Raw genomic sequence first — 144,179 nt, 5'->3', positions numbered from 1 at the left:
GTGCGAGGATCAACACTTTCCCAACTTGTATTGATGACATACTTGACCCTGTCCAGTGGTTTGCACAATTAATTGAAGAGATTTAAAATCAAAGTCATGTCGTCATAACATCAATTCTCAATGGATACAAACAACAACAACGCTATCTAACTCTATTGGGTAATTTTCTAGTAAACTCAAATACAAACTTTTACTGAAGGCTAGCACTTATACGTATTTACATATATACATATGTATGTATGTATGTAGGTGTAACATATGCGAGAGCTCTTGTTATATTTGTACATTGTTTCAATTCACACTTCTCAATCTTCTTATGGCATCAACTCGAGCTGACGATGTTACCCCGTAAAACTTACCACAACCTTGTCTTTGTTTTTGCAACTGATAATCTCGGACGCACATTGAAAATATGTATGTGTGTGTAAGTATGCTTATGCTCATGTTCGTCACTTGAGTGATATGTATATGTATATTATTTGATGCTTTTGTAGCCACAAGTGAGATCGTTTAAATTAAATGCATTCTAAGTCATTTGTAACCTTCTGTTTTGCTCCTTACAATCCTGCTGACAGAAAATGTACGTACACTACACAACAACAACAGTAGCTTACAGTTTAACACTGAGAAGGGACAAACGGCTTCGTCGGTATGTGGCAGCCGGTGTTGGCTGTGCTGTTGTTTTTGGTGTTGGCGTTGGTTCTTCGCTAAGGACAATTTCAATATTGGCTTCTTGGCCACTTAAGCTCAGTATAGCCTGTGGTCACTTGTTGGATTATATACCAGTCCAGTCATGAATGCACTGACGCACATGAGTATGACTGTATGTGGGGTTTTACAATTCTAACGTTATCGCAGTAGAATTTGGAATAGTTTCATAAAACTTCAAATTGGTGGAAAATAGTTATGGGATTACTAATAAAAATCTAGACAGAAAATTTTTACGCGAATTCGTCCCTCGATCGATCAAAATCAAGCCCTTGTATGGACAACTTTTTACTTGACGAGATATCTCTCAAAAATTTGGCATAGAATATTGTCCAAGGTAACACTACAAGCTCCGAGGAAAATGTTTGATCGGACCACTATAGCATATAGATTTTTGGTGGACAATCACTGTACTTTTAAATCACTTAATGTTGATAACACGGAAATAACGCCCACGATATTACGAATACTTATAAGAAATAACTAGTACCAGACCTCTTTGGACTAGTTTAGCATTATCGTGGTTGTGCTTCGATTTATAACAAATATATTACACATATATAACTTATATAGATAAATAAACTTTAGAATAATAGTAGCCAGTGCTGGCGTATGCAAGCGATAGTGGTCAGCTTGACAGCACAGGTCAAATGCGCCTTGCAATGCTTTTGCTTGTTGCACTTCCTCATTTGCCTACGAGTATTTTGTGTGTTGGTGTGCTCCTAAGCGCACTTCGAAATCGTTCTTGCCCGGTCTATTGTTTCGACTGCAAGTGTGGCAGCCAACTATCAAGATGAACAAGCACTTTCTTCATCTGTGGGAGGAGGTAAGCGGCACCCAGTCGCATATGCACTTCTTCTCGCTTACGAATCATTTATGCACGCACTTGTGTATGTGTACATACTATGCGAGTATATCTTTTATGGCTGTAGTTTGAATTTTCAGTCTTTCTAAGGGTGTCATTTTTGTTGTTAGGCATAATACACTTTGCACTTTACTTATTAGTTAAATACATTTTGGGTGCCATGCGTCCAGACATCTTTGAAATCCGACTTTGATTTTAATACTAGCATTCATATGTGGGAGTGTACACACATCCATACATAGGTACGTATGTATGTTTATATTTGCATGCTAACACTTTCAAATTAAATGATTGTTTGAGTAAATTAAAATCTAAGGACTTATTCGCAAACCTTTTTCAGTAAGTCATCTCATCAAATATGAGCCGGATAGCAAAGGTTGTGAAGAGTATTTATGTACGAATGATACATATCGGAGTTGCATTGTTGCGTATACTTGTATTTTTGTAGCGAATATTTGTCGTAATCGATTTAACTTGAGGTTGGAACTAAGAAAGTAGTATTGTATGGCCAATAGAAATTGTTTAAAATTCCATTTTTAGGTTGAATAGATGGATCTAAGGAATTGAACTTTTTTCTAGTATAAATTATGTATATTTAAAAGTGGGTAATTTTCCCTCTCCATGTAATATACGTATATACATACATATGTATAAAATATACTCTGGACCTAATATTTATTCTCTAATAAAATCTTTGTTGGTTACCGAAAAACTTTATTTAAGGAACTATCTGTCAAAACATTTTGCTTAGTATCTTTTTTGAGCACTAATTCGACTGGTTCAATTTAGAATGAATAAGATTGGAAATATCTGTGATCGAAAAAAATAAAATACAAGAAATCTCACTTTAAATATAGCATATTACCGGGAGATAAATATTTTGTAGACTAGTTGATATCTTCAATAACCATTCGGAACTTTGTCATTCCAAAAAAAATTCTCTGTAAAATATTATTTGTACAAAGACCTACGGCCGAAAAAATCATATTTGGCAAAATGGTGGCATTAAAAATAGTTAGAGTTTACTTAAAATTTTGGTCTCTAAAATAAGATTTTAGATAGGATCAAAAAGCTTATGGGTCGTTGTATGGAGATATATGTATATAGATCTTCTAGTACTAAATATGATCTCTGAGTAATGACTGAAGCGAATTTGAAAAATGTAGAAAGTGCGTTCCAAAGTAAACAGGACTTTTTGAATCCAGCGCCCACTGGTTGCGCCATCTATATGTCGACTGGTGCGTTAGAATCTGCTATCTTTATCGATTGTCCAGCTCAATTTCATGATATTTCATCTATTGAAAGTGAAGTTATTGCGTTTTAAGTGTCAGTATGTTTGTGTTAGCGGTGCGAAAATGAGCTTCGAACAAAGAGCCAACATTAAATTATGTTTTAAAATTGGTAAAACTTTTACCGAAACGTTTCAATTGATGAAACAAGTTTATGGCGAGGATTGCCTATCCCGTAGCAGAGTTCACGAGTGGTTTCAACGTTTTCAAAGTGGTCGTGAGGACATAAATGAAGATCAACATGTGGGCCAATCAAAATCCGTGATCAAAATAGTGTGTGCATGGTTTGTTCCGCACAAATTGACTGAGGACCAAAAATTGCTCAGAATCCAACATTCGATCGACGCTTGTGACCGATTATTTGACCAAAAATCACATGAAAGGAAAGCGTTATGCAGATGGTGGTGGTTGCCATATTTTATTTTATGAAAATATATTTGAGAATATAGAAAAAAATTACTAAAATTCATACCTTTCCCACATGGAATAATTCAGATAAACCTGACTTTTAACTTAAAATAAGGCAGAACCTAAACATTTTGAATTAATAATCTGCTGCTGCCTTTCACTTATTTGGTAAAGTAGTTAATAGTATACGATAGTTTCTTTTTGTCTAATTTTAGAACTTGACTAAAACATTTTTCTCCCTTGTACAATGTCTTCCTCTCATCTTACTGTATTGCATCTCGTATACGAAGCATTGGTTCTCACGATATACAGAAACACCGATTCATAACGGCATCTTTCCCCTAACACACAAGCTTGCATTATCTTCATGTTGCCACATAAGTTTGCATTCTTCGGTAATTTGTTCTCTCAGACGTTTATATGCTGTCTGCTGCTCGTGGTTAACCACAATTGTGTCAAGGACATTGCTTGTTTCCCCATTTCCTGCTGCAATGTCTCCAGCAGTTTTCCAGCAAATTTCTGCATTGCTCTCTGCTACCTTGCCCCTCGTCCCTTCTGCATCCGAGCAAAAAGCCAGTGTTTGAACTTCTGGTCAAACAGACAACAGACGACCTTGCATTGCATGTGGACTCAACTGCAATCTACTTCGACAAATCTCCATTCTTCTTTTCCGCCCAACCACTCGGCAGCTCACTGCTGCTTTCTGCAATTGCTCTACTTGTGTATTTCCGCTTTGCTTCATTCAAAAACTACATAACTTCCCGCCCGTCGTTCGTCTTAGCCATCTTCTCCGCATCATTATTAACTTCTTGGTTCTCCTTACCCTAACCATCTGATCTGTGACACAGCGCTTCAGACACACAACGACAGTGTAGATGGAACAGGATATTTGGGGCGGAGTTGCAGGAAGTATTTGCAGCACTTTTTATTTAAGTGGATTTCTCTTGTGTGCTATATCTTGTCTTGAAGTGGTCGAGGGTTGGTAAAGCCACCGCACACAGCACTTTGTCGGGTGAAAAGGCATGGAAATACATACAGACGTGTTCACAAGAAAATAAGGATGTTTGAAAGGCGGGGGGGTCACAGTTAAGTGTGGGCGTTGGTGCGATAATTTGCAACTTGCAGACATTCTTGGGGAATACCCAGTGCTTTGCTGGTGTTGTTGTGCAATTTACGCTTGAACCTGTCGCACGTCTTCATGACACTTCCGTCTGCATTGTTTGTGGTTTAGCGCACATTGTGATTCACTTGCAACACGTACTATAAGTGAGCCCGTACATTTTCGTATATATATGGGTGTGTGTGTGCGTTTGCGTGTGTCATTGGCTTTGTATTGTCAGAGAATTGGTTTGTGTGTTCGCTCCTTAAAAACAACTGCTCCATTTTATTGCTTGTAAACTTGTATGTTCGACAACATTTACCTCGCAATGTGTGAAGAATCTGTGGCAGCTTTTGTTGTTTTGTTCATAATGTTCGCACAAATTTGCCGCAATTGTGGGGGAATACGAAGCGGAGAGTTGTTGTGGTTTTCTTGGTTATTTGTATTGTAATATTTATTGAAGATTTGCAGCTGATTTTCTTGAGAGTGTAGTTGTTGTTGTTTTGTGGGAATTTTGTATGTTAATTCATTAAGCTTTTAAGAATAAGAACTATACAATTAACATATATTTGTCAGTGCTTATTCTGTTAAAATTAAAGTTTTCAGATTCGACAGTATTTTTTTTTAAGAGGAGAAATTCTGGCAAAAGATAGGAGGAGACTCTATTCTTCAGAGTTCATTTAAAATATTAAAGACGAACTATTTGCAAACAATGGGATTTTCATTATAGCTGTTATTATAAGAATAAAACGAACTGAGATGGGAAATACTTCCGAAAATTTTTTCATCATCAAGTAATATCTCCTGAAAGCGGTCGGTATCTTGGTTATCAAAGTGTTAAGCCTTTTAAAGTACATACGGAAGGTGAAGAGAGATACAGAGAGAAAGTGGAAGAAAAGGAGAAAAGGCAGAGCAAGAGAGAGAAGAAACTGCCTACTAATTAAAGCTTAAAAGTATCATTTGACAAAGTCTGCGACTTCGATCGTATCGGAGATAAGAGGAGCTGTTTTTTTAACTTTTTACGATGAACGATTCGCATGTGGCAAGTTTTCGATGTCTTCACTGAATGTTTTCATTAGCGTCAACTTTGTTTATTGATGAAACTTTTAAATCAGAAATGGGCCTCACGTGAGAAGATTATTTCTCGATGAAATGAATGAAAATGTATACGTGATATGACGTGAATTTGCCTTGGACAATTTCCAAGTGAAATATAACATAATGAAATGAAAATTACTGAACTCACTGACTAAATTTTACAAAAAATAGTAGGACAATTTGAATGACTTATATATTTTAGGCCATCTGTAACGTCTTTTACATTCTATTGAAAAACTTTTTCAAGGCAGTATTTCGCTTGAAAGTTTGCTCTTGCTTTCCAAGAAGCGACAGCAATTAGATAACAGGATCGAATGGAGTAGGCCGGCGAATGTTTTCTCTATTTTTCTTACTTACTGATATCTATAACATGTTGGAGATGTTCTTTACATAGTTGGTACAAGTCAAGAAGTATTTGAAGATTTGTTAGTTTGACTCGAGACAACAAATAAAATTATCGAAATAAAAAAAATTAAGATAAATAAACCAAACATTTTTCATATAAATTGTATTGTAACTAATAAATTGTAAAAAACTTTATATATATAGATACTTTATATATGTATATATATATACATATATATGTATGTATATACATATACTTACATATGTGTTTCTGTTAGTCCTGCAAGGAGCATAGGGTCACTAATTATAACTTTAATTTGATGAAATAAGATTTCAATAATGCAACACCTTCACTTATAAATGTCAAAAAAATTGCAATAAATCGATTTCGTTTTGGAGCTTCAAATTTAATTTGTACATAGACGTCTCGCGCAATGGCAGAAACTACTTCAGACAACAGACACTATGCATCAATACAACGCGGACGAACCAATATTATGTGTACTCTACTCAAGCAGGTGCCCTCGCCAACCTCTTCAGCCTCACCAACATAACGTTTTAGTTGGTGGGTACTCATGACATTGGTTAGCTGATGATGACGCTGAAGCTGAAGCAATCGCTGTAAAAAAGGAGTAAGAAACGCGGAAAATATTTCCAAGTAAAGAGTAGGAAAAAATTGAATCAATATAATAAGCGCAGACAACAAAAGTTCATATATCATATGCGCCCTACCTCTGCATGGCGCAATGCCGTTAGAATTGCACTACCCGCACCGCTGTCAAACACACGCTACCTCCCTCCCTCCTCTACCAATATGCGCTCCTCTGTCTGCAATTTTCAATTTTTATTATTTTCAGTGAAATTGCCAATAGTTGAATTGGAATGGTAGGGGATAAGGGGGGGTAATGTTATGCGGACCTGCTTTCAATGAATGCAGCATAAATTTCCTTCGCAGACACAGATGACGGAGTTCCGTGCAATCGCGCTTAGATGCTAAAGGCAGCTAATGTGTGCGGGCGGCGCGAGTGTGGGTGAGGGGGTCAAGTGCTGCGATGCGGGCTAAACATCATTTGCATGCGCGCAGGAAGGAAATGACTGGACAACAAAATCAAATCGAAAAGTGTATAAAAATTGAAAAAGAGAAATTGCGAATCAAATCAAAAGCTTAATGGCACAAAACAAGAAAATAAAAATAAAAATATAAAAAATTCGTTAATACTACAAAGTTAAGCAAAAGCATTGGCGGACAAAGTAGAAAGATTTTAGGACAATAAAACGCTTTGCAAAACAAGAAACACATTAAAGAAATAAAAATGCGAATAAAATTGTGCAAATGTAAAAATCAAGTAAAAGTTATGAAAATCTATTTCACCGTGTACGAAAACCGTACAATCGCATACCCACACCTAGCATAGCCCACACTTACATATCCATACAAACACACATGCATAGTTGCCAGTGCACATGTGCTCGGCGACGAGTTTCTCGAAGTTTGGGTGGCTGGCTGTCTATGGCCGTCTGCAGCGTTCGCTAGCCACAGGAGCATACTCATGCATGGTTGTATTTTTTCTTGTTGTTGTATTGCTTCTTTTGCATTTCTGCATTTTGTGTATATCTTATTGTTAGCTGGACCGTCAGTATGCTGTTGTGGCTGCTTCTACACTTGTCCGACCTGCTGTGTCTGTGCCACGTCGCACCTCACTATCGCACAGCAACAGCAATAGCAACAAAAACAATATGTGTACCCTCTAACAATCATCTATTCATAATTCGCGCTATGCTGTTGTGCCGAGCTCTGCTGTGTTGCATGCAGGACTAACAGGACGTCATTTCGACACCTTCCTTTTGCACTGTTCCATCACAGGAGAGCGTTGGCTTGTGCCAGCAATACGTCGCGAAAATGGCAGTGCTTGAGTCGCGCGTCCTCGTATGCCACCGCACATAGCAACACCTCAGCGCGTATCTCAACTCGAGCTGGTAAAGGATTCACATATCTACACGGGAGCCACGAGTGTGAGCCTTTGTGCAAGAGTTAAGTTTTAACTCAACCACACACACACTGATAATTCACACACACACCTATTTGCTCCTGTGTTTGTGAAGGTGCTTAGCGGCGCTCGTTTTGCTTTTACTGCTATTTTATTTGACGCAGTCAACGCCGTTCAAACCTACAGCTTCCATCTCCTCCTGCGCTCCACACGTGTGGCCGGTCAGCTGTTGGTGCTGATGATAAGGGTGTCGCCGATGCTCGGTCAGCAGTTAGGCGCGTCTTTCCACATAGCTGTTGCTACTTCACCCTTCGGTGTGGCTCCCTCAACTTGCCTCAGCGCATACATTGCTTACACGTGGGCTTATTGTTGTGCCTCTGTATGTGCTTGTGTTCACGTCACCCTTTCGAAGCGACTTGGTTTTGTTGTACGTAGTCAGAGCATAGCATTTTAGCGACAGCCTCAGCCCTGGCGAAGGCTATACGCGACGGTCATAGTTCTTTTCTGTTAAGTTTTTGCCCTTCTCTTCTAGAAATACTTTTAAAATATGCAATCAGTATGTGTGTCTATATTTTTTATCTCATACTAATGCCGAGTCGCTGCATCATCGCTGTTCAGTACCTCAAAGTAAAGTCGTGGTCAATGTTATTTCCCGTGTCAAGAGTTTTTCAACTTTTTATTATGTTGATGCATTGGCGGTAATGGGGATCTGTGTGGGGTCTCACAGTGGTGAGATGTTTGGAGAGAGTTTTATATATTATTTGATAGGGTAGAACATGGAAGTATACCATAATTCTGCCTTAGCATAGTCATAGTCATAGTTCTGTGTGAGCGTTATGACGTCCTTGGTTCGGTACTTAAAAATAATATTATTTTCGTTATTTTAATAATAAAGTATAATGTCTTCGAAACTGCTGCTCCTTCTTTCAACTTCTCATGAAAACTGGGTATTGGTTATAAACATTAGCTAGATATTGAAACGCAAAATGAATGCTACGGGCAAAGAGTTTGGTGGGCTGATTGAGAAGGAAAGCGCAGGACCGTCTGACCGGAAGTGGCTACACTTGAGGAAATTTGTTACCAAGTCGCGTCAGCTATCGACGTTTGATGCCCTCAATGGGCTCATGGCGCATTCCATCAAGCGGATTTGACAATTTTGAAAGCAGAACAAAGTCACCAGAAGCCAAATCTGGCGAATATGGTTTCTGAGCAATGTCTCGTGGGTCGTGTTCGGAAAAAAATCAGCCATAATTATGTTAGAATGTGACGGGGCATTATCGTGGTAAAAAAATCCAAATCTTCCACCTCAAACGACCAAGTAGCTTTCCTTATAAAGCGTAATGAGTTCGCAGTGAACCACACCACAGTAATCAAAAAAAAAAAACGATGAACATCATCTTGATGGTCAACCGCCTTTGACGTGGATTCTCGGCTTCGGCTCATTTTTGGAGCACATTTGACAATCTAAGATAGTTGACACGCCTAATACCCAAAAATGTATTGAGTCGATCCATGAGGGATGCTCAGATCGTGTGCTATCTCTCTAATGTCAAATCTCAAGATTTTCAAGCACTGCTTCTTTCGATGATTACGTAGCCGTTATTCCTTTAGAAACACAAAATTGCTAAATTGCGCGCATATTTGACTAGTCCAAGTCAATTTTGATCAGATAGTATTTGTTTTGTTATCCGACAATTGGAAGACTACAAATTTATAGTCGTTTTCGAATAGTTCAAGAATTCTTTGACACATGTTTCATTGGGAAAAGGTTGTAAACGCGAAACAGGAGTTTTTGAAATCAGGCTATCGCTTTTTGCGAGTTCTGTATCAAAATATTAATACATAAATTTTTGGTCTCAAAGTTGAAAATACTAATTCGATTCCTTTCTCATTTCTCAAGTTAATTTTTTTTAGGTTCTGGACTGCCTAGACCCTTAATGATCAAAAAATCGCAGTTTTGAAAGGGTTTTCAGATATTTCATTGAGCAAGCGTGTTGACTCTCATTCGTCGTGGATTAATATGACGGCGACAAAATCTCAAATTGTATAAGCAGCTTTTCTTCACACGGCGTTTATCCCAAATTTATTTCGACCAATACATACAGATAGATGACAAAATTTGTCATATAACAGGTCAACTGAAAAGCACACATTATATCAGTTTAAATGAAGTATTTTTTATTTCTGATAAAAAAGTAAAAAAAGAAATTTCGCGTGTTGTTAAAATATTGCCTTTTGAGGGGAAAAATACAGTTGAAACAAAAACTTGTGATTATGGCGAATTTCGTGACACTATCATAGAAAAATCAACCATCAAGGATTGGTATGCTAAGTTGAGACATGGTGAAATAAGCACCGAAGACGGTGAACGGTGGATACCCAAAAGAGGATGTTACCGACGAAAAAATCCAAAAGCAATATTGGATGACAGTAAAGTAAAGTTGTTCGGGCAGGCATTCTATAAATATCAACTAAACGTGTACATCATATCATACACCAATATTAGGGTATGAGAAAACTCTGCGCCAATTGGGTGACGCGCGAGTTCACTTTTGACCAAAAGCGACGACGATTTAATGGTTCGGAGCAGTGTTTGGAGCAGTTCAAGCGTAATAAACTCCAATTTTTGCAAAGGTCAAATCGTACTACAGAAATGGCATAGAAAAGTTGGAGGGTCTTTATAATCAGTTCATCATCCTTTAAGGGAACTACGCTGAATAAAAAAAATTAATTTTGTCCAAATAAATGTGTTTTACCATGGTCGTCGGGGACTTTTCAATTGACCTGATATCTAGAAGTTGAACACCAATATATTCTTATTTTAGCTTTTTTTACAAAAAATTTTAATTTGAGCATTTACAATCAATTCGTTATCTCATATGAAATCTTTGTCAAATCATATACTTAGATAAGACAAGTATGCACGAATAGACCATGAAGACTGTTGAAAAAGATTTCATAGTGAAGATACATAGATGTAAATGTCATTTTGATAAAAGCGTTAGCCAACAGGCAGAACATTCCATCCATCTAAATTTAGTCCACATTTGTGAGATTGTGTGTGTGAGGTTAGGTTAAATTTTTTATAAACTCTTCCGTCATGTAATCACGTTCAATCCTCAAACAATATATTACACACATGTTAGAATGCTTGTAAGCAAATTTGAATATGTATAAATGTTGTAAAATACTTTGTCAGGCCATCAGGACCATCAAGTCCTTGCTTGCAATTTTCTTATTTGTCGCTCTTTACTTTCAAACGCTTTGCTAAATTTGTTGTATTTTCCCTAAAGACTGGAACATTGCATTTCGTATGGACGATGTGAAGTGATGCTTAAATTTTTTAACCGTCGAATATTTTCCCATGTCCTGCAATATAATAATCTTCCTGTCAACGTTGCGGTACAACGGTGTTCTCTTGAATATTTGAAATCGTTGTCGTTGTTGCTGTTGCTGTTGTTTTTATTTTACACTGTTTAGTTTTAGTAATATCTTTGGTGGAGTTACTGAATATTTTCTATTTGCCCATCCTTACTCACGCTCATTTGAATGTCCTCTAGGTGTGAATGTGTATGTGCGTGTGTGAATCCTTCATTTTATACAATATTTACAGCTACTTGCATGAGTAGTGGTCTCACATTATCCGATTTACTTTCGTGCAAAATGCTTCCAAAATCAAATTTTCCACAAAAAAAAAACGAAATAAATAAATATCCTGCAAGGACTATATCGAATATCCTGGATTTCGGTTTGCAATTTAAATGCAGACAAATTGAAAGAATACTTTTTGCTCTATAAATTATTCGTTTCGTTTCTCGTTTTTCTCCGATCCGTGCACAATATTAGTTTTAGTAAGAGTGTCTCTTATTTATCTTCCATTATTCATGCACATTTGACGCACAGTTGACGTTTGTCTCCGGCCACCACTATCGCGCCAGCTCAGCGTTGCAGCTCTGCTGGGTTTTAAGTGATTTTGATAATTTTGATTGATGTGCAATGTTTAATTTTCGACGTTGACTTTTTTGTATTTTTTTTCGTTTTACGACTGCATTTGCGCTGTGCTTATGACTAAATTAGACATTATATAAGCCACTTTTTCAAAATGCTTTTGGAGTGTTATTTGATTAGGTAATCTGTTCGCGACAGTTAAATTAGAAGTACTTAAAAAATTAAGTTCGAAAATAGTTACCTCAGGTAGTTCTCAGGATGATAAATTCTTAAATTGCTTCCACTAAAATCGATATTTCATAAATGTTTTGTGAAATTCGGGTAATACCAAGTATGGACATCACAACAAGATCAGGATTATCTGATTAAAAATTTTAATTTCTTGATGCAACTTGGTAATCGGGGCACTTTGCTAACCCAGGGTGCAAAAAGGGTTGCAAACAAACCTACATATATACGGAAAAGACTAGAAAACTTCAAAAGCTTATACATACTTAACCATATATATTTATATGCTTACAGTTAGCATGGTAAGATTTCTTCAGGGTCTTTTTTTCCCCTACAGGTCATGTCACTACTAATAGGTTGCCATGTAGAGCAGGTCGCCCCAAGTTTTTGCAAACAGAATTATAGATTGGAAGTGGACATTGATTAGGATACTTTTTTCTTTAAGATTTTGGTAGAGCCTTGGGCTGGTGGTTGCGTCATTCCGCCACCTGCATATAGTGCGAAGATACCCAACACCCGATATTAGACTGGAGGGTTAATATCGTAACTGCCTCCGACCCATTAAAACCTTGCTCTCCTCCTCAGTAATATGCCGTGGTAGGTGCAGACTGAAAAGATTCACTCTTATGCTGATTGGCTCTGAACGAATAGCCTCATAGAGGCTCTTTCTACTTTCGCCTTGGCCTTATGATTGAGACAACCTTAGTGCCGCCTACTTCTCGGATCAGTTTTGGGTGGGGATTCGATAGATACAAACAACAACTAAAAGAGTTCTGCACATCTAAAACCTTGGTTAGTGAAAGACTTTCGGAACCTTTCCGTGGAAGGTTAAGGTAACTATCATCGAATTCATGAAGGCACTGAAACAAGTCGTTTTGATGATGTCAAGCCATAGGAAAAAGAGGTATCAAATATTGAGAACTTACAGCTACAACATTATGCTTAAGAAAACATATCCACTTAAATTCTTAAAAATTCAAACTCTTTGGGCTACATTAATGACTCTTTCATGTATTTTATTGCTAGAAGAATGTTCAGTTTTACAGTAAACTACTCATGTTTCCACGCTATTTTATGAAAATAACTGTCGTACTGACTGACACATTCTTCATAAGGTCTCCCAGAATAACGAAAATCATTATATGTGGGCAGGAATAATTCGTAAACCGACTGTTCAAATTCTCAGTATTAAACTATAGTAAGTAGTTTGCTTCATATATATCGATATTTGCAACCCTGGTGTTGTAATCTGGAAACACACTGTAAATAATCAGAACGTTTTGACACATGAACGTTATATGTATGTATATGTTATTTGCGGAAACTTAAAATATTCATCTCGACAAACGGACTTTAAATATGAATATTATCTCAATATTATTTTTTACAACTTCCAATGTGGATTAACTGAGCGTCGAGTGAGGTCGTGTATGAAGCCAAGCCGAATTTCGTGAATGTCGTCCAAAAAAATGTATTCCATTTGGATCCTACACAATTAGTTCATCGCTCAATAAAAGGCTTATTTCGATTGGTCGAGAAATAATTTAAAAAAGTACCATAGCGTCTTTGACATCGTCATAGAACATATAGTCCATATTAATTATATTAGAAAAATCAAAAGTTGACGAAAAAAGTAAAAATAAAATCGAATTCTATCCAAAACTCTGGTTTTCGGTTTTTAAAAAATCGATTTTTGATCAGATAAAAAACTGTGAGGTGGTTTTACGGAGAACTCTATGCAGAAAAATTATATAGTGATCGGATAACATGTCTCCGATTTATGATTGAAAAAAACCTGAAAAATGTAGTTTTGAGAATTTTTTTTTAAACATAAACTGATTGACCTGAGCGGCTACACTTTGGGTGGCTGAAAAACAAAAACTATTTGAGATAACGACATAAAATTTTATTATGAAATGTGAAAAAATAAGGCTTCACACTAGGATATATTAGAATTTGTTTGAAATTTGATTACATTACCGCTGATCGTCATTCAGAAGGTTTTGGTCTCTTCAGAGAGTTAATTTTTACATGAAGTAAACATTAGTCAAAAGACATAAATTTTTTAATTATCGTGCATTTATTTATTTAATTTTTTTGCTTTCGCTGATATTATCATAACCAATTTGTTTATATATTATACTATAGGACCTGTCCACGTTATACTGTGGCTCTTACATACATACGTAGTACTACTAATACCATCTATATGAGATCTATTATTTAGATTACAATTATTAGTTAGGGAGATATAGCATTTTTGGAGAATCAACTTGTGTTAGTTTACAAAAAAATGAATCAAAAAGCATTTGGTGCGTTAATAAAGCATTGGTTTTTAGGGAAAAATACTGTTGAATTTGGGCTGTGCACCAGTGAAATCAACCGGGATCGATAGTCAGCCTAGTGGACTGCATATTATGAAACGGTTCTCAAGCGACGGCTGGCAAGGTTATGACATCAGTCTTCTGGAATGCACGTGGTATATTATTCATCTGCTGATTTCCGAGCCAGTTTTAATCCATTGCACTGCGTATTTGCAGTTCTATTCTACCATTTCCAATATTTAGCAATTTTATCATTTTTTAGGAAGAATCAGTTTGAAATTGTACGTATATACTTCATCGTTCCCGTTTAAATACTGCACTGCAAATTTTTACTTCTTTCTTTCTATTTTTGAATTACTAAAATTTTCAAATAATTCTTACATGAATATTGAACAAATGATTATGATTTAAAATATAATTTTTGTATTTATAAAAAGTAACGAAATATACTTACCCTGAATCTAAGCTACCTCCCCACCAACTTTCAGCCAAATCGGTTTAACCGTTCTTGAGTTATAAATAGTGTAACAAACAGGACTTTCTTTTATATATATTGATGTGAGGTTTTCGTTATTATTTTTATTTTTTGTTTTTTTTTTTTTAAAGAAATGAAATATTCAAATGGTTCAGCCGTTCTTACAGCTGTTGATAGCTAATTAGAAACGAAAATATTTTATAAGCAAAAAATACTGCAATTAAAAAAATGCTTACTTTCAGTTAGTATTTTGTTACTTAACCATTTCACTTTAATACTGCTTCACATCTATTGCGAATTGACGTTATAAGACTCTGACAGCGCTAATGTTGCTTGCAATGCCGTCTTAATTTCAACAAAAAGGAAATGCATACATATTTGTTATATTTTTGGTACCATCAACCCAGATTTGTTCTCTGCAGGCCACTCCAAAACGTTCATGAAATTGGAAATAGTTTTAAAATTCTGTATATGCTTAAGGGCATTGAAAACAGTTTTTTGACCTGATTCAAAATTTCGTTGTTCGTCTTGCCAGACTGACGAAGGTCAAAATGTAACCAAGCAGGGCAGGTGTACAACTGCAGCTTTTTCTCATTAAAAAACTTGAATAATATATTTTAACATATTTTAAACCACAACTTTGAAACAAAACCTTACCAGAAATCAATAATATAATTAATACAAATTAGCACCAGAAGGAATTTTAATTCTTTAAACCACTGTTCGTAATTAGCTGTCGCACTTAATTCACCTTCTATATCGTAACGCATTTACTATTTGGGAAAAAATTAACAAAACTTCACCTGCGCAACTACAAAACTAAGCGAATTTAATAGTATATAGAGTAACACAAGCACTGCAAGGCCTTTAGGAATATAAATAACGGTATACCAAAACATTTAATCATTATACTCATCAGCACCTTACAAAAAGGGAGCGTTTCGAATTACAATCCTTATGGATTTGTTGCCCGCTATTTCACGGTCTATTGCGAATCTTACTGAAAGTATAATCCACTATTTCAGGACCTATATCTTTTGCTTTGTTCGACTTTTTCAGGAACTTTTGCAGGAATCGTCGTTGTCCGCTGTTACAGGGTTCGTTGTGAATCCTGATGAATTCGCCGCGGTCCTTTTTTTCAGAATCAGCTGTTGATTCATTTCTAAAAGTATTGTCCGCTGTACAGGATTTATTCTTCAATTAATTGACATTTACTTCAACACTTCTCTCAGGCATTTAGTGCTGGTTTACATAAAGTAAAAATTAGTCAAAAGATATATTTTTGAGATGCACCAAGATGTGCCTTTTTTATTAATAGTCTTATGACTAACTTGTTAAATGGACCTTACTGCTATTTATACTAACTAGTCTTTTACTTATTTCTAGTTGATAGTTTGTTTACATTTCTTATGTTCTAAGATAAAGTTGTTTTGATATTTTTTGTTTACTTTAACTCAAAATTCTTTTGATGTATGCTTTTTTAGGAAATTTTGATAAGATAATTTTATAAGGAATACGTTCCTTACGTTTAACATGCTGAATTTTTCGAACATTTGTTAATATCATTCACCAGTTTTTAAAAAAAAAAATTTTCTAGGAATATATTTTTCTACAGGTTACTTGTCTTGATTTCTGACTTAAGAGCTTAAGACTTCTATGAAACGTGCTACTACGAAACGATATCTATACGTTAGATAAATTGATAGAAAAATTCAGTAATTCTTCTGGCAGCGCATAACATGTCAAACCCCTTTTTGAATTTAATTAATTATTGAAAAGTTTCGCTGAAAAAAATGTTTGCAATCAATTTATGCATAAACAGAGCCAACCATTGCCATATTCGAGGAAAAAATTCAGCCTAGGTATAGCATATACCATAGAAACCTGGCGAGTAGCACGTGTAAGGCGGCAACTGCCATGAATTGCTACATGCTATCAGCAACAATAACAACTATGAAAAAGGAAAATGAAAAGCTCCGCCCTTAACTGCACAGCCTATCTAACGTCTTGTATCTTTGCAGGCGCAAGTGTGTGTGACTTTTCTCCACTGAATACGTGTGTGCGTATGTGCGCCTGTGTGTATGTCAAATACTAAAACTACATGTCTAGATTTGCCTAAAACTAAAGTGCAGCCTGTAAGCCAAATATTTACGTACATTTGTATGTGTGTGCAACTGCAACTGATGTGCAAGTGCAAGTACGTTGTGCATATGTGGGTGTGTGCGTAAATAAACAAAGTGCGTATAAAATGTTAAGTATGTAACTGTTCATGTGTGCCTTTTCTCTGTATGTGTTAAGTTTCAGGAAAACTTGTGCGTGTGTTTGTATGTGTACACAAAATGGGTGTGCCTAACGATTATTGAGCGGTAGGAGCTGCCACAGAAAATCGCATGCGAGCAAAAAGCGTCTAAGGCATGAATTCGGTTCAAGAATATTCCGTCTACACCACCTCATCGAAAGCTCTGGCACTGGCCCATAGCCAGGCGAAGGCAAAGGCAAGGCGCCAACAATTGCCGAGCAGCTGAGGTGTGTTGCCGGGATTAATTGTTGTTATTGTTGTCAAGATTCAACTACGTACGACTTTTATGAGGTCCATGTTGTTGCTGTGTGCAAATGCGTATGCTTTGGTCGGCAGCTTCCTACTCTTTCTTCAATGTTCCTCTATTCGCACACACACAGACGCCTAAAAGCATACATGCGATTTTTTCGGCCATTCGCCTACGCGTGCATTTCTGCATTTCGTTTCTTTCGTATAAATCAATCATTTCGCAGCGTTGTCTTCTTCTTCTTCTTTGCGCAATTTCGCATCCTTCCATCAGGTACTCGATGTACTTGTATATAGAGTGGGGAAAAGTGAGTGTGAGTGAAAGCGTGCTACCATATATATGGCACACTGGTGAGCGAGTGAATGAATGGGAATGTTTTAAGCCTAAAACAAATAAACTTAGAGGGATGTTAGTATTGCTTTGGCGCGTATATAAGACTTAAAGATACAGTAGGATTGTAGCTGCCACTTTCAACTAAGAGTAGCAATGAAATTATCTATTTTCGCACATTTTCCGCGCTTCCGGACACACATGCACACACCCATACATGCTTACACATACTGATGATGGTCATCTAGGTGTCTGTAGCCTCCATATAAACCCTACTCACCCCTGCATTTCTGCTGCAAGCTCCTCCGCTATCATGAAAGATGGCGGCACACATCCATACATATGTACATATGAATGTGTGTGAGTACCAAATAGCTTTAGTTTTTCGATATGCAACTGGATACACTGACACCTTTGCCATTCTCAAGTCTCCCTGCAAGTATAAAGTATATCCCTGCCATGTGTGTAGGCTGCTTTTTATAATAAAAAAACTTCCTATTGGGTTTTCTTCATTTTTCAGTTGGTTTCTCGAGCAGGAGGCACATGTAAAGCCTTTTTTGCGGAAAGACAGCAATTTTTTCGTAGGAAGACTTGTAAAGCTCGTAATGATCGCAGCTGCCTGCCGGCCTATGGTAATGAATCTTATGTAGAAATAGTGTAGACGGGGCGTTGGCAACGTACTTCAAGTGGGGGAAGCCATTAATATACTTTTTAGCAAATTGAAATGTATTCCAGTAAAGTGATAGTTCACAATGCGTTTTTGTAATTATTTTAGATGTCGCAAACGATTTAAGTGTGGCACTTTTTTGTTGCCTGGCATATTTTCTGAGGAATTTACTACCGTGTCTGCTATACCCGGAACATGGTAAATTAAGTAGAAGTTTGTAAAATCTAGTAAGAAAAGTCGGATAATAATACATACAATATATTTAATATAAATAATCAGCGTGACAAGATGATTCGATTTAGGCGGATCCGTCTGACCAACTAGTTTCTCATTTCGTGAGATATTCAACTGATATTTTGCGCACATACTTTTCTCCTTAAGAATCTGATCATCTGTCCATATAGGGTCACTCAAAATTAAGTTTTTGTATGGAAAGCTTTTTATTTATCAATATATCTTCAGGAAAATGGACATAGAACAGGGTAAATGATTTTTGAGAAAAAGGAAATTCATAGTCGATTGAAACCCATCGGAAATGAAAGGTAAAATAACAAACATTAAGGGAAAAAACATTTACGGATGGCTGAACTTTTGATGTAGATCATAGATCGCTCATGAACAATTTTGTTTATTCGGGATTTGTGTCTATTGAATAATTAATCAAAATGAAATGGTCTGACAATGAACTTAGACTTTGTGTTAGTTATCTGAAAACACAGCTTATAATTTTTTTGTTAAATGACTTATATTGGCTCATTACACAGTACAACAGCTAATCTGGGGGTGAGAAATTCCAAATCAGGGTGATGGTACTAGCTCAGTATAGTAAAACCCTCAAAGGGTTTGGCGTTCGTATGTGTCAGTTTTGTTTATGACCTTTTGTTTCACAGTGTTATTTATGTACATATTATATGTTATATTATAACAGATTACGGAAGCTGATAATCCAAAACTTGCCTGCTGACGCTCAGTCCTCAATTAATTTCAAATTACTGTGTTTTTGCAAAAGTGCCAAGAATCCTTGCCGCAACATAATCAAGTTAAAACAATTTCACACATCAGCATTGTCTTTCGCCACAGGCGAACATTTTTACAATCCGCGCCAGGAAGTCCGCCGTGTGTCCTTCTAGCTTAACCCAACCGCATATTGTTCTTATTACAGATATAATAATAGACATATGTATATGTGCACATACATATAAAAAGGATCACAGCTGCGAAGCTGCTCGGCGGTCCGACCCTTGCTTATGCAAATGCTCAGTTAAGAGTTGTTTTTTGACCAAAAACGGAAGTGATTATTATTACAGCAATTATCCGATTATTTGTCGGAATTTTAGGTAATTAAAATGAGTGTTTTCTCTTTGTATATTTTATAAACTCACGTAAACATATTTACAAATAATTAGGGTAGGTCATTAGGTAATTTTTTGAAAATCCATTTTATTTTTTAAATTAATAAAAATTTAAAAAATTTAATGTACTTTAACAGTCGGCAATTCATTTTTAAAACTTTTGGATTTCCTTGATTCCATGGGGGTTCTCTAGGAGGACCTGTAAAACCGAGTGTCTGGGGGTGAAGAAGATTTTTCTTCTGGAAATTATCTCAAATCTAAAACTCAAATAAGTTTATTATTATAATAAATATATACATACAGGTGATGATGGAAGGACTAGTTAATATTTAGACTTTTGATAAGTAGTTTCCTTAGATCTTTACCTGACAAATATGTATGTCTAAGAAGGTCGTGCGAAAATTTCAAGTTGATCGGTCGAGCCTTTCTGAGAAATTTTCCTCATTGACTTTTGGGAGCCGGTTACAATAGGTTTAAAAATTCTCAAAAAATAAATTTTTTTAAGTTCTCTAGTCGATATGCCGCCTGAAGTTGCATCAAAAGAGACAGCCGCCTTAACACTATCTTTAAAGCTAATACCGGGTCGCTTCCTTGAACTGTTGCAGCCAACATTCGAATGCGCAGAAAATAAGTAACCTATAGTAAGATGACCATATTTAACTACATGGGCAGAGGGTACATATTTCTTAGTTTGTTAAAGAATTTTAGAAAATTCTAAATAGCAGCTGGCACTGCAGCTCTATATCTGCAGAAGGGGCTTAAAGGCGAGCCAAGTTTTCCAATTTGATAGAAATTGCCCTAGTCGTAGGTTGATGTTTTCTAATCTAAGTCATTAAAAAAGGTTCTTTCGAAGGACACGCAAGTGAGGAAAGTTCTCTGATTGCCATTCACTTGGGAGTGGTCAGAAACAATCCTGGAATGAAGATGCCGCTGCCCAGCTGTTTGATGTCCTCGATAGAGTGAACGCTGACATCACCGCCGTCCAAGAAATGCGATGGACGGGACGGGATGCGATGGTGGGAAAGAGACTCCGGCGCAGAGTACTGTCATTCACCCCGGTGAATGAACGTCTAGCCACAATCCGGATCAAAGCGAAGTTGTTCAACATATCGCTGATTTTCGCCCACGCCCCGACAGAAGAGAAGGACGATGTGACCAAAGATGCCTTCTATGAGCGCTTAGAGCACACCCATGAAAGCTGCCCCGGCCACGTCGAACTTGGCGACTTTAACGCCAGGGTGGGCAAGGAAGGTATCTTTGGCCCAACAGTCTGTAAATTCAACCTCTCCGGGGAAACATGTCATCAAACAAACAGTCGTCGCATTCGCAACTAGGAACCCACGTAACTGTTGACAGTCATAACTTCGATGTCGTAGATAATTTCGTCAATCTTGGAACCAGCATCAACACCAAAAACAACGTTATCCTCGAAATCCAACGCAGAATATCTATTGCCAATAGGTGCTACTTCGGACTAAGTAGGCAATTGAGAAGTAAAGTCCTCTGGACGAACAAAAACAAAACTATATAAGTCGCTCATTATTTCCGTTCTACTATATGGTGCAGAGGCAAGAACCATGACAAGATCTGATGAGATTTCGAGAGAAAGGTTCTGCGAAAGATTTATGATTCTTTGCACGTTGGCCACAGCGAATATCGCATTCGATGGAACGATGAGCTGTACGAGATATACGACGACATTGACATAGTTCAGCGAATTAAAAGACAGCGGCTACGCTGGCTAGGTCATGTTGTCCGGATGGATGCAAACACTCCAGCTCTGAAAGTATTCGACGCAATACCCGCCGGGGGAAGCAGAGGAAGAGGAAGACCTCCACTCCGTTGGAAGGACCAAGTGGAGAAGGACCTGGCTTCGCTTGGAATATCCAATTGGCGCCACATAGCGAAAATAAGAAAAAATTGTTGTTAACTCGGCTATAATCGCGTAGGAGGTGTCCACGCCAGTAACGAAGAAGATTCAAACACATGATCTCGGTATATTTTCACTTTATAAACCTTTTTAATATACTATTTTGAATAATATGCTTTTCTTAAAAATTCGAGAAATGCTCTTACCATCGTCAAAAAAAAAAAAACTTGTTCCTCCTCTTTATTAAACATCCACAGTTAAAAATAAATATAACATACATATGTATAGTATGTGCCCACGAAAAACTGAAAAACGGTCGTTCGCAAATTGACCATTGTCAACTGTTGGCACTTGCTATGGCTCGACGCGCTTTACTTGTGAACCTTACGGTCAAACTGGCGTTTAAAAATGACATTCTGTGGCAACATTCTCGGTTTGTCGGTTAAGTGACCGGAAAATTGGCATCCTTTACGGCACATTTACTGCACACACACGCATACAAATGTACAAGCGCAAGCAAACAAATGTGCGACGATAAGGACGCGTGTTTAACTCACGTGCTGCCGCTGAATAGCAAAGCCACTTAAGCAGACGCTTGGCGCTAGCGCCTCGCATTCAAAAGAACAAGTGTCGACACAGGTTCAACACACACACACACACCGATTCGGACGTTGAAAATGCTCGCATAAACATCCCAAACAGAGCGTGCCACGGTTGGCACACGCTTTGCTGCCTGCCTCTCAGAGCCAACCATATCCGCACTGGCGCACACATAATGTGAAGTCCTGATGTCTCGGTGACGCAGCCATGCATGAAAAGGACGTGGCGCACATCCTTTAGATTTATATTTTATATAGTATTGTATATATAAAAAGGAATTTATTCTAAGGATTCAGCATGTCAAACAACAAAGCAGTAAGTAGCAGAAAAACCATGCAACAAGCGGGCGCGTGGCAAAGGGGCGCATTTGCGGACAGCACGAGCTGTGCGGCCACATGCATACCCGTACAAACACAGCTACAAAGCAGCAGAGCAAGGATATGAACAAAAATATTTACTGCTGGCGTGCCGCTACAGTACCGTTGCCTTTTTTCGTGCAACAATTTTGCCTTTTTTTGGTGAACGTATGGGCCATTCGGTGAGACGGTGTGGCGGTTTGGTTGGCGTGCGCTTACTTTGGTAAACCGCCCGTGTGGCATGCGGCATATTCTGGCATTTGATGTTGATGTGTTGTGCACGGAAACCAGTAGAATAACATGAAAGCATAGTAAAAATATTTTAACTCAACAGCTTAACAGCGTAAGATGAGCTGATTTCTGGTTTAAGTTGTGAAAACAACGAGGATTAGCTTTTAACAAATGTGGAGTCCGTAGATCAAGTGGTAGTTTGAGTGGTGGCGTTGGAAAGGGTAGACGGCGCTCAAGGTACGCAATGTGAAGACTTCATTTATGCTCGGTACTTTAGAGTTATAAAAAGTGGACAATGATTATTTCGAAATTGCTAATGTTGGTGCTTATTTGTAGGCGGACGTTTGAGCTCATTCTCTATTATTTAATATGGTTGAATATTTCAGCATATACGAGTAGTACATTTAAGAGATTAGCCCACTGTAGAGCCATCAAATATGCTTAACTTTGATAAATAATTATGGAAATTGAATTACCATTAATCAGAATTTATAAAACAATGTATATTGATATTTGATAAAAGTTTTGTGAAGTTACTGGCCTAAACGCTTTGATTTCAACAGTTTATTTTAAGCAAAAACAAGCCAGGAAGGCTAAGTGCCGCTTCCCACAAGTCGCATTGAGAGAACGCTTCGGTGAGCAGATAATTTTACGTTTTGGGCTGGTCGATGGCCACTTAGATCATGTGATATCACACCGATGGAATTATTCATGTGGATACCCCAAAGTCGATTAAGGCTCTGGAACAAAACACCAGGTCTATCAATCGCCTGTTACCAGTCGAAACGAATTCGAACGAGTCATCGAAAATTATACTCAACGAATGGACTAGCTGAGTCGTAGCTGCGAACGAAATTTGAAAGAGATAATCTTCAAAAGAAATTGAAATGTGTTCTTTCTTTAAAAAAGTAGGGAACCTCGAAATGGATCACGCTTTATCCGAATTTCAATAATATTTGTCAAAGATTCATCAGTATTTATGGTATAAAGTCGGATATAGGCACTGAGGTCTACATACTCGGTATCTGGGGTTTTGAAAACGTATGACCCGATTTCGTTTTTTGTTCAGATATGGCATGTCTTAAACGCACTATCTGGGGGTTTGGTTATCGTTATCGGCCGATTTTCTATGGACAGAGGGAATTATTGGAGGATGGAGTCATGTGTAGAAGTTCACGCAAGTGAGGAAAGTTCTCTGATCGCCATTCACTTGGGAGTGGCCAGAAACGATTCTTTTACACATGGCTCAAGCAGCTCACTACTTCCGGTCTTTGACCAAGTATCCTCTGGGTAGCCTAAGAACATCCGCTTGAAGGCGAGCTAAAGTGAGAAGGCGAAACATCCCCTCCGCAGGGTTGTGCACTGGGCTTGGGACCCGCCACGTAAAAAAAACTTACCAATGAAAATTAGCAATCAGCCTCGGATGAGAGACCCCCCTTTTGATGACGACCATGGCAAACGAAATAAGGACTACGAATTGAGGGCATGCACCTGGAATGTCCGGTCCCTTAATTGGCCCGCTGCCCAGCTGGTTGATGTCCTCGAAAAAATAAAGGCTGACATCACCGCCGTCCAAGAAATGCGATGGACGGGACAAGGACAGAGACGAGTAGGTCTTTGTGACATTTACTACAGTAACCATATAAAGGAGCGCAAGTTTGGTGTAGGATTCGTGGTGGGAGAGAGACTCCGTCGCCGAGTACTATCATTCACTGCGGTGAATGAACGTCTAGCCGCAATCCGCATCAAAGCAAGATTCTTCAACATATCGCTGATTTGCTCCCACGCCCCGACGGAAGAGAAGGACGATGTGACCAAAGATGCCTTTTGTGAGTGCTTGCAGCGCACTTATGAAGGCTGCCCCCGCCACGATGTCAAAATCGTGCTTGGCGACTTTAACGCCAGGGTGGGCAAAGAAGGTATCTTTGGCACTACGGTCGGTAAATTCAGCCTCCACGACGAAACATCCCCAAATGGGTTGAGGCTGATCGACTTCGCCGGGGCCCGAAATATGGTTATCTTTAGTACTAGATTCCAGCATAAGAAGATTCATCAAGCTACCTGGCTGTCTCCGGATCGAAAAACTACCAACCAGATCGATCATGTTGTGATAGACGGAAGACACGTCTCCAGTGTTTTAGATGTGCGTGCGCTCCGAGGTCCTAACATCGACTCGGACCACTATCTTGTTTCAGCCAAGATTCGCACCCGCCTCTGTGCAGCAAAAAACGCACGTCAACAAACACAAGGAAGGTTCGACGTCGAGAAGCTGCAATCACAACTGACAGCCGAACGATTTTCTACTAAGCTTGCATTCCTGCTTTTTGAGAGCACTCGTCAACAACTCGGTATAAGGGAACTGTGGGACGGCATCTCGAACTCCTTACGTACAGCTGCAACCGAAACCATTGGTTTTCGGAAAGTGCAAAAGAACAGCTGGTACAACGAGGAGTGCCGTGTCGCAGCGGAGAGAAAACAGGCTACCTACCTCGCAACGTTACGATCGACCACTACACGTGCGGGATGGGATAGATACCGTGAGTTGAAGAGGGAAGCGAGACGCATTTGCAGACAGAAGAAGAAAGAGGCCGAAATGCGTGAGTACGAAGAGCTTGATAAGCTGGCCGACAGGGGTAACGCTCGAAAATTCTACGAAAAAATGCGGCGGCTTACAGAAGGTTTCAAGACCGGAGCATACTCTTGTAGAACCCCCAAAGGTGATCTAGTCACTGATGCCCAGAGCATAGTTAAATTATGGAGGGAGCACTTCTCCAGCCTGCTGAATGGCAGTGAACGCACAACACCAGGAGAAGGAGAACCCGATTCCCCAATCGATGACGATGGAGCAGACGTTCCATTACCCGACCATGAAGAAGTTCGAATAGCAATTGCCCGCCTGAAGAACAACAAAGCGGTAGGGGCCGACGGATTGTCGGCCGAGCTATTCAAACACGGCGGCGAAGAGCTGATAAGGTGCATGCATCAGCTTCTTTGTAAAATATGGTCGGACGAAAGCATGCCCAACGATTGGAATTTAAGTGTGCTATGCCCAATCCATAAAAAAGGAGACCCCACAATCTGCGCCAACTACCGTGGGATTAGCCTCCTCAACATCGCATATAAGGTTCTATCGAGGGTATTGTGTGAAAGATTAAAGCCCACCGTCAACAAACTGATTCGACCTTATCAGTGTGGCTTCAGACCTGGAAAATCAACAACCGACCAGATATTCACCATGCGCCAAATCTTGGAAAAGACCCGTGAAAGGAGAATCGACACACACCACCTCTTCGTCGATTTCAAAGCTGCTTTCGATAGCACGAAAAGGAGCTGCCTTTATGCCGCGATGTCTGAATTTGGTATCCCCGCAAAACTAATACGGCTGTGTAAGCTGACGTTGAGCAACACCAAAAGCTCCGTCATGATCAGGAAGGACCTCTCCGAGCCGTTCGATACCAAACGAGGTTTCAGACAAGGTGATTCCCTATCGTGCGATTTCTTCAACCTCCTTCTGGAGAAAATAGTTCGAGCTGCAGAACTAAATAGAGAAGGAACCATCTTCTATAAGAGTGTACAGCTGCTGGCGTATGCCGACGATATTGATATCATCGGCCTCAACACCCGCGCCGTTAGTTCTGCTTTCTCCAGGCTGGACAAGGAAGCACAGAAAATGGGTCTGGCAGTGAACTAGGGCAAGACGAAATATCTCCTGTCATCAAACAAACAGTCGTCGCGCTCGCGACTTGGCACTCACGTCACTGTTGACAGTCATAACTTTGAAGTTGTAGATAATTTCGTCTATCTTGGAACCAGCGTAAACACCACCAACAATGTCAGCCTAGAAATCCAACGCAGGATAACTCTTGCTAACAGGTGCTACTTCGGACTGAGTAGGCAATTGAGAAGCAAAGTCCTCTCTCGACAAACAAAAACCAAACTCTAAGTCACTCATAATTCCCGTCCTGCTATATGATGCAGAGGCCTGGACGATGACAACAACTGATGAGTTGACGTTGCGAGTTTTCGAGATAAAAGTTCTGCGAAAGATTTATGGTCCTTTGCGCGTTAGCCACGGCGAATACCGCATTCGATGGAACGATGAGCTGTACGAGATATACGATGACATTGACATGGTTCAGCGAATTAAAAGACAGCGGCTACGCTAGCTAGGTCATGTTGTCCGGATGGATGAAAACACTCCAGCTCTGAAAGTATTCGACGCAGTACCCGCCGGGGGAAGCAGAGGAAGAGGAAGACCTCCACTCCGTTGGAAGGACCAAGGAATATCCAATTGGCGCCACGTAGCGAAAAGAAGAAACGACTGGCGCGCTGTTGTTAACTCGGCTATAATCGCGTAAGCGGTGTCTACGCCAATTAAGAAGAAGAAGAAGAAGAGGGAATTATTGGTCCAGATTTCTTTAAAAATGAAGAGAGTCATAATGTTATAGTCAATGTGGAACGCTCTAGAGCCATGATTAATGACTTTTTCATGCCTAAATGGAAGATTGGACAACCTTTGGTTCCAACAAGATGGTGCTACATGCCAAATAACGAAAGAAACAATCAATTTATTTAAGGAAACTTTTGCAGATCGCATTGTCTCTCGTCGCGGACAAGTGGCGTTTCCTCGAAGACCATGCTTTTAAACACCACTAGAATTAAGAAAAGCTCAAGACGATGGACGTTTTGGATGAGAATGTATCGGCGAGTTTTGTTGGTATTATTTGAACTTGCCGCGATGGTTACTTGCTCCAAATGATTTCTAAAACATATTTTCAAACCCTTATTTTTTAATAAAGTTAAGTTCTTGACCTTAACAATAAATTAAAAAATATAGTGCTCTGACACTCATTCTTTAAAATTTACAGCCATTGTTTTTATATTTATAGTGCTTGATTTCTCTATCTATGTACATATGGGCATTTTCACGGTAACGGACGCAACATTCGTACGCTTTTAAGTGCGTCCAAACCAAAGAAGACAAAGGAAAAATTTATATATATTGACATTGTTTTGAAGGGCTGACGCAGTACTAGATTTTAATATATACGGGAAGGTTCTACTACAAATAAGTACGTAGTTATAAGCAATTATAAAGTGATACGGACGCGACAAAAATAGAAGTTTTTTTGAGGCGCATTCAGAAATATACAAAATTCAGCAAATTAAGGATTTATATGTATATAAAAATATATATATTAATAAATGCGAACAGATGACTGTTATTCGTAGGTTTATGAAATATGTTAATTTTCTCTTAGTTTTTTTTAATTGAGTATAGAAGAAATACGGACGCGACATAACGGACGCGACAAAATCTTCCATGAACAAAGAAATACAATTTTTTCATTATAACACTTCAATTTTATTGAAAATTAATCAAAACAATAACGTAAATTAAAAATTCAAGTAACATTATTGGTAACTCCTTTGTACTGGTTTTGTAATATATTGATAATTTTGGAAATAAAGCAATAAACGTCGAATTTACTGTGGGTCAATCTATCACTGATAACAGCAAAAGACTTGGTTTCACCAAGAACCCAAGCTACGCACGTAAACACTGTTACTTGGCTATAACTAAAGTGGGCATCTTGAACTTCGTTTTGGAATGTCAAGCGATAATTTTCAGCAAAATCAACTTGCATAACAATTTCATTAGCTGTTACATTTTTTTTTTTTAGTTTCAAAGTAATTTTGTTGGTGACGTTTAACAAAACAATGCATTTTAAAAGCTGGTAGCTGAATCTCTATATCATGAATTAAGTCGATTAATGGACCAATAGTGTAGTTTAAAGTTATGCGATCATCTACTTTTCTCCACTGTTTCCATTTGATTTGCGTATTAAATTTATTAATAAACTGTATTGGCACTAGATCGTCTTTAATATCGCGTACACAGCTGTCACAATTATTAGCCATGCAATTTTCATTCATAACGTCGCAGCAAACTGATGTAAGAAATAATTCAGCTTTGGCAGGAATCTGCGGTATAATCTTTGCACAGCCTTCTAGTAGAAAAATAAAATTTGCATGGTACTTACAGACACACATATTGTGTCGTAAATTATTGATTAACTGAATGTAAGTTGGCTTAGAACGAATAAAAATAGTTTTGCAGACTTTTTCTTCGGTATATTCGGCTTTGAAAAGTTGATATGCTTCTGATTAAGGTCATAAGCATAAAACGTTTTGAGACCTACTTTCCCATTGATTATCATTGTATCCTTTCTCCCAGGAGCTTGAACGCTGATTCCATCTTGCAAAAAGAATTGTTCAATTAATTTTTCGCGCATCTGGCTTTTTGATGACTTAGTTGTATTTTCATTCATCGTTTCTGTTGGCTTAATATATTTATTGCATAAAGATTTGAGGATAGCTATTTTTCTATTCAGGTTTTTAGGTAGCGCAGCCTCAACTTTTTTAATTGCTTTTCCCATCGTTTGTTTACAGCTGTAAATTTCGCAATTCAAATTGTCAATATTATTTATGCTCTTTTTTTGCCGCAAAACTTGCTACCTAACACGGTCCTTTTCTTTTTTCTTTTCTAATAAATTGCTATCACTTTTCATTTTTTGCGATAATCTTTTTCGGTACTCTTGCTTTCGTTTTGCTTCTTTCTTCTTGTATTCCTGCCATTTCTCGACGTTTTCTTTCATTTTCTCTCTATACTTCATTGTTATTGCTTTTCTTGTTTCTTTTGCCGTTTTTGCCATCAATAAAATTTTAATTTTGTGCAATTTCTACGACTTTATTTAATATTTAAGGTTTACGGTAACGGACGCGACGAATTTCAAACACCAATAAATTTTATTAATCGTTTTTGCCGAGAGCCAATTATTACTTTTTAAAAGTGAAATGATGTATCTGCTTTTAGTCTGAAAGCAATTTACACTTCAACACTTTGTTCACTAATGAGAACAAAAATGATGTTTTTCGGTAACGGACGCGACATATGAATATAAGCGAAGCAAACACTAAAACTACCGTTATTCGATCTCCACTCAGTCTGTCTGCTTGTTGAACATTATGCCACTATCAGCAGAAGATTTTTAAATTATAAAAACATCACAGTATTACTTTTGAATTAGGGAATATAACAGGAAAAACGTTGGTATATTTGGTCAAAAGTCAGATTTTTGTAAAATTTTTTTGTATTCGTTGTATATTTCGGCTCAGAATTAGAAAAGAAAATAAAAAATTCCTTTATATTTATAAAATAAACACATTAGAGATTTATTATTCATCAACAAAAAGTTTTCAGGAACTGTTTGAATTTTGCAGGCGTGGTGGACCTTTTTGTGGAAATGCCCATATGTATAGTATATCTAAATATCGTTTGCTCATTTAAACAAATCATTTTTTCTAATTCTCTCGTGGTTGCACATTTGCTCAGTAACCACCTCTACTTTCGATTTTGAAACTTAACTTCCCATCTAATGACCGACTTTAAGAATAAGCAAAAATGCGGGCAACCATCTTCCAACTTCAGTTTGGTTTCGTTCTCTGTTTTATTTTGCATTTAGTGCGCTAGTCAAGGTCAAGCAGCAAATGAGTGCATTTGTTGTCTGCTGCCAACTGATTTGACAGACAGAATTTAACCGCAAAAGCATTTGCGAAGTGGGAAAAAACCCACTTTTATCATAAACGACTTCTTTACCGCAAGCAAAAAATTATGCCGAACAAAGGATTGGCACCATAACAGTTAGATGTCTATGGAACGCCGTTGCAACACACGTTCACTGCTCACTAATGCATACATACATATGCAGATATAATGTATTTGTGAACTGCCTGACACCCGGCGTCCGCTTTGGGTGGCTTTTTGTCGCCTTCAATGACGTTCAGCATTATCCATTGCATGTGCTTATCTTTAGTGATTTTATAAAGTGGGTAATGCTGCTGCCCTCCTTGTCCATTTAGTGGGCTTCCTTCATTTTCACGCGAGGATGAAAAAAGAAACCTGAAGCAAATTCGACTTGGTAGTCTCCTCTATACACATACTTATACATAGATATAAATGGTTATATGTGTATTATTTGTCTGTCCATGTGCTGCGTAGCAGTAAATGAGGAGACCTTACACAAATACTCCGCTTAAGCATAAATGGATGTGAGTAGTAATTTCGCGGGGACTGTCACAACCATATGCATGTGTTGGTGCTGCGAAAAAAACAAAGAAAAAGTGCAAAAATAAGTGAAAAAATAGTGCGGTAAAAACAATTAAAACATGTTACAATTAGCAGATTAGAGATTTTAATTGTTGGATTAGGTTTTGTCCTGCACTTGAGCGCCCATAGCTTAGTGTGGTGATAATAGTTGAGTGGTTTCGAGGATTATCAAGCGGAGATCAGATTACAAAGCAGTGGTAGAAACAAGAAGTAAAAAAAACATTACATACTTTCAAATTTAACCTTAAATGTGCAAAACTTGTTATTTTCCGAAGATCGACGATGGATAACCATTGTGCGTATAAAATCAGGCTCAAATCTAGTTACTTACCATCTGAGCAAAATTGAAAAACATTTCATCAAGCATATTTTGCTCTCCTCTACTCAACGTAATTTTTTGCAAAAGATGCAGGTCTATTGGTAAACATTAATCAAAAGGTGTCAAGTCAATCTATAAGAGATGTTGAGATCCTTTTATTGTTTTATTTAATTTTGTAACATCTCTGTTATATTATATATATTGCTTTAAATTCTCAAGCTGATCAGAGTAATAGTTTTGGAGATAAAGGCTTAAAAAGTTGCGCTCTCGAGTTCAGCGTTCTATTGTCACTTAAAACTTTAAACGTTTTTTTCGCGAGACTGTTTTTTCAAAGTCGGTTGTCAAGATTTCTCGAGAACTACTCAACCGATCTTAAAATAATATAATAAAATAAAACATAAGACCTTGGAGGTCTTGGAAATTTTTGTTCAATTACAACTATTGAAAAAACAAAAGCGTCAAAAAGTTATCACAAAAATTTGAATTTTTTGTAAAAACATATGTTAAAGCTACAATTTTTATGTTTTTTGTTTTTCCTTCGTCCAATACCTAGTTTATGGTTTTAATTAAAAGAAATTCTGCTATTAACGCTGAGATAACTTTTTATACTCTTCCAACCTGTCGCTACAGAATATTAAAGTTTTGTTCACCTTACAGCTACACGTATCACTAATCGAGATAGATACATATAGGGTTATACATATACATAAATGATCAGGGTGACGGGAAAAGTTGAAATCGGGGGGACTGTATGTCTGTTCGTCCGTGCAAGCTGTAACTTGAGCAAAATTTGAGGTATTTTGATGAAATTTGGTATGCGGGTCCCTTAGTATAAAAAATGTGGCTTGTTAATAGCATACATATATGTAGTGTTGGCAAAAATAAATAAAATCGGATCGATACTATCCCCGCTCTCCGAATGTGTGAATTATGCCGAATATGCCGGTCAGTGTACATATGAGTTATATATAGTATTTGTATATATAAAATTGTTTGGATTCCGATCATCTGGTTGACGTTTTACACCATAAAGTATTTCCGTGACATGATTCCTGTAAGTTGCAAGAGTATAAAATCTTCGTTTGCACCCGTACTTAGCTCTTCCTTACTTGTTTTAAGAGAAGTGGAGCTACGCCTAGCGTGAGCAAATTTTTCGTGATGGTTCTTATCCAGAATTGTTATGCATGTTGTGAAGCCTGAAGCTGAGTATTTGCCCACACAGATTCTAGTTCAGAAGAAAGTAATTAAGGAGAGTATTATAGTTTTGTTCACATAACGGTTGTTTGTAAGTCCTAAAACTAAAATAGTCAGATATAGGGTTATATATACCAAAGGGATCAGGGTGACGAGTAGAGTTGAAATCCGGATGTCTGTCTGTCCGTCCGTCCGTCCGTCCGTGCAAGCTGTAACTTGAGTAAAAATTGAGATATCATGATGAAACTTGGTACACGTATTTCTTGGCTCCATAAGAAGGTTAAGTTCGAATATGGGCGAAATCGGCCAACTGCCGCGCCCACAAAATGGCGAAAACCGAAAACCTAAAAAGTGTCATAACTAAGCCATAAATAAAGGTATTAAAGTGAAATTTGGCACAGAGGATCGCATTAGAGAGGGGCATATTTGGACGTAATTTTTTTGGAAAAGTGGGCGTGGCCCCGCCCCCTACTAAGTTTTTTGTACATATCTCGGAAACTACTATAGTTATGTCAACCAAGCTCCATAGAGTCGTTTCCTTCAGGCATTTTCATATACAGTTCAAAAATGGAAGAAATCGGATAATAACCACGCACACCTCCCATACAAAGGTTATGTTGAAAATCCCTAAAAGTGCGTTAACCGACAAAAAACGTCAGAAACACTAAATTTTACGGAAAAAATGGCAGAAGGGAGCTGCACCCAGGCTTTTTTTAAAAATTGAAAATGGGCTTGGCGTCGCCCACTTATGGACCAAAACCATATCTCAGGAACTACTCCACCGATTTCAATGAAATTCGGTATATAATATTTTCTTAACACCCTGATGACATCTACGAAATATGGGTGAAATCGGTTCGCAACCACGCCTTCTTCCAATATAAAGCTATTTTGAATTCCAGCTGATGCCTTCTTTGTATAATACGAGTATAAACATTAGGAACCAATGATGATAGCGGAATAAAACTTTACACAAATACGGTATTTGAAAAATATTTAAATGGCGGATAATAATAAAAGCTCGATTATCACTTTATCATGCGAGAGTATAGAATGTTCGGTGACACCCGAACTTAGCCCTTCCTTACTTGTTTTTAGATGCTTTAAGTGTGGACGAAATTGTTTACTATATTGTATTGTGTGACGAAACACCAGTGTATCTTCTTCTTTATTGACTTGGTTGTTTAGTATTGAGCAATTATGTATGATGATTTAATCCTTGGTTTCAAGCAAATATTCGATAAATTCGTCACAATATTTCCAAACTTGGAAGATGGAGCCACAAACGATTCTTTTACATAACTAGTGACAAAAAAAGCCCGGAAATTTAGGGTAAATTATATTTCAAAAATAAAATTTGCTAAGTTGGCAGGACTGTCCTTAATTGCTATGCCAAATATGCAATTGGAATGTCCAGTTACTTAATTGGGAAGGTGCCGCTGCCCGGCTTGTTGATGTTCTCGTGAGAGTAAAGGCTAACGTCACCGCCGTCTACGATGGGCGATGGACAGGAAAAGGACTAAGACGATTAGGTTCTTTCATACTATACTATAGAGCCCATATAAAGGAGTTCAAATTCGGTGTGGCTTCCTGGTGGGAGATAGACTCCGACGTCTATCCACAATCCGCATCAAAGCGAAGTTCTTCAATATATCGCTAATTTACCCTCACATCTCAGTGGAAGAGTAGGACAATGCTTTCTATAAGCGGTTGGAGCGCATTTAGGAGCGCTGACCTAGATTCCAGCGCAGGAATATTCATCAAGCTACTTGGCTGTTTCGGGATCGAAAAGCCCCCAACCAGATCATGTTGTGACATCCCCGAAAAACTAATAGGGAAAAACCTCTCCAAGCTGTTTGATACAAAACTAGGTTTCAGACAAGGCGATTTCCTATCGCGCGACTTCTTCAATCTACTCTTGGAGAAAATAATATGATCTGCAGATCTGTATAGAATAGGATTAGAAGATTGTCTTCTATAAGAGTGTCCATACATTTCTATAAGAGGTATTATTGGCCTCAAAATCCGCGCCATTCGTTTTGCTTTTTCTAAACTGGACAAGGAAGCAAAGCAAATGGCTCTGGTAATGAATGCGGGCAAGAAGAAATATTTTATATCGTCATACAAACAGTCGTCTTGGCTCCTACGTCACTGTTAATAGTCATAACTTCGAAGTCGTAGATAATTTCGTTTATCTTGGAAACATCATTAACACCAGTAACAAAGCCAGCCTCGAAACTCAACGCATAATAAGAAGAAAAAAACGACTGACTAAACTCGGCTATAACTGCGTAAGCGATATCTACGACAATAAAGAAGAAACAGATATTTTCAAAACCCAATTTCTATCATCAGAGATGTGGATAGACACTATGATGTGGAATCTTAATCTTATACTAACTCTAGTGAAGAATTTGACATTCCTCAATTTTTTGGTCACCTGCTTCCATTTGGAACGAAGGGAAGAAAGCAGTATTCTTTAGTAACATTATTCTGTTGTTAAATAATTATTTCTTATTTAAATATTTTTTTGTATAAACTTCTTAAAGTTTCTATAAAGCTAGCTCAAAATTAGCTCTATAATGAACAAAGTATACAAGGTCTAATAATAGCAATTCTTTTGAGGTCTGAAAGTAAGGATGGTTGTTCACGGATCCTTAACCTTATGAACTGAGAGGGCCAGCTGAAGTGATATGTCATGTCACATCTTCGATAATAATGTATGAAAATTGTCAAGGGTGGTAACTTCATTCCTTCAAATTAAATTAAGTTTTCAAATAATCGCAAATATTCGCGTTACAAAGATCTTATAAGATCTATATAGATAAGGTGGAACTTACCACCCACCTAGCCACCACTATCTCTATATCCCTTAACATTCTAATCACTTTTGCTGTAATTCCCGCAGATGCCTATTGTTGTGCATCGAAAGCATTTGCATTGGATGTGTGTGTGTAACTCATATTTTCTTTACGGCGCTTTGCAAACTAAAATGGTAATTTATGGCGTTCTTCCTTGTTGATGCCGCTGCTTTTTGATTGTTTTATTGTTCACTTGCTGATTTTGCGTGGTGCGTGAGTGCTGTTGTTCTATTTTTGCTGCACATGAGCAGCTTTCAAAAGGATTCAGCGTTTTCCACCTTCAATATATCCCTGCTATTCCGGACAATGGACTATTGCTTTCACAATTCAGTTGGATGATTTCGAGCTTCTTAAATTAATAGTTTTCGCGTAACCCGATACAGGGTGCGGTAAAGGTTAATTCATTCTACCCAAAAGATTTAGGAATTTCCTTGGTTTACCACGTCATATGATTAACACGAATAAGCTACTCCCGTAGCATTTCATTTTGCTATTGCTACCGCTCTCACTTTGTCGGGAGCCACAGCACATACTTTTACTTTGTTATGTTATGGCTCTGCTGTGGTTCCCGACAAAGTGAGAGCGGAACCGATCTTCTTCTTATTCTTTATTGGCATAAACACCGTTTACGCCACTTTAACAACAGCGCGCCAGTCGTTTCTTCTTCTTGCTACGGGGCGCCAATTGGATATTCCAAGCGAAGCCAGGTCCTTCCAACGGAGTGGAGGTCATCCTCTTCCTCTGCTTCCCCCGGCGTGTACTGCGTCGAACACTTTCAGAGCTGGAGTGTTTTCGTCCATTCGGACAACATGACCTAGCCAGCGTAGCCGCTGTCTTTTAATTCGCTGAACTATGTCAATGTCGTCATATATCTCATACAGCTCATGGTTCCATCGCCGTGGCTAACGCGCAAAGGACCATAAAGGGGGGTCTCTCATCCGAGGCTGTCGATAATTTTTCATTGATACTGTACTGAACAGATAATCGTCAATTTGTCGGGATTTCAAGCAAGGAATCTCCAGAAGTTATACACTCATTCAATTCGACGGTATATTCTGCTACGGGTTAATTTTCTAAAAATTTATCGGTTTTGTGAAGGCTTCTTATTTAAGCATTGCAGAACTTTTATTTGTTGCCAAGGGCAGGGATACACATCACATTTTAAACAGGTAGCTTGATCACTACAGCGGTGAATTGTTAGTTTCGTTAGTTAAAACCGATGGGAACTCCAATTTTCTTATTAAAACCTAACCTAAGCCTAGTCTTAATTTGGTATTGATTACTATTTAAGTTGGATGTTTTAATTCTCTCAGATATGGTAATATGGCTCAGGGAATTTCGACGAATTTCGTGGTCTTATTTTGAGTGGAGACAGTCAAAAGTTTTTTAACACACAAAAATATCAATGGGTTTGAAAAATTTTTGTTCCTGGATTCAATTTCCGAAAATAATTCGTAGAATTCTAGAAAATTTCGAAATCGCAGGTTTTTCAAAGCAGCACATTTCCTTACACCAAGAAGAATATTTTTCCAAATTTCTCTGTGCAGGTACACCCTTTAACATCTCAACGCATTCTTTGAACGCAACGAAACTTGTGGAGGCGCATAAACAAAACGGCTTTAGATTGCAGTGTGCAAACTTGGAGCTCGATTGAATTTATTTGCGTTATTGCCACAAGCAAACGTCGAATAACCAACAAACGAATTCGTCGACTGGCGAAGGTAATGAAAAGCGGACAGTGCAAATGTGTGTGCAATGCTTTGCAATCCTTTGCAGAATCGCATTTCCTGTTCCTGAGCCGAGGTGGCCATGTTTCTTCCGCTTATTCCTCAACGGCGGCGATTTACAGGGGCCGCCAATAAAAACGAAGCAACAACAACAAAACTTAAAATAAAATCGCATATTGGGCTCGAAACGCACATCGCCATGCGTGTGCATGTGGGTTTTTGCTATACCGTTACTAGTGATTTCTAAACAAGGACCACGCATATACGGAGAGGCTAAAGCCGACGTAAGCTCGTGGAAGGGAAGATGGCCGAACCAGAGTGGCCGGACAAGTAAACATTAGCGCGCAGAGAAATCATTAGAATCCTTTGTGAAAGTGTGCGTCCAAGTTGAAGTAGGCTCGCGTATAACGCAATAAAGGAAGAAGCTGTGAGAAGGAAGAGGCGGACGCTGATGCGCCGGAAGCCAAACATGGCCAGTGCAGTGCAGGGTGCGTTGTAAAAAACTACAGCAACTACAACAAGCGTAATGGAAGCAAATACAATAACTAGGTGTGTACATATGCACATACATATATATATCTACATATGTATGCATGTATGTGTGCATATCTGAGCTTTTGGCCATGGCAAGCGACAGAGGCGAAATAGAAATAAAACTATGGCGGAAGAAAATCTAATGTCTGTTTGGAAAATTTTCGATTTTGCATACCGTTATATCCGCAGACCGGCTCCACACGCCGCAGATGCCGCAACCATATCTTCTTACTTGCCAGAAACAACAAACGCACAATCGGTGTCCGTGTGTGGCGCAGTTCATAGGCGCAGCATCCGCCAGGATATCGAGTGTCGTTGATGATTGTGATGACGACGACGATGGCGACGCTGTTGTTTGGGCTTCTACTAGTGCGGCAGAATAGCTAGGATGAGCAAAGCTGGCGCTATAGCCTGGCGCATGCATATGTATAAAAAACACGGCAGTGTGGCAAGTCCGAGAACAATCTCGAAAATTTCACTCCTTACCATACCCATAGGCCTTTTGCAGCTGACTTGAGTATTGCGCCCATCCATTGTGGGTGTGTGGGTGTGAGGGATTGTACGTACGTTGAGATAGCCTCGCATGTCCCTAGCAACTGCCACCAAGTGCAACGTTTTTGCGCGCTGTGATCTCTCTCTTTGCCTATGGCTTGTATGGATGAAATGTGGGGGGACGAAGAAAGGCTTTCTACAACTCTACATAAATGCAAATGCCCGTAAGTGTTCCAACAGAAATGGCAGTACAACCGACTAGTTTTGAAAGTATTCGCGTTTAATGACTAGTTTTCTGTATGAGTTCCTACAGTTCGCTTATCGCATTTTATTCTTTCCCAGATTATATTTTTTTACAATTAGCCATCAGCAAACAAAGCTCTTTGATCCGACCGTTAGATCCGAAGAGCTTAATTGAATTTATTATTTTGTGATAAATCGAAATGGAAACACAATGCTAGGTGATTCCATAAAAGGAAACTCCGGTCCCTCTCTGCATCGTCCCCAAAGACATAATCGTTATTAGGAAGAACACCATGCTAACTCACTTGGAATTGAGAGCAGAGATCTTGTGTATCAGACGGAGTGAAATAAAAAAGAAAACCATGAACTAGAGTCTTCAAGTCGAAGTTGATTGAATTAATGTTCTCGTACATCCGATGATAAAAGTTGAGTGCTGTATTAAAACGGAGGATGAAGAGGGATCAGCAGCTAATCGATTTAATAGCGAACACATAAATCTTCCGAACTATCAAAGTTCAGATCAAAAATTCTGCCGAAAGTGATATGTGAAACAGTAAAGCATATCGTCCACAATTCGTTCTGATGTTGCAAGTGCGTGGTACATTTGATCAAAATTTTAGTGGGTATTGGATCTTAAAAAAATAAACTTGATTCAGAAAAAATAACCCCTCGTAAATCCGATTAAAAAAGATGTAGGGGTTTCTGATAAAAAGTTTGTGTTAAGGATTTAATAAGGAACTCAACTGCATTTTGAGCATTGAGATATTTCTCTACACTGCACTAAGATAACAATGCTGTTTTTTCGCTCTCTCTGTCAACTTTTAATTTGAATCGTACCGGTAGTGGACCAGTCATTAGTATACTACACTTTACTCGCGCTCGTTCAGCCTTGGTTGCGTTCATTTCTCTTGGCAATGTCGTAATTTTGTAGGCTCTTATTTTTCTTTGTTTCAGTCGGTGGTTTATCGTTGGTGTCGTGCGAGTAAATGCGATTGGTGACAATTTTTTAATGCTGCTATTTTTTACGAGAAATTCGTATAATTTTACAGCGAAAGCTTATTTGCGTTAGTTTTGCACTGCATTTGCATATGCATATGTGTATGTGTGTGTATGCAAACATCGAAAAGATACATCGAACGTGCTTTGTACGGAAAAGCTGACATATTTTTCTTCGCTTTGTTTTGGTATGCATTTGGACCCCTTTGCCTTTTTGCTTTTATACGAATGATTTTTTTCTTTGCAAGAAATCTATATTCTAATGTGCTAATCGAAGAACAGATCTATACATACTTTTAGTTATATTGAAAACGTTATTAAAAAACAGTTGGATTTAAAATTCTGAATAAATTACGACAATTTTAGATATGAAGAAATTTGTTGCAAAAAGTACAAATATTCGATAGTCATGGAGGCTTTAACTGAGTCAGAAGAGAAAGGTAATATTATTTTTTTAGTGTCGTTTTTAAAAATCATCGTTTTGGTTAAAGAAATAAGAAGAAACATTTACTTCGGCTGCACCGAAGCTATAACATCCTCCTGAGGTACCTTTTTTACAGCATAAACGTGTAAAAAAGATAATCTAAATATATTCTACTCGTATAGTGGTTCGGTACCGGCGGTTCTGAAAAATTAGCAGCTCCCATAACTGAAGAAGTAAGGAATCAGTATATACAGGCGGACAAACGGACGGACATGGCTAAATCAATTCAGCATGTCGCGTTGATCATTTATAGGTCTCCGACGTTTCATTCTGAAAAGTTACGAACTTCATGGCAAACTTTATACATACATATGTATAGTATATCATATTCAGGGTATAAAAATATCGTCAAAGGAAGTTTTCAAAATATAATGGTGGAAGTTTTATAAATTATCCAATCAATACCTTGCATTTGGAAAAAAAATGTCTTTAATTCCTCCGAATAATTCACTTACAGAGAAGAAACCATGGGTAGTGTACTATGTAAAAGATATTTGTAATTTGCTAAACCCTTCTAAGCTCAGCTGGAATAACTTTTCCAAGCCCTGGGTAGGGGTTAGATGTATGATCTCTGTTTGATCGCACAGTTGGTGTTTTCTATTAGCTCCAAGTATTTTCCGGTTATTAGAAAGGTTCACATTATGTTCATTACTTGTTGAAAGAAGACTTAAAACTCAGGATAGGGTCTATTAAATGTGGAAACATCCATTTAGACGAGATCACAGTCAAATGAAGTTTTTCGACAAATTAAATGGGTTTCCTAGTCTAGAGGCCAGAATTGACGTTCGAAAAATAAATTAAAATTTCTGCCATACAATTCTTTATCTGTTTTTCTTAATATTTCGAGAGTATAAAGTAAAAGAATTGAATTTTAAAACTAATATTTTGAACCTTTCAATAACGTCTATTGTTGTTGCATAAAGTTCAAATTTCCGAAAGGGTTTTAATCAATCTTTGAAATTTTTAAAATGGTGCACAGCTTTTAGAATTTCTTCAAAAATTGATCATTGACTAATTGAAATTCAGTCAAGGCCAGATTTATTGATAAGAAAGGCGAGGTTAAGTTACGTTATTTGATAATAATTTGTATAAAACTTTAATTTTTGCAGTAACTGGTATGCTGGTGGCAGTTTGTTCAACTGAGTTCGAGGATATTCCTTTTTAAGAGGTTTTCTTACTTTTCCCCCGATATTGTCTTTAAATGAAAGATTTCAAATGTGTGCAAAGTGCCTATTGCTTTGGACATCTACGTCATATTACCAGCTCAGTGTACTGATGACCATCAAAAAGCTTTACAATTGCTTTACGTAAGTGGAAGTGTTCACTTCCTGTACTCTTCCAATTTTCTTATTCGTCGCTGTTAGTTTTTCGCTTCTACACAACCCATTCCGTGGAGGTTAACTTTGAAGCGGATGTCGCTGCGGTTGTTGGTGCTGGCTGGATTTCTTTTTAATCGATTTTCTGTCGAGCACCTCAATTTGTCCACGCTGTACACACTGATTCATCTCTCAATAATTCCACTTTGAAGTCATTGCTTTCATCCATCAACTAACGCATCTTGGGCAGCCATTTTTCTTTTCTGACTCATTCCATCTCACTACTACTTCTTATTGACATTTTCTATTTTGTTTTTTTTTTTTTTGTGCTCTATTTTTCGCTAACTCTTTGAGTCGGAAACAGTTTTCATTTCCTATTTGAATGTTAGATTTTTCCTTTTCACTTTTTTCGTATTTTTTATTGCAACAACATAGATGTCTCTTAGTGTTTTGTTTAAAGCAATTGAAGAATGTAAATTTCAAGGTTCGATGTATACATTCGCAAACAAAATTTATAGCTTCTTAAAGATTTCATGGCAGTTGAAAAAATTATGAGAACATGTTTTGTCGATGTTTCCTTTTTAAAATTTCTGTACAGTTACTTTGTTGCATGAAATTAGGGTTTAGATTTAGGTTAAAACCTCGCCTTTTTCTTGAATTGCAGCTTTAGTTATTACCCGAGCGATCCAAATGGTGATATATAGTTATTCCGACTACTATTAAACTTTACGGCGCGTTTTTCGGGAGCTTTTCAGATAATAGAGATAACCTGTATTGTTAAAATGGTAGATGCAAAAGTGCGTATTAGTCAAAGCATTTTCGTCCACACTCTCGCAACCCTCAGTCTATGCTCTCAAATTAAATAAAATCGAGTAAATACCGAGTAAATATTAAGACTTCTAACCAAAAGTATGAGCACCTCCATCCGCTGCCGTCCCATATAGCTGCTCGAGATCAATGACAGATCCATCGATCGACGATCCACTCATCACGTCCGAAGGGACGGAGTCGATTTCCAGAGTCGTTTGGGCTTCGCACCCCTTCTCCTCCGTCACTACTGGAGTTTGTGCCGCTTTCGTTTCTTGCCAAGAAGGCAATACTTTATCATAAATCGAAGTAGTAGCCTTTAATGAGAAATGTTCACTTAAATTGTTTTCTACGCTGAATTTTACCTCGATCGGAAATTTCAACTATAATCTTGCGAGTCTCCTGCTCTTACGATACATAATATAACCTTAAAACCCCTTCGTAAGACCTCTAATTTCTTAACAGCGGATATTTGAATTACTGTAAATAGGTAATATTAAGTTTGTTACACCCAAAATGAAACGTCGGAAACCCTATGATGCAAATACATACATCTTTAAATAATCAAACATGTCCCCCTGTCTGTATATAAGTGACTAGTCCCACAGTTTACCGGATATCGATCTGATCATTTGTCATAACTCTCGATATTGAACCCCTATAAGATATACATATCTGTTATATAAACTGATCGATCAAAATCAAGCCTCTGCATGGAAAACTTTTTTTATTTGACAGGAAATATTCTTAAAGTTTGGCATAGATTATGGCCCAAAGCAACGCAATCTCTGATCATTTACTTTATCGGACCACTATAACAGACAGCTATGATACAAAGTGACCGACCTACGACAGCCGGGTCTACGTAACCGGAACGGACCCGGATTTGTTTTTCAACTCAGCAGAATTCTACCGCTACAACATCAACACCAATCGATCAAAACCAAGATAAAGATGTTCATAAAATATATTTCTTTTTTATTAGTATCTGCTATAAAAAATGCATCTGTGAAGACCATTATATGTAGTTTCGTATCAGCCGAAGCTAACGTTTTTCTTGCTTATTTCTTCTATTCTTCAGAATTTATATTTCGAAAATTTGGTAGATTCGCACGGGAAGTTTCTTCACTTCCGATATCAATGGAATTAATACGTAGGTTGCTACATATATATATTTCTGGCCTAATAATGTAAATAGCCATATTTATCAACGAAAATGTTTTTTTTTTATTTTTTTTTTGTCGATTGCTGTTTTGTTTCAGGCTCATACGCATAGATCCATGATTCGTCACCTGTGACGATCTTATAAACGTCTTTTGAAGCACCGCGATCGTATTTTTTCAGCATTTCTTTACACCAATCCACACGAGCCTTTTTTGAGCGATTGTCAAATTGTGCGGGATCCAACGAGAACAACCCTTTTTTACGGCCAGATGTTCATGCAATATCGAATGTAATGCATAGGCATGCCTCTATCTGAAGGTATGTTACATGACGGTCTTGCATTATCAGTCAGAAAGTTGTGAAAAATGATCGCACGAAAATGTTCACGAGTTAATTCCATTTTTTGGCCGAGATGAATTTTTTAATTCCCTGTAAATAAAACAATTCACGATTAAATGACAAAACGTTCTGAGTGATGTTACGCTAAAGAATGTCAAACTTTCCAATGGAAATGTCAGATTGCACCTGGCAACACTCAGTGTTGCCCTAGGCCAGAATATATATAGCAGCCCTCGTAACATTCTGACTTAATGCAAGTGAAATGAAAAAAATGCGCTCCTATAATAATTAATATTTTAAGCAAGAGAGAGACTAAGGTCAATGGAGAGGTGAGATCACTTATTTATTTATAATTTAGTTACATCATTTTAGATTCCGACCACTTCGTAGAAAATATGGTTTAAGCAATTTATTTAATGGCTTGAGTCATCATTAATAAATAAATTCAGAGATTTGCTGCGCTCAAACCTCTGCATTTTATTCAAAGTTGTCATTTGCATTAAAATTGCTTACACAATAATATAATAATAATAATTATAACCTTTAGTCAAATTTACTTAAAACAATATATAATTTATAGATTTCTTAGAAATAGTCATCGGCGCAAGTGAGTAAATGGAGAGTACACCTACTTTTTCTTGACTAATTGCGATAAGTTGCACTTTGTTGTTGTAAACAAGCCGGACAAATCAGTCACCCAATGCTAACTCACGCGCAATCAATCTGTGTAAATTATAGTTGTTGTTGCTGGTGCAGTTGTTGTGTAATAAAATATCGAATTTATTGAAATTATAAATTTGCTTTAGGGGCGGATTTTGTCGCCAATCAACGGTGAGTGGGCTGCAACATTCGAACAGGAAATAGCAACGACAACAACATCAAGCATATACGCGAATTTAAATATGAAAATTTACGCAATGCCAACAACAATTGTGTGTGCAAAAAACTAGCAACAACAATTATATAAATATGCATGCAATAGCGCATGGCATTGGCTAATGCATTACTGTTGTTGCTGTTGTTGTACTGCCGTAAAGTTTTTGTTGTATTATATTAATAGCATGTGTTGTTGTGGTTGTTACTGATTGCCCACAAGCGAGCACGTGGCATTGGTGACAACAACGACAATAGCAATAAAACTAACAACAACAATAATAACAACAAACACATATTCGAGCATTGTGACCACCTACTATATACCCTGCACCACGAGCACCACCAGTTTAAACAACAACAACAACACTCATCACACACACACACACATATCGTTGCGTTATAACGCCTTCGTGTCCAGCGCCTACCACTTTTCCCCTATCCGACGTCTGCTCACACTCCCCACCGACTGTGCGATTCGTACATTCGTTTACCAAACACGGGAAATTCATTTTTAGCGCCGCCTACCGTGTGACGTCAGGACGTTGCTTTGTTGTTGCTTACTCTCTCCATTTGCGGGAATGCACAGTGAAATAGTTGTTGTCACTTGTGGTTGTTGCTGCTTGTGGAAACGGTTTTTTCAGCATACTGTTAATATGCAAACATGATTTTTGCTCTTTTTTCACAGCTCCAACATTGCCCCAGCACAACAAAAACGCCGCAGTTAAGAAGAGCCAACGAGCGAGAGCGACTGTGCCCAATGAACAAATGAGCGAAGCAATTGTATAGCACGTACCCAACAACAACACCAACGATATGTGCGAGAGCACGGGGCTACACCATACCACACACGGTTGCTGTTTGTGCTGCGTGGGGCTCAGGGCTTTCTTGTACGCTTGGCAATGCGACAGTCGCAGGTCGGATTTGGTAGGAGCCGTGTTGGCTGAGCACACATAAAAAGTACACTCATTCCCTGCTATGTGCAACAACAACTACAAGCACACTGTGGGAGGCGTGGCTTAGCGTTGTTGTTCTTTTTCACAAGCAATTCTCCAACTCTGTGTCCACATTGAACGACTTGGATGGCTAAATAGACGGCAGCACATCGGCAACAAGAACAATTATGCAAGCTTTTTGCAAGCGATGGGCCAAACTATCGTCGTCGTCGTCGTAGTTGCCGTCGTTGTCGTCGACGATACCGCACAGCCATTGCCGACGAAGTGGAAGTGAAAGACTTTTTTCGTTACAGCAGCGCTCGTCGCTGTTGCTCTTCTCTTTCTTTCTTGCAGCTGCAGAAATGTCTTCAAGGTGGCTGGACGCAAACGCCTCTACCAAAACTACCATTGCAAAACTGGGCGCTGTTGCACCCGTCGACTGGTTTTTATATGTACGCTATCTATGTACATATGTATGTACATATGTACATATGTTTATGATACATATACATATGTAGATGAAGACGAATAAAACTACTTTTTGCATGCAGTTGGTCGCGTTGTAATTGCTTCGTTGTATGGGAAAGGTGCAGCTATTGGAGCCTACAACAATGTAGAATTTGCATACAAATGAATTTTGACTTATGAGACATTCATACACGCTTCTATGCACATATCTGCAATTATGTAAGCATATACATACATACATACGTACACACATAGAAGTATATACATACATACATATGTGTGTTTTTGCCTATTAATGAAAGTATAAAGCAGCTTACTCATGTTTAATATTAGATAGTAGCTTGTAGTCATATGCAAACATATATACATGTGTGTGTGTGTGTATTTGCTGCATGCATACAGATGTACGCCATTGGGTGGCCAACACATCACGCGAATATTATGTGGACTCTCTGACTAATTGAAATCATAAAATGATTTTTTCCATCTCTAAGATTATTTCGCAAAATTCGGAATCTCACTGGTAAATGGTCAAGGCTGAGGAAATATTCGAGGTTGCTGTTTATAGTAAAGAAAATTTTTCAATTTGAAAGTTTTGATAATCATATTATTTATATCGAGTTAGAATAAATGTGAGGCAAACAGATATACATATACGAATTTGATGGAAAACTTGACCAATGATTAAGATATCTGCATTTAAAGAAGTTTTAGAAAAGAACGTTTTTGAATTTGGAAGTTTGGATAACAATATTTAATTAAAAAATGTAAGACCAGCAATTAAATTCAATTAACTAAGGTTGCTAAGGTAAACTTGTTGATTAACAGGACCAAGGACCAAGAAAACAATTGTTTTCGAAAGACGAGCACTTTCCGTGGTTCGCTTCAAAAAAAACAAAAATTATAAGTTCTGCATTGTGGTTACCGGTTTTAACCCAGTTGTCTATTTTCACACTACGAAATATATTTTATCGGTAGATACCGTCCGTAGCCCCAAATCGATCTGCTGAGATATTATTTTGTACAATTATTAGTTTTTATCGAGTTTCTACATAAGTCGAGGGAATATATGACTGGAATTTTGTTGTTTCACCTCGACAACTATTTTTTTTCACTAAACGAGATTAATGAATATTATAATTTATATGGTTTTAGTATGGTTAAAATAAATATTATTAAAGGTGAATAGATATAAAAAGGAACAACAATAATCTAAATACCTTAGTTATATTGTAAGAATCTAAATATCTTAGTTATATAAATTACGTATAAATTTCTCAAAAAAGTACAACAAGAGGGAATCGTAACTCCTGGAATATCGCTTTGAATCGAGTTTCATTAAGATATGCATATATGTATATTATATAATAATTTACATCTAATTAAAAGCATTTAAAAAATCATATAAAACAAGAAAAAACAAACCTGCGGCTGCCCCCTAGCTATAATAATCTCCACAAGTGCATCTCTTATAGCAACTACATATGTATGTGTATAACTGAATTTCAAAATGTTACCGATCAACGGATTTCTACTTCCTTCTACCTCCAGGTTTGATATTAAGTAGTAGGAGATAATTATTTATACCAAAATTCAAAGATGAATACAGTCGCCGAAGAAATAAGGAGTCAGGCAGATGCCCACTACAAAAGGCTTAATGCACATGTGAACGAGGAGGCGAGAAATCTTCTTTTAGACACATGCTTCTCTAGTCGATTATGTCGCAAAAAACCACATAGCTTGGTTGGAAGCTAAAATATAAAGAAATTAATTATACTATATACCGTATATGTATGAATATTACTATTAATTTCTATGTAATTTGTTTTTAAGTTATTCAAATCAAACTGCTCGTTAGTTTTTGAAACTAGTTGTAGTGATATCAAACATTGTTAAAGTTTTAAAAATGTTTGTAATAAAAAAAAAATATTCAAGGTTAAAAAGTTTTCTAAAAACGTCTTGGTTTTGATCGGCCATTTTTACGATAGCTGTTCCGATATCGGCAGTTTCGATAAATGCGCAGCTTCTTGTGGAAAAAATGACATGTGCAAAATTTCAGATCGATATCTCAAAAACCGAGGGACAAGTTCGAGTTCATACATACGGATATGGCTAAATTGACTCAGCTCGTCACTCTGATCATTTACACGCAGTATGTGTACATTCCATAGAACCTGTTGAACCTGATGTTCCTTTTCGGTTGTTACAAACATCGTGGCAAACTTAATATATCCTAGTCGGGGATACAAAAATACTTTTCTGCTAAATTATAAAATTGTCCTTGGAGTATTCTAGTATCCCAGTAAACGCAGAAAATGTTAAAATAAATTTATAACTTACGCAGATTTGTCGGTAAAATATACGTAGTTACACATTTAAGATTTTTTTACAAATCTGACTTGGATATGGCATGCAGGTTTGTTCAGGATATTAGCATTAATATCAGATTTTACAAAACCCAAATAATGGGTGGAGCGAATGACTTTTGAAGTGATAGAAAAATTATCGAACTGAAATAATACTTAGGTGCAGACAAAAATTTATGAACGAATGAAGAATTTATAAGAAACTGAATATACAAAAAAATCATTAGAAATTTTATTCAGTATATTTGTGTATAATTTTTTATAGGCATACATTTTTTTCAAACAAAAATCTCACACTTTGTTTCAAAAACAATGGTAAATATCTTGCGTTAATGATCTTGATTTTTCTAACTAACTTTTAACCTACTTACATATACACTGTACATATATAGTATTTTTAAAATTATTTATAATTACTTTTCGCGGCAAAAAATACATTTATTTTAATCTTATTTCTGAACACGTTAATAATGTATGTTTGGGATTTCTTCAGCTCTGTTTTGTTCCTATATTGATGGATTAGAGATAGCAAAAGCATTTTGTAACTATGTAACTCTAATGCTGTTATCTAAACACTCAAAATTTTTATGAAAAATTTTGTAAATTATAGTTGGGTATATCTAATTCCGTAAGCTACATTTTTACTACCAAACAAACATCACATGAAGTGGTTTAATCTGCTTTCTATACATATATTTCTTGATTTTGCTTTCATAAAATAATTTTTGAAAATTACGAGGTTGGAAAATTATAAATTTCGTAAATTGTCTTAAGAAGAAATTTGCCAACTAATACATGTTAAATACATAAATTCAAATCAAAGTGTTCAAAAAATGCAAATAAAAATGCTCATCGGTGCTGAAAGATTTCAAATGTTCTCGACAATAATTATCTGCTCTTAAATATTTGGGCAATTCTCTGTAACCAAAAAACCTAAGCCAAACAAAAGCACAAATCTCAAAGCTGACGCAAAAGTAGCAGGGGTGTTTTGCCAACACACGGAATTATGAGGAAATGAAACAGAGAGCGAATGTAGCGAATTCGCCGTCAGCGCCACAAGATGCAGACACACAACCCCAAAGCGGCACGCAGCAGTTGTAGCAGAGGTATCATCAGCAACAACAGCAACAGCAGCCCACAAACGTAGCGGCAGTGCATTGCGTACGGAGAGAGAGAGCGTGAGCGCACACATGCAAAGAAGTGGCTTTCCGGCGCTCACGCACACCAGCACACGACACAACAGCTGAGCTGAAGCGGCTGCGAGCCACTCAAACGAACCCAATTGGCGAAGCAGGCGGCCTGCCCGCAGTGTGAGTGTCACGGGAGTGGGCAGCGCTGCTAGCGACGCTGCAAGCTGCAGTGTATCCACGTTCAACCGCAAACATTGAGTTTAATTCACGTACGCGAGTTCAGTTCGCATTCAACTGTTGTGTCGTGTCGTTCATCTGATTGAAATTGAATAGAATTAACGCCGACGAGAGTGTGTGAAGAAGTGATTTGCTTTGTGATGAACAGCAACCGTTTTGATTGAACGGCCAAAGCGACCGCGCGCACACATTTTGTGAATGAGTAAAGTAAATGTTGGATGCGATCTGTTTATTTTCGATGCGTTGCGATGTGATGTATGGCAACAGCCGCAGCATTAGTAATCGTGAAGCGCGCAACAAAATTTGCAAAAAAAATAATTGAAACAAAAACAAACCAAAATTTGTATAAACAAAATAATTTTGTGAAAATTACAAACTGTGAAGCAACTTGTGAATTTATAATAAATGAGTTTCTTGCAAAAAAAGTGAACCACAAGTGAATGACAAGTCTGCATAATTATTTTGTTGGCGTGAAAAAAAGTTTTATAAGAAATCGGTGAAAAAGTGATTATTTATGCGCAACGCAAACGGCGAAAATCGATTTTCAGAACAAAACATAAAATATGTATGTATGTATGAAACAAAAAATATATATAGCTACATATAGAGCAGTAACAAAACCGTATAAATAAAACTTAAATTAATGCGCGCAGAAAAAGCCAGCGCAGCAGTAAAAAGCTATGAACAGCAGTGAACAGTGAAAAAGTTTCCAGCGCTGCAGCGCAACAAATTTGTAATTTATTAATTTATTACACTTCAGTTTGCCAACGTTGTTGTTCGCCTGCTTCCGCCAGCCACCCAGGCTCCTTTATGTACTACTTGTACAATAATTGTTGTTATTGTTGTTACTGTTGCCGTTGCTGCCGTTGCCATTGTCGTTTCGCAGGTTCCTTTTGTTTTTATTGTTGTGCACATTGTTTTTCATCGCTTTTGCTGCTACCGTGCATGCCGTTGTTGTTGCATATTACAAGTATAAGCGTGTTTACGCGCGCCTTACAAACCAAAACCAGCTCCTCAATCAGCCACCCACCAAACAACAAACACACAGACGCGCGCGCCCAGGTTGCTACTGCCTCAGAGATTCAGACTCAGCCTCAGACACACAGCATAACAGCCTTGATGCTAAGGACAGCCGGATGTCCTTACTTTCATACGCTCGCCTCATTATTATAACGGTTATGGTACATAGTTGTCGGAGCTGTGCGTAGCTTTGTCTGTACATGTGTGCTTTTGTTTTCTTCGTAGACTGCGAAAGACGACGATCTTTGCAAACTTGCAGCCAGCCAGTCAGCCAGCCACCCAAAGGAGCCACTCAGCAGCGACACTGTGGAAATACATTTGTATACAAAGTGCTTGAGCCCAACCGGGCGGCAAGTGTATGAGGCCGCATTAAATACGCTGTCTTATAAAGTAGAAATATAAATAAAATAGAATCGTCTTCGTTTTTGGCTGAAAAGACGCTAAGAAAAAAGGAGGAGTGTGCCGTAGCAGCTAAGTTGAGTAAGTCGGATTTCCGACGCGGTCTGTTGTAATGCCGTGAGAGTGGGGCAACATTAATTAGTATTAACGGCGAGGATTGGGCTGGCGACAGTGTAGTAAACGGACAAGCAGAAAGGATGCACATAGAGGGCACAATGATAAAAGTTGTGTGAAATGAAGTACACCAAGACAATAAACAGGTTTTGGGAAATATTTAGGAAAGAGGTGTGTCGACAGTTAAACGCTTTCGTGCGAGAGTTAGAAGTAGCTAGAAAACAGATCTAGCGATTATTTAGAGAGATGAGAATGAGTGTTTTGGTAGGCTTTCTTGAGATGTGTTGGAAAGTTGGGCGGAGTTGAGTTTTTTGAAGAAAATTTGAAAATCTCAAATTTTATGAAGAAAAATTAAAGTTTTCGAAGAAAATTTGCAACCGAATTGTGAAGTGATAATACCCAAATATTTAAATAATAATACAATGAAAAGTAGAGAAAACCCTTGAAAAACAAGTAACAGGCTTAAAAAATATTAAAAATTTTGAAAACAAAAAAAATTTCTATCGCTTTGTTATGAAATAAAGTTAATTTCTTGGGTAAAATTATTTTTATTCAATTAGGGTTTTCACAAGTCTCATAAAGTTATAAGTTATAACGATTCGAAAACATAGCATTGAGAATTGTAAATGCGTAAGCTCATTTTCGTATGGAATCCAACAACAATTTTTTAAAACAAGTGTAAAAATTTATAATTTAAGATTTTACGATGCTTTACGACGGGTTGTGAGTACCCCAATTATTAAATTTTTAATACAAATTTTTTTTATATGAAAATTTTTTTTATCAAAAGTTAAAATTTTAATATTGAATAATACATTACTATATAGCAAAGTTTTTTTCAGACAAAAATGTATATGAAATGCTTACGTGAATAAAACTTCTTATTAAAATTTTTTTTCGCTTCACATTCATATTTTCATATTTTTTTGTTAAACATAAAATTTAAATCATATTTTTTTCGTATAAAAGTTCCATTTTTTTATCTAAAGTGTTTGCTTTTGTCACACTGTGCGTGCCCACAGTAATTGGTTGCCTAACAAAGGAGAAGATAAACGAACGAACTGCCAAAACTTTGGTGCAATTTATTATATTTACATATATACATATATTTATATGCTATAAGCGCAATGTATTTGGAGCCAAACCGATACACACTCATAACTACAAAAATACTCACATTAATAATCGTATAACCACATACAAACATACAGTGTATAGGAAGGCACTAGTAAGGACTCAAAAAAGTTTCAAAAAAGCGAAAAAATTGACAGTACGAATAAGAAGCGCAGCAACAAAAGCAATAAAGTAATAAAATTAATATAAAGCAGGAAAGTGGCTGCGCCATAGCATAGCGGAATTGCTTCAAACGGCAGCAGCGACTGTGGCAGCAGCATTAATAAATTAAATAAATAAAATAAATAAATACATGAAAGAAATTATTGACATACCACGCCATCGCAAGGCTATGCCACGCCACCATGCTACCACGGCACTCCTTGGTGGACCCAGCAACCAACAGCAGTAACAACAACAGCAATATATTTTTATGTGTCTCCACAATTATTTATTTGTGCCAATGTTCCTTTACATACATTATTGTTGTATGCGCATGTGTGCGTGAAGTTATATAAATATATACTTTACTTTTATATCAAATAGTAACGTGCGGCGGCATGTAGCAGTACATGCGTACATACATATATTTTAAATGCGCTTGTTGTGCGCTACATTATGCTGCGGCCACCCTTTGCCGCTCACTCAATTACTGCCACGAATTGTACGCTTGTACGCACGAATGTACAAATATTTGTATGTGTGTGTGTATGTATGTGCTACATACATAATTAATATAAATAACATTAAAATAAAATTAATAAATAACGAAGCAAAACAGCTGCAACAAAAACACCACCAAAATAGCCAAACGGTACGGCAGTAGCAGCAGCAGCAGCAGCAATAGTTCAGCAACATAATGCGTAGCGCTGCTGTACGCTTGTGCTCGAGATAAATTGCCCTGCGCTTGGGCGAGAAGGTGGCGGAGCTGCCGCCGCAGCAGAACCAGCTCAATACACAGTTATGTGAATCGTATTGGTTTCGTGTGTTTCGAGGCGCTTTTGTGTTTTGCGGCAACTTTTGCCTTTGCGGTCGCAGCTGGCAGACAGTTCACACCTTCTCGGAAAGCACGAGTAGCTATGTGCTGTTTGTTGCTGCTGTTGCTGTGGCTGTTCAATAAATGATTTTTATAGCATTCTGTTAGTTTTTTTGTTTTTTGCTTTTAGTGTCTTAATTGTTGTTGTTGTTAACGTTACCTGAAATTGTGTGTTTGGGAAAGTTTTATGTGCATCCGAAGCTGGCGAACAACGTTTAAGGGATAACTTTTTATGATTTTGTCTTGGAGGGAAGGATATTTTCAGTATTAATTTATTACAAAAAAAAGCGAAATAAAAAAATTTGATTTTCAGGGTGCACATTTTTAAATATTTGGGTCGAATTTAGGGTATTTTCTTAGTATTAATTTTTTTTAAATACAACTTTTAGAAATGATATACATATGTAGTATGTACATACATACATATACATACATATGTACATATAAAGTAAAAGTAAAAAAGTGTTACTTAAAAAATTATACTTTAATCCAAACATTTACGAGATTTGCTTTTTGTCTTCCAATTAACGTTAATTAGATGAAAATTAAAAAAAATTAAAAAACAAATTTCCAGTAGGTTTTGATTGGTTTTGAATTTTGTAAAAAAAATTTAAAAATAAATCAAAAAAAGGCTAAACATTTCAAAAAAATGTTAAATAGTTTCTTTTCTTAAGGAAAGAACATACTATCACAAAGTAGTCAAGGAAAATTCAGAATCTATACAGAGTTCAAAAAATTAAAATTTAGACTTTTAAATGATTTATCTAAAGTTTATTGAAATATTTTCTGATAATTGAAAATATGCATATACATATTTAACGTAAAAGTCAATCGCCTTTTGAGAAGCTCATATATGAACATTTATTCACTTAAAATTAAAAAGAAATTATTTTTTAAATTCAAAAACTATTTTTACCATTTTTGAGAGCAAATTACTGTTATTCTTTCAAAGTGTGAAAATTAATATACTTTTCGCTTTTTTATATCTTGAAAAATACAATGATATAGTTTTCGAAAATTAAGAGCAAGATTTTCGCTGTGTATATTTAATCTTTATTTTTCTCGTAACTAATTATAAAAAGGAATTAGAAAAATAACCGTAGAAAACGTCATTTTGAATACTTTTTGAAACAAAAATTCTTTCAACTTTATTTTGATATGTATTAAATAGAAAAACTTGCTTGGAACGATAGCCTATTTAGAATTTATGTCTAGAAAAAGTGTAAATTTTTTATTAAAAATATTTTAAAAATTAAATTTGACCAATATTATTTTTATTTTCCAAAGAAAGTCTTCAAATGCCCAAAAGAAACCGATTCTGAATCAATTTTGAATAATTATTAATTTCGAACTTCTAAAACCCTCCCCGAAACCGCTAAGAAATTCCCTCCAAGTATGAGCTGTTAATTGTAAAGGGCAAGTCCCTCAATTTTTTTCTTATTATCAGTTAGAAAAATCTATACCTCGCTTCCAACTATTTGAAAAGAATATTTCCTTTCAAAGGTTTTCTAGGAATTTGAATACCTAACCGTTTAAAGATATTAACGGTTGAAGTTTCATTCTTTTAAGGCCAAGTTTCTTCTTATGAATTTTATATTTGAAAAAATCATGATAAATCGGAAAGCTCATAGTTGTGTAGGAATTTACAGCTCCACAAAAATTGTCTCGTATATTTTTCGATTAAAAGATCAATGCCTATCAAACGAAAAACAAAAACTAAATTCTTTTTTTTTTTTTTTTTTTTTTTTTTAAAATTTTTTATTTTATTTATTTTTTTTTTTAAAGCCTAACAATTTATAAAATTTAAATCTAATTAAATACTAGACAGGCTCAAGCAAGTGATTGAGCTGTTTTGGTGATACGTTGCTCTTAGTACGCTGGCATATCTTTTAAGTCGTGTTTGATCGCAGGAATGTACCAAAGCATTAGCCAGAGGGTTTTGATCTCGGAGTTTAGATATATATTTAATTCTGCTGAATAGGGATACAAGGTCTTTATGGATATTTTCGTTCTACATGTACCATGGTAGATGATTGTTCTAAGCATTTTTTTGAAACCTTTGTAATATATCAATATTGTGCTCATAGTTGTGTAGGAATTTACAGCTCCACAAAAATTGTCTCGTATATTTTTCGATTAAAAGATCAATGCCTATCAAACGAATACCAAGATATGTTACTTCGTTCTAAATTCTTAAATATTTTTTTCTCAAACTTTTAAGATCGATAAACTATTTGAAAAATGTGCTACACTTTCAAACAAGTGCTTAAAAACTTTATTATAAACTGAATACTGATATATATCACAAAAGCTATAAGCAAAACAAAAACCGAAGGTAAAATGGATATGACAAAAGACATTATTGACTACACACAAAAACACACCGAAACGGCCGATCGCTTAATTGCCGACTATCAATCGCCACTATCCGAGATCAGTGAGAACGGAGCAAACACACGCGCATGCGCCGCAGCCTCATTTCAGATTGGCAGCAATATAGTCGAAGCTAAAATCACAACAACAACCAACGCCTATAACGAGGTGCCGGAACAAACACCGGTCAACACAGCACACGCCGCGCAGCAACTCGAGCAGCACACATCAACACAAGCAGACGCTATGGAGCAGCAGCCGGCTGCTGAAACAGCGAATAGCATGTCGCTTGACAAAACCAGTGAAACAAATACTATTGCAGCCGCCAAGACTGTAGGCGCAGTGGTGAGTGGTGATATAACGCCACCACCACGCCCCTTCACTACCAGCGAAGTGGTTGGCTTGAGTTCGGCACTTGATGATGATCCCGACTTGCACGTTGACGTGCAGCTACCCAAATCTCGTTCCCTACCCACATCGCCCGATCATCACCGACGCAGCTTGGACTCAGCTTCAGCAGAGATATTGACGCGCATGAATGCTGCGCTGTTTGGATTCGAGCAGCGGCGCGGTCTGGATGGAGCGATTCATATGCCAATGCGCATATCGAAGTTGACGAAGCAGTCAACACCGTTAGCGGCACGTAAGTCCATTTCGCCGCTCGGCTTGAAGTCGAAGAAGCAATTGGCCGCAGCCGCTGCGGTGGCAACAAATTCACAGCAACAGCAGTTCTGCTTGCGCTGGAACAACTATCAAACCAATTTGACAAATGTCTTCGATGAGCTGCTGCAGAATGAGTCCTTTGTAGATGTAACGCTCGCCTGCGAAGGTCAGTCCATCAAGGCGCACAAGATGGTGCTATCCGCTTGCTCGCCATACTTCCAAGCGCTGTTCTACGATAATCCTTGTCAACATCCCATAATTATAATGCGCGATGTGAGATGGGAAGAGCTGAAGGCCATAATGGAGTTCATGTATAAAGGTGAGATCAATGTCAGTCAAGAGCAGATAAATCCTTTGCTGAAAGTCGCCGAAATGTTGAAGATACGCGGTTTGGCGGAGGTGAGCGCCGGCAGTGGTCATGGTATGGCCGCACCACATCCTATGATGCCCGAACAGCGCATGACCATTTTCGATGAGGAGGAGGATGCCGAAAGTGATGATGATACAGAAAGTGGCGAAGATGGTTGCCAAAAGCCAAAACGCGCACGCATGCTGGATCCTACAATGGGCAAGGTTTTTCCACATGCTGCCGCCCTTGATCTAAATTTGGCTGCACAGCGTCAACGCAAGCGTTCGCGAGATGGTCTATTCACCGATAGCAATATGTCACGTTTCGGTGCCAATGCTTCAATGCAGCCAACAACCGAGTCAGCGGAGCCCAATACGCAAACAACCAACGCTACCATTGACGAAACAAGTGGCGCTGATGCCAGTACTACCCCACAACAACCACCAGTTGCCGTGACCACATCCACCATTGTACGCAATCCTTTCGCTTCGCCAAACCCCAACACTACCAACAACGCCGCAGCAAATGCCAATCTAAGCAACTCACAGTCCGCCATTGCAACAGCTTCAGCACCAACGGCTGCCAGCTCATCAACACCAACGCTTTGCAGCTCAACACCGAGTGCACCAGACACACCCACATCACTTGCCACCGGTCACTCATATCGTCCACCATCTATGCCGTCGGCTAGCAGTCTCAAAGGTGCAATGTCTTCACCAGCCGCAGCCGCAGCCGCAGCAGCAGCAGCTACTGCAAGCGGCATGCCCTTGAATGTACATTCCAATCCCGTCGCCGCCGCCGCCGCAGCAGCTGCTTTGGGCGTGAATCCACATCATCCGCATCATCCGCATCACCCGCATCATCATCATCATGCCGCAGCTGCGGCCCAACAGTTGGCCGCCCAACATCAGTTGCATGCAGCGGCGCACTCACACGCGGCTATGGCTTCTGCCCTGGGCGCTTCTCTGGCTGCTGGTGCTGGCGCAGGCGCCGCTGGCGCGGGAACCGCTGGGGCTGCAAATATTTCATCCGCGGTGGGACATCATGATGAGCTGGAGATCAAACCAGAAATCGCTGAGATGATTCGCGAGGAAGAAAGGGTAAGTGTTTATACAGTTTTATAAATAATTGGACAGCTTAAGAGGTTGTATTTTGATGAACTATTTTTTTATTAATTTGAAATGTCGCATTAATTGTTTTAAGCATGAAACTATTTGTTATTTTTGTCACACTAAATAAGTATATCTATCAGTATTTAGTCGATTTTGTTATAGTGTTTAGGCTATGTATAGTCAAAATTGAAGAACATATTATTAAAATGACTGTGATACACATATAGCTCTACATTCACTTCTACTATTTATGACTTTCAATGCTGTCTTCTATCACGGTTTTCTCATTGTTGCACCGTGCCCTAAGAATAACTTTTTTGTGTCCTCTTCATCCATTTAATATAAATACAAATTTATATCGAAGGCCTATTCAAAGCTCTCCTCAAAATATGGAGGCTTCCCAAATACATCTAAACAATAGGAATTCAAATCTTTTTATAAGTAGAACTTTGTAGAAAAAATGCTGTATTATTGCATCAATTGTTTTAAAAAGATGGTATTCGAATAATTAGTAGGATTTTTTCTTGTATTATTAAGAATGGTGCTTCTTGTTCGCGCCCAGGACTTTCGCTGAGGACAATAATGTTCCGATTAGTAAATATATGTTTTGATTTACTTTATCTCCATGTTCGGGTTTATTCTAAACATTTAAATTTGCCTTGAGGCTTGTAACACTTAGAGGAATCCGTTGGAAACCCTAATTATTGTTCATGACAATGGTACAAACACCGATCAGCATGTTTAGATCGGACCACTATAGTAGATAGCCACCTTACAAACTGGTCGATCAATGAATGAGCATGGAAACTTGTTTATTGAAGAAGGCAACAACAAAGTTTTTCAGTTGTATGCACTCCCTGGACGCCTCATAAAAGAGGTGTAATCGTCGAATAAGCCATTACATTGAATTTATACCAGTTGCACATTCCATTCGCCACTCTGCAAGTTCTTTATGCCACTGAAGTATTAAAGTGTGGGCGAGAATACTATTCGTGCGATCTGACTGTGTACGACCTTTGTCGTAACGGTAACGGTTCGATTGGGAACAGCATGGAATTAAGCTTTCCAGAAAAGCTTAACCAAAATCTTACAAAATATATTTATTACGACTGCGTTCACTCTCAATTGAGGCACATTATAAAACCGCAGATAAGGCAATTAGTGAGCTAAAATGCACATTTAAGTATAATCAAGCTTAAATCATAAATGAGCAATTTAATTTGCATAAAACAAAGTAAAAATCAAATAAATTGCTAAATAAATAGAAATCATGCGTTCTTCTGTCAATATTTACTCCGTTTGCAAGGCATTATTCGTCTTTGGAGACATTTAAACGAACACAAGCACACAAACACACACACACACACTTTATTGTTATGATTATTATTAAGGCGAGTAGACATATATTTCCTTGTATGCGTGTGTGTGTACGCACTTACATTAAATTCATTATGCAATTTTGTCATTAACATAAAATGAAAAAGTATTTCAAGCCAAGCGGCTGAATTTCTAGGCTGATTAGAAAATCAGCTAACTGAGCGACTGACTGCGCCTCTAACAGAGTGACTGTGACGTTCCGACTAACTGACTGACTGCTTGTTTGTCTTGTGACTTTGTGTGCGCCTAATACACACTAACGTCCTGTGCGTGTGTGTGTGTGCGTGTGCTGAACAAATACCGTTTGCTTAATAAGTGTTTTGAAGGGTGGCGCGCCGGCAGCGGGGGGTAGAGCGCTGGCGCACGTCTGTCACGGACATGTGGGCCACTAGGCTGCACTCAAGTTGCGCTTAACTTAACCAAGTTGCAGCTGGGCCGCGGCGCGCAGGTGAATAGGTCCCTACAAACTTGCAAATTTACACAAGTACATATACATATACATATGAGCGTGTGTTTGTGTTAGGCAAACTTGAGTGTTTGGCCGCGGTCGCAGGCACGCGTAAGTCTCCGTCTCGGTCTCCATCCGTGTGTGCTTGCGCTACAATGTGTGCTATGCAAATTTCCAATTTCACATTTACATAAATAAATGGCGAATAACTAAGTACATAAACAATTGCAGCTAAGCAAAAAAAACAAAAAAAAAACGACAACAACAATACACTAAATTACTAACTAATTTGCGAAAAAACGACAATAACAACAAAAACTCGCAATGGAACTAGGCGCTTGGAAAATGAAATAAATATACATGCATATATATTTATGCAATTTTCTAAGTCTATAAGTATGTTTATAATTGAAAAATCATTACCTGAACAATTTAAGTAAATTTGCAAATATTTTTACATTTTATTTGTTCGTACTTTGTATGCATAAACGGCGAAAAATAAAATGTTTGTCATTTGAATGCGCCTACTTTGTTATGCACTTACAATAAATATGCGCCAATGCCGTAATTTTTAATAAAAATGCATTTATGCGTTGAAGTAAGCGCGGCCGCATGGCGTACAGCCGGATGGCTAAGGCGGGACGACACCTGTAATGCGCGAGGTTCAAGCGAAAGGAGGTCAAAAATAGGGCGCATACTGCGGATTAATATTGCGATGTCTGTATTTACATATTTATTTATTTACATACACATATGTATATGTACATGCGTCTTTCACGTGTGTATGTGCGCAAATAATTTAACTAAAGGGCGAATAAATTGCGTATTGTGCGAACAGCCGAGCTCAAAGCTCGTTATTAAATGAAATGTGTAATGAAAATAAAATAAAAGCATCGTAAAGGGGTGGCAGTAGCCTGCATTTGAGTGAGCGCCAATTGCTTCTTCGCTTTGCAAGCTTTTCTTGCTTATAATGGCGCGGCAGGAAATTAAAAACACTATAATTAATTATTGAAACTTTTCATTACAACTAAAACGAGTATATTTGTGCAGATAAATGAGCGCTATTCTGCGGCGATTTGTGCTCACTCTCTTTTTGATTTCAGAGCGTCTCAAGGGAGTGCGTCTTCGTTGCGGCTGTCGAGGAGTGAAAAACCGTTAAGTTAGGCTGCATCGAAGCTCCAATATCCTTCTCAAGCGAAATTCAGCATACAAATATCTTAACTAGATTTTGGTCGTTTAGTTTGTGTGGCAGCTATAACTTATAGTAGTTCGATCTGCACAATGTACTCACAGATTATAGCTATGTCTAGGGTAATAACTCACACCAATTTTACCAAGAATCCTACAATCGAACTGAAGACTCACTTTAGAAAGCGGCTGCTATTGCTTCGCGCCACAACTATTGCGCAAGTCACTTAATACACCTTAAACAGAAATTTCGAATTGCAAATATTTGAAGAGTGTAAAAAATAATTATTGTAACTCAGTTTTCTAAGTAAACGTCTATTGACTTTAAAATTTAATTACATTCATTAGGTTTATTTCTTTATCCAATTGGAAATTGAACACATACCCCCCGCAATTGCTAAGCATCTGTCAGTATTGGCGCTTACTTTTGGCATTTCTTTGTTAATTTATTGAAAATAAATTAGAAATGTAGACAATAAAAATGTGCGCAAGCATTATGTATAAGCAAGCGTCTGCGGCGTTGCATGGACTTGCAAACAGTATGGTATATGGCCATAAAGTGGGTGGCGAACTGAGTTCGATGCACCGTTTGGCGTTAAGAATATAGCTAGTTGTCTGTGTGCCTGGATAATGTCTTCACTCGCTTGCACTGTGGTCTTACTCGCCATGTAAGTCGGCAAAATCGGCCAAAATATTTCGGAAGTTTTTAATAATGCGGGGAAGTTGGAATCTTAAGTGAGAATAAACCTGGTTTTTGGAGAGAATTATTGACCCCGCAAAATAGTTCATTTTTTATTTCATAAGAGAGTTTATTACGACACATTTTATGTAAAAATTTTCAACTTCAAACTAAATCGTATATATAGCTTGGCTGTTTTATTGTAAAACCAACTTCACTTTCACTTTAGAGGTTATATTCTCTTGATATTCTTCGAAAATTTGAAGTTGATCCGGAAAATAGTTTCGGAGATATGAGCAAATGTTTGTAAATGTTTTTCAGAGATCTTGTTAGATCGGCTATGATATTAAGGAAATCTATAAAGTTTCAAAATTAATCTCTGACTCTCTGATCCCCTAAATATGAATAAATTACAATCGACTTAAAACTAGTAATGAAATCAATAGACAAATTCACAAAAATCCAATTTTTTACTTATACGTGTATACAACCCCTTAAAGGGAAAGGTAAGTTCATCTGGTAGGCTCGTGAGCCACGCGTAGGTCAGTTTTGGTCCTTAGCAATGCCAGATAGAGTGCCGTTACTATTTGAGAGATCTGGCTTGTTGTCTCAAGACCTTCCATCAACTATTTAAGTTTAATATTTTAATATCATAATCTGTAACTTTTGGTTGGTTAAAATTTTTTACACCGAAATCCGTCTCTTAAAAATATGGTAATCTTTAAGTAAAAGTACCCTTTATTGGTAGATTAACAGACAGGGAGGGATACTGTTATAAACGAAAAATAGGTTATGTGTTCAAATATATTGCAATTTAATATTATATTAAGTAGATTTTAGTAAGTACTGTTACACTGTGCTTGGTTTTTCTTAGAATTAATATCAAGACAAAGAAATTCTTATAATGCAAAGAATGAACTTTCCGACTTAATAGGGTGGTAATGTAGTCGCAAATGCAGCGAGAGCAATGAACACAAAAAATACGAATGCATACAAACACAAAGCCAGACAGATATATACAATGAACCTGTACATATGTATGTACGTATGTACATATGTATTTATAAATTCTTTTGATGCCTGTGCTACATAAATACACACATATGTATGTAAAAAAGTATGCGTCCAAACTTGTATGCTTGAATTTGTAGGAAGACGTTGAAGGATCACGAAGTCAAATCACCAGCAAACCAAGTTTGGAAGATGGCGGGTGGTAGCTGTTTGCTCCAAAAACACAAATATACATGTACAAGTAATAAAGTTGCTATGTATCCACACGAATTACTTATAAATTTTGTTAACTTGTTGGAAGCAATTGTGGAAGTGCACGCGGCGAGTTTGTGTCGTCCTTCATCAGCGCCTGCTAATTTTCTCCAATTTCGCTCGCAAATTTCTCACATAACGGTTTACGCTCTTTCACGCTCTCTTTGCCTTTTAGTAGAAACACGTTGCTGCCACTTGAGCTTGACTTGCCAGTCGGTAACAGCCACTTGCAGCTGGTAGCAAATTTTTGGCGCACAAAAACACATTAAACGCTCACGCTTGCTTAGCAGCACCCTACCAGGCGACAACACAAGCGCCGTGCTTTTTGTTCACAAACTTCCGCCAACAACGCTTCTTAGTCAATTGTGTTAGTCATGCGAGCACACATACACACACACGTGCGCGCTTGCTTGCTACGACTTCTGCCCGCCTGTTGCGTAATGCAATCTACTACGGTTTTTCCAATACTACACACTCAAGACACCATACAACAACAACAGCAAAGCTTGTGAGACGCTCGCTCGTTCATTCACTATAAATTGATGGCAAGCGCCGACACGCGACGAACCAACATTTATTCGCACAAGAATGTGTTCACGTGTGTGTGTGTGTGCTGGTACAAAACTTGCAGCGCGTAGTAAAATTGGTGGCAGCGCGCGCTACTTCACAACGCGTCCAGATACGCCGCGCCACAGCCGTTTCATTCATTCGTTTTCATTCACAAAAACGAAAAATGTGAGCAACAATAACGTCAGGCGCACACAGCTTTACATGTGGGTATGTGCGCACGTGTGTTTACAATTGTAGCAACAACAACGACGACATTAAAGGTTACGACTAGAAGCATTAGCAGCTGTTAGCGGCCAGCGTTGACGCATTGGCAGCAAGCGCGCAACCCCACAAGTAGCAGCGAAGCGAGTTAAAAGCAAAAAACATTACAAAAACATTAACACAAAAAATAAAAGCTAAATGCCAAGTGACGTCACCTTGCCAACTGTCGCTGTCGCAGCGTCTTTTCGTTGCCTCATCTACAGCGCGCGTTCGTACGAGTGAAAACAGCGGCAAACATGCAAACACAACGGCACACTCACGCATATATACATATATAAAAATGTACAAACATCCAATGTGTTATTGCTTTTGGGAAGCTGTTTCTTCGCCTTTGTTGTTGGCTTCTTTTGTTTGGTTCTTTATTCTCGGGAGCACACCAGTTCGCATTTGTGGCTGCCCAGCATTTTCATCTGTGCACGCTGGCATTGTTGTGACTTCGCGCTTTGTTTACATTTTTGCTTGGCCTGTTCGGCGGTTCGCCGTCGCCGTCGCCGTCGCCGTCATCGTCGTTGTCGTCGTCATCCACTACTTGACTTCCATTAGCTGGCTGGCTTGACAGGCATAGTTTGGTTGGCTTGTTGCTTTTCAGTGCTGATAGGTCTGTCTGATAATAAGACAAGTCAGCTGACAAATCGACATTAAAGAACGCAGCGCGTCTGTCCGTCTGTCAGGCTGTCAGTCGTCTGCCAGTTAGACGGTCAGTCAGCGTTGCCTTTGTTGTGAGTTCTTTGACTTTTTCGCTCTTTGCTTTGCTATTTATTTTATTTTCATTTACTTTTGATAAAAATTTGTTATTTTTGTTTTTGTTTGCTGTTATGCATTTATCATTCAATTTCGTCGGCACATATCGTTTGCGTTTTCGGTAATAATGGTTTTGTGCTGTGCAGCTTTCGGTGCGCTGATGAAAAGGTAAAATCATAATTTATTGACCGAAGTAGTCCGCAGTTTGATAGAAAATTGATTGATTGCAGATTTACTTGAAATTTATTGTTGTTCTCTTAAAATGTAGTAGTTCTTAGTGTTGTCGGTGGTTTTTATTTCTGTAACGAGTTCCCCGCCCATTCAAAATTTGCTCTAAATGAAAATTCTCTTTTTCTCTAGCGAAAAATAGTTTGATTTAGAACAGCTTCTGTTAAATTATAAGTTTACGGTAGCAGTTGCCATAATAAATATTATTCTTATGATTAGTTGAGGTTGTCTTAAAATGTAATAATTCCATGACTAAAATTGTCTTTTAAAACAATATGCTGGTGATATTTTAGAACAAGTCTTCTCAGCTAAGTTAGAAAATGTTATACATATGTAGTATATGTATGTAAGTCATCAGATTATCATATTTTGTTCGAGAAAAAAATTTGACGGTCAATTTTAATAGGCTTCTCTTGAAACAATATTTTCAAAATTATTGCCCATAGACAGGAACATATAATATAGTAATCCGTTCATATCAGAACCAAATTATATCCTTAAATTTTTTGACGATTCTTGATGGAATACAGTTCTTCTCTTATCGGCCAGATCTGACCACTTCTGTGCAATTGCTTTCTGCGGTGGTTCAATTGTTGATACTACAATCCCAGATTAAGAGCTTGGTCGTGTGAAAGCAGCTGCAAGTGGATGCTGCCCTGCCTTCAGGCTTAAACACTTTTCCAAAAAGTCGAAAAAGTGCTTACATAACGGTCGATATTTTCCACAATTAGTTTTACATCTTTTATGGTGCCCGTTTTTGACGCATGTTTAAACAATACTCGGTCTAGCAATCACAAAACTGTCTAAGGGCTTTTTAAGATGAAAGCCAATTATAATAATACGGCATGATGGACGAGTTACTGAAGCCGCCTAATGGAAATATGATGGATTTATTTTTACTAGGCTTAATATTTGGTAGTCGAAAAAGTTGTTTCATATTTTGTCAATAGTTGCCGTTGCAGGCGTATATCTCCGGTGCTACCAATCACATTGTATCGTACCATATAATGTTGAAAAGGTGAGATTTTAAGCTTCATTTAACCAAAAAAAAAAATAAAATTCGGGGAAGTTGATGCAACAACATTTTTGATGAACTTGTTTGCACCTTTCGTTGAGAATGTCATTGTTCATGAGTTGAACACCCATTGAGAAACAGCTTCGTACATTTGAGAATATGCTATTTTTCAGATTGAGCTTAACTTTGACTCAGGTCTCATTGTTTATTGGGTCACATTCTTTATTTGAAAACGATGCTGTGGCGCATTTTAAAAATTTACTCCATTAATATTTTCCACGTTCATGCAAATGTATGAGCAACTGAATCTCTTTATGTACCAACTTTTCGAGTTCTCATCCCCCTACTACCTCACACCAGACACGCGCTCTGCTACACAATTCACGCGCATACCCACAACCTGCCCCAAAATGCGGCAACAATCGCCCCATGTAGCAAATGAGCAAACATCGTGTTTTTGCGTTTGCCGCCGCCGACTTTAAAATTATTATGATTACTCGAGTACGAGTACTTCTTGCTGCCGATTCAAATATATCAATAATTGAGCACACATATGTATGCAGGTATGTGCGTATGTTGGGGCCTATCTACGGCAAATCTTGTGGCAGCGGGCATATTTTTCTGCGCTGCTACTTCTGTGGCGTTGCACGGCGGTTCGCAATTTGCCTCATGCCACTTTACTTATGCACATGAGTGTATCTACATATGTATGTGTGTTTGTGTTTGTCAATTTTTCTTTCATCTGTTATTGATTCATATCAATTTTATTTTATTCCATGTTATTTGGAGAGCAGCGTTGCCACCGTCGCACAGTCCCTCCACGCGCGCGCACACACACTAAGTGACCGACTTGCACCGCTGCATAACTTCGCCTTCGCCTTCGTCGGCTGTGCCGTGTGTCTTTCTTGGCTGCGTTCGGTGTAATTTCTCGCTGGCGGGCTGGTCGGTTGGTTGGTTGGAAGGCTGCCTCAATTGCTTCGAAATATTTATTTATTTGCTTGTTTGTCCTATAGCTGCGCGCTTTGACTGTGCGCTTGTGTGTGTGTGTGTTTGCTTTCTTGTAATGCCGCTGTGTACCTACCTACCTTGTTATTTATTTTATACAATTTATATTTTGTAGTTTTATTTGTTTGCTTTTTGTTGCAATCATATTTTTTAAATGCGAACGTATTATTGTTATTGTTTTTATTTCATTTATATTGAGACATACTTACATATATACGAACAATAATGTGCATACATATAAGTAGATTTTTCGCATTAGAGTGGGACACTGCTTAGGTCTCGATTCAAGAATGCGGCTGAGTACTCCGTTAGTAGCGATCAGATTAATGTTCGTGGATTGAGAAAGAAAGAAAGGATTCTACTGCTCATCACTTCGAAAATTCCACCGAATTTTAATCTTTGTTTATATAATACTATAAGTAAATTGCTACATTAGACATTACTTAAGAAGAGCTGATGGATGTTGAATCATTTTGTCAAGTTTCAGGGACATTAGATTAGACATTAGAGTTCAATATACGGATTTCTCATACCATTCTTATATAAATGTACTGTGTGCTTGGTAATTAGCGTTGAGCTAGGTCTTTTCGACGATTTCTTCGCTCGCTTATCGCACAATTTTCGTTTAAAAGCAGCAACAAATTTATTCAGCAGATTTAATGTAAATAATATTTGTGGTTACCGTATTAAAGTGGATGTTGAATGTTTCAGAAAACATGACATGCATGCTCAGCGGCAATCGAAAAATCAATTTAGTCTAAAAATTTAGTTATTTCCCATAAAATGTGGCAAATAGAAAAATAGTTCTATTGAAAATTGATCTTGGAGTTTTTAAAAAATGCTCCTAATATTTCTCAAAACACAGAAAATAAAAAGAATTGGACGTGGTGCCCTCTTCGCTTTCTGATATGGTGCTTTCATCAGAAGAGCTGGAACTTTTAAAAAAATACTTTTTCACAGCTTTCTTGCCGCTTGAAAAAATCTAAAGAATTGCAAAGAAAAACAAAAAGTCCTCTAAAATTAGAAAGAGTCAAAAACCGCGCACCTCCCTAATGCTCCGAGAAATGCACACTCTCATTGTGCACATCTGTATACACAGTTATTGTATTCGTACTTTTTGCCGCCAATAAAGCGTGTTTATTGTTGTTGTTGTCGTCGGAACATTATTTGCTGGGCCATGCCAGTTGTATTTGCTCAGTTTCTGTTTTTTGTTTTTACTCGCCGCCGCGCGTAATTGCTGCAGGAAAATTGTAGGTATTTGCCCTTCTGGCAGCGGCGAGGCAACGAAGCGCAAACACAAAGAAAACATACGGACTCTATATATACATATACATACATACATACATATACATATATATAAGATGAAAATAAAATGTACAAAATTATTTATTTCGAGAATGGCGGGAATAGTGTGTGGCGCGGGGGTGGTGGGGGCGAGTAAGCGGTCAAAGCGGCAACAGTCGTACGATTGCACAATTGTATTTACATTGTTATTATTATTATTATTATTACGAGTATTATTGTTGTAAGTTTTTTCTACTTACTGCGGCTATAATTGCAAATGCACAGTGTGATGTAAATATGCATGCATATGTATGTACATATGTACATAAAAAAATAAAAATATATTTAAGTATGAAAGTGTATGAAATTAAGAAATACATATATTTATATATAAAAATTTTATTTTAATATGTAACATATGTACATACATATGTATATTAGGGTGGATCAAAAAAAAATTTTTTTTTTCGCTTGGTGCCTTAATGAAAATCTATCTGGTCAGTTTGTACATATTTATGTACACATATGTATATACATATATACCGTTGCGAGCATTGAAATAGTAGTGCCTATTGGTCAAGAGAGTTTTTCTTTAAATTTTGTTTATTTTATGATATTGCCATCGATCATTATTTTAGTTATATTCTCTGAAGTATAACGGTCCAATTATTCACAACAATAAGTGTGAAACACTTACCGTTACTTTTTTAAAGCCAATTTTATTGGGATATCTGTTTTTATGAGCGAGCAATAGAATAGTAGTGAACGGTGAGCTGATTACAAACAGATAATTTTTACTAAAAAAAAATTTAATTTTATCAAACAAAAAGTAAGTTTCCTAATCTTTTATTTATTATTCAATGCAAAAAGCAAAAAAAATATGACTTTGCCCCTTTTATTGGGCCGCGGGAAGCACTGTAATGAAGAAAAACGAGAATGGATTCAATCTGTCATAAACAACGGTAAATCCTACACGGGAGTGGAAAGACTTGTAGGGTGTGAAGCCACAACGATTTGCAATGCAATTATTTATAAAAAAAATGTGAAAAAAGGGACGTAAGATGGATTCTTTCTGAGAATTTTACACGAATAGTTGGTAAGATGTGCCAAGACTCGACCTAGAATGTCAGCTATGGAGATTCGGAATGAACTTAACCTGGCCTGCGGTGTTCATACAGTGAGAAGACTTCTACATGAACATAATTTATATGTCCACTGTCCTCGAAAAGTACCGTTAGTAAAAAAAACTCATGTAGCAAGACGTCTTTAATTCGCCAAAGGACACCTGAATTGACCGATAGAGAAATGGCGCAACATCTTGTGGACAGACGTGTCGAAAGTTGTTCTATACGGCGGTAAAGGGTCCCGCCAGTATCTAAGACGCTCCCCTAATGCAGAGTACGGCCCCAGATTCAGCACAAAAACTTTGAAGCATTGCGGTTTGAATATCATGGTTTGGGCTGTTTTTCTTACAGGCCCAATTTTTTGTGTAGTCCCAATTCACAAGATTACTGGTATAATGGACCGATACAGATACGTGGATATAATGCAGCATATTATGATACCATTTGCTGAAGAGGACATGCCGCTGAAAAGGATATTTCAGCAGGATAATGACCCGAAGCACACCAGTAGGGTGGTAAAAAAGTGGTTTCGGGTCAATGGAGTTGAGGTCATGGATAGGCCAGCTCAATCCCCTGGCCTCAATCCTATTGAAAACCGTTGGGCAGATGTCAAGAAAGGATGTGGAAGGATAAACACAAAAAAAACAACGAGTTGTGGACCGTAGTGCAGCAATCATGGCAAAGCATACTACTGAAAAGATGCCACAGTCTCGTAGATTCTCTAAAGAAGTACATATGTATGTAAATATTCGTTTTTTGACCCACCCTAATATAAGTGTGCAGACACTTCTAAGTCCAATGAATGAATATCTCAGTTTAGCTGAGCTCTCGCTCTCATACAAATGTACATACGTACATATATACATACATATGTATGTGTGTTGACTCAGCATTATCCATCGCCGATCTGCGCTGTCATTATTATTACGTTTGTTTGTTGTTATAATTTTGTTTGCTTGGCTCCTCCGGTACTCCTGCCGCTGCTGCTAGAAAAGTGACTTGCAAAGAAATTGAGCGCAATGGCGTGCAATTAAAAGTAACAAAATTAATGTAGCACAATTTCCCTTCAATTTTGTTTCATTTGCGCTCGTTGCTGTAGTTGTTTTTTTTTTTTGTTGTGTACATTACATTCCTCCCACTGCGCACACCAGCAAGACTCACACCGTCTGTCGGCAGTGCTGCCCATTAAATACAAATATAATAAATAATCGTATGTATATAATTACCGAGTGTCTTAGCGGAGTGCACATACACATACACACATATAAATAAGTACGTGTGTATACACTAACATCGACGGTTAAGTTTTGCTCAATTATAGAAATAACAATCGACAATAAAATAATGTGTTATAATTAAGTAGTTTTTTCTGTTTTGTTTTCTTTTTGCCTGCCCTCAAGGCAGTCAGTCACAAATTACACACACGCACACACACACACATGTAAAGCAAGAAATATTTTTACATGCATACATACATAAGTACGTCATTCTGCATGCATTTTATTTGCATTCAGCGCTGACTCTTCCAACAACCAACATGTGTGCGTGTGTGTCTGCACGAAATCGTATCTTTATCGCCTATCTGCCTTGCATACACACATTATCACATCCATACATGCATTTGAAAAAAAAACATTTATTTGCATCCGTCTGCGCGACATCAGTTACAAATTTCGCTGCAGGTCATATTTTTTCCTACCTTTCAGTCACTTTCCGCTGACTTCTCGACTCGATTGTCTGCGTTCGACTTGTGTTTGATTGTAAGACGGAAATGTCAAAGCAGCATATAACATTATGGTGTCAAAAAATTATAATTATTTACGCAGGTACATATATGTATATGAACACTTTGACTTTATAAATATACATACATGCTTAGGTGCACACATATGTACATAAATACAGGTGCATATTGATTATATTATTATTATTGTTATTGTTACGCATTAGTATGTGTATGTCTGCGTGCAGCGTGTACATATGTATGAAGGTACCAAAGTGCACTCCAAGCGACATACATAATTGCTGAATGAGTCATTACATTTCACATTTTTTAATTGAGTTAATGGTATTCACAACCTTTTGTTAGCTGGCTGCTTAATAACGGCAGAGAATTTCCGTTAAAGGGTTTTTAAAGGTAACAGCAAATTTTTATTTCTAAGTTTTGGTGCTTGAGAATGGACGTTTAACAGTCAGACATCTTCCTGACATCTTTGTAAGGATCAGTGAAAACTATTCTGAAAGATCATTTTGGGGCCGACAACTCTTGATTCTTCGTGAGTTTTTCGCCAGATTTTCAACCAATATAATGCCGCAGCCACCGAATCGCCTGATTTAGCTCCGTGTGACTTCTGGTTATTCAGAAAACTCAGACAACCACTTCGGGTAAACCGTTTTGAGTATTCCGGAAATACATACATATATTTTAACAATTGTTTCGAGCATCGTAAAAATCGTTTGCGCAAATGAATTGGAGCCAAGGGAAATTACTTTGCGGTCGACGACATAGACTTTGAAGAATAAATTAATAGCGGGATTCTGTAACCAGTCTCTAGTCTCTATTTGAGACATTTTGTGGTAAAATCTCAATTAGTGACTAGTTACTATTCACTAAACAGTCTCTAGCGTTAGTCTCAAAATATTGACTCAAACTTGAGACCTGGTAATTAGCAGGTCACAAAACTAAAAAGAACTCTTGTCTGCCATTTTGAATATACTGAATAGAGATCATCACAGATATTAATCAATTGTAGTTATTTTCTATTTTGTAAGCAACTCAAACACGAAAAGGTTAAAAATAAATCAATTTTACATAAATTTCGTAAATATTATGAAACAAAGTTAACATATATTTTTACTTTTATTGATAATTATGTTTTTTGACTATGTTATAGAAAACTTAATATTTGTTATCGACAAATTTATTTTCATTCATGTTTAAAAACATCTCTGAATAATGAAATGTAATAGATTTTGTGACTGTCACTTACAGAATAGCAAAATCGTCTCAAGTCTCAAAAATTGTCTCTAACTCAAAATCTCAAATTTAGAGACTTGAGACAGTATCACAGTACAGAATCGCACGGTAAGAATTTTGAAATTATGAACAAAGTGTTCCTATTTTTTTCTCAAAGTACTAGTAATGGCATGGATGTTCCTACCGGGGGCACTCAATGGCCATACACAATACCAATGTCTCGTATAGCAGCCAGAGCATTCAGCGGGCAATTATTTACTAGTTGTCACTTTTCATTAACTCCATAGATAGTTATCCAACCATTCGACTTTGTGGAGATAATATAGAGGACTTGCCTGCTGAACTGATTAACATCAACGACGTTTATATTATAATTTTCTCGTCCCTGAAAGAGAGTTTTACTTTCATTGTACATTTTATAGAAGATGTATTGATACATGTTTTTTTATTTTGCTGTAAAATTAAATAGAGTAGTAGTTCCTGAGATATGGTTTTGGTCCATAAGTAGGCGACGCCACGCCCATTTTCAATTTAAAACAAGTAAGGAAGGGCTAAGTTCGGGTGTCACCGAACATTTTATACTCTCGCATTTACATATTTTTCAAATACCGTATTTGTGTAAAGTTTTATTCCGCTATCATCATTGGTTTCTAATGTATATATTATATAGAGAAGGCATGAGATGGAATTCAAAATAGCGTTATATTGGAAGAAGGCGTGGTTGTGAACCGATTTCACCCATATTTCGTACATGTCATCAGAGTGTGAAGAAAATATTAAATACCGAATTTCATTGAAGTCCGTCGAGTAGTTCCTGAGATATGGTTTTTGGTCCATAAGTGGGCGACGCCACGCCCATTTTCAATTTTTAAAAAAAGCTTGAGTGCAGCTTCCTTCTGTCATTTCTTCCGTAAAATTTAGTGTTTCTAACGTTTTTTGTTAGTCGGTTAACGCACTTTTAGTGATTTTCAACATAACCTTTGTATGGGAGGTGGGCGTGGTTATTATCCGATTTCTTCCATTTTTAAACTGTATATGGAAATGCTTGAAGGAATCGACTCTATAGAGTTTGGTTGATATAGCTATAGTAGTTTCCGAGATATGTACAAAAAACTTAGTAGGGGGCGGGGCTACGCCCACTTTTCCAAAAAATTATGTCCAAACATGCCCCTCTCTAGTGTGATCGTTTGTGCCAAATTTCATTTTAATAACTTTATTTATGGCTTAGTTATGACACTTTATAGGTTTTCGGTTTCCGCCATTTTGTGGGCGTGGCAGTGGTCCGATTTTGCCCATCTTCGAACTTAACCTTCTTATGGAGCCAATAAATACGTATACCAAGTTTCATTACGATATCTCAATTTTTACTCAAGTTACAGCTTGCACGGACGGACGGACGGACGGACAGACAGACATCCGGATTTCAACTCTACTCGTCATCCTGATCACTTTGGTATATATAACCCTATATCTGACTCTTTTAGTTTTAGGACTTACAAACAACCGTTATGTGAACAAAACTATAATACTCTCTTTAGCAACTTTGTTGCGAGAGTATAACAAAAGCCTGGGTGCAGCTTCCTTCTGCCATTTGTTCCGTAAAAACGCACTTTTAGTGATTTTCAACATAACCTTTGTATGGGAGGTGGGCGTGGTTATCATCCGATTTCTTCCATTTTTGAACTGTATATGGAAATGCCTGAAGGAAACGACTTTATAGAGTTTGGTTGACATGGCTATAGTAGTTTCCGAGATATGTACAAAAAACTTAGTAGGGGGCGGGGCCACGCCGACTTTTCCAAAAAAATTACGTCCAAATATGCCCCTCCCTAATGCGATCCTCTGTGCCAAATTTCACTTTAATATCTTTATTTATGGCTTAGTTATGACACTTTATAGGTTTTCGGTTTTCGCCATTTTGTGGGCGTGGCAGAGAGCCGATTTTGCCCATCCTCGAACTTAATCTTCTTATGGAGCCAAGAAATACGTGTACCAAGTTTCATCATGATATCTCAATTTTTACTCAAGTTACAGCTTGCACGGACGGACGGAGAGACAGACATCCGGATTTCAACTCTACTCGTCATCCTGATCACTTTGGTATATATAACCCTATATCTGACTCTTTTAGTTTTAGGACTTACAAACAACCGTTATGTGAACAAAACAACTTTGTTGCGAGTGTATAAAAATCAACAGTTAATTGCTCTTAAAAAATCGAAATTTTTGAAAAAAAAATCCTTCGATCAGGCCCGAGTTTATTATGTATTCTAAAAGCTATATAAATTTCATTAAAATCTACTGTGTGGTTTTCGAGTTACAGTTGTCACCAGTTCAAAAAACATAGTTTTGAGAAAAACGCGTTTAAAGTTTCACACTAGCGCTTTGAAGTGCCCGAGCTCTCTTTGTTATTTGTCGAATAACTCAAAAACTAATTATCGGATCAACGTGAAATTTTCAGAGACTAGTTTTAAGATATTACACTTAACGAAAATGCAAAAAAAAAATTTGAAAATTCTGACAACCCCTAACCCCTTAGTGGTGCTGAGCGTCTTCTCAATAGCTAGATAGAGAATGAAGTTAAAAATGTTCTCTCCAAATTGGAACTAGATATATTCAAAACTCTTTCTTTGAGAGTGGAAACCGTTTTAAATTCTGAGAAAAACCCTGTTCTCTTTCTACAATAAACGAGTAGCGACCGTCATAATTTGAATTTCGATTTCAATTTTGAGAGTACGTTTATTATAGTGTTCATATCTATCCGATAATGCAACAAAAACAAAACGTTTTTTCGATCCCTTAAAATATATAGGCATGTGATGTTGATTTGTAATCACATAAATACTAAATGGAGAGTATTCGCTTAAAAGTTTTGTAGAATTTTTAGACAACATTGGGAACACAAGATATTTTATGACCCTGTTGATAAGAAATATTTCGCCTTTCTTCACAAAATATGAAAGTATATCGTAATATATTTAACCAAGTACAGTTATGCTCTGTTATATTCAAACATTATTTAAAATTTCGACTTGTGCAATGAAAAGTCGGTTTTCATGCTTTTGCTTGCATAATTACAAAAATAGTAATGGTTGGAAATATAAGTATGCATAACAGTTAAATGAAAGCACGTGGCTACAAGTGTCTACAAGCTTATTAACCAATCGACAAATCAAAAATTTTGTTACAAATATCGAGCGACTTTGCACCATACGCGCTTACGAATACTCGCAGAGCGATTCCACATAAGTATATGCGATACAGTTACTCGTATTTTAGTATTTTTGTGTGTATGTATGCATAGGCTACTATGTAAGTGAGTTTATAATGCAAATAGTGTCAAATAAAATTTATAATCACTCAATTAGTTTATTACTTTATTAAATATTACCAATTTTTAGCTTCGCTCAAATAGCAATAACCTTGACTCGAATGCTATAAACCGACATAGACATGATTTTGCATGCCTGTACGTACATATATGTATATGTGTGTGTATGTCTTTGCATATTTATAGAATGTATGCGATCAATAAAATTAATATTTGTTTCCACTTAAAATGTATAAAAGACATTACGACAGTACGTCGGACGCCCTGAAATATTAAGCACGCACAGGCACACACATACAAACATACATTTAGCATATATATGCGTATACATAGTAACTAATTTTATTAAATTACAATCGCCGTATAATAAAAATGCTTATCACTTTAATCACACGGCAATATTAAATCGTTGCCATATAATATATGTATGTATTATACGTACACGCTATTCACACACACAAGCACGTATAGATATATTTTAATGTTGTATTTAAGAAAATAAAATAATAAAAAAGCCATATAAACTAAATATTACTTAAACTCAAATTGTTAGATTGTCGAAAGCGTATTACCTTGTTGTTAGCGGCTATGATAGCGCCTAAACGCCAGCAACAACAAGCCATAATAATAACAATTTAATGCCAGATAAGATTGTCAAGGTACGCCATATAAAAACCGCGTTTAATAACATATTATAGATTAGTAAATAAATAAATTGCGTTCAGAGCTTAACTAAGCGTAGATATTTTGTAAGGCGGAAAATATTAAAATTCAAATAAACAAGCAATTCCTCAACTCATCGCCATATATAGTCAACATGTGTGCATGTGCGTGTAATAGCACACGAATATATTTTATAATTTGATAAATGCGCGATATAATTCAAGTAATAAAACTTTACAACTTATTGCTTAGTAATTAGTACATGACACGGCTGTGTGGCAATGGCTTTAGGCAAGCAGTTATATGATAGGAATGTATGCAGTTAGTTGGGATTAGTAAGGCGATATCGTCTCTTAATTATAAATAATTACAAGTATCATAGTAATTTTGTTAAATAAGTAACTATTTAGGAAAAACAAATTATTTTCATAATAAATTTCCATCGCTTAATGAGAAAAATGGTGTTTTGTAACTTGTTTGTTTAGAAATAATTTATAAAATAATGACGAAGACTAAAAGTGGCACATTAAACTGCGCTTGAAATGTTTAAGTAAATATGTACTATATATTTTGAATTTGTGTTAATCTGTTATCGTCTTCATTTTAATATAATAAGTAATATTCTATGCTGCTCTTTCTCTACGATTTTTTGACATAACCTTAAAATATTAGTAGACAAGAAAAAACTTTAACTTCGGCTGCACTATAATTAAAACACCCATCTGAGGGAAAGTTCTTATAGCATAAAAGGGTATAAAAGGATCTTTATTTTAATTTTGATCGGACACATTTATGCTATTGTGGTCCGATCACAGCAACTTTTTCAGAGATTCTGCCGTTACAGTGCGGATACAAAGTTGAAGTTACTTCATAAACTCGAGTTTGTGGTTTGGAGTTTATGAAAAATTGTCAAAATTACTCTTGAACTTGAGGTTGGCATTGAACTTGAGGGAGATTGCCTACTCTACATTAAGTTGCTCTACAAACTACAGTGTATAATTTTGAGTTTCAGAGCGATTTCCAAATCTAAATAAAAGTAGCTTCACAAACTCAAGTTTATGATTTTGAGCTTATGTGCGAAGGCCAAACTATATTTAAGCTTTTCTAAAAACTCCAGTTTATGGATTTGGGTTTGACAGCGATTCTAAGTAATTCTGTGTTTAATTTCTTGTTCCCATATGGTTTTGTCGTCTAACAAAAGCGAGTAAAAGAATTTTTTAACAAACTTAACTCAGTGTTTATGAGTAGTGTTTACTGTTAAATAGGACAATGGTCAATAAAGTCATGTTTGTGATCAATATTGGCAGTCATGCAATGCGCGATTAATTGTATTGTCGCTCTCGCATACCAGTAGACCTCATAAAAATGCTTAAAAAAGTATCCTGCACCGAAAAGTATACTGGCGCTCATAAAAATACTAAACTCATTTGCAAAAACAAAAAAAGCCACGTTCTGCAAATATCCTTGGCAAGAGTTCTACTACAAATTTTCAACAAAACATTGTTGTTGCAACGCCGCAATATTTCGCTTATGCCACTGCAAGTTGTAGAACTTGCCACATTTGCTGTGCGCCTGTTGCACGTGTTGCTTTAAATGCACATTTATATACAAACGAACACTAAAAGGGCATTTAAGTCTGCCATCCTTTTCGCTTTAAGCGCATAAAGGGAAGCGCTGACGAAATGTTGCAGGTAAGAAAGAACTGAAAATGTACAATGAAAGGCAGCTGGTGGCACGCGGCTAAGAGGCAGTTAGTAAAGAAATTGCGCGTCCACTTGGCGGCACATTGAGCGTCCGTTTCCGCGTGTAATTTATGTGCCGTTAGTAAAAGCAATGCTAACAGCAACAGTAATGCTGGCTATGATTGAGGAAACTGCTAGTGGCAAATAGAGGTAAGAGATTGCCACAAACACACCTCTATACATGTATGCTTGTGTTGTCGGCTGAGTTTTGTTAGCAGCACCACTTTCCACTGTTCTCACGCACCAGCAGCCAAAGTGAATGCAGCTTCACTGTAGGTAAAGCTGGTGTTGCAGGCGTGAATGTTGCAACAAGGAGCAACTTGCAACGGACAGTAGCCAGGTGCACAGCATTCGACGTTCGCCACTCACTCACTTTCTCTCTCTCTCTCTGTCTCTCAGCGCCTGCATTGTGCCGCACTTCTTTTCAGAATCGCCGAGGCGTGCAAGTGTTGCACGTATTGCGGCGTTGCTGTGCGCGCAAGTCCGGCTGCAGTGTTTTTTGCTTTGCCTCAGCGCTTTCAAGTGCTTACAACTACAACAAATTGTACATGGAACTGCAAATACATATCCGCTTGTGCTTGCTTATGTCCTTTTGGTTGTGTAACTCCTTGCAACATTTAAGTGATGCCTTCGCTGCAGCAACATTTCTGCTGGTTTTCCGCGCAATTGCTGTTAACGGCGTCGACGCCGCCTGCATGTTCCACAAACAATTTACGTTTTATGTGCGAGCAATTTGGTGGAAAATGTTTCGATTTAGTGGCAACACTTGCTTACAACACCACTACACTACTACATATTTACAGCTATGCATGAGTGAGTGACAAGTGTGCAGTGCTGTGCGCAAACTAAGGCTCTTGCGCCTGAAATTATGCCAGAAAAGTGTGCCTTGATGGCCAAACGCTTCCTACTTTGGCGGTGTGTTGAAGTACATCCTGTTCGGTGGCAGAGTGTTTGAAAGACGTGGTTAAACCGTAAATATTTAGTCTACATACACATATGTATGTCAGTGCGAAAGCAAGGAGTAGGATATTTTTTATTATACTTCTAGGCGCATTTCGCCTTAAAGTGAACATAACTCTGTATGTGTGTGTGTATATAATGCCTTGTGGCGCAACATAACTGCGTGAGTGGCTAAATTTTCACACTTAACGCGCAAAATGCTTGCCACACTTCAGCATAGGCGCATACCTGCCACTCCGCTTCCAAGCTCCTCGACTAAAAGCTGAAATTAGTTGTGGCCTAAATCTTCAATAAGCAATTTCCATTGGAGTTTATTGCACTTACTAGCTTTCCGATAGCTCTGTTTGACTACTAATTTGTTGCAGCTATTTACCTAATTTACAGTTAGAGTGGCATCGGCACCTGCATTGAGTATTTGCCGAAGAAGCATCGCAAATTCCATGCTTACCGCTTAATATTAATTGTCTAGGCAAATATTTGGTGTAATAGAAAAATTCTTCAACAAATAGCAGTGACAACAGTGGTGGATGACGTATGTATATGGAGAAAATATTTGAACAAAACCAACAACTAATGCAGCAGTAATAACAAATATAAATAGTAAAATAAAATCGAAAATGTTCGCTTTAGACACTCGGAAGCTTCGAAATTATTTGCCGCCGCGCCTCTCTCATTCGATTTATTAACATTTTTACAATACTAATAGTGTTGCTTTTATTATTTGCTATTTTGCTATTGTTTTTGTTAGCAAATTTGCTGTCGCATACCGTTAGTTAGTTAGTAAGTTAGCTTAACACTATTTGTCTGTTTGTTGAGTGTGTTAGCAGCGCAGAAAGTACGGAATTTTCACGAAGACGCGCTGGTGGGTACTTGGTTGTTGCTTTTGTTGTAGTTTGCTGTGCAGAAGAAACGAGAAAACAACTGTCACCGTAGAGCATAGTCCAGTTCGAGACCTGTATTTCCTCGTACCACACTTGCACACAAACCTACAAGCGTTTTGAGTGCTTGTGGAGCTTACAACATTACCTGCAGGAAAATCGGTTGACATAAAATAACAAGAGGTGACAACACTATTCAAAACAAGTGTAAATTAAAGAATCGCGAAGATTTTTTATCACAAACATTTTTAGATAAATTTATTAACACATTTCCAAAAGTGTATGCTTCCCGGCAGGTGACAACTTCGTTTATAAAATTTCTTACCATTCAATTTTTTAACAAAACTTTTACAAGAGTCACAATTCGAGCAAATCTTTGAAGTTTTACATTTTTTCTCAAATTTCATATTTTGACCAAATTGAAAATTTTCAGTGGCATTCTCAGATGACTTTTGGTATGTTTCGAACTAATTTATTTTCTAGTATTTTCCAATGACTATCAATTTATATTTTATTTAGTTTTAATAATATTGAACAATTTTACGTTTTGCGACAGATTTTATTTAAATTCTTTTACAATACTCTTCCAGCAACTTTCTTATAGCATTGACAGACGGCAGCGTTAAACCAGATTAATTGCATTTTTCGGGATTAATTCAGGAGTTACCACAGCTAACTCCGTTGCTGAATCCAAAAATAACTCTCAAAATTTTAGGGAGTTTGTGAGTTTTTCGTTGGCAACATTGTTAAAAATGGCCAATTTTCATCTATTGTGAATGAAATACAAGCAACCCTGACAGCTGTTTATCAAATTCTCAATATAATATCAATAAAACTTCTATGTTATGATGCAGTTTTAAAAATAATGCGTGATATGCTTTTGTAATAAGAAATGGTTTGGTAAAAATTGGTCGGCTAACAACCGTAATGTTTATCTTCTATCAATTTTCATTGAAAATATTATAAAAAGGACAATGAGCTGTTTATGAGAGTTTCAAACTCGCATAGCTGCCGTCTGTCACCTACAAATTTGGATCTGATTAAGTGCGCAGTTAATCCGGATTAACGGTGCCGTCTGTCAAGGCTATTAGACGACTTATGTTTCGAGCAATCTTCATAAATCTAATTTTTTGGTAGGTGGCAACTCTAGCTGAAAATATATCTAAAACAAGAGGTTAAAATAATAAAATATATTTTTAATATTCAATATTCAACAATCATTAACAGTTATGTTGGAAAAAATAATAAAAATCCCAACATTACAACAACAGTTAGCCATGTGCTATTTCACACCCTGTAATTAGTGGCTTAAAATTTCCTGTAGGACTAGGCACCTATGCAAATGCTTGCGACCGCAATTCTGCAAGCCACACTAAGTCAACTTCCTCGCTTTGTTTTTGTTGCACTTCGTGTATAATTGTAGTTGTACTTTTTCGCATGACATTAATTCTAAGTCGCGCAAACATTATGTATTTATAGTAATTTGTATTTTCTTCAAATATTTACATGCCGCTATCATTTGTTTTGCGCTCTGTTGACGCTGTTGTTGTTGTTGTTAGTTATTTGCAAATGTTGTGCGTATTTATTTTGACACGCGTAAGTTTGTGTCGGAGCAACCAAAAAACATGCGTACAAACGAGTTACACTTAACACGCAGGCATGTAAATTTGTAAATGTATGGTACATCGCACCCGGTATGAACAAACTGTGGTCGCAAACAGGTGCGCTCCCAATAGAGTTGACTAAATTTTCAAAATAATTTTGTCATGGTTTTTCGTTAAAATTTTTGCTATATGAACTGCTGAGAAACATGTAGTTACCAGCTTGTTTTTAATTAACTAGTACCGAACTGGTTATTATGGGACTAGTTGTTTTAGCTATGCTAAAATATCAAGACAACTTTTTTTAAACGCATTTACATTGCTGGTTTCTCAGCCCTTTCGGTGTAAAGTCTACATTTATAGCCACAATTTGTTCAAATATTAAAAAACTTTACAGATCATTAACAATTATTTGCAATATTTTTCGCGTTGAATACAACTAATTGCAGCTGTATTATGAGGTCGCCCCATATTAATTACCACCTTTTAATGGCGATTGAGACAAAATATTTGCTCACTTCATTTGTAATTAGCAAATTGAAAATATAATTTTGTATGCGATTTCCTAGCCACTTCTCAAATAAATTTCGCAAATAGTCGTTTATCTGGCAAAACGCATATTGTCGCCATAAAATAAACATGCTTTGCTGTTATTGTTGCAATTTTGTTATTAGTGTTGTAATTATGGCCGCCAGTTGTGCAAGCAAAATTAGCAACTTTTTATTAATTATTTATATTATTTGTAATGTTTAACAAGTCTGAAGTTATTTTCTCAATTTTTCAATTACATACATGGACGCTTTTCCGAACTTGTCTTTAGTTGATGGTTGTTGCTGTTACAGTTGTCTTTGGTTGTTGTTTAATAAATTATTTACACATTTGGCTTCATTCATTAATGTCGCTGACGCTGTTGCAGGCGTTGCAAGTTTGCATTACGAACACTGGCGTCGTTAGCCACATTTAAAATACAGACCACAACAACGGGTGACTGAGTAAAGGCCTGGTCTTGATGATGTTTGCTATGAGTCTTTATGTTTTTTTTTTTTGTTTTTGCGAACTTTAATTTAGTTTTATTATTTGTTTTTTCACTTCGCTCATTAATTATGTCTTTCTTACCGTCTTCTGTCCGCAAAGAGAGCAAGTCAAGGGAATAATATAAATCTATGTAACTACATACATACATATGTACGTGTCTGAGCTATATTTATTTCTAAGTCTAGCAAGCTTAAAGCATTCAAATAAAATACCATTGGAAAAAGAAGAAAAATTGAAAAAACTGTCATTTTGATTGGGGTTTTAAATATTAACTCTTAACCGATTGAACATTTGATCTTATCTGCCAAATAGGCATTTCAGACAACTCTCCTAAATTTGGTCGAGTTTACGAAGACAATTTGCTATTTGACTTAACCTTTGGTTGTTCTGAAATATGTATGTATTTGTCTAAAGGTAAAGCTGAAACAACAACTCATGCAACGATCAATCTGAAAAATTTTATCTTACTTGAGTATTAGAAATAGCAGCTGTAAGATTGAGTCTTATCACATAACCTTTTATTATTACATCAGAATAATTTTTTATACCCTGAACAGCGTAAATTAAATTTGAAGTTTGTAGCACCCGGAAGAGTTTTTTTATTTTATTTTTGAAATATCTATCTGAAATTTTGCAGACCTCATTTTCTCTCCAAGAAAATGATCTGACCGCTCAAAATCAATTTTATGTATGGAAACTGATTTATTTGACAAGATACGGTCACGAGAATTGGCATAGATTATTGTCCAGTCGAACGGTAAAATTTCCGAACAAATTTTTCAGATCACATTACTATAGCATATGGCTGTCATACAAACTGACAATCAAAATAAGTCTTGTACGGAAAACTTTTTATTTGACTGGGTTAACGTGACGTCAACTGTTTTGTATATAGTAAGTCTAATTGCCTTATATATTGCTTGCAATTTGTGTATTGGCTGGGTTATTTGTAAATTACTTAATGTCTCGCGATTCAAGCAAAGGCTGCTTAATTAACCGCAAGCTTATTTGAAAAATTTAAACTAATTTAGTGCATTTAATTATATGGCAGTGCATTTATAGTACATCCACTTTGTAAATAAATTATGCAGTACATTGGGGCCAAGGCACCTGCGTACATTATTTAATGATTAAATTCAAAAAAGTAACTAAGGAGACAATTCAATATTAATTGAGAGCATTTAAATGTATTTAGCAGTAACTTAACTGTCAAGTTGTAATTTTGTATTTTTAACACGCAACTGCATTGAAAGTTGTATCAAATATTTGTCATAAATCGCCTAATAGTCAGTTACACCCGAATCCTCGAAGTTCGACTCGAAATAGCTGATAAAACTCGGGCATTAAAGTTATTATACTGGGATTCATTTGGAATGTGAATTGAGTTTAACTTCTGAATGTTTATGACTCAAGCAACGTACAACAACGTAGAGAAAATAAAATTTATTAGCTCTTATTAGCGTAGGCGTGAGCTCGAAAAGTATTAAAATACAAATGGTCTAAAAATTCGGCCGATAAGAGCCACGCCAGGCTTTCTTATTTTCTTCTAGAGCATTAAAGTAAGCTTTTGAATTTATGGTTATATTTTGTTATAAAGGATTACTGCCTTCTTCCTGGAAGAACTAAATTCTCAGTGAGCGAAGTTGTGATATTGACTGCAGGTTGGATTTTGTGATACTTTCTTTTTCATTTTAAACACTCTAAAGCCATTATTTTTGACATTTTCCTCATGTGGAGCTTTAATAATACATTAATCTTAATTTATGGACTTTTTTAGCTTTATTAAATATGTTTTTGAGTACATAAATTTAATTATTCATTGATATTCATACAAAATTGCCGCTTTTGACCAATCTTTGGAATCAGCTTTTACATGAGGGACTCGACTGGAAAAGATTATTCTACACTATTGAAATTTCAAATGGATACATTTGAAAGTGTCAAGGGGCGTTTTGAAAAGTGCAGTATCGAAAACCGAAGCTCGCTGCCCTGAAAGCTTAGACAGTACGAATCATGAAACACATGTTCTGTTTTATTCGAACAATTAAAGAATGCTTTTAGTCGCTTAAATACTATTTTAAACAAAAAGACATATATTTTTGAAAATCCTAGGCTAGCCAAACTGCCTATTATCTATAAACCTATTTTAAACTTTCTGCATCTATCCTAAGGCATTTTAAGCTGTACATATATGCCGCGAGAATTACATTATTAGCCCACATAACCTCTGACCTATTTAAATTGTATCGAGATACATACTTACATACTTACGTGCACATACGGTGTATGTCTACAGTATGAACCAATTATGCTCAGATAAAGTTGTTTTCACATTTTTTTTACCGCAAAATGATGAATATCGAATGAATTATTCCAAATTGCGCCAATCACTTTGAGATCTCGCTGAGATATTATTGATCACACATACACATACTTACATACTAGAAACAAAAAATATATGTATATACTTTAAATACATATGTACATATGCAGGTGTATTAAGTGAGACTGTGTTACTGGCGCAAACAATTTGTTTTGGGTCACAGCATTTTCAGCATTTTCGATTTCATTGTCATTACGCCGTGTATCTACAATATCATTACCTACGCTTGCTCGGATATGCTATATGTACGTACATACATACATATGCGTACTCGTATAATAATTAATTTTTCATATTTTAATAAAAGCATGGTATAGATCAACACGTTGTTCAGCTGCTGGCGAACATTAATTAATTAACTTCATAACAATAAAAACGCAACCTTGCAGTGGCCATAATGAAAAGCAAAAAAAGAAATTAATAAAATTTAATATATGAAACACACACACACATGTGTGTCTGCGTGCACAAACAGACAGACACATGAAATCATTAAACGTTATAAACATTAAGAAGACATTGTATTGAAAGGCGAAAACATACTACAATTCACGTATACGAAAATATTTTTCATTTAAGCAGTTATAACAAAGAAAATCATGATTTAAATTTTTAATATAAAACTGAACGGGCACAAACAACAAACAACTAAAAACGAAAAAAAGCAATAAAACTTTTAAGACAGGCTTGCTGTGGCATTGCTCTCGATGAAACAAAGAAGGAATAATTATAATACAAGTATGATTCTTTTGTTGCTGCTGCTGTGGTTGTTGTATTCTTAAATCGCCACATGTGGCTGATCGCCATTTGTCCGTATATCTGTCAGTTTGTCGCTCCGTCAGTCAGTGCCGCTCCTGGTCCGTCGTGTGCCCTTGCGATCCGTTGGGCTGCCGCCACTCGTTTAATTTTGATATTAAAATACGCTCATGTGTTCATGTACATATGTATGCATGTGCGTATATGTGTGTACATTAATTTAATTGCACGCATAATATATTATCTTTAGTTCCGCCCCCATCGCTTAAGTTTTCATTGAAGTCTACGCGCACAAAAAGCAACTCTGTGTGGTTGGAATTTTCCAGGAACACGCTGGTGATTGCCTGTTTTCTCATTATAATAACAAACCAAATAACGCGTACAACTAAAGTATGTTTGTATGCATGTATGCACGTGAGTGGCGGTGTGTGTTTCTTGACTCTGTTGAGCTGTAAGCTGTAAGGCTTCTGCAACGAAGTAATAAAATTTAAAAATATAAACTAAATAAATATATGTATGTAAGTACTGAAAATAAATTAATTTATTCTTCTACAAGTCTTATTTTATAGCTGTGTTATTGTTGTTTTTTCCGCTGGCAAGTTTTGTTTTTAAATTCCCCTATATACCCTGATGCGCATACGCATGTTTACATACGAGTGCGTTAATGGGAGTAATCCAACGAACCGAATGGTTAGAGTCGCTTCAAAGTGGCTGTAGCGAAGAGTAGAGCAGTATTATATTTTATATAAAAAAAATAAGAAAATGATGCCTAGATGACATTAATTAATTCTTAAGCTTCGGTATGGAAATAAACAATATTGTTTCCCGAATTACGCCTTTGAAGGTCGCTTGATGGAGCATATACATACATACATAGGTGTAGGCGCGATGTAGTCGACTTCAGAAACTTGGCACAATGCCGATTTCTTTGGCGCCGCGATTTAAAGGTACCTTTGGAAAGAGGAAGTCCTCCTGATTAAAAAATATAGGCACCGCAAACGCTTAGTTTACGAGATATTCGACCTTAAAGTTCAAAAATTGCCAAAATTCGAACATTTCAACAAGCTATTTTACCACATTAAACACACTTTATTCACATTTTTCACTTCAAATTAATTAAATTAATCTATAAACTTTTAAATAAATCCACATTTTACAATTTTATCAGTTTTTTTACCGAAGAAATCTTTGTTTTAAAAATTATATTTTACATTCGTAGTGAACATCATGTGTGTGCTAAAAATTACGACGAAATGGAGCGCTGCCATGTGATAATAAGGAAATTGGCTGAAATTCCTTTTTTCCCAAAAATTCCTCTATCCATTCATATGGATATGTTCTTTATTTAATTTAATAAACAAATAAGTAATATTATATAATAATATTTGTATATGTATATACATTATATATATAGTAATATTATATAATAATATTATATATATTGTCACCTAATATACAAAACAACGTATTATCAAAAATAAATGGAAAGCGCTGACAGATACTTATAATAACCAAAATTTAACCATTTTATAACGAAAACTCAAATTTTGTTTCAATATCCGTGCAAGATAACCAAAAAATATAACCACTTTTTATCGAAACTCAATATATATTTTTTATTTTAACGCAGAAAGGAGTACTAAAGTACTTCAGTTACATAAATCACATATTACATATGTATATACATATGTAGAAAGTATTTTTGTTTTATAGTTAATATAGAAAAAATAATCACGCGAAAAAACAAACAAAGAAATTTTTGTTAAAAATCCTAGATATTTGCTGTTTAAGATGTGGCAAGGCTCGTTTTCCTCATAATTGTAAACAATCTAACCTTTTCAACGACGAGTGTGCTAAGTGATTTTTAAATTAATCAATTTAGGTAAAATACATATAACAAAATAAAAGTGAAATGTGAACTTATTTTAATGTTTAGAGTGTATATTTAAATATACAGAGTGAAAAACATGAAAAAATTTAGTGAAACATAGAGAAATACCACGTGTTATTAGTGCAATTTTTGAACTTTTAATCGTGAAAAGTTATTTTTATATTATTTTTGGATATTTCTTCTCTGGAGAAGCTCCCCTATCCGCACATACCTCATTTATACGGAAATTCGGTTTTTTTACCCCTCCGCCAAAGTAATCGGAATCGTGCCAGAAACTTCAAGTTCATAATCCCAGTTAAGACAAGAAACAATCTGTATTTAAAAATCTGAAAAATGGCAGCGGTTTTTGACCATATTTGTAATAGCCGGTAAAAAATTTGAAATTTTTTTCCAAAAATACTCTTCTTCAAACATAGCGATATGTTTTTTGAATCAATAATAATGTATGGATTTCGCCAAATCATTTATAGTGCATGTTTCTAGTTATAACTACATTAGATATATGTAAGAAATTGATTTTGAACTAAAATATATAAGCAAGTACTTGGAATGATTCGATTATGACACTTAATGAGAAATTCGTATGCTCTCTGGTACGAATTAAAATCTCTAACTTTTTTGTTGTTTTTATATGCCAATTTTTTGACAATAATGCAGCGTGTAAACATAGCGGACAGAGAATTGGCGAATCGAGCAGCTTGGTATTGGTCTGCTTCACACGAAAACTATAATTTTAGCTTGCTGGGTTAAACCTAAGCACACACACACAAGCTGCGCAGCCGTTCGCATTTCGCTTTATTATTTTTATTACATTTATACTTTTAATGCGGACTGTCATTGCGCCGGTGAGTTGTTGTTTGTGCCGCACCGGGCCACAGTGGGCCGAGAAACTATTGCAGCGACAGCGCTGGTTCACATTTGTTTTTGTTTCTTTGAAAACTCTTAATATGCACAATTAAGATGATAGCATCGCTCCGGAGGGCAAATAATAGTATATGTACATACATACATACATATAAATGAAAAAGTAAATATTATTCATATGTATAACCATGTGTAGGTATTTTTTTATTAATCATCCCATTGATGATGGCGTGCAGTGTTGCAATCTCCCCCGCTGCCATCACGTCAATTCCACAAATCCGTCGAACAATCGTCTAAACATCTTTCCTTGCAATTCACTCACGAGCTGCGTCATAGCTACCAACAACAACACAGCAACAGTCTCGCCTAGACGCAAGATGAGGCGCAAGACGCCGTTGTGCTTTGGCTGTGTCGCGCCATTTGTTAGCGACGCTCGTAATTTATTGTAGCACAAATAATATATAATTTGATTTTATTCATACCCCCATCGCTGTGCGCTCATAATTAATACATAGTATTTATTTTTAATTCAAATATACATATGTATGTATTATTTTTCATTTATTCACATTCAGCCGTACTTGTGCTTGTTGTTGTTAACGTTTTCACAATAATTTCACAATTCACAATTGTCGTTATGAATCATGCAACATCAAGAGTTGGCAACAACGCGCAAATTCGACGTAAATTCATTTTATGCTGCTAAATTCATTTGTTTGTACCTGTGTGCCTGTGTAAATTATTTTCCCATACACCATACAAATCAGTTGGGTCTGAATTGTGATCTCAAATGGCTTTCGGAACTGGTTAGTTGGATATTAATTTGTCTGTCTTATGCCATGTTCACAGCGTGCCAGTTTAATGACATAGGCATGTATTTATAGAATGCCAGACCTTAATTTGGGACTTCTTCGTGAAGCCTTTATAACAGATAACGGAATATTCGTCGGTATACAATTTTGAAATCGAATCATTACATTAATCGTGGTTATATTTTCCTATTTATATATATTTTTTAAAATTCCAATATTTCGAAAGATATTTTAATGCTTAAGTTGGCTGTTACATATTACTGTACATCCTAGTCATTAGCCTCTAAAAAGGCATTATTTTCCCATTTTGATCATTTTACTTCGGTTCATAATAATTTGCTTTTGGCATAGTTACGAATCTTTAAGGAGACTAAAATATAACAACCAGTGTATAACCGAAAGTTTGCCCTAAATGATACTCTTCGTGAATGCGCGGTCTGAAGAGCTTGGTAACGAAGGAGTGGATGTAAACAACCTTTAAGACGAATTAAGCTATGTACATAAGTATGTAGCTTGATTTTGTATGGCAACTAAGTATGTGCTATAGTTGTTCAATCTGAATATGTTCGCTGATTGCAGTGTTGACTTGGAAAAAACTCTGTCCGAAGTTTGTGAGGGTATCTTGGCAAATAAAAAAGTTTTCACCACAAAGATTGGTTTTTAATCGATTAGTAGTGAACTCAACAACGAACTTTGACAACAAGCTGTGATAAGTATAAGTGACCTCTTGTGGGATCGTTCCTCGAGAACACTTTGTTGAACCTACATATGTATGTATGTATATCATATTTTAGAGGAATGGGTAGTTGAAGCTTTGAAGCTGTTGCTGGTTCCAGCACGAAGAGTTCAGGAGTCTTCAACTAGAATCATGACAAAATTTCACCACAGCTGCTATGTTAGATTGCTAAGTTTTATGCTTAACCATACTTAATAGGGCTAATGGATCTAAAATTCTGAACGCTACAAATTTATACATTCTTTCCTTACAGCAACCAACACATTACTAAGTTCACATTATATAACATATGTAGGTAATGCACCAAATTTATTGCCAAAATTTCCCTACAGGGTATATGCAATAAAATCAACATTACAAAGACGGGGCAAAAGGGTGCCCATAATTGTTTTTCGCCGTATGAAATTTGTTTCGATTGCACTCTTGTGTGCGCTTCTTTATTAGAATATAAATATGTACATATTTTCCATTTGCACCAGTCTAAATAAGTTTCGTTGCAGATTTCGCTTGCCACAAAAATGCGAGTACAATGTCTACACGATTCGGATTATTTTATGTATTGTTTTTTCTGAAATTAATTTCGCTTCTGAAAATATGTATGTATGTAATACACGTTCGCGCAGGTCTTTGAACTTTCTGCGCGCTTACTACATACATAAACTCATACACTTTTACATATGTAGGTATGTATGTATGTAGGTATATGCGAAATGTTTTGGCTCTTGTATATTGTGTGCTAGTTTTGGGCGCTGTAATTATAGGTGTTATTAAAGTGATTTAAGGAAAGCTCTTACACTTCTGTTAGCGGCTGTGTGCTCATATGTGTGTATGTGTGTGCATGTTTTGCAGTTTGAAAATGTTCTAATAAATACTCGAATTAGCTTAGTTGTGGAGCCAAGCGTGGCTATGTTGCTTTGTATTTCAAATGCTTTATACTTATAATCCGTACACCGTTGCTTATACATACATACAAATGTACATGTAGGTATGTAACTTAATCATATAATTATGAAATATATTTAAATAATGAGCGGTGAAGTTCAAAATAAATATATTTGCAGCTTTTGAGTGAATATTCAGAAATAAAGCATTCGGAATGAATTTGGTGAATTGTTATAGAATTACATATGTATGTATATTTTATTATACTCTCGCAACAAAGTTGCTAAGGAGAGTATTATAGTTTTGTTCACATAACGGTTGTTTGTAAGTCCTAAAACTAAAAGAGTCAGATATAGGGTTATATACATATACCAAAGTGATCAGGGTGACGAGTAGAGTTGAAATCCGGATGTTTGTCTGTCCGTTCGTCCGTCTGTGCGTCCGTCCGTGCAAGCTGTAACTTGAGTAAAAATTGAGATATCAAGATGAGACTTGGTACACGTATTTCTTGGCTCCATAAGAAGGTTAAGTTCGAATTTGGGCAAAATCGGCTCTCTGCCACGCCCACAAAATGGCGAAAACCGAAAACCTATAAAGTGTCATAACTAAGCCATAAATAAAGGTATTAAAGTGAAATTTAGCACAGAGGATCGCATTAGGGAGGGGCATATTTGGACGTAATTGTTTTGGAAAAGTGGGCGTGGCCCCGCCCCCTACTAAGTTTTTTGTACATATCTCGGAAACTACTATAGCTATGTCAACCAAGCTCTATAGAGTCGTTTTCTTCAGGCATTTCCATATACAGTTCAAAAATGGAAGAAATCGGTTAATAACCACGCCCACCTCCCATACAAAGGTTATGTTGAAAATCACTAAAAGTGCGTTAACCGACTAACAAAAAACGTCAGACACACTAAATTTTACGGAAGAAATGGCAGAAGAAAGCTGCACCCAGGCTTTTTTTAAAAAATTGAAAATGGGTGTGGCCTCGCCCACTTATGGACCAAAAACCATATCTCAGGAACTACTCAACCGATTTCAATGAAATTCGGTATCTAATATTTTCTTAACACCGTGATGACATGTACGAAATATGGGTGAAATCGGTTTACAACCACGCCTTCTTCCAATGTAACGCTATTTTGAATTCCATCTGATGCCTTCTCTGTGTAATACATATATACATTAGGAACCAATGATGATAGCGGAATAAAACTTTACACAAATACGGTATTTGAAAAATATGTAAATGACTGATAATGAAATCTCGATTATCACTTTATCGTGCGAGAGTATAAAATGTTCGGTGACACCCGAACTTAGCCCTTCCTTACTTGTTTAATTATTGGTTTGTGTGAGTGTAGATATGTATTTATATGTGTTTGTACATTTGTAAATAACTTTAATTTTAGAGCAAAGCCGTCGAGAAGCTGTATATGAAAAATTTACTTTTGTTTTTTTTTAACAATAATTAATCTTGACCAATAATAAAAAAAACATATGAAATTTGTTTTTATGAAACAAAATCTTATACAGTGCTTTAATTAAAATTCTATTTTATAATTTAAAAATATTTATTTCCATTTGTTTTTTACTGAAAATATAATATTTTGTTTAATACAATAAAAAAATAATTTCAGAAAGTTTTACAAACTTTTTTTTTAAATAAAATTTAAAATTACAAACATATTAAAATAACTCAAATAACAATTCAATTAAGAATTATTAATTAATATGTTAAATAACATTATTAGAAATAATTTAATATACCTATATTTTAAAATAATATACATTTTATTTTTCAATTATTTTTTTTTATAATATAAGTATGTATGTATATTAAAAAATTGTAAACTAATTTTTTGTTTCATTACAATTAAAGAAATAATCTTAAAACATTTTAAAATGATTACTTCCAATAAACCAATTAAAATTGAGCCTTCCTCAATTTAAACAAAAAATAATAATAAAAATGTAGAATTATAAAAATAACAAAATAATCAGTTGAAAATATGAAATTTGTAAACAAAAAATTTATTTAATTAAAAAATATTATAAATTATCATAAATTTAATGCCTTTATGGTAAAAATAATTTCTGCACTAAGCATTTTTTAATACGCAAAATATTACTTATTGAAAATACTGTTGTTTTTTGTATTTCCGTACTGTTTTATGGGCTATGTTAATCTATAAGTTATTAATTTCCACGCTAAAATTGCAGCAGATCCTTATGCTTACTTCCAAGTACATACATACATACATATGTACGTATGTACATGAGCACTCATATTTTTACATAAATACATAAGTATGCGTATATATGTATGCTTGTATAAATATATTTTTTACCGGCATTTTGCAGTTTGTTGTTTGCTTCCACGGCCGACATTTATTTGATCTGCTGCGTTAGTCACATTTGTAAATATAATTTAAGGCAAGGGATAAAACACATTCGTGTCGTTTCCACTGTAAATGACCTTTTGCTGCATCCCAATATAGAAATACTAATAAATAATATGTATATATATATGTACATACATGTACATATGTAAGTGCGCACCAGCACCTTTGTGGTGTGTGTTTATTTAATTTGTTGGTTATTTTGTTTGTGTTTGGTGCAACTCATTCTTCAGCGTTTGAAGTCGCAGTTCTTTCACTGTAGCACTCGATTGATAGCTTTGTTGTTGTTTTAATTTTCTGTAAGCAACAACTTACTCAGCTGCTGTTCTTGTGTTGTTGTCATAATTGCTCGATTGCATGTATGTAAGCAGAAATGCATGTGGTTTCAAGCGGTATTTCATCATCTGTATTCGCTGATGCTGCCACCGCTGTGGAACTGGTGTAGACCTTGTTGTATCGCTACTCCTGAAGACGATGGTCGCGTTATTAGCCGTTGCTGCGGTGTGTTGCTTCCTGTTTCAGCCATTCAGCTTGATTATGTGTTTGTGTGTATGCGTGTAAACGTTGTACTGTGCCTTATCCCCTCTGTCACTTTTCCTTATTTCTTTGTTGCCCACACATCCTTACCCCCCGCAATTGCACTGCACGTACATATGTATGTGCGTTTGTGTGAGTGTTTGCTTTATTGCTTCTTGCATTTCTTACGATATTTTTTGATTACTTTACGAATTTTAACACATCTGTTGAAATGCATTAAAATTACAACTACTACAAAAAAGGCAAGCAGCAGCATCAGCGGCTACATTGCACACACACAAACATACGTACATACAATATAAGCCTCATAATAACAAAGTAGCATCATAAGATATTACTCGTTCAGTTTGAAGAAATGCACTTTTATTGCAGTCAGTATTACTTGTTGTTTTTGTTGTTATTGTCAGTCAATATTATTGTTGTTGCGCCATGCTTGCATCGCCGTCGTATTTATGGGCTGGATGCAAATGCATCTGCCAGCACGTTCGTCTTACCGATACAAGAACAACAACAACGACGCAAACACAGACATGCCCATACATACACACTGACTCGCATTCACTCTCCCTTGCAACGTCATATTTTGACGCTTTGCCTGTGCGCCTCTGCAGCGGTGTTAGTATTGGTGTTGGTGTGTCTGTGTGTGTGTGAAGTAACTGCACGTTTATAAATATTTATTACTTTATTACAACAAAAATTACGAAAAGAGTAGTAATTTACAACAATGACGAATGCAAGCAGCCGGCACAATGTATCCTCTTTGTAGCTCAATGCATTTGCGTCTTTATGTTCGTCCGTGTCTCTTCGCTGCCGTCTTATAATTTCGTAAAACTCCTCGCACCTACTTGCCCCTACATTGTATGTATGTATGTATGTGTGTATATACATATATTATTCTTAATACTCAAGTGTATGTATGTAATTTTTAATTTTATTCTTATTGTTCCTCTGCTTCTTCTTCTTCATCTTCGAATGCTGCAGTCCCATAAATTTTTAATATTCCCTGCCTTTTCCTTTGTATTTTGTCTGTCATTATTTTATTACTTTTGTAGAGTTGCCATATAGAATGGAATGCATGTATGAATGGATGTGTGGATATTGGTTATAAATACGAAATTTTATAGTGCTATAAATGGGAAATAAATAACTGGGAATACAAAATGTAGCTTGAACGATCAGTGTGTGTGTGTGTAACTTAGGTGAAGAAGTACGCTTTTACGCTTGCATCCTAATTGTAGAACTCAAGCTGTAAAGGCATAAAGGAATTGTTCTACAACCAGGAGACACATACATACATACTTAGGCCTATTAAAGCAGTTAAAGCGATTAAGCGGTTTCTTACCTGGAAAACGTACTATATAATCTTTAAAATAATTAAATTTATTTATTTGCTTTTCATAATGTGTTCCTTGTCGTAAATTAGTTTGGCTTAGCGGGTAGCTTATGAAAGATTTAGTTTTTACGGGTTTCCTTCACAACTATTTGGGGGTTTATTTCTTAATGCCTGTGAGGGATTACTATTTTTTAAGGTCGTTCTAAATCTTTTAGGGCTAACAAATATTTATTTCCCCTATTTTCAAGTTTATTATATAAATTTAATCTGTTTTGTTACTAGAGAAATTGAAATTGTAAAGTGACAACTACTTCGACGGCTCAAGTTTTATAAGAATAAAAGGTCTTCTGATTTTAATCTATATTTTAGGCCTATTGACTGTTATTTACGTATTTACTCCCTTATTATGAGTGAACAAATTTTCGGTTTTCTTTAAAATTTTATGATATCGGCTCTTCTAGAGAAATTCGAATTATCAGCTGTTTTGTTGACGTAATTTTAGCGTATGCAGAGAGAAAGAGAGCAGACAGTTATAAATGTAGAATGGTAGCTTGACAAATGAAATTGGTAAATATACAGCGGCTGTGAAGTTATTGGAAGCGAAAGATCTGTCCTTGGATTTCGGCGTTTTTCGTCGATTACAGATGAAATAAGACGATAAATTTTCATCTTTTATATTTTAATTACTTTTTTGGCAATGTCTGTCTCAAAATCAATTTTTTACCAGCGTGTACTGAGTAGAAAATATTTAAAGTTTATTGTCGTGATTTCGGCTATATAGCTAATTGCAAACAATTTTTATATTGGGCCAAAGCGTCTGTTTTTAATATGTTGTAAAAGTTTTTGTAAGTTTTTCAGAGTCTGAGAAAAACCCGAAGTCCGGATGATTGTAATGAAATGTTGGAGAAATATAATCTGCTAAACATTATTGCAGAGCACCAAGCCCCTCCGAGATTTTCAGGTTCGGAAGCATTTGTCCCTGATCTCTCCCTCTGGCCTTCATTGATTGTCAAAACGCGGTACGCGAAAGAATACTGGTGACATTCAGATGGAAATAAAATTGCTCCAGGAATATCAAACCTCTGCTATGCAAACTGACCGATCAAAATGAAGTCCTGTATGAAAAACCTTTTTATGTAGCAAGATATCTTCACGAAATTTGACATGAATTACTTGTTTAATTAAATAGTGATAAATGGTGTTGCAAGTTTCAGAAATACTTTAGTTCGTAATTTGATCTCCAATTTTGGACAAGCTTACTCTTTACTGTGTTAGAACTTTACCCAAAGTGCCCTAAGTAACCTTAAATCATTCAGTAAACTGGAATAACTACTCGCCATCAGCACCTTTTGCTAAAACAAAATTAATAATGCATATTTTTAAACTATATTCATTATAAGTATAAATGAAGCCCCGATATTTTTACCATCCTTGCTATTATATAATTTGTCAAATGAAGTGGCATGTACATATTTCATATCCATAAAATTCCCGATAAATTTAAAACACATACATATGTATGTATAATAATAGTGAAATTAATGGTATGCAATGAGTCGGAGAAGAAAATACCAGAATTATTTCTTACAAAGTGTTACGGGCCCCAACGAAGCATACATACATATGTACATATCTATGTGGAACGCAAACTACCAAACTGCCACGCCCTTTCAACGATTATTGTTTGACCTATTTATTACATTTGCACTGACGTCGCTGTAATTTTCTCTATTTTTTTCAATTAAAAACATATTAATACATGTGTGTTTGTATGTACTTATCTATAATTGCATGTAAGTATGTATGTATAGTATATGTTTCGCGTTTATTGTCGGCAATTGCTTGTCTACAAATGCACTTTAAACATTAACGCCTCCATTATAATTAAATGTAAAAAAATGTTCTGCCTTTTCATTAAACAAATTTTATTCTTTAATTACATACGCACATAAAAGAAAACGAAAAAAAAAACGAAAAGATTATACATTTCTGTATACATATGTATGTATGTAGATAAATGTAGTAGTTGCATATGTAATGCTACAATTTTCTCCTAGCAATTTATAAGAAAAATATTTAATGACATACCCCGTCGAATTATATGAACGACCTGACCGACCCCCCGACTGCCGCAACAGTCGAACGAGCCGAGCGATCAAATCGACTGATGAATGAGACTCCACACACATTTCGTTTTAATGATGCACTTATCGACCCGCTAGGAAAATTGTTAGAATGTTACATGAGGCCTTCCAGTGATGCTATGAGTTATGGTGATAAAAAAATTATTTCGTGATATTAAAGATAAAAGACAGTTGGTGGAATACAAAGAAATTTAGTTTTGTTAAAAGGAAAACATGTTTTTTAAGCTATTTTTTATCTTATATATGAAAAAGGCAGGGAAAGGACAAAATTTCGGTAATGAAAGGGCCAATTTGGTTCAATATACAGGCAGAGATAGTAAAAAGAGCAAAATATGCTGTGCAAGGACACTGTTAAGGGGTTATATCCCATTGTGAATTCAAGTTGATCCGGTAGATAGTTTCGGAGATATGAGCCTTTATTTTTTAACTTAGTGTAATCGGTACCCAAAACTCTATATGTGTGTTTCTCTTCAGAGTCGGTTAGGAACATTTCGACCGATCGACTTAAATTATTCACATGACCTTTTTAGATATATTTATATTTTTCAGGTAATGATCGAAGGAATAAGATTTGTGATAATAATCTTGACTTTTTAAGACACTCTGAAATTTGAATCTTTCCACCAAAAAACGACTCATTTTTTAAAGAAGCCCTTTGACTAGTTCTTCGTTAATGATCCGCATTCAGCTAATATAATAACGCATTCTTTTTTGGCTTTTGAACTTGAGATAATTTTAGGCAGAAAAGTGTTCCTTACCGGTAAACCTTTTTCTCGAAAGATTGACTCTACGGAATCAAAGGAATATAAAAATGTTTCAAATTTAATAAAATTATGAAAAAGCATTAAATTTTGTAAATACACATCATTTTATACATATTTATTTAGTATAAAATGTCTTTAAAAAATATAAGAAACGTGTTTGTCTGAATACAGGTGAACACATTCCCTTGAGTGTTTGTTAAAAATTTGTTCTCCTCCTTGGTGTCATATGGCAATCTGTTATTCCCGCGTGCCACCTCACCGCTTGAATTTTCTGCAGCAAGTAACTCTTTGTTAAAGAGATTTTCAAAATAGAAAGAATTCAAAATTTCGGAAAGTACTGTTAGCCATATGTTGAACGTTTACAAAGCACAGCTTTTCCTACGGGTTCCCATAAAGGCAGTGTGTGTGCACGCACAAGTATGTAGAACAACATATGGACTGGCGCTGCATGCAATAATGTGCCTTTTGTGAAATGCATAAAAAATTATAATAACAAAATTTATTCAGGGCAATTATTTATTATTTCTTTCTTTGTTACCTTTTTTATTTTAAGCAAAGTGAAGTTTGTGTATTTTTTCGCTTTTTTTCACCACAATTTTGAAATTTTTGTGGCTTTTATGACTTTTGGATTTTTCTTGCAATGTGCCCATATGCGTTTTTTTAATGAATGCCTTGCGTTATTGTTATTATATTGCTCTTTTTTGTTTATTTTTTATTTTAAATATTTTTTTTTTTTCAATTTATTTAAGTGTTGGTTGGTTGTTGATGTTGTTGCTACTGGTAGGCGTGTGTTTTCTATGTATTTGTTCAATATGTGCGTGTGTGAGTTACAATTTTAATTATAAATTGTATTTTTTTAATATCTTCTGTTTCATTTTATTGCCCCCCAGGCGTTTTTTCATGCTGACTATGCGTTTTCACTACGTTTAATGCATTTTACATACGCACATACATGCACTTATTCTTTTGATTGCATTACATTTCATTTGTGTCTGAAATTGTTGCGTTTCCGTGCATTATTCTTCTCGGTGTGACTATTTAGACACGCACCACATTAAACACACATATGTATGTATGTATGCAAAGGTATGCACACCTTATATTATATAAATACATACATACTTATGTATGTGTTTGTATATAAATTGTGTATGCATACATAAATACCCATAACTGAGTTGATATTTGCTTATAATTAAAGAATATTTATTTTTTCTTGCATTGCATTAATTTGCAGCTTTTTAAAATCTTATATATTGAAGACGTTTAAAAAATGATAATAACAGCTTCAAGGCAGCATTAATAAACTGTTAGCAAAGTCTTAGTTTTAATTAATACTAGCAGTTCAATTTCACGCTTGAAGGAATTTAAAGTAAAATACATGACTTTCGAAAAATTTAGCAAATTAACTTTGAAGAAATTTGTTTGTAATTTCACTCTGTATTGTAATGAATCAATTAGTCTACATTTTTATATATATAAATATGTATGTATGTGTCGAAAATATAATTTTTTGGTTTCTAAAAAGTTTGTCGTTTCGCTCGTTTCAATTTAATATTTAAATTGCTAAAATTTCTAATGAATAATTTGATATCAAAATTTTGAAATTCATGAAAGTACAACTCGACGATAAGCTCAGCAATGTTCAGAACCTACGAGGTTCTAATTCTCAGAACGTGTGAATTCTTCACAATTTGTTTATCAAATAGCTATAGTATTCGGTAACCAAGCGTGATAGATACTTGCTCGCTTATACACATATATTTTCAAAACATATTTGGATAGTGTCTATCGATGATAATGAAATCTGGTATCAAGTTTGATGAAATATTTACTAGAGTCATTACGGATGTCAGCTTTATGGTGTGGATTTGTAAATATAATTCATAAATAAATATATTTGCGAAAATGCAAATTCCTATACAAAGGGATAAAAGATAAAATATGAGGAAATAAACGAAAACTACAATAATCTAAAACTAAAAAATACCAAAACGAAAAAAAACAAAAATCCGCCAAAAACCGTCTCATTTCCTATCGCCAACCTATGCCAAAATATTGCTACTGTTACACACTTTTGCAGTTGTTTGACAACATTTTCGCACACATGCCTCCTCGAGTCGGCCAATAACATTTTTGGCTATCCATTTTAGCGCCTATTTGTCTCTGTGTCTGTGTATCTCCTACGGCTCGTGTTTCTTCGTTTGGTCTTTGCTTTTGCCAAACACACTCACATACATATGTACAATTGATTAACAAAGGCTTTTTTGTTGGCATTAATAACTTTTATACAGACATTCATTCCGCGCATTCTCGTTTTGTGCTTCACCTTGCTTGTTTTTGTTGTTATTTGATATTTAAATTAAATTAAATTTTATTACTCAAATTTTTACACGTGCCGTCGATTATTTATTTATTTATTTTTTATTACCATATTTTTTTTGAACTTTTTTTTCGAATTTAAAATTTAATTTTATTTTTTCCCATGATTTCTTTTGGAGCTGAGCTGGTTTGATATTACTTTAGATATTTCGATAGATATTGATATTACTATATATGTACATGTGTATAAATAATTTATTCTTTGACACCCCTCTTGAATATACTTATACATATCGTATGCTTCATACGATCAAATTTGACTCGGACTGTTTCATTTTAACTGCGCGCGGTACTTGTTCCGACGAAAAAATGCTTTCTATATTGGTCCAATATTTTGTTATGCTTACTTGAGATTTTTATGTATTTATATATGTATATGTTTCAAAGTGGTATGAACTACCAATAACTGATTTTCTTTCTCAAAATTTCAAGACTGCGGTTTATTTTCTGACCTAAAAATCTTATCAAATCTACTCACTTAAAGGGCATTAATTCGTTCAGTGTGTACAAAAATATTTTTTACCTCCATTCACCATAAATATTCGTGCTCACATAACTTAAGGCGCATTGTACTACTTTTATTCATACGCGGTTGTTATTGTTTTGTAAATTGTTTTCGAAAACACAACTTTTATTAGATTTAGGTGAAATGTTATGCACAATTATAATTATTGTTGTGACTTATTAATGCACATACACACATACACGTGTACAGATATTTACTTTTACATTTGCTTGCGTGTGCTCGGCATATAGCGCATTGAGCGACGTGCCACGATTTTTAACTTTGTCAATCATAAAACAAAATATGCCATTTTCTCATACACATACCCATATAATCATATATGAACATTGAATATATGATATAGTGTCGCTTTAATAATGATATGTCATTTATTGTATTTTCACTTGATGGGAATTTCGTGTCAGGTGATGTTTGTAAAAGCCAAGCAAAACATAATAATAAAAAATGACAAAAAATTAACTCGAGTAAAATGAGTTACGAGTTGTTAACCTTATTTTTAAATAGATGGAAATTATTTGGTGTTGAGCTAAAAAATATGAAAATGGTGTTAATTTTTAATATTCGGTTAAATGATTTAACAATGATAATTTTTAAATATTTTTTAATTTCTTAATTATTTTGACAATATTTAGCATTAAAAGTAATTATTTTGGATTTAAGAGAACTTGTGGTGAATTTTGAGGACAATAGAATATATAAAATTGCACTTGAAATGAATTTTCTTCAGATATATGACATAAAGACCCGTGAAGGGAGAATCGACACACACCACCTGTTCGTCGATTTCAAAGCGATTCGATTTCGACAGTACGAAAAGGAGTTGCTTTTATGCCGCGATGTCTGAATTTGGTATCCCCGCTAAACTAATACGGCTGAATAAACTAACGTTGAGCAACACGAAAGGCTCCGTCAGGATCGGGAAGGAGCTCTCCGAGCCGTTCGACACCAAACGAGGTTTCAGACAAGGCGAATCTCTATCGTGCGACTTCTTCAACCTGCTTCTGGAGAAAATAATGTTGACAGTCATAACTTTGAAGTTGTAGATAGTTTCGTATATTTGGGAACCAGCATAAACACCACCAACAATGTCAGACTGGAAATCCAACGCAAGATAACTCTTGCCAACAGGTGCTACCTCTGACTGAGTAGGCAATTGAAAAGTAAAGTCCTCTCTCGACGAACAAAAACCGAACTCTATAAGTCGCTCATAACTCCCTTCCTGCTATATGGTGCAGAGGCTTGGGCGATGACATCAACTGATGAGTCGACGTTGCGAGTTTTCGAGAGAAAAGTTCTGCGAAAGATTTATGGTCCTTTGCGCGTTGGCCATGGCGAATATCGCATTCGATGGGACGATGAGCTGTATGAGATATATGATGACATTGATATAGTTCTGCGAATTAAAAGACTGCGGCTACGCTGGCTAGGACATGTTGTCCGGTTGGATGAAAACACTCCAGTTCTGAAAGTATTCGACGCAGTACCCGCCGGGGGAAGTGGAGGAAGAGGAAGACCTCTACTCCATTGAAAGGACCCATTGGAGAAGGACCTGGCTTCGCTTGGAATATCCAATTGGCGCCACGTAGCGAAAAGAAGAAACGACTGGCGCAGTTGTTAACTCGGCTATAATCGCGTAAGCGGTGTCTACGCCAATAAAGAACAATTAGTAATCTATGCTAAGTCATAATTCCTCAAAGCATTCGAAATATTAGACTTAATAGCGAAAATGTAGAATAAATAATATTTTGGAAGAAAATCGGCGCACATGCGCATTGCTATCCCTACACATGTACAAAGATAAACATATGTATAATTGCAAATAAACTCACCGTAGCAGTGAAAAACCTAATAAACAATCAAAAAGTAGGCTATGAACATAAAGCCAAATTAAAGAAAAACCAGTGAGAAAAAGACGGATGATAAAGAGTGTGCAGAGCAATGTGGGCAAACATAATTTTATAGTTTTTATATATTTTTATTTTAATAGTGACACGCGAAAATCTCAAATTAATATATATTTATGCGGCTATGAATGTGTAGTTGTGGAGTCCAACTTATGAATAAAATATAACTAAGCTATAATGACAAGGCAACAATAAAAGCCAAAACTTTCTGGTAGTATCTTTGGCAGCAACCAAATTAGAAGATTAACTTTGAACGAAAATACAAAAAAACAACAACAACCACAAATAAATACATGCTATATAGTATATAAAAAGGCAAATAAACTGGTCGCTCGTGTTTGTTGCAGTTTCACTTAAAATTTGTTGGCGTTTGTTGTATCTTATAACTTCAAAATAATGTTGATAAAAATTAATTTGAATAACAATTTTAAAAGGTTTTTCTGCATAATTTTAAACGTTTTATTCGTGTTGCAAAGTTGCTGTGTTTACCAAACACCTGGATTTGATAAATGTTTTAAATTACAAAAAGAAAGAGCCCAAAAAAGCGAAAAAGGCTTGAAAAGAAAAGATAAAAATAAAAAAATTAAAATATAAGGTTATTAAAAAAAATAATTAAAAATTAAAAGAATATAACAGAAAACATAAATAAAAAATTTATAAATAATAAAAAAGAAATAATAATAGTAATTAAGAGCGGATGTGCTATCTACGTATTTCTCGTAAGCCCTTTTCGCGTTGCCCTAATCTCACTTTGTATGCTGCGAAGTGATGAAATTCCCTAACAGCTTTTTCAGCATGAACTAATCAAATTTTATTATACATATGTATATTGGAATCGTTTGTATAATTTATGCTAGCGAGGCAGCCAATGAATGATAAAGCAATAACAAAATGGCACACGCACATGCCGCTAAATATGTATGTATGTTCACAAAAACAAAACGATAAAAAAAAAAAGAAAAAAGATGAAAATAAATAATGCAGAATAAATTTCATAAGAAGGCAAACACACAAATTTGACATAATAAAAGTAAAACGTGTTTGCATAAATTAATTAATAAGACAAGACATTAAAGTCTACCAATATGTTAGTGCCGTGTGCTCTCGCAGCTGGCGCTTTTAGCTACAGAGCTTGTTTGAGTTTGTACGCTTATGAAATGATGAGGGAAAGTTGATTTTGAGCTGAGCAAAGTTCAGGATATGAACGTATACGAGTATGAGTTATAAGGGAAGGATAACGATAAATAAGAAAAATAACTGAGTAACAGCGACACTTCAGTGAATTTGAATAGTATAATATATTAGGCCTTGGCATGATATAATATCAGATGAACTGTTCGGTATTAATGCTAGAGCTAAGTAGAATTCAGTTAAAGAGCACACGCAACATAAAAGGGCATTATCTATGGATGAAACCTAAAAAAGAAGTTGTTTGCAGGCAATGACTTTCGGTAGAAAAAATCTAGTTGTGATCACTTAACTAACTAACCACATCTACACAGCCACGTAAATACTTTTGATGCAATTTTGTAACTCCTATAGTACAAGTAGTAAATGCGAAATTGCCAGGGAGCTTCAGTTTTTGATTTTCTAATCTTTCAAACCTACATAAATTTTCTTTAATTTTTCTTTGGTGGTCTAACCTGTCCCGACTGAAGTTGTTCTTATTTTAGTTGTTAGACAGCATTATTGAGATTTTCGTAGCCTCGTGATCTTCGAGGGCGCTAAAATTGAATTGAGTTTATCGCCTCATCTTTCTAAATGTTGACATTTTTTCAGCTACAGACCCTTGGTTATTTTGAACTGATTTTTAATATGAAATCAAATTCAAAGACGAAAAACAGAAGTGATCAGTCTGTGATATTTTGTGTTAGGATTTATCGAAGTTGAAAGTTTTGAGACAAAGGCAGAAGATCAAAATATTAGAGCTTTAATATTCCAGGTAGTCGTGAAAACAAGCATTAAGAGTTGCTAACAATGTACAGTTATTTTCATTGACTTTCAGAATATTGTTGTACTTACAGGCAGCTTCCGCAATCTTCCTACTGGAATTGAAATGTTTACATAATTTAGTAAGCTTACGAATTGAAAAGTTTAAATATATATGTACATACATACATATGTATAGTATGCACTTAAATGAATCACATATTGAGAAGAATTTTAAAATTGCAATAAAAATATAGCGTTAAAATGAGAAAATGAAAACAAATTACTTGTGACGTCGGATGAGGAAGTAAAATACAAATGTCGAATGATCAAACGAGCAATCAAGAGAGCCAGATCAAAGCAATGTAGGAAGGGAAAGTATGCATAAGATGCTGGGCCATTCTTGACCGTTTTGGCGAAACCGAAGAAAAAACTTTTGGAGAGCAGAATGAACAGCACAAAAGTAAAGACATGCTTGTCAATATATGTACATATATAGTAGTTTACATAAGTGTACATATCCTATAGAACTCTTGAATAAAAGTTGTATCAAAATGAAACTCACAAAGATTCGGGTGTTAAAACGGTATCTTCGTTATTCTTGGAAACGGATTTAATTTTTCCATGTTTGGTGCAATGAGAGAGAAATAAAAATTCAATGCAATTTATAATCGGCAGGCAATTAACAACTGAAATAAATTTAAATTCATAAGTTCGGAGGAAGCGAACGTGTGAAGTTATGAGTGTGTTGGGGAGAATTGGTATGTTTTTTTTAATTGTTTTACCAATTCTGGTTATGCCCAGCGCATGCGCACGTACGCAAATGAATCACATGCCAAAAGTGCTGGTGAATTATGTAATCTAAAAGTACCGTTATATTAATAAATTAACGCATTTCCGAGATTTACGATTTTAATTTGCTGTGCTTTTGTTGTTGCTGATTTGCGTTTAAACTGTTTTAGTCATTGCTGCCAATTTGGCTTTGAAGGGTCGTTAAGCGGTGTTTTTCGGTCAATATTTCGTTTAGCAAAAAAAAAAAAAATTAAAATAAAAACAATTAGTCCCACACAAGCTAAGAGAGAGAGAGAGAGAGAGATAGAAGAGAGAATGAAAAATATAAATGTAAATTTTAATGAAAGTATAATGACTTTGTGTTAAAAATAAAGCAACGAATTGAGTCATCCCACCAAACCAAAAGGTGTTGTAAGAGATTCTTGTCTTACTTATAATAACAAAGTTAAGTAAACTGAATACGAAATGCAAATTGTATATAGGAAAAGCTGCAACCTTTTTAATTTGCAAGAAATTGCAACAATAAAATTAATTCCATAAAATGATGCAATAAGAGTTTCAGAAGAATTCCATAGTCTGGCTGAAATAAGTTTTTATTTTAATTTTAATTTTTCTTTTACTTTCCATATCATATGTTGACAATGCAGCACGCTACCCGCACATAATACTGCATCTAGCCAGCAAATATTGCTCCATTTAACAGACTAATGTTATTGAAATGAAAAAGTAAAAATAAAATTTGCGCTATAAAAATATTTAAATTAAATGGCAGCACAGCCGCGCTAGGGTGGCAAATGTGTGCTCATATGTTTTGGTTGTTGTTGTTGTTGGTTTTAATTTTTTTTTTGTTAACAATTTCATTAACTTTTCGGCTGTACACGCGTCTCGCTTTTTTGCACTTCATTATATTTATTTATTTATTTAAGATTTAGCTTTGAAGTTGTTTTTGTTCAGTGGGTTGCCCAGTCGGTAAACATGTGTGTATGTAGGTTGCACACAGATGCATATACGTATATACGTGTGCGCATAATTGTTTATTTTTGAATTAAAAACTCGGAATTTTGTTTATTTAAATGCTTAAAAAGTATTGAAAAGGCAATTAAATAATTTAAAAAGTAAATATACGTGATCGTATATGAATATTTGTATGTATGTATGTATATATTGCTTTCGTGTGTTTAGAAATATCATTTTCAAATAATAAATAAAAATAAAATTTAATTCAACGAAATTTATGAAAAAAATTAATTATAAATTTCACCAAAACACGTGTCGACAGTTAATTTTTTTTAACTATTTGTCTCGTATATTGAACTTAATTTTTTTTTATTAGAAGGTCATATGTGTGCTGGTATAAATAAATTATTAAATAGCTTTCTAAATTTGTTCTGAATTTCGAAAAAGTGTTTTTTCTTTGTATACGTGGCGTATTGAAAATTTTTGTACCAGAATTTTTTTAATCTTTTAAATATTATAAAAAAAGAGTTCTTAACTTGTTAATAAGTTTTTTAAAATAATGAACAATTCATTTTATTTGTCAGCTTTGAAGAATTTTTTCTGTAGTCGTGTGTGTTTATTGAAGTCCTTCACACCATTTCTCTGCCAAACGGCAGCTGCTTTGCTGTCGTCGCTGTTGCGAATATACATACATACAGATGTAAATAACTTATTTACTTTAAATACTCAGTTATTAATACATTTTAGAATCTATTTATTTATTTTGGTCAATATTATTTTCGTGAGATTTTGTTTGCTCGCTAACTAAGAAGGTATGCTGCTGGAGTAGTTTATTTTCACTTCAAATTATTGAAAATATTTAAAAGGCAAATAAAAAAGAGAAGCAAGAAACAAACTTTTAGTTTGGTAAGCTGTAATGCCGTTTACAGGTGCTTTTTATAATATGAAAGGGAATCTTCATCTTGATTTTCTTCGGAGAGTTTGTATGGCAGCTATATGTATGTAAGCTGTAGTAGATGGGTCGTAGCAATATACACGGAGATTGTAGCCTTAGCTTGGACAATGATCTGAACCTGTTTTGTAAAATAAAAAAGTTTCCCATACAAGGGCTTGATTTTGATCAGCTACATTGTATATGCTTTAATTGTCTGAACTAAATAATATTGTAACAATATCTCGTTTCGTCTAATAAAAAAATGTTCCCAACAAGGATCGGTCGATCGGTCAGTTCGTTTGGCAACTACATACATACATATGTATATGCTATAATAGTCTGATATCGGCGAATCCGACATATGAGCAGCTCTTTGGAGAGAAAAGCACATGTGCAAAATTCCAAATCGATGTCTCAAAAACTGAGAGACTAAGTTAATGTAAATACAGGCGAACATGTCTAAATGGACTCAGCTCACCAAGCTTTCGACGTTTCCTTTAAGCTTTATGGCAGACTTAAGCCCTGTTTAAGGTATAAGAATAATAACAATAGTATTGTAGATACCTTAAAAGAAATATAAAATTCGGACGGTAACTCGGGACTCTTTCTATGTATGTATGTACATATAATAAATCTATTTATATACATATGTTTATAAAAATTGCAACTCTTTCATTTTAGGCGTAAGATATTGTTTATACCTACATTCTTTTCTAAATATTTACATACATATGTATGCGGCACCCACTCTACCCCCACAAGACCAGCAGTTAACTGTTAATAACGCTAATAATACCGTCATACAAATTCAAACTTGCATATAATCAAGTTATTGTGCGTATTAACATACTCACATACATATACACATACTTATATGTACATATATATACTCATATACATATACATACATATACATATGTACCTGTATTCATATAATTAAATTTCCCTCATTGCGCCCTTTGCATTGCCTAAATGTGGGCTGAATTAATTTTGTATTGCTTTGCTCAAGGTTTTGCACATGAAATTTAAGGAAAATACACAGAGTTTTATGTTTAATTTATTTGTGATTTTGTTGCTGCCGTTGTGTGTTTCTCAGGCAATCTTTTTCCATTTCTTAAATTGGCATATTCAATTATTTGTATTATTATTGTTTATTTTTGATATTATGAATAATTTCCTGCCTTGGAGTAGCGGTGGCAATGACGCAAGCGTGTTCACTTTATTTCTTTTTATTTAAATTACGCAAATAACAGCTTTTTAATGGCATTTGAGAAATGGCAAGAAATAATACAGTTACATTTGTACATACCTACATATACAAACTTACAAAGTATGTACAACATTTCGGGAAGTGAAATCGCGTGCCCAAACGAAACTATTCAAATGTATAAAAACATGATTGTAAGTATACATACATTGTATACTATATGTATGTATATTTAAATATGAAGTTTTAGTTTTTAGTTAATTTTAATTTTAATTAGATTTATCTGCATATTTGCACATCGCAGCTCCAAGTCCCATTTGTTAGATGACTTCCTGTACATTAGGTCACAATGGTCATAACGACGGCCTAAGTACGGCTGCCTGCTCATTTCGGCCAATCAACTTTACATTATTTGTATAAAAAATGTTTAGGTTACTAACATTATTTTATATATAACATAAAATGTCTGTGTTTACGCACAAATAACGAATGTAATACCACAAATATGACCATTCTCTAACTATTATTTCCTCTGTTTTGTTCTCTTTCCAGGTAAGTCTTTTAAACGTACGCTATGTGTACATGCAAATATGCCTAGTGCTGTCATATTATTTAAGTAAGTATTTAAATAATCAACACCTGTGTATTGACGCACAGTTATTTGGCAATAAATAATTGCTCTTTTATACAAAAAAAAATTATGAACACGTAAACATATGTGAACTATTTGAGCACGATTAATGCGTCAGATGGGCACCAAATTGAACTTTACGAATATGTTCAGTTGGTCTAAATTTGATTGACGGTGTTTGGAGTTTGCTTGAAGGCAAGTGTGACGCTCGCTTTTAAGACAATACTTTATTTCTTAGAAATCTTGTGCTTAAGTTACTTGTATTTTTTCCTACCCAGCAGTGAGAGTAATAACTGGTACAAACCTCAAACCGAAACTACTTAGTTAGTGAATTATTCTTTTCACAAGCAAATAACTGGTAACTAGTTGCAAACTGGTTATAAATTAACAAAATAATCTAGATATTCAGGGTAACCAAAACACTTGTTTGGATTTGGAGAAAAATATAATTAATATTTATGTAACATAATAATCACTAATTATTGTTAATAAAGGATTGATTTCTTGTCAACAGTTTACTTTTTATATCAACGAAAAATCTGTCCTGTTTAACTCTAAAAAACAAAGTGTTTTATTCTAACTCTCTTTGATTATGCTAGGCCTTTCGATTTTTGTCAGCTGCCCGCTGGATTCACAACAATCCAAATCTTGGCAAATCTTAGATAGCCCATTTTTATGACACGCTTCAGTGCTGCTCAAGTGTTCACAAATTAAATATTTATTTTTATCAATTTATATGTATGTTTGATGAATGCCTGATCATCTTTCAGTGAAAACTTTAAAACTCTTTAAGTAAATTCTTTATCAGACAATCGAGTATGGGTGATTACCAAATAACCTCGATATATCAATAATCCCTAAAAAACCAGAAATACTGTTTACTTCGGCTACAGTGAAACTAAAATACTCTACACCGGCATTTATAATAACGCACAAGAGAGTATAAAAAGATCTTTATCTCGATTTTTATCGATCAGTTTGTATGAGCTATATGCTGAACAATTTCTTTGGAGTGTTTACCGTTATCTTGGAAAAATCTTGTACAATACAAATATAAGGCTTTGATTTTGATCGTTCAGTTTGTATGACTGCTATATGCTACTTAAAAACTAAATTCAATTAAATTTATTTATTTTATTTAAATCGATATTTTTTATGATTTCTTTTAATTCTAATTCAATTATTTTTTTTTTTCAATTTAGTATTTCTTTATTTATGTTCACCTCAATTTAAATTTTACTTATTTTTCCTTTTCCTTGCAATCTTCTCAACCTTTCTCTTCGGCCAAACACACTCTTTATCGCTTCATATCCCCCTACCATCGCCTATTGCATTCATTTACCATACTCTTGAATAATTTATGTCCACTAGATGAAAAATAAACGAATAACTAGTGAAAACGAGCCAAGAAGAGATATACTATGCTTTCACCCATATATGCAGATGCATAAATATGTATGTTTCCCGGTATGTATTTAACTGCTTTTGTATAAACATAAACTTTTAGAATAAAAAATAATTAATGAATTACTATTTGCACAGACTTTTTTGTGCCAGAATCCACAAGTGAATAGTGAAAGCTCGTGGTAGTAGTCGTCTAACTTATTTGAGCTGCGAATGCAAAATACATACATACACATATGTATGTATATGGTACAAGATACAGGTGTGTATTTGACTATGCAGTTCTAGGCACACATTTCATGAGTTGTTTTCAGTGAGCCTATACGTTGCAATTTAGTGAGGCACTTCGGCGTTTTGAACTCTACACATAACAACATTTAGGCGCGAAGGTCTGTGAACAAGGTAATGTCAATACTTCTTTATACGTATGTAGGTATAACACACATATATGTGCGTGTATATGCAGTTTTTATGTTGACTAAGATCTGAGGAGCTTTCATACGAAGCTTTAGTGAACACTGTATAGGTATTTAAGTTTAGGTATAAGTTGGCGACTTGTTTTTGTTTTAAAACCCTCTACTTGAAGATATTGCAGAATATTTCAAAAACAGGTTAAAATAATTAATCAATTCTGAAGCAATTAATTTTTGCTCTTAAAACAAATCAACAACATCATCATCATCAACAAGGAAGCTAAGTTTACTAGAACTTCTACAGGACAAAAAAGATACAAAAATTTTTAATAAAATATGTGTAAGTATGTACATAGTATTTACTGAGCAATAAATGGCCTCTACCAACTTCATACATTCTTCAACAACTGTCACGCCGTCCAATCCCTGTAGTTTTGCAGGACTTTGCTTTGTTCAGAATAATCAGAGCTTCAAATACTCTAAATTACTGTAAATGAATGCCAATACACACACACAAACCTATACACACGAGCAGACACGTAAGAATCCATTGCCTTCGCAGCCAAGTGAACCACATGCCAATATGCAAATGCACTGAATATTATTACCGTTATATGTTTCATATATATTCATTTTTTATTATTAACACACACACACTTACACACGCGGATTGTCATGCTTATTCATCACTCACCGTTTGATTTACAAGCGACCAACAACAGCACCTTCGCTTCACCGCTAACATACCCTGTTCACCTTAAAAAAGAACGAAGAAGACGAGAAAATTTCTATTCAAAAAATTTAATGGCATTTTAAATAAGAAATTACGCTCGTCTTACATAATTTATAAGGTTTTAGCCATGCATTTCTAGGCGTGTGTGTTTGCCTGTGTCTTCAAAGGGTGGCAATTTGAATATGTGCAGAGGTGCTTGCATATGTGTGTGTGTGTGGGTGTAAACGAAATAGATATAAATTGCAAATATGTAAGGAAATCAGTAGAGGCAAGGTGATGAAGATTGTGTAAGATCAATGTGTGTTAGTTAGTTATATACCCTCTGAGAAAATGGAAGGAATATATTGTAGTCTGAAGTAAGAGATTAGAGGGTTTTAGCTTTGGTCTGCTATTAAAAAAAATTACTGGAGATAGCTAATTTAGAACCAGTGCAAGGTTGATTTTAATACCAAATGAAAGTGGTTTGCTCTTTGCTATTCTTTTTTAAATTATATCAGTTATGTTTAATTTGTTACTATTAAAAACTTGGCGACTTGGCCAGTTTATGTAGTTTATGTATTATATCAGTTTAAGTTGTTTGTACCAGTTGCTTGTTCGATTCAATATTTTCCATTGTAACAGTGACTAGAGGTACACAACCTTAAATACTGTTACCTTACGCGAAATAAAATGTGTTTACAATTTACCCCTACTTCAGAGAACAAAACATATATACATTGCTCCCGAAACTTGCATAATACCTTTTTCTAAGTACAAAATTCCGACGGGGTTTCAACAACACACAAGCAAACATTTCTTGGTTTGTGGTGACTTATGAGCTCAAACGCTGCTTAGCTGACGATTTGTGTTGCTGGTTTGTTGGCTTAGCCGTGCGAATATATTAGTGCTGCCACCTCTTTTATTTTGATTGTATTAGTGCAAGAGTAATAGAAAGTAGCAGGCCACCGCCAACAACAACCAACACAAAAGTGAAGAGTATGCAAAAAATTGATTGCCACCAGTTTACCGCTTGAAAAGCACTGTTTCAACTTTGCCCATACCCTTGCACCTGCACCCCACCTAACCCACAACCGGCGAATTGAGCACGCGGTGGTCAACAAAAAGTATGTGGAAACGACAAACGAAAAACACAGCGAAATAGTATAATAGAGTCGAGTCGAGTTGAGTCCTACGAATGGCACACAGCGAGCATTGGGTCATTCGGGTGACTGGTTGCTTGCTGCCACCGTAACTCATGGCAAACACAAGTGTCACTGCCACAGCCGATTCTATACAGCGCTGTATTTGTAACCATACATGTTTGCATGAGTGTGTGTGTGTGGCTATGTGCAGGTAGACATGGGCGCATGCATTGCGATTGCTTCTATGCATACCTTTAGATTTTCTAAGTAACACATTCATTTAATATTTATTTCTCTCTAAATATTAAATATTATTTCGAGGGGCACCAGCAGTACACATACACCGAGGTACATGCATGCATACCCACACAGGTAGAGGCAATGACGTTGGCGCTCCACCATTGCTGTGCATACACTTTTGTTTTTGTTGGCATTGCCGTTGTTGCCACCGCATTGTGCCCTACTCTTGTCAGAACACACAAACACTTTCACATATAACACACACATACACATAAAAACGCTGAAGAGACAGCCTTGTTGCAACTTGCAAAACTACGCGCTGCAACTGGGTGCTTGCAACGGCTTGCGATTGTACATAAGTTGCAAGTTGCCAGTTTTGTAGTGATATGAGGAGCATGAGGAGCACAGGTGATGTACGAGCTTGGCTAGCTTGTTGCACGCCCCGCAAGCTGCTGCCGGAGCAGTGTTGCCAGTACGCAGCTAATGCCACCAGCCGACTGTTTGTTTGTAGCTATGAAAAAATGTGGCATGTAAGTGTTTTGATACTAACTAAGTTGCTTTGCTTTACGGTCACACACAGATACACGCATGCAAACGTATTGCATACCACATAAAAATACTCGATCGTATAAGTTAGTATGTGTGTGTTGTGGCATTTTATCTGCTCGGTCTTTTACTCATGTCCTTTAATAAGTTTTTCATTTTCATTTTGATGATTAGTGTGTAAGCGTGTCTGGCCTATGCAAACTCACAGCTACGTGTCCGTATGTGTGTGTGTGTGAGTTTTGGACATTTGAAATTTATTTGCAACAACGCAATGTATATAAATATGTGGGCAAATAAATATTGCTACGCGTCAGGTAGGCTCGTTTACTTTTGTACACAGACGCGCAGACAATGCACTGGCGCTGCAGGTAAAGTATACGCCTAGTGGCGCCTTTCAAGCATTGCAGGCAGCTCTATGCACTTGCGTCTTTCTGCTACATTTTATTTTAGAATTTTTATTTCATTTATGTTTTGCACACACTCACTCGTGTTATTGGATTTTATGGTTGCTGAGTTGATAAGTGAAATTGCTTTGAATGCCAGTTTTTCATCAAACACATTTGGCACGGAAGTGTAGTTACCTCAGTGGATTAAAATTTGTAAATATAGAATGCGCAAGCTAAAATTTGCAACTGAGAAATATTTGAAGTTTGCAGAATTATTGTCCTTACGTTTGTGCGCATTGCTAGACAAAGTTTTAGCATCTCCAGCTAACAAGGTTTACATATGTACATATAATATATTCTCTAAACAGCGTAAAATTATGGAAAATATAGTTTATGTTTGCTCAACAGTGTGAGAAGTATTCAATGATCAGGATTTATTCGGTGACTATGATATATAAAACCAATATATAGATATTTTATTTATTTTACGAATTTCTCAATATTATACGTTACTAAAAGTAAATTTTGGAAAAAATTTGGTAAACAGTTTCTTCGCTAGTTCTTTATTTTTTGTAGGCCCTGAGCAGGAGATCCTAAAAAAAATACATATAACTGGTAAATGATCATGGTGACGAACTGAGTGGATATAGTCCTATCCATCTGTCTGTTTGTCTATACCTACGCGAACTGGTCGCTCAGTTTTTGAGTTATTTATCTGAGATTTTTTACAGTAAACTAGCAGTTTTCCGAAGAGTCTGAGAATTCAAAAATAAGATTGAAATTGAAAAACTAAATATAGACTTTTTCTTTATTACTGGAAGAGGAATTAGTAGTCACCAAAATGTCCATCATATATGTAGGAAGAATTCTCTTAGACACTAAAGATTTATCAATTTTGAGAGAAAAACCTTTATATCCTTCAATATATCATATATTAATACATACATACTTAAGTACCTTGTGTAAAGCTCCAATGCAGCACTCAAAAGTGTCTTTATCTGCAATTGGCCTTATCGAGGTACATAAGGTGTACGTTTATCTTGCCTTCTCATCTGCCAAGTATGGTATGGTACTCTCTTTGTTATCTCTAGTGCACTTTACAGCTAATTTGGTATTCCGCTATACATCCAGTTAAGCCCCAATTTATGTATGTATTTGCTAAAGTGGCGCATTGTGCCCATCATTTTCAGTTATGTGCAGCAGTCAAAACGGTGAAATCAACAGAGATTTTAGCAATATATAATTACCATTAGTAAATTACTAATTAAAATGGTTAAGGGTACAGTTATATTTGTGTATATTATGTGCTCACAAATCAGCTGTTAGTGTAGCGGTTACAAGTAATATCTTACGACTGATTTGTATGGCAAATTTAATTTTAAATGAAGGTAGCATCTCTTAATCCACATTTTCAACAAAATTATGATATCTAATACAAAGTATTTTGGTCTACATAAAAATTCAATTTTTGTAACCGAATCCAAATATTATTAAGGGGTCCCGGTGGTCTAGAATTAAAAAAAATCGATTTTTTTAGTTGGTTCGAAAGTATAGTCCTTTAAGAATATACTGTATAATTTTTGCAAGGATATTCACATTATTTTAGCTTCTATAGCCGTTTTAGCAGGTAGCGCGCGGTCGAGGCGCTCGATGAATGGATACTTTAAACTCATTTATCTCAAAACTACTTTTTTCGGCGTGCCGTTGATGAAAAAAAAAAACTGTCCATCCGAATCACTTGAAATTTTAATATGGTGTTTATAAGATCAATATCTATCGCGTTGACTACGATCAAATTTTAATTTTAAGAAATTTTTTTCGATCTAAAACTGGTCCAAAAATAGTTGTTTTCAGAATCTGAACTTCAAAAAATTTTTATTTTTTGGCTGTAGTAGCAGCGATAGCTGCACTCCTACTGATTAATAATTTATTTGGTTTTTTTGTTCAGTTGTTCAGAAGAGTCAAAATCGACAACGGCACCGAGAGTAATTTTTTAAGATACCTTTTTTGGACGCCCTTTTTAATATTGTTAAAAATTTTTTGTATTTAAGAAAGAAATATTTTTGTATTTTTCATAAGTGTATAAATAAACTGTAAAAAGTTTAAATTGATTTCTCTTTTTTTAAACCTTAAAAAAAATTCAGAAAACACCCTTAATTTGAGCGTTCTAGACCACCGAGACCCCTTAAACAAAAGACACATATTAACGATATAATTTAAAAAAAAATCTTTTATAAAAGTGCTGATGGAGAGTGGCGAATGGAACAAAACACAAGTATTAATAAAATTTCCTTATAAAATATAAAAAATGTATACATACATAGCTAGCGGGAAAGTGTTTCGAATGTGGTTATATGTAGTTCGCATTAAGGAGACTAAATGCGATCGAAACCCACTTAAAATTAAACAAGAATGCAAATGAAGGATGAAGTTTACAGATATGGCTTTGCTATTATGTTTTAAAAGTGATTTTAGGTTAATTACCGTCGCACCTGGCTTGAATAAATTCCCACCGAAAGGTCCAGCTTTGCAGAAATTGCCACCGTACCAGCTATAAAGTGGCAAACACTCTGTTCCTAGCCATCAATCGTCTCGAGCTTATCTGCGTAAGTAGACAAGCGGCTTCACGTTGGGTCACAAAAATAGCTCAACAGCTCTTGGAGGGATACTTCTCCCAATGTCGTAGATAAGGGTGAATGGACTCATTCGGGTACTCTCCGTACTCTGCTACATAGCAGCAAAAGCGTTTTCTGTATGCAATGTACGGCGTTTCTGAGGATGTGCTTTATCCACTAGACAAATGCTGTGTAAACCCGAATTCCGAATTCTCGACTCTGGTGGAAGATAATATCGACCGAATATTGAACGCTTTCGTAAAATATTTGCAAATTTAGTTTCGGAGTAAGTTTGTTTATTATAAAATGGAAAACTAAACTAAAAAAAAACAAACTCCAAAGAATTATTGTATCACTGAAAACCATAAGTTAAAAAAAGTCCGTTAGATACGAAAAAATATTTTCTATGCGTTTCCTTAACCTGACTTGACCTGATTTAAGTCTGAGTAAGAGGTCCTCTGAAACATCATGTTTTCAAGTTAAAGCTCCTTGTAACCTTCTGAGAGTTGAGAAATGTGTAACTAAGCTTTTGTGACTATTTCTGCTCTTTCTAGATACTACAGAGCTTGTCTCATGCAATAATTGTTTAAAATATAGATTATTATGGATAGAAATTATATGAAAGAAGCCCCAAGAAGAGCGAAAGAAGCATACAATTGCTAAATTATTATTCCTGCTCCCACTCTCATTAAATTTTGCAGAAAATTTGCCTGCACACAAGTCCTTATTAGCCGTTTACCTTGCAACATGCAAATGCAGCGCTAAAATGTTAATTTTCATGCCACAAAACATACAGAAACACAAGTTGCACAAGGAAGCACAAGAAATATTGAGAAAAAAGAAAAATATGCATTTACAAATTTGCAAACTACGGTAAATGATATGTTAAATAAAAAGTGCTCGCACAATAACAACAGTTTGAATGACTTACTCAAGTTGTTGCAGTGGCAAAGCAACAAAAGAGGGGCGAACACGAGAAATTACAGCAGAATAATATAGCCATATATGCTTGTATATGAATGTATTTATATGTAAATGTGTTTGTATGTGTGTGTATTTGTAACTGCTTCTGTGTTTCGCCTGCCGTTTGCTCGCAATGATGAATTTTCCTTCTTTCACCGCCATTGCCATTGCAATTGCCATAAAAATTATAAAGTTAATTTTGTTTAAGTAAAACTTTGGCATAGACATACGGACATTTATACATGCATGTGTGTGTTTCTATGCATTTTGCAGCGTTTTGCATGCATTCAAGTGAAATAATATAATAACATATACAAGTTCGAGCAGGTGTGTGTCTGTGTGCAGGGCATTTCCTATACATATACTTAAGTGTAATTATTTATTGCATTACAATTCCAATTCGTTGTTGTTGTTATTGCAGTTGTTTTGTTTTCGTTTCTGATTAAACCATTGGCCGCTAGCTTCCGCCCGAACCATTGCACCCATGCGCTCGGCAGCGTTTGTGGCCGGCCTGCTCACTGCTGCACTTGCCAGACGCTGATTATGGTGTTTTGCGAAAAAAATACACAAACAAAACAAAAAATACAGAAAAAACAATCAGCTCGGTAGAAACTATGGAAAAAATTACTTTCATCGCATGCAACTATAAAAATGTTAAGCTGCATTAATTTACTACTTGTCGATGCAAGTGTACACACACACAAATATACATACATATATGTATGTATGTAGACATGCATATGAGCGCGTGCGAATGCTTTCTTGCAATATTATTACGATTGCAATTGCATTTGTTATTATTATCTCTCTAGTGTTGTTGTTGCATTTTATAGTCATTGATTTGTTTTTGCTGTTTTTGCAATTTTTTAAACACCGTAATTGTCATTCGTTGCAATTAAACAGGAGTTGTAATTCCGAAACACAACAAAGTAATAAGTAATAAGGTTTGTTCGAAGAAAAACTGGAGAAAACACTAGCAATTAGCTAATAATTAAAAGGCGGCAATATTTACTATATGATTATCTATAAATTTTTTCCCCTTTTTGTGCTCTCATTTCTGCAATGCAACAGCCGTTATGTAGATACATGTATATCTATTACAACTGTTTGTATGTGTGTGTGTGCTTCATGCTTATTTATACCAATAAATATTTTCGATTTAAATGCAGTGGCTCCACACTAGCTTTCGGAATTTAATCAAACTAGATGGCGCAGAGCGCATTTAAAAAGTTACGCGAAAACTGCGAGCATGCTTTGAGTAGGCGTGCCCTGAATTGTGGAATCATTTACCGGATTGTGGTTAAAAGTATTTATTTCAATCGTGAAAAGTAGCTAATAGTCACATGCACAGTTATAAGTTGAATAAATTAAATACTATATACCGAAAAGAGTTACGATCGTGGCCCGATTTTGGAGATTTATAGCCCTAGTCTGCTGCACAAAATTTTACGGCAAAAAAATATAAAAGTTCAAGTGTAAACTGTTCATGTTTAGATCGTGGAAGGATCACATAATTTTTCTCTGTGTTGCAACAAATAGTGCTCTTTACTGTTAGACCTTTAAAAATGAAACTGAGGTCTTTTTCATACATATATCCAGGAATGTACAGTTCAGAACTTTTGCCAAAAAATTTCCGTTGACTTTCACAATAAGCGAAATTTTGAAAACCCGATCAGTGCCGAAGATGATGAACTATTGCATCCGACACGATCTGCGGACTTGCATAACCAGCAGGACTTCCGATTTATGTCCGATTAAAAACAAAACTTCTGCAGTATTTTACACCGTTACAATGATGTTTGAAATGATTTTGTTTTGACGAGTAAAGCGATCGCACGAGGTCACTTTGGCAAAAGTTAATTTTTTCGAAAAACTTTTTGGGAGAATTCAAAAATATACTTCTGAAATTTCGAAAATAATTTCACTTAATTGAAATCGTTTATTTTTGGAGCTTAAATTATTACAGGTTTACTACAAAAATATAATTCTCATGAAAAGTTTAGTTCGAGAAAATTATAGTTTTTCGAAAGCATTTTTAGAAAATTTCGAAATTAATTTGAGTTTTTCTGAAACTGGCTGATATTTATTACACATTAAAATATGATAACTACGATTTATTTTAATCATTTATCTATTAATATTTGATCATTTAAGATTTCAAGAAAATAATTTTACGAAAATATAATTTTGAAATTTCTAAAATTATTTGTAAATCGTTTATTTATAAACTTTTATTCAATTACGGTTTCAGAAAAATATCTCTTTCTCATACAAGACACTTTTCAAAATTTTGTTTTTCAAAGATATAAAAAAGTCTCACTTATTAGAAATCGTTTGATTTTGAATTTTAAATAATTAAAGGTTTCAAGAAATACAATTCTCATGAAGATACTGTGAGAAAAGTAAAGTTTTTCAAAATACTGATTTTGAAATCTCGGCACTAATTGTACTTTCTTCAAAAATTTTTTAACTTCGATTTATATCAATCGTTTATTTTTGAATATTTGGTCATTACAGGTTTCAGGAAAATACCTTTTTAACAATTAAGTTTTTCGAAAATATATTTTTGAAATTAGAAAATTTAGTTTTGAAAAATAGAAGTTAATTTATTTTTTTAAATCAATTATTTATGATATGATGATAACAATTAAAAAAAAAGTTTTTCGAATTTTTATCGAAGTTTGTAGAAGAACTTTTTTTAATTAGGTTTCAAGGAAATATTTTTCTCTCATGAGAGTATTTTGAAAAAAAAAATGGAAATTTTTCGAAAATATGTTTTTTGAAATTTCGAAAATAATTTGACTTTTTTCCAAAGTGACGCTGACATTTATTAAAAAATAAAATTAGATGGCCCGTCATATTTCCATTGCATCCATGAATTTTTTATTCTTATAAAATAAATGCACCCCTCCTACCCAAAACAACAGCTGCTCCAATATACATACATAAGTGAAGCTGCAAATAACTTGAATAAGTCGAAGTCAAATATTTTGAGGCACGAATAGTTAAATATCTTGCCTAATTCGTGCGCAGACATTATATGCCAAAACACGTGCAGAAGTATACGCTCTAAAGTTAACGAACCGGCTTCTAAGTTAATTTTCGTCACTTCACATACACACCTGTATGTTGTTTGTGGCATTTACGACAAAATAACTTTTAAATGACATAAAAAATAGTAGTTGTTGGACTAAATATGCAGCAAGAGCATAATTTTGCGACCAAATCGACATATAGCCAGTTAATTTGCGCAAACACACTCATACACGTACGAATACGCCAATTACGACTACTGTACTTGCGGTGTAACTGTTTATTTTCGATCGATTTTAGGCAATAAATAGCAAGCAATTAAGCACCAGCTTACGCGGTCTTCGCATTTAACAGCTCCAATTAACTAGTTTGCTCTTTATGCGCGAGTATTTTCGCATGCCACACACACATACATACAAACATACAATAAATATATATGCATATATATATAGCATGTTCTAAGGTGTTTAGCCACATATCGTTAACTTATCACATTAACTAAGCCACTTGTGCTTGGCACTTTTGGTTAACTGACAACCTGCTGATCGTTTCACTTAGCATTCGTCTTCGTGGCGTAGTCTTTAGCGCAATTTTCAACACCGATGACGTAGATGGAATTAGAGTCGAGACTTTTTTCTTTTTTCGATTTTCTGCTTTTGGCACAAATCATTACTCCCACATCATTTGCATACAGTTCGACACACTTGGTTTTTTCATATGTTATGTATTATTTGTCCATAAAAAAATGAGGTGTGTAAATATGTGGCACATATCAATGTGATCATTCAATTTAGAATGCGCCCAGTGAATGGCGCTCAGCTTATGGAAGTTCTTGTTGATTTCTTTTCGATATTTTATACTTTTAGCGTGACTTACTTATGCGAATTCCTTTACGTTATGCTAATTTTCGAGTTATTTCGGTAATGGCAGCATTTTATTAGCGTACTTTGAGAATGTCATAAGAATTGTTTATCTAGAAATAGTTTTGGTGTTGCTGCACAGCGACAAATATTAAACAAAAAATAAAATAATAAACAAATACAAAAAAAAGATATTCTTAGAACTATTTTGAACTTTTCAAAGAACTTATAAATAAATATTTGGAAAGTTGGAAAGATCTGCAGTTAGAGCCGTACTCATACACCATTTGTTCATAGTTTATATTTAGCGAAAGCAAACATGTGGTATATATTTTAAAAGTTAACATTGTTTCTTAAGGAAATATTTTTATATTTTTGTTTTTTTTTTATTTAATTTTGTTTGTTTTTTACCTAAGTATGGTTAGACTGTTTGCTTCCGCAGAACATTTTTATGTGGAAAATGGATGAATAAAAATAAAATCAATAAACACATAAAGGTGAATGAGAGCTTGAACACATGAACTTTTTGTTAGAGTTTGCATAAAAGGTTTTCTCCGAGATGATATGAGACAACTTTTTGGGAGCCGGGGTAAAAGTTATGAGTATCTCAATGAAAATTGCAAAGCGTGTTTTACTCATGACAGTGTATCATTGTGCCTAAAATAGATAAAATTGATTTTTTGAACATCCGGCTAACTTTACTCCATATGACTTGTATGTGGGGTACATATTTCGCGAAGCCCAGGGAACGAAATAATAAATTTTGCCAGTATATGAAGGAATTTCATGGTCTCTGATCTCAGCAAGTCTCAAGAGTATAAAACGTTAAGGTTAAGTCTTGACATTGTTCCATTTTTATACTCTCGCAACAAAGTTGCTAAGGAGAGTATTATAGTTTTGTTCACATAACGGTTGTTTGTAAGTCTTAAAACTAAAAGAGTCAGATATAAGGTTATATATACCAAAGTGATCAGGGTGACGAGTAGAGTTGAAATCCGGATGTCTGTCTGTCCGTCCGTCCGTCCGTGCAAGCTGTAACTTGCGTAAAAAAGATATCATGATGAAACTTGGTACACGTCTTTCTTGGCTCCATAAGAAGGTTAAGTTCGAAGATAGGCAAAATCGGCCCACTTCCACGCCCACAAAATGACGGAAACCGAAAACCTATAAACTGTCATAACTAAGCCATAAATAAAGATATTAAAGTGAAATTTGGCACAAAGGATCTCATTATGGAGAAGCATATTTGGACGTAATGCTTTTGCAAAACTGGGCGTGGCCCCGCCCCCTACTAAGTTTTTTGTACATATCTCGGAAACTACTATAGCCATGTCAACCAAACCCTAAAGAGTCGTTTCCTTCAGGCATTTCCATATACAGTTCAAAAATGGAAGAAATCGGATCATAACCACGCCCACCTCCCATACAAAGGTTATGTTGAAAATCACTAAAAGTGCGTTAACCGACTAACAAAAAACGTCAGAAACACTAAATTTTACGGAAGAAATGGAAAAGGAAGCTGCACCCAGACTTTTTTTAAAAATTGAAAATGGGCGTGGCGTCGCCCACTTATGGACCAAAAACAATATCTCAGGAACTACTCAACCGATTTCAATGAAATTCGGTATATAATATTTTCTTAACACCTTGATGACATGTACGAAATATGGGTGAAATCGGTTAACAACCACGCCTTCTTCCAATATAACGCTATTTTGAATTCCATCTGATGCCTTCTCTGTATAATATATACATTATATACAATTCAATACTCAAAGTACACAAATTGATCTAATCTAATTAATTTTACAGCAAAATAAAAAAATATGTAAATTATTATCACTTTATCATGCGAGAGTATAAAATGTTCGGTGACACCCGAACTTAGCCCTTCCTTACTTGTTTTAACCTAATTTTCTGTTTCGGATACGAGTTCTCTGACTGCGTTCGTGCTGATAATGTAAAATGTATAGAATTTCCTGTGCTTTCTACAGTGTGTTGCAAATATAATACACCCTGTGTAGGGGGAAAATATCGGGATCGATATGCATTGAACTTAATGTATATAGGACATTTTTTTGCTTAAAAATATCGTTACAAATCAAAAGTAGCTGAACTTATTATCATAAATAAGTCTCAGAAACATACTTGACTTTTTATATCGCTCGAAAGTACTTATAAATTAGAGCAACAAAGGTCAACTTAAGCGTTGGCAATGTTTGAAATGTTACATGCTTGCCTTAGCGCACGCTTATGCTTAAAAGTTGCTTCTAGTTCTGCAAGTACCAGTGTTACGTATACGCCATGTTTAACCTTCAGCGATTGACTTACATTTGTAGGAAATAGGGCTTTAATTACCCGTAACTGGCGGTTATAGATAATTTTGAACGCGATGATTTGCTTACGAATTTTGATACGTCAAAATATACACATCACAAAGCAGAGGTGTATGTGTACATATGTGCGTGTGCATACCTAAATGGATTTCGCTAAATGTCTACCTAAATATTATATACTAATGTCCACACAGCTACCATAAAGCGGCTTGACGAAGAGTTCAAGGGAAGGAAATTTCATTTTGATATCATTACGCGATTGCATACAAACATACCTGTATACTTACAACAATATTAATACTAATGAAACAAACTTGAGCTAGAGCGGAAGGTAAACAAACACATAATGCACGCGCACATACAGAGCGGCGAAATACCTGATATAGCGGACTAAATCAATATTATGGAAACGCGAATATGATCACCAAGTATATAGAAGTGTGTAGTAAGTAATGCATTTGTGTTTGTATGTATGTTATGATTAGGTGAATTTTCTGGTATATTTATGCATTTGTGTATGTGCAAATGTTATTAAAGAACGCCGTCTTGTTTTTGAATTATGTATTTGTAATTTTTACTACTTTTTAGACTCCTGCCATAAGCTTTAAGAACAGGGAATAAGAAATTTCACACGAAGTTCGTAACAACGAGAGGCAAACGTCGGCGACGAAGTACTTGTATATATACTATATTAAGAATCAGCGTAACGAGCTAAGTCGATTTAAACCTTTCCGTCTATCCCTCTATATATAATATGTATACGCTAACTAGCCCCCCAGTTTTCAAGATATCGGACTGATATTTTTCACACGCGCTTGGCTTATTGCCAAGCTCCTCATTGCTGCCATATAAACTGATCAATAAAAACAAAGTTGTTGTTTTGAACTGTTCTTTATTTGACATCATATTCTCACGAAATTTTGGTTAAATGATTTATATACTTGTATATTAGGCTATGTACGTTTAAAGTCATATTTGCTAATTGCAACCAGCTTTGTGCTCTTATGATTTCCAAATTGGCCAAATAAATTCTCTGCTGCAGTGATGCGCATGTGTACCTAGGTATACACATACCTTTGTATACAGTTTATATACCTATGTATAAGTATATTATGCACTAGTGCGCACAGATGATAAAGTCAAGTAACCCCAAGGAGCCCCACAAGACTTCAAATTGCTTGCATTAGTTGTCATATGACAATAACATGCTTAATAAGATGGCCAGAGGACTCTTGCGTGTGTAAGTGTATAAGTGAGTGTGCTTAGAACCTACTACAAATTAAATATTTTCCTTTTAACCAAAAAAATCTTTATTGAAAAGGCATATATCGTCACCTGAAATGCAAAATAACGTAACAACATTTTCCGAAATTTACAGTGGCATGAATGAAAAATGAAATAAAATGGAACATGAGTGAAACAAAATTTTAATATTCGTTAAAACTGGTTTATATCTGACCGCAGAACCTGAAAATGTTGAACATATGTAATATTATGTATGTAATTTGAAGTAGTGAAGCGTAATCAATAAGACACTCAATTTCGAATTTTTTGATGATACGTTAATTTGCATTTAAGGTGACGATATGCATTTGCTTAAGGTCCGCAAAAGTTCAAATTTTTTTTCAATAACACAATTTTACCTTCCATCGAGGCCCCACTGTATATGCCACTGCAACGCTGTCAGTGGACGCTGTCAAAATACTTAGATGTTTATATACGCGCATTGCGCAGCGTTAACGTTTACATACATACAAATGTACACAGTGTTGCGTGTATTTGTTGTTGTTAGCTACTTAGTGCGCTTATGTTTTGAATTAATTACTTACTTGGGGCATGCAGCAGCGCTGTCTTAGCTGCAGCAAACGCTGGCGAACATTAGGTCGAATATAATGCATTAATCAGATATGATTGTGGCAATAAACACAGTCACACAAATAAATAATGGTACGTCCGTGCAAATAAACAATTGTGTGCATATGTGAGACAATGCCCGGCAGATATACAATGTGCAGATTTAGCTCACTTGTGCAGTGTTCATTTGATTTTGCCTTGCAAAATTTGGTAAGCGTTGAATGCTTTACGACATATAATAAGAAACTTTCTTGCTTAAAATTCTACTTATTCTGAAGAAAGTTGATAAAATTTGTTCAAATAATGGAAATATTACTATCTAAAGTGATATTATTTTTTCGGTGGAGGAACTAATTTTTTTCGATCTATATTTTGACCTGAAGCTTACGCCAAGTGGCTGTGGTACAAGTTTTGTTATTTTTTTACGAAATTTGTTATTGTATAAGTTGTACACTGGACGCTCAGTTAATCACACTACTAAATTTAGCCTAATAATATAACGCCCCCTTAAAAAGGTCCCTTAATTTTAAGTATCACTAAATATATTAATTCTACATAATATTAGGGTGGGTCAAAAATAACTTTTGATCTTTTTCTTTACATACCGTACAAAAATCGTAAAACTTTCAGAAATGGTTTTTGCTAAATCAACTCCAACTTGAAATCGTAAAAGAAAGCTTTTCAATATTTTTATATACTTATATTTTTCTGGCTTAAAATTTATATTTTATATTAATATATTTTTATACTTAATTAACTAATTATGTTAATTGGTATATTTTATTAATTATATAAAGTAATTAAATGTATCATTCCTATACATTTACAAATAAAGGCAATTTAAATAATAAAATAATAATAAATTAGAAGTTCCTCAATGCAAGTTACATAAATTCATCTATGCCTCGCTGTGTAATTTATTTAATTAACTTTGCCGCTTGCCACAATTTGCCATAACAGATATTGATTATTCTTTCTTGAGCAGACCGCAATAACTTGCCTGCCACCGCTTCGTCTGCGACCGTAGTAGAACATGCAACAATGTGCCTTGATAGTAAAGTATTTACAAATATATGTGTGTGTAGCTGTATTGGTGCATACCAATGCGCATAAAATATAATAAAATAAGTATAAATTCACAATTTTACGCGCGCCTCCTCAAAACTAATGCAATTTTAATGCCATTTTTCGTACTCCATGGCGTATAAGTAACCAGCGCTGGTGCTGCCATAACCCAATATCCAGTGGCTAATGTATGTATATATGTATGTATTCTTGGCGCCTTTCCTTCTGCCTTATTTTGCGAAGTGGTTTCTTCGGCTTCAATAGGGTTTCTTACAAGTGGCACTTTATACATATATACATATGTACATACATCCGCATACATATATTATACAAGAATATGTAGAATACGTGTAGAATCCAAACACCCGCAGTGTAGGTGTTCGTGTGTTTGAGCGCGCATCGGCTTACTCATTAGTTTTTTATTTCGTATATAATATAACTTTATTTATTATTCATTTTCGATTCCTATATTTTATTACCGCCCACATATGGTGTTATGCCTTCCGCCACCGCAAGCATAGCCACACCATGGAGCTGTCCAGCGCGCCCCACCGTTACCAATAAAAAAGTACAAAACTGAGTACGCGTTCATACGAAATGCACATAAATACAAGTGTATGCATATATGTATATGTATGTGTGTAAAATAAGTATCCTCTTCCTATTCAACACCGTGCCTTTGTAAAATAACTTCATTCCCATCCACATTTAGATATCTGCAGTAGTGCTTTGGCCTCGCTCATTTTTCGCAGCCGACTTCATCGCTCACTTTCCTTACTTGCTGCCTGCCCAGTCTTGCGCTCACGCAAAACAACAAGTTTTCTTATATTTCCATTCCTTCACTCCGAGTTTTTGAGCTTTTGCTCAGGCTACTTACTTCATTCATTTACATATGTTATATAAATACATATATATGTACATATGTGTGTACAATCATTTCAATCCTCAACATTCATATTTTTTTCTGCTCATTTTCACTCCAGCTGACTTTCATGTCTGCCTGATAGTTTTAGCGGCATTTTCTTCAATGGCGTCAGTACATTCAGCGCAACAAAAACGTAATCTTGCCTTTATAAGCACGAATAGTTGGTCACAGTCGAACTACCAGCACGAATAATATCACTGCAGCGTGAGCTCATTCTCTCTCTCACACTCTCTTTGCATACATTCTACATTGCTCCATTTCTTTGTCATGCCCGTTTCACTGCTTCAACATTGTAGAGTCATTTTATATTGTTTGCTGTTGAGCTCATTCCATTCATTAATTTTATAAGAAGAACCGTATCGCATAATAAATAATTAATTTAAACGTCGCCGCACCCAACTTTTGTAGTTTCCAAGACTTTGCAGTCTTGCGGCATGGCCGTTGTGTGGGTGTTCATGAAGTGATAGTTCGCAATGAAATAAATTAAGATTGCATACATTAATATTGTTTTTATGCAAGTGTGTGCGTGTGTGTATAAGTGTGCTAAGTAAGGCGAATGGGGCTTAAGAGGTATGCGGCGTGTGGCAAGCAAGAATTTGCAACGGAACGCGTTACGCTGTCGAAACTTCTTGGCCGATCGAACGGCTGATGCACTTGTGGATAACGGAAATGAATGATAAGTTCAATGAAATTTAATTTTATTTAATTAAAGTGATAGTGTATATATAACGGAATGTAAAATTAAGGCAATATAATATTTACTATGATGCCTTAAATGTAAGCGTGTAAAAAAGAAGTCGACAGTGACTATGAAAAGAGATAATGATACGGAAGTTTAAGTGCGTTATGATTGTTTCGTTACTTTAGCATCGGGGTTGCCATCAATAGGAAAACTTAGGTAAACTGATATTCTATAAGCTTTACAGACATGTCGTAATTGTTTTTGGACATAAGTTCACCAAAAATTGTTTCTTCATTATTTTGAAATTTATTAATGAGTTTTAATTTTATCTAAAGCTCAATTGATAACTTTCGTAGCAACCTCTGAAGAATAGCTTTTTGTGAAATATTTAAGAAAATGGTTTCCAGCTAATCATAAAATTCAAACCTGTTTATTAATTTTACTGAAAGCTCAACTGAGAGTTTTCGAAGAAACCGCTGAAGCTTTTTATGAATTATATATTCGATAAAAAGCACTGCCAATGTATGGTTATATCAAAATAGCTTATAGGTTTACTTAAATCTTAGTGGAAAGCTTTCGAAGCAAACGCTGAAGAAAGGTTTTTCCTAAGGATTGAAAAAAATATTCAAGCAAAGGGTTACCAGCTAACGAAAATGATTGAATTTGCCATAAAGCTCAGTGGAGAGATTTGGAAACCACTGCAGGATAGCTAATACTAAAATAAGGCAATAAAAACTAATTCCTTTTCAGTTAAGTGGATCTTAGTGGATACGACAACATATAATGTACAATATATAAAAGTAAATTTTGTAAACGTAATATTGTCCGAAGAACGTTTTTTTTTTTTCAAATTTAAAAGTAACACAAGGCTTCCTGAAAGCTCAAGCACCAGCAGTGACTAAATATTTTATTATGTCTGCACATAATTTAATAAAAAAGAGCGGAAAGCTTCATACAACACATACGTAAAAGTTAAATTTGGAAATCTATTTGTCTCCAATGAAATATTGTTAAAAATTTATAATTTTAAAAAGCTGCTTCAACGCTTTTATAATGTAATCATATATTTTAATGAAAATAATATGAAAGTTTTATTCAATGCACAAGTCAAATTCGTAATTATAACAGTTTAACGAGGAAGGAAGGGCTAAGTTCGGGTGTCACCGAACATTTTATACTCTCGCATGATAAAGTGATAATCGAGACTTCATTAAAGTTTTATTCCGCTATCATCATTGGTTCCTAATGTATATATGTATTATACAGAGAAGGCATCAGATGGAATTCAAAATAGCGATATATTGGAAGAAGGCGTGGTTGTGAACCGATTATATGTCATCAAGGTGTTAAGAAAATATTATATACCGAATTTCATTGAAATCGGTTGAGTAGTTCCTGAGATATGGTTTTTGGTCGATAAGTGGGCGAGGCCACGCCCATTTTAAATTTAAAAAAAAGCCTGGGTGCAGCTTCCTACTACCATTTCTTCCGTAAAATTTAGTGTTTCTGACGTTTTTTGTTAGTCGGTTAACGCACTTTTAGTGATTTTCAACATAACCTTTGTATGAGAGGTGGGCGTGGTTATTATCCGATTTCTTCCATTTTTGAACTGTATATGGAAATGCCTGAAGGAAACGACTCTTTAGGGTTTGGTTGACATGGCGATAGTAGTTTCCGAGATATGTACAAAAAACTTAGTAGGGGGCGGGGCCACGCCCACTTTTCCAAAAAAATTACGTCCAAATATGCCCTTCCCTAATGCAATCCTTTGTGCCAAATTTCACTTTAATACCTTTATTTATGGCTTAGTTATGACACTTTGTAGGTTTTCGGTTTTCGCCATTTTGTGGGCGTGGCAGAGGGCCGATTTTGCCCATCTTCGAACTTAACCTTCTTATGGAACCAAGGAATACGTGTACCAAGTTTCATCATGATATCTCAATTTTTACTCAAGTTACAGCTTGCACGGACGGACGGACGGACAGACAGACATCCGGGTTTCGACTCTACTCGTCACCCTGATCACTTTGGTATATATAACCCTACATCTGACTCTTTTAGTTTTAGGACTTACAAACAACCGTTATGTGAACAAAACTATAATACTCTCCTTAGCAACTTTGTTGCGAGAGTATAAAAAGATATTATTGGAAATTCATGATACGCAAAACTTCGGGAAAGCTCTAAAACAATAAGTGCTTAAAGCGTTCATCATTTATGAAAATATTCTCATGAAGAAAGTGCAGTGAAGCGATTTGGAATTACATAACGGCTACCAAAAAAACTTAAATTACATTTGCGTGTGTCGGTTACATTGTAATTAATGAATAAATAGACACTTAAGACAATAATGTATTAGATTTAAGCACATAGATAGGGTGGCTTATATATGTTTTCCGACTTAATACAATTGGTCTACACGCTCAGTTTAGCATTGCAAAATAGCGGTCAAGCCGAATGCCGGCTGTAGCCCATTTTGTTGGGCTCCTTTATTTTCTGTGAATAACGGAAGTTTTAAGTGCTATTAAAATTCACATCCGCTGCCGCAAATCCCATGTAAGCGAGCCATCTTGGCAAGCAAGAAACCAGCAAAGATTAAATGGAGAAAAGCAACAACAAACGCAGGCCGTTCCGCAGCCGGTGTTAGCGCCTAAAAGCCTGCATTTCCGTTCAGCTGAATGCTAAGCGTGTTGTGAAAGCCGAGTTAAGCGACGCGAACGAGCGTTTGTTATACGCGTTTACTATAAAAAAGCCGAAGCGAATTTAATAAGAATCATAGTTATGCTCACGACTCAATTGTTTCGTGTTTTCGGGTCGTGTATTTGCGGCAATGCTATTTGCTGTGAAATTTATTAATAGACGTGCAACATTTGCATACAGGCGGTGCAACGAAATGAAAAGAATTATAATTCAGCAAAAAAATGCATACTAAAGTGTAGAAACGGAAATGGCTTAGCAAGGAATCAACTAATTCCTCTTTAAATAAATCGCTATTCTCGCAGGATAAGCCAAAGCAAAATGAGGAAGGCGCGCAAAAATACAAAAAGGATTTCCAGCGAGGCAGTTGGCACATATAAACTGTGTGTGGCAGCGTTGGCGTGTTGGCGTGTCGCATGTTCACACATACACATACAGGCAAATAGGTATAATAGTTTAGTTGCTTTACTACTTTATTACATTGTTGACTGCTTTTTGTGGCGGCAACAAATTGATGTTCGTTTCGTGCCGACGTTAAATATGCAACGAAATGTCTGCAAAGGAAAGTAATAAACTCCGTTGCATGGCCGGCTAGTGACGCCTTCGCGCCTGACCAATGGGGCGGTCATTTTTTCATACATGCTGCGAGTTTGAAGCCCGCATTCGACTTTGTAGCCGATGTTCCGCGCTTAGTACCGATGAGCGCTCACTTTTTGCATATGCTTCAATACAATTTTTGTTTCTTGTTCTTTTTTAGCAATTTCGCCTGCGCATTGTTGCCTACTCTGAGTTCCTGAGCGCATAAATATAGACAAGCGAAATATTTGCGCTTTTTTGTTGTTGTTTAATTTAAGCATAAACATGATCACGTGCTTGTCATACATATTTCATGTGAAAAAAAATTATGTGCGTTTTTTAAGCCGAAATTTCTACAGAAGTGTGCAAAATGTTAGCACACACATAAACAAATAAGGCAGACATTTTTCATGCATCTTTATTTTTCGCTAGGAGGCTGAGAAATGTTGCGTTAAATATTTGAAATTAGGCGTGTGGAAGCAGCTGTAGCGCGTCTCGTTTACAGCGTGTAAACATGTTTAAAAGTACTCACACAAACACACAGTTATGCACACATACTTGTAACCTTAGTATAAAACCCCTAAAATATCCTTACTTGCCACAAAACGCCAACTGTTCATATTCAAATCCACCAAGCTGCATTTGTTCACACACATACTCGTCAAACTTGTAGAGCGCGTGCGTGTGTGTGCATGCATATCATTGGCGCTTTGTAAAAAAGCCATAAAATATATGAATAATTGAAATAGAAGTCGGAAACATTTTTATGGCAAGCGCGCGAACAAGTCTAAACAAGCTACAAACTGCACTTTACAACTACGAAGGCAGCAAAGGTCGAACACCGTTGAGCAGCTGAGATGAGCGCTGTGCCTAGTTGAGTACAGCGGGCGCCATACACATAGACACATGTCCTTTTGTTTGAAAAAAGTAATGTGTGGCTCATGTGTATTTGTTGGGGCATGTGTACTCTGCTTGCTACTTTCCTTTATGGCAGCCGTTTACAAAACAAGACGACGCTCCCACGGCAGCCTGAAAAAATATAGGCAGCTGGGGTAAGTGTTGTTGTGGTTTGATTTATACAAGCATTTTGCTTTTTTTTTGTTGTTCCATTAATATGTGGCACCATAGTTGCCTTGAAATTTGATTTAATATTTAGATAAGTTGAGTTGTTGATGTTTCGTGCAGTTTTTATATTTAGAAGTTTCGAGGTATTATAATTCTAATTCTGTTTTGAATATACGGCATATTTGCACCCAGCAAACGATGATTAGAAACTAAGGAAGCTCGCTTCTGTAATACCCCGAGAGAAGCAGGGTTGTGTGATAAACTTTGCTAAAAAGATAACTTAACATAAAATGTTCTTGTAAACAACTCTTGGTCATTGTCTGTTCTTGTGTTTTGAAATTGACATGTTGCAGCCACTCGACTCAGTTACCGATTCCTAAGTAAATGCACCTTTGGTTCACACAATACAATATTCTTACAATATTTTGGAGGGATGTATGTACATTAGTCTTGGTGATAATAGACCTTGTAGGAAATGAATAATGAAAATGACCACATATTTTGTAAATTTTCAAAACTTGATTTCACTATATAATTGTGGACTTTTGCAAGCCCTTCATCATTAATATTTCACAATTTATTTCTGACTATTGAGAAAACTCAATGCTCAGATCGACCCAGAATTAGAATATAATTTGAGTTGAGAGTGTTGCAGGCATAGTCTCCTGAGAGGAAACTGTAACTTCGGCTGCTCCGAAGCTATAATACCCTTCACCGGTGCATTTGTTATAACAATGAATAATTTATTCGGAGATTGTACCGTAGCCTGGGACATTAATCCAGGCGAAATTTAGTGAAGATATCTTGTCAAATAAAACAGTTTCGCATACAACGACTGGATTTGCATATATCAGTTTGTATGACATCTATATCCTATATTGCGCAGATGTAAAAAATAGTTTCTTTAATTGTAACATGAGTTTGGTAAATAATCCAAAATAGAAAAATATGTGAATAATTTCAGATCCATGACTTAATAACTGATGGATTAGTTCGACTATTTTCAGATGGACAGTGATGGCTAATGCACTCAGCTCACCATGCAGATCATTTACATACTTATATTTTTAATAGGGTCCACATCGTTACCTCCTTAGTCTTATAAACTTTATGGCAAACTTGATAGTGCCTAAGTCTGTTATAAAGTAGAATTTCACCAACATACAAGATTTTAGAAGGTTTTAATGATCCCGTACAAAAAGTTTCAAAAACGAGGAGAAAATGTTTAACAAAATAAGTAATATTTTATATTCGTAATAGCTCTCTATAAAATACATATCGCCAATATTATAAATCTCTGGTAGACAAAAAATTCTAACCATATCTTATCTTTTCTTTGCAGGCTAAAATGATTGAAAGTGGACATCCTTGGATGGGCGCAGCGTCGACCTCTTCCGTAACCGGTTAGTTAAAAGCATTGATAATATTATTTAATAAAAATTAAGCCAAAAGATAAATAAGATTTCCAACATCTCTTTTAAATTATTCACAAATACCAAATATTTATTTTAATTTGTTTTACATTTAAATAAATTTTCTTAAGCACATGCATCTATTTTTCTTGAATAGTTATCAAACTATATGTAGCAATTATCCCAAGAAATCCATATTTCTCGACATTTCAAATTCCGAATTTCTCTTCTCCTTCCCACTGCATCGTCTCAGCAGACAGCTACCAGTATCAGTTGCAATCGATGTGGCAAAAATGTTGGAATACAAATCAGCAAAATCTTGTGCAACAATTGCGGTTTCGTGAACGCGGTCCCCTAAAGTCGTGGCGTCCTGAGGCAATGGCCGAGGCCATATTCAGCGTATTGAAAGAGGGTCTCTCGCTATCGCAAGCAGCACGCAAATATGATATTCCCTACCCCACTTTCGTTTTATATGCAAATCGCGTACATAATATGTTGGGACCCTCACTGGATGGCGGCACCGATCCACGCCCGAAAGCACGCGGACGCCCACAACGCATTTTGCTCGGCATGTGGCCCGAGGAGCTCATACGTTCGGTTATCAAAGCGGTTGTATTCAGAGATTATCGTGAAATTAAAGAGGATCTGGCACATGTGTACGCCAATGGACAAATGCAAGCGGTAAATTTTAAGTTATTTGTAAAAAACTGAAAATTTTGTAAAAAAATAATTTCATAAAGAAGAAAAAGCTAAAACATTTATTTTCGCTTACCTTTTTCTGTACTTCACAGGGCTCCCCTTTCGGCGCCGCTGGTAATGCAGCAGTAGCAGCCGCTGCCGCCAACGGTTATCATAACGCCGCCAAGTTGGCCGTACAGAATGCCGCACTCGCGCCGCCCGACTCGCCCAGCCCACTTTCCACGATGACCGAAACACTGCGCCGCCAAATTATGTCACAACAACAGCAATCGCCCATTTCACAAACAATGAACATGTACAAATCGCCAGCTTATCTACAACGTTCGGAAATCGAAGATCAAGTATCGGCGGCGAATGCCAAACAACACGCCGACGCACGACGCACCTCCGACAGCATGCCCGATCTGAGCGCGCTCGGCGGCCTAATGGGTATACCCGGTTTGAATGTGATGCCAGCGCAAGCGGCCACGCGCGCCAGTCAAATGCATCAGAGCGGCGCCGGCTATGCCAGAGAGCGTGAGCGCGAACGTGAACGCGAGAGAGAACGCGAACGTGAACGTGAACTAAAGGAGGCCATGCAAGCGCGCCAATATGGCAATCAATCGCGCGGCTCCATTGGCGCGTCCAGTGCCAGTAGCCAAAAGATGCCGGCCACAGCGACTGCGGCGGCCGATTCGGCGGCAGCAGCTTACGCGCACTACAAGAACAAAGAGCACGCCACCAATTACGCGTTCAATAAACGTTTCGCCGAAACGCTACCGCCCGGCATCGATTTCGAAGCAATCGCCAATGGTTTGCTGCAGAAATCGGTGAATAAGAGTCCGCGCTTCGAAGACTTCTTCCCCAGTGAATTCTTTGGCAATGCTGAAAGTGCAGCCGGCGCTGGCGCCGCCTATCCGCCCACGCGCGAATCGCCGCTCATGAAGATAAAGTTGGAGCATCAAGCTAGCGCCGAAGTGCCGCATGAGGATTGAGCTGTGCGGAAGTGAGCGCGCGGATGCATCGAAGCGTCCGAAGAGTGAAAGCGTGCAGGTGTGTAGTATCCCAGGGCAGGGTAAGGCAATAATATAATTTAGTAGTTGTATGCCATATAGTATATGCACATACATATATTAAAAAAAGCACACACTTATATACATATATGATATAAATATTTATGGATATTTTGAGGAAGTAGGAATTCTTTAAGAATACAATGTTTTGACTGCTATTTAACCCCAACGTATATAGGTTAGTTCGTAGGTTTTAGGTATACCAAATTACATACACACGTATACATGTCTATATTATATGCAAAAATTAGCTGATAAGTCTAAGTATATATCATAGTTGCTTTATGCGAATAAGTAAGCCTTATTTTAAGTTCTCGCTTAGTCGTAGGCTAGTGTTGAAGCTATAAGCGAGCGGGTTGCTGTCTAGCGCAGCTAAGTATGCTAAGAAAATATGTAGGATTTGTAGTTAACAGTTTTTCTTTAAGTTGTATGTTGACTACGGTTAAAGAGACAAACAGTTTACAGTGACTTTGAATAAAATGAGCAAGTAGTAGAGAGTAGCAGCAGCTTAGCGACCAACTAATGCTAATTTCTGAATTTTTGTTTGATTTATTTCCTTACTTGCATAGGATCTCGTTGTAATACACATGTATACATAAGCTCGTTGTAAATTTATTTATTCGCTTGGCGGCATTTCTCCTTCAAATGTGCGATTTGTATTAATAAAGCAGAAATACATAAAAATAATTAATTAAAAAAAATTATTATGCATTAGAAATATATGTAATTAAAATAATAATAATAAGGGAAAAGTATGTATTTATAAAACAAAGTTTTCGCAAATAATAGACTTGAGCATTTTTAAATGTACGAATAGGTGTCTAAGTGTCAGCAGTGTATTTAATAGCTAAGAATTTAGTGTGTATGTATGTGTTAAAAATATTTTTAAAAAATTTGACACTAAAATAAATTTAGTAAGTGAAATAATTAAAAGAAAATAAGAAAAAATTTTGAAAACAAATAAGTATACTAAAAATAATATGAAAAATAATTGATTTGAAACAAAAAAATTAAAAAATTTTTTATTAAAGAGGAAAAAATTACACAGAAGTATAAATATATTTTATCCAACTTCCATTTTGCAAATGCCTTTTTTTGAATAATAAAATAAATTAAAATAAAATGGAATAAAAACATGCTTTTAGTTAAGCCAAGTTTGCTAAGTTTTACTTGGCTGCTTCTAAAATGATTATTTAATTGTAAATAATGTACAAATTAAGATAAAAACTGTAAAAAATATACTAAAAGTAAGCTAAAAAGGTAAATTTACTACAAATTATATAATCTTGCAAGCAAGTGCAGTGCTCTTCAGTAGTTATGGGTCCAAACACACAAATGCATTTTGCATACTCATGCATAACTTGCAAAAAAAATTGCTTGTGTTTCCTCACACACACACACACATACACATACGCGTTTGCAATAACTATAAAAATTCCAGATGGAAAAGTGTAATGGGAAAATTAAAAATATTTGATGAAGATTTATTTTTGCTTCGCTATTATTGTGTTTATTTTAAGTACATATAGAAACACATGCACATACATGCATGTGCATAAATAATTAATTAAATATGTGTAACTACTTTACATTGTATTCACCAGTTATATAGGCATAAAGTAAGCTGTAATGCATATTGTAGAATTATATACAACAAACATAAGAGCATACATACATACATATAGTGTAATCCAATGATAATTACTGTAATATGATGGATATGGAGGAATAAGTCAACAAAACGTGTATGCGCTGATGCAATGACGTGAATAAATATTTTTAGTTAATCGTGAATATAAAATAAATTAATTATTTGTGTTTTATTTCAACTCGGCTAAGCATATACATACATATAAACACGTATGTGCGGTGAGTATAGTTAATTTGTAATTGACCTTAGCCAGAAACACTGGGAAATCAGTAAGACAAATTGTCATTATATAAAAGTATTACAGATTGTTAAATATAAATATTCCATTTGTTGTACTCATTCGCCCTCCTTCTCTTGCTCTCTCTCTACCTCTCTTTATTTGTACCTTCTGTCACTTTTCTGCTCAAATTTGACTTGTGCGAGTCTATTTAAAGTAACAGAAATTGGCATCCTGAAGTGAGATTACTTAAATGCTAAAGCGATTTAAATAAAGCTTTTGAACTGTTTGGTTTAATACTTGAATACTCTGAACAAAAAATAGGGTTAAACTTTTGCCACATGTTTGAAAATTCGAAGTGCGAAAATTTGGTAAATTAAAAATTAACAGGAGTTTGGGCATTCAATGAAGAAGCTTTAAAAAGCCTTATATCGGGTGATTTTTTAAGAGCTTGATAACTTTTTTTTTAAAAAAAACGCATAAAATTTGCAAAATCTCATCGGTTCTTTATTTGAAACGTTAGATTGGTTCATGACATTTACTTTTTGAAGATAATTTCATTTAAATGTTGACTCATGTGGTTTCAACAAGATGGCGCTACATGCCACACAGCTCGCGATTCTATGGCCATTTTGAGGAAAACTTCGGAGAACAATTCATCTCAAGAAATGGACCCGTAAGTTGGCCACCAAGATCATGCGATTTAACGCCTTTAGACTATTTTTTGTGGGGCTACGTCAAGTCTAAAGTCTACAGAAATAAGCCAGCAACTATTCCAGCTTTGGAAGACAACATTTCCGAAGAAATTCGGGCTATTCCGGCGAAATGCTCGAAAAAGTTGCCCAAAATTGGACTTTCCGAATGGACCACCTAAGACGCAGCCGCGGTCAACATTTAAATGAAATTATCTTCAAAAAGTAAATGTCATGAACCAATCTAACGTTTCAAATAAAGAACCGATGAGATTTTGCAAATTGTATGCGTTTTTTTTTAAAAAAAAGTTATCAAGCTCTTAAAAAATCACCCGATAGTTGTATATAGAATTTTTAGTAAGGTTTTAAGTAATCACACAAAAAATTTTTATAATTGATGATTATATTTGCAAGCGCTTGCATCAGTTTTGTAACATCTTCACACACCCTGATGTTGCAACATAATGACCTTAAATGAGCACTCCTATTTCGAGTATTTTTTGAAGTACTAAAGTAACCGGTTAAATATAACAACAGCGAATATCGTATAATACCATAAAATTTCCTTCTATTTAAAAAATAAAAATATTGATTACACCAAAAAGGGCATAATAACCACATAACCGTAGTTTGTCTAACGCTTAATGCGGCGTTTACCAAATTTGATAGCTAATTTGTCACACAGTGCTTCAACGTTAAACACGCTGCACACATAAAAACGAACATATGTATATATGAAGTGGCGTGCCGCAAACAATTTATGTTTCTGTCTTGTTTCCGTCACCTTGTATTCAATAACTTTTTTGTGCTGGGCTGTCGTCGTCGATGGTTGGCATTGCCGGCAAGCGCTGGCATTTCAACTGCTCAACCGACAAAGTTGGCGGAAAAATAAGTTACAATTGCCAACAGCGATAAGCTGTTGATGTTCGTGCGCTTTTTATCTCGCTTTTGTTTACCACTTTGTCTTGTGGTAGCGCTTTCAATGCCAACAATTTACTATTGACGGAGGTTGCTCATACGACCCCACATGCCGTCAGAATGTTGAAGTCCTTTGTAGCTTCGTGCACAAATATATAAATTTATATCAGTCAGTAGTAGATATATATTACAGCTATAGCGTACAGTTGCGCTGATTTATTTATTTTTGGGTTGAACAAATGATTGCATACTTATTTATTGCGGCTAACCAAAATTAGTGAACAAATTTTTATACACAAATATGTATTCTGTGACGGGTGTTATGACATGCTCGAGGGAAGTATAGGTTTTTTTGGTTATTGATTTATTTAAGAAAATATACTCAAGAAAATCAGCGAATAACGAGCTCTCTCCTGTCAGAAGATCTTCAAGTAATCCGGAAAGCACTGTGTCAGGCTTCCGATTCAGAAGATTAAGGGATTTCTTATCTGGTATAATGAATATTGACGATCGAATAGATTTGAAGTTAATTTTTAATTTATTCCATTATATGGTGGAAGTACAAAAAGTATTTGTTCGAATTCAATTAATATCATTGAAATCCGTTAAACAGACTGGATATTGAGAGTGTAAACCGCTACGCGTATTAAGGAAAGAATAAGGACACAGTGTTGAAGCAGGAAAAAAAACCTTTTGGTTGTTTTCAAGGATAAAGAATTTCTCCAGACTAAGTAAATGTGTTAAATCCGCTCCATTGCAAAAAATATTTTTCAAACGGAAAGGTAAGTTTGCACCATCTCGCCCTCGCCTTGGAGTAGTCTTGAACAGCAAATTACTTTGGAGTAAAGAGTGTGAAAGTTCAGCAATGCCTTAGCCTCTAAAAATTAAGAAGGTAACTCTTTAAATAGCATCTACATAGGAAGCCAAAAAGCAATCACCGTTTCGCATATCAGCCAAAAGTGTCTTTGCTAGCAGGGTGGTAATGGAGGGTGTGATCAGGGACAAGCTACTTCATTTCTACTGGGTACAAGGTCCCAGAAGTATCGGTAAAGAACGAAACTGGTCTATGCGTGGCTGATTAGCCTACCAGACTAACTTAACTAACCTAATAGCTATACATCGGTTTTTTAAGAGACACATATATACATTTAATAGGCTTGATCCAATTGGGCATATTGTGGCTTGGACTTTTATGTTATATCGTAATTTATCAAGAAATATATATCTCGGTTTGTCCTTCCGTATCCATATACGCGAACTCTTAGTTTTCGAGATGACGAACTGAAATAAAGCACACGTCCTTTTCGCACGAAGAAGTTTCTCATTTTTCGGAACTGCTAGTATCGGACAAATAACATATGTATAGCTGCCATAAAATTTGACCAATCAAAATCTTTTTATACCCTTTTTTCACGAAAAAAAATTCAGCTGTGAATGGTATTATAGCTTTGTTGTAGCCGAAATTAATTTTTTTCTCATTTTTATTCTCAGTTCGGACTGGTTCCACCGCCAACAGTTCACTATTAGAAGAGACTAGTAGCTTTTTTAGACAAAGAAAGTGCTGACTTTAAAGTTACTACGCCGTAAATGACTTAATAAACAGATATTATGTTTTTTCAGAAAATGTAAAAGTAATTTTTTTTAGTCATTCTTCTTCTTCTTAATTGGCGTAGACACCGCTTACGCGATTATAGCTGAGTTAACAACAGCTTAAAACTCTCATCCGAGGCTGGTTATAGCTATTCACTGGGGAGCGCACAACCCTATGTAGGGGATGTTTCGCCTTCTCACTTTAGCTCGCCTTCGAACGGATGTTCTTAGGCTACCCAGAGGATACTTGGTCAAAGACCGGAAGTAGTGAGCTGCTTGAGCCATGTGTAAAAGAATCGTTTCTGGCCACTCCCAAGTGAATGGCGATCAGAGAACTTTCCTCACTTGCGTGAACTTCTACACAAGACTCCATCCTCCTTTTTTAATCATTGCTGTACACATATACACATCAACACTTATCACTCATATAATAGAGGCACTGTAGTTCAAGCAGGCATTCAACTGACAGAGAATGCAAAGCACAAGCGGTGCAAACAATGGCAAAGCGCTTTGCATGAAGACAAAGTTGAGATTGTGCAGCTGTGGCAAGTGTAAATTGAATGAGACCGTCGCTTGACTTTCGCCACTATCCAGCCAGCACTACTCGTATTGGGGAAGGCAGCCAACTTTTGCTTAGCAGCATCAGGCAGCAAAGGAGTGGCCGCAGATAATGACGAAGGCAAGCGAAAGGCGAAGGAAGGCATTATGCATATCGTAGAACCCGTTAAGTTATACCGACAACCATTTGTTGCTTCTATTCAAATCTTTTGTGAGACAAAACTAGCTGTGCCTGTGTATGTGTGTACGTGTGAGTGAATAATCTTCATTGTGGTTTCTCCGGTTGGTAAACTTCATTTGGCGCTACTTCTTGTCCGGTGTTAAATCGGTTTGTCGCCACAAACGTCTGACAAGCAGACTTCGGATGCGCAAATGTGTGTGTGAGTGAATGAATGGGCGAGTGTGGCATACTGCAAACGTCAAGATAGTGGCAGTGGAGAATTCATGAGGCTTGGTAGATGACGCTAAGGATAATAAGAAGAACAACAATCAAGGCAAATCTTACGAAATTTGCTAACGGCAAATGAATGTGCAGGATATACATACAAACGGAGCTTATATAAGGGGAATCAATGCTTCCACATATACACAAGGTCACTTGTATGTATGTGTTCTAACCATTACTTTATCGTTTAAGCGAAGCATTGTGTGATAATTGCTGCTGTGACCGTTGGCCTGCACATCGGAGCGCAAAGTCGCCACAGAAATGTGAAGACACTGGACATGAGATGCTCACACATACACACACGCGCACATACATACATATGTAAATAGACGTGTCGCCGCAGTTCAGCATTCACAAATGCATATGTGTGAGTGGGTTTGCCGTTACAACAGTTGTCAAGGTCATGCTCACCGCCCCGACAACTTTGTTGGCCAATTCGTTTAAGGCATTGAAATTGTGGCTTTTTAATAGCCAGCCGGCCACTTTGAAAACATGCTCGTTTAAAATATATTTATGTATAGTATATACATACAGAGAATAGCATGCCTTTGTTGTTGGTGTTGTTATTGTTGCAAGAAAACAATTGCTTACTGCCACTTAACAGCTCAACAACACCACGTCTGCTATGCAAGACAAGCAACATGGAACCAGCAAGTGACAGCAATGCAATCCTGTGGGGCGGACAGAAGACTCAAATATTTCTGGAAGCACACCGAAGTACACAAGCATACACACAAAGGCTGACGTGAGCACATGTGTACGAATTCGTAAAAGACATTCACCACTTGAGCTCTCGAGCTCGTGTGCCAAGGGCTTAACTGAATATGTGAGTGCGTGTTGCTGGACTAAAATACGGAGTAAATTTCACACTAGACCGGAAGATTTGTGTAATAATTTTTAAATTGAGATGAATGTTGTAAGTTTAGAATAAATACGATTATTTATTATATTTTTCTCTCATTTTACTTTTGATTATGATCTGTACAAATCTTAGTATGCTTAGTGTGGGATCGAAATTCGTTTAGAAACTGCGAAAGAATCACTTTTGAAATGCAAATGGCCACCTGATTTTCGATACGTTTGATAATTGATCATAACATCTCCGTAATGGCCATAGCTTGATGAAGAAAGAAGAAGGAGAAAAAATTGTACTAAATTATCACTTATTTCCCAATTTAAAATCAAATTTTTAAGTGTATTTCAAAAACTTTTGGGCCTTATCTCAATCGAAAACAAGAAAAGATTTAACTCCAATTGCACCGAAGGTAAGCACAATACCCCTTGCAAATACGAAAGATTCCATGCAAGAACTTGATTTTGATCGAACAGTTTGTATATGTACATATAAGCTATAAAGAATCGGAATAATGTATTTGAAGAATCTAATGCGGTTTTGGATAATATATTTCCGAAGATATCTTGCAAAATAAAAAAGCTTTCAACACAAGGTCTTGATTCCGATCGTTTAGTTTGTATGGCAATTATATGCTATAGAGGTTCGATGAAGTCGGTTCGAACAAATGGACGTGAACAAAATTTCAGATTGATATCTGAAAAACTGAGCGACTAGTTCGCATATATAGAGACAGACAGACGTCAGAGGGACAGTGAAGCTTAGAAGCAGACATAGCTAATTTGACTCAGCTCGTCATTTTGACCACTGACGTTTTCTACGGGGTACTACAAACTTCCTGGCAAACTTAATATACACTTTTCAGGGTATTACAGCGATATCGAAATATATTCAGAACATATTATTGTGTCTAATAACCCTCTTCCAGAAAAAAATGTTTGATATTTTTCCTTTACTCCTTAAACCAAATAACAGCAGTTGGTTCTTTTTCTTGACATTATAAAAATTAATATGTTTTTGAAAAAGCAGCTTAAAAAAAATATACTTTTTTTTAATTTACCGATCCCGACAGGGTTAGACCTTTGCTCTTAGTCCGGCGACTAACGACTGTCATAGGAATTACAGGAATAAGATCTATAGTGAATATTTTTGAATCCATTAGTAAACAAGTAAGGAAGGGCTAAGTTCGGGTGTCACCGAACATTTTACACTCTCGCATGATAAAGTGATAATCGAGATTTCATTATCCGTCATTTACATATTTTTCAAATACCGTATCTTTGTAAAGTTTTATTCCGCTATCATCATTGGTTCCAAATGTATATGTACATATATTATACAGAGAAGGCATCAGATGGAATTCAAAATAGCGATATATTGGAAGAAGGCGTGGTTGTGAACCGATTTCACCCATATTTCGTACATGTCATCAAGGTGTTAAGAAAATATTATATACCGAATTTCATTGAAATCGGTTGAGTAGTTCCAGAGATATTGTTTTTGGTCCATAAGTGGGCGACGCCACGCCCATTTTCAATTTTTAAAAAAAGTCTGGGTGCAGCTTCCTTTTCCATTTCTTCCGTAAAATTTAGTGTTTCTGACGTTTTTTGCGTTAACCGGCACTTTTAGTGATTTTCAACATAACCTTTGTATGGGAGGTGGGCGTGGTTATTATCCGATTTCTTTTATTTTTGAACTGTATATGGAAATGCCTGAAGGAAACGACTCTTTAGGGTTTGGTTGACATGGCTATAGTAGTTTCCGAGATATGTACAAAAAACTTAGTAGGGGGCGGGGCCACGCCCACTTTTGCAAAAGCATTACGTCCAAATAAGCGATCCTTTGTGCCAAATTTCACTTTAATGTCTTTATTTATGGCTT

The 144,179-nt window shown here is 35.9% G+C and overlaps 1 protein-coding gene across 4 annotated transcripts; it reads left to right on the top strand.

Moving 5' to 3' along the window:
* Window positions 1-49,445: 49,445 nt before the first annotated feature.
* LOC120777483 (protein bric-a-brac 2) lies at window positions 49,446-136,306 on the top strand. Of its 4 annotated transcripts, none has more exons than XM_040108818.1 (5): window positions 49,446-49,947; window positions 55,286-57,549; window positions 133,554-133,614; window positions 133,877-134,304; window positions 134,415-136,306. In XM_040108818.1, the coding sequence occupies exons 2-5, from the start codon at window positions 55,405-55,407 to the stop codon at window positions 135,294-135,296; spliced, it is 3,516 nt and encodes a 1,171-aa protein (XP_039964752.1). In that variant the 5' UTR covers window positions 49,446-49,947; window positions 55,286-55,404; the 3' UTR covers window positions 135,297-136,306. The 4 variants fall into 4 exon arrangements, with proteins under 4 accessions (XP_039964752.1, XP_039964751.1, XP_039964753.1 ...); XM_040108817.1 differs by having other exon boundaries at window positions 49,446-49,951; XM_040108819.1 differs by having other exon boundaries at window positions 49,446-50,115; window positions 133,880-134,304.
* The last annotated feature ends 7,873 nt before the right edge of the window (window positions 136,307-144,179 follow it).

Source organism: Bactrocera tryoni, chromosome 5 (genome assembly GCF_016617805.1).
Source record: "Bactrocera tryoni isolate S06 chromosome 5, CSIRO_BtryS06_freeze2, whole genome shotgun sequence".
Classification (NCBI taxonomy): domain Eukaryota; kingdom Metazoa; phylum Arthropoda; class Insecta; order Diptera; family Tephritidae; genus Bactrocera; species Bactrocera tryoni.
Note: the sequence above shows the minus strand (reverse complement) of the source record. Positions and strands in the feature narration are given on the sequence as shown.

Coding starts and splice junctions, on each gene's coding strand:
- LOC120777483 (XM_040108818.1), top strand. CDS start 55,405: ATGGATATGACAAAAGACATTATTGACTACACACAAAAACACACCGAA. Junction 57,550..133,553: donor TGATTCGCGAGGAAGAAAGG/GTAAGTGTTTAT, acceptor TTTTCTTTGCAG/GCTAAAATGATTGAAAGTGG. Junction 134,305..134,414: donor CCAATGGACAAATGCAAGCG/GTAAATTTTAAG, acceptor TGTACTTCACAG/GGCTCCCCTTTCGGCGCCGC.